This window comes from Juglans microcarpa x Juglans regia, chromosome 5D, assembly GCF_004785595.1.
Source record: "Juglans microcarpa x Juglans regia isolate MS1-56 chromosome 5D, Jm3101_v1.0, whole genome shotgun sequence".
In the NCBI taxonomy this organism is placed as follows: Eukaryota; Viridiplantae; Streptophyta; class Magnoliopsida; order Fagales; family Juglandaceae; genus Juglans; species Juglans microcarpa x Juglans regia.
In genome coordinates, this window is record NC_054602.1 from 32,642,689 (window position 1) to 32,759,863 (window position 117,175).

Consider the following 117,175-nt stretch of genomic DNA (forward strand, 5'->3'; position numbering starts at 1 on the left):
ACTAAAGTTGGTCGAGGGCTCTATAGTTTGTATAGAGGTGTGAGCAAGTTTGCTCTCATGGATGAGAAGCATCTGGTATAGCTCATGGGAGGAGATGGGGTCAGAACAGTTGGTCATAGACGTGACGAAGGATTCATAGAGATGACCTAACCTAGTGAGTAGGTACATGACTAGCTCTTTGTCTGGTAGAGGATTACCTGTGGAGGCAAGGCTATCGGCTATGGACCTGACCTTACCAAAATACTCAGTGATGGTCTGCTCACCACGAGATAGATTGGTCAACTGAAAACGAAGATGAAAATCTTTTACCTGTGAATGAGAGGCAAACATGGAGGAAATGGAATTCCAAAGAGAGCAAGATGTAGAGCCTGATAAAACGTGACCAATGACAGAATTGGAAAGGGATGAGAATAGAACACTGAGAACCAGTTGATCTGTTCTCATCCAAGTGTTATAATCTGGACTGATTTTAGGTATTTCATTATTAGCAGCAAGAAGAAATTTTGCTAGACAGGATAAGGTGAAATCCACATAGCAATAGAGATCTTGGCCTCTAAGGTAAGCTGATATTTGCACATTCCATAATAAATAATTCTCAGTAGTAAGTTTAAGGGTGACTACGTGTGAGAAAGAAGAGATGATAGAAGCAAAAGGAGAAGGAAGTGAGGCCATGGATCACAAGACTGCTAGTCGAGCAACTCTGATACGTTATAACATTTCGTCACTTAATCATTTATTCATTTACTGTAAATAGGTTCAGAATACTCTAGAGTTAGGTTTTGTTTATTGTCAGCAATATCCCTGCCTTTTGTAACAGATTTGATTCTCTCTTGTATGTGTATAAATACACCATACCTCACCAATGAATATATGAAGGAATTCATGAAAATCTCCTAGGCTTACATGGTATTCTAAGCCTATTTAGAGTAAATGAATAAATGATTAAGTGACAAAATGTTATATGCTAATAGTCAAAATACTCAAACCTCTAAAATGGAAGTCTTGGTTTCGACCCCCCTTCCCGAAAAAAATAAATAAATAAATAAATCAGTCATTAAATTGTTTCTCTTGAAGAATATAATTCTTAATCAAATATGGACCTGATTGAAGCTTTGAATATAGCTTTGAATATCTTTGAGGCCAGCCCTGCTTCACCTTTTGATATACTGATATTTGAATCACTTGCAGTTGAAAAAAAGAAAGAAGAAAGAATTGAAAGATTTCCTATTTCCAGCGAACCAGTATTTGAATAATTTTTTTTTTTTTTTAATAAATAGGTTGAGATTTCTAAGGGCTTGAACTTCAAAATTCAATTTGCACTCTAAACTGGTTATTTAAACTAGATTTAATTATAGTTAACCATTACAGTCGCTTTGTTAAAACCTAATTTGGCACTTAATAATGGGTATTGACTGATTGTTAATCATGCGAAATGATGAACTAAATCTCATTTCCTGGATAGGAACAAGTTTTTTTTGGAGCTTAGATAAAAGAAAATTAATTAATAAATATTTTGCAAAACCAAAAGAAGAAAAGGTTATTAACGTAATTTTGAAATCTAAACAGAGCAGTAATGGCTTATTATGACGAAACTGCCCTCAAGTCCTTTATGAAAGCGTGACAGGGATGACAGTTTTGTCGAAGGAAATGCTCTCTACTAAATTGACAGTACAGTGTTCAAATGTATTATCTACATAGCGCGTGAACCCGTCTGTACTTCCTGGAGTGGCGGGAAAACTGCTGCGCTCTCATCCACGACGTTTTTTTTTTTTTTTTTTTTTTTTTTTTCAAATAGAAATCTTAAGATGGTAGATTCTATCACATGGAAGTTTGACTAATTGACTCAATTCATATCAGTTTAATTTTAATTTAAGTTTAATATTTTAATACTTAATTTTTGAATTATTAAATTTATTTCAATTTTAAATTTTTTTATATATAAGATTCATAATTTTTTTCAATTCAATACTTCTTTATGTGCGGGATCCATTATCTTTTTCAACTTTCTATAAATATATTTAAACTCATTTTAGGAGGATCCTATAAAATATTATTCATAAAGAACTCAACTTAATTCAACATCTAAATAGTGTCTAAGTTGTAGTTTAGATAGTGAGTTGACTATAAATTGAGATGAAAATTAAAAAATTAAAAAAATATTATTAGAATATTATTTTTTAATATTATTATTATTTTAAGATTTGAAAAAGTTTAATTATTTATTATATTTTGTGTGAAATTTTAAAAAAATTATAATGATGAGATGAGATGAAATCGATCTAACAGATCATCTGAAATCACATCACTATATAAATTTACTTTTATATAATCATTTTATATAGATAACACTTCACATCTAGAATTTAAAAGGAAAGAGACAAGCATATAAAATTGCATTTCATAATATTTATTAAGTAGTAGTATCATAGACAATAATAAATATTATCACACTCACTTTATATATACATATATATATATATATGTATATATGAGCAGTGTTATTTGAAAGTCTTTACACCGCACACCGTCAACGTGATATAATTTGATTCGTAACATTCAAATTTTAAAATTTATCTTTTAAATTAAATTATAGCACATGAATGATGTATGATGTAAATAGTTTCAAATATAATTATTTATATATATATATATATATCACATTTTTTTATTTTAGATTTGTTCTTAGAATTCTAGAGACTGATCTGATCTCTGGACAATATAAATTCCAAATAAATTTGTACTATTATGACTTTTTCTCAATAAAAGTAGTTTAGAGATGATCTTAATTTGTCATTAAAAAAAAAAATTAATGGACACAATCTGCATCACTTTCAATATAATATTTTGTTTTGTTATTATTTTGAAAACATGTACGGAACAACGAGCAATGTTATAAGACTTATATTTTGTATTTAGTAATGAATTTTGGATAAAAATTATAATAAAAAAATATACCCTAATCGAAAAGAGGCATTGTAATTTTTAGCTGTTGGACACTAATTTTAATACCTTATAGATGTCATCGTACACAAACTTTACTGAAAGAAATATATACTTGCTTTGATGAATTTTAATATTTAATCCAAACTCTAATTTCTAGTACATGCAACTTTGAAATTGGATTTTTGTACCATTTAAAAAATCTAATCAAATTGGGTTGAATAAAAAGTGAGAGTAATTATTTTGAGTTATTCTATTCTCAAGTTGATGTGTAGAGTATACCATGCACGTCAGTTAATTGATAAGATTTAAAATTTAAAATTTATCTTCTAAATTAATCTTATCATTTAAATGACGTAGATGATGTACTCTATGTACCGGTTTGAGAATAAAAATTTTCTATTAATTTTAGTAAATCCCAGCTTAGTAGATCAATCATATTACTCAGGTTGATTTGAAAAATATACAAAGTTTTATATATCTATACAATAACTACATCATATTCAATTTCCAAGCCTTTGGAACAAGATCCTGAGCTGTCAAGCGAAGTGTTCTCTGAGAGCTATGTTTGGATTGCGATTTACGTATTTTTAATTTGTTGCCATTTAAGGTATTGAAATATCGTACGGATGTAAGTAGACTTGGGCTGCGAATGGGGGACATGGGCCCAACCACAGTAAGTATTTTGCAATTGGAGTGATTAGAAAATGAGTTAAACAATACACAGTAAAAGATACCATTCTTGAGTACAGAATTATTTCTTTTCCTTAATGATGGAAGCCCACCAACCTACACCTCATTTGGATAATTTACTCTCGCTCCATGGGCCATATAAGAACCTTTCGGCCTTTGAGAACTTTTCCCCCCGAAAATTTCGGAGGGTGATGGGCCCTTTAACGCCTAACGGCATTGGGCACTCCATAAAATCATCCATTTTTTTTTTTCTTTCATTTCATTTCATTTTATTTTGAGCCCACAGAAACTTACCATTACGATATAAAGAGGCCAACAACATAAAGACAGTTCTAGTATTTAGGCTTTGGAAAATGCCAGTGAAGCCTTTCAAACTTACCGTTCAAAATTACCATTTGATTATTTTAATTATTTTTATTTTTTTATTTTTTTATTTAATAATTAAGAAAGTGACTATTAATAGAATTATATATATTTTTTTCTTAATGATTAAGGATGTTAAAAAAAGTTGAAAAAAAATAGAAGAAAAAAAAAAGTTTTAAATACACTAGTGGGCACACCAGCAGTAACCACTAGGCGGCCCGCTAGTAGTATGCTTTAGACTTAGGCTGTGTTTGGATGTTGAACTGAGTTGAGTTGAGAAAATAAAATATTGTTAGAATATGTTTTTTAATATTATTATTATTATTATTTTAGGATTTGAAAAAGTTGAATTGCTTATTATATTTTGTGTTGAAATTTGAAAAAGTTGTAATGATGAGTTAAGATGAGTTGAGATGAGTTTAAGTATCAAACGAAGCTTATAATCTCTTAAATAGTTCACTCTTGTCTTTGTCATTTAGAAAGCGTAATGCAAGTTCTTTATATTGTGCAAATTTTTTGTAAAAAAGTAAGTCTCACTAATAAAAAATAGTTTTTTTAACATTTTTTAAGGTGGATTCCACTTTTTTATAGAGGCTTGCACAAGATTTATCTATTTGAAACTTGTAGAAATAATTTCTCATTTAGAAATGAAGGGACCAATTGATTAGGTCCTAACATAAAAGCTAAGGAAGCCTTTTGCATGTATTCTGCATACATAATGAGCCTATTAATTTAGGGTATAATTACTATTCTTCATTTTTCAAGTTGTAATTCTCGCTGTACATTTTTAATAAAGATGAAAATTTCAAAATTCTGTGGCTTTGGGTAAATATGCTTTTCAAAATCTCAGGCTCTTGATTGGGTTTTATGATCCTTCTTTTAGCTTTGAAGCATCTAACTCGATCAAAGTATAAGTACTCATGCTTCCTCATGAACAGATTATTAATTTTACATTCTTAGATAAGATCAAGTTAATTCAGATTACTTTCAACTTTCTACAAAGAAGTTCATGCATGTATGTGCGTATATGATCATGCATATCTACACTACTGTATACATATACATATAGATATATATATATATATATATAAGTAATGTTATGTTATGTTAGATACAATTAAGGAGTATGTAAGTCTCGCATATTTATTTTAAAAAAAAAATATAGCTTGGCTCACTATTAAAAAAATAATTTTTTATGTGAATTTTAAATTTATCTATTTTTTTTTCAAATGAAAAATGCAGGATTTGCATATCCGAAAACTCTATATATATATATATATATCAAGTGGAAAGGTAATACCGTTCTTTCGTTCTCAAATTACATAACTTTGTTAATGATCCAATTCGCCAATATTTTATCTTATTACACTATTTCAAAAGAATTTTGAAGGAAATTTCGACCGATTGCTTATATCCAAAGGCAATCTCTCTCTCTCTCTCTCGGCCTTAGAAACTTCTAAAGGGCGGTGGTCATGATCAAGAAAAAAACAAAAGTAAACAGTGATCTCACGCACGCGCAAACCTGCACATAAAGCTACGACAATTAATAATGTCCATTGTTTCACATAAATGGACTTTTCTTTTGGTTGAATTTGAGGATTATTTAGGTTTGGAGATGAGTTCAAATAAATTATAAATAATAATAAAATAAATTATAAATAATAATAAGATTTATAAATTAAAATTATTAAATAATAATAAAATAAATTAAAATAAATTGATATAAATTATGAATACGACCGTAAACAAATGAAAAACCATTACTAATTATTGGGACCAATTAAGATCATGAGGCGCGTGCAGCAGCTACATCATCATCGTCGTCGTCATCTTCTTCAGATCAATTCTTAATTACTTATGAAGTCAAGGATATTATAAACACGTACATCTTTAGTTAAGAGCAGTAGATCAGTTCCTCGATCCTCATGCATCATCTAGAGGGAAGCCGGAGGTCTTTGCCGTGTGTGGATTTGAGATCGTGCGTTTTTTTCTAGGTATTAATCGGTAATCCGCCAACCTAGCTATATATCACCGGGCCACACAAACTTTATCACTATAAGAAAAATAAACACTTCTGATAAATTATTTGTTGATAAAAATAGATTCATTTTGACAGAAAATAATCATTTTTATTAAAAACAACTAATAACAAATAAACAGTTTTCTTATAATACTGTATTAATTTAAGGAGAGTGAAAAATTTTAATCAAAGTTTCTCTTACATAAACAGCTGTGTTTGTGTGCGCATGCGTATATATATTTATATTATCGTGATCATGATCGGCTGGCTAGCTGTTGCAGCTTCCTTCAACGACATTGCCATTGGCCAAAATTTAAGGTGACCACGAACGGAACTTTTTCTTATTTGGTCAAGATCAATAAATATATATACATATGTGTGTGTATATAAATATACACCACGGAATTCGAAGTAAACCCTTATATATATGGCCTATCGATATCAGTCCAGCTAATAATTTTTTCTTAAATGTTTTCCGTCTCTATATCCAAAAGCTCTGAATATTAAAAATATATATATATTTCGATATTCAAACAGAGTTTCTTATATAGAAACCAATGTATATTAATTCATGTATCCACATGATCATGAAATGTGCAGTCATGAAATGCTTGCACAGAGAAAATAAACTAGAAAAATGTAATAAAAATGTCGATACAGATGGATCATCATCATCAGTAGCAGATAGATTAATTAACTAATTAATTAAGTGTGGTTAATTCACCACTTCTGAATTAATAAGAAATAGATTAATTTTCGATTTGTACGTCGGCTGTCAACATATATATATATTCATATATATATATATATATATATATATATATAGACGTTTTTTCTGATCACATTGGCCAATTAGACTATATCTATATGATGGATCCATGCACTTTCCAAATTATTACTATTTTCTTCTTTTTGTATATATAATTAATGTATTATACATGAATGTTAACTTTGAACAGTAGTCTGAGGAGGCTCATGTTTTCTTATTAGAATTATAAACTACTGCATGCTGGCTATAGCCGCTAGCTTTTGTCTTCGATCAACCGGAAGCAGCGCTACGCCAGCATGCATGGAATTAGCAATAGTCGCGAACAACTAGTACTAGCAACCCGCGTTGAAGTTTGAACGTGAGGAAGATCACTCTACACCTAATTATTTAGATGAGAAATGATAATTGCAGTCGTGAGTGCGCAAATGCTGCACAATTACTTTGAAAAAAATAAATAAATACGAGACCTAAATGGAAAAAAAATTAATCTTTTAGTAGTAAACCCTACTCTTTTTCAAAGCGATTGCATGATGCTTGCGCACTCTACGATTACATGTAGCATTACTCAATTCATTCTAGATCCATCCATCTCTGCATATATATATATATATATTATTTAATAAACAAACTTTGGGAATCATTTCAACTAATTAATTAATTTGAACCACCTCATTAATTGTTCAAAGTTCAAACATTACATAAATTAAAGCTATATATAGATCCTAAAGTCCACGAATTAGTTGAAATATTCAATTCAACTATTTACTTTGATAATATTATTGCACATGTATTTACCACATATATATATATATATATATATATATGGTTGTAAATTATTAAATGGGAAATAGCTAGCTAGCTAGCTAGAAATACTTCTATATATATATATATATATATATCATTGATCAATATTAGATCAAAGTTTTTAAATTCATATTTGCATGATGATCATGAGTTGGATTTAATTCATTTAATTATACGATGTGGGATCGTAGATATTTAATTCACCCATTTAATTAATTACCATATATATATATATATATATATATATATATATATATATATTGAATTACGTGATCATGATGATAATGATCAACAAGTACTTGGCTTTATTGCCAAGGCAACTTAGGCAAGTGACCAGATCATCATCCATTCTTGTCAACGGCTGCCTTACGAAAAACCCACCAGGACAACTCCTAAACGTTTCTTCCCATGATCAGTTCGGAACAAGCTGCGAATAATTCTAATTTAAAATCGAAGATAACGAACTTGGGGACGACGCAATATATTTTCAAAGTCGCATAACTAAACATACACACGATCGATCGAGGAAACGTGCCTTGTATATTTTTGTTTCTCTTTTTTCTTTTTTTTTTTTCTTTTTAAAAAAAAAAATGGTCAAAGCCAGAATCCATTTTGCTATTGGTGGGCGAAGATATATAGATCAGATCTAATTGCCAGCTCAAATTACTAATTGACAGATTGCAAATATATATGTGTATATATATATATATATATATATATATTATATGAAATAATGATACTTAAGATGAGAATGTTACGGTTATAAATAATCAAATTTAACTTTTTCTTTTTTGAGACAAATAATAATTATACAAAAAATAGTACTTTGTAATATATTTTATTTTTCAATTGATCGACGTACACTCCGGATCAGTTCCATGTCACTTATCGACCTTTTATTTTTCGTTGTATAATTTCTATTTGAAATAGGTAGCTAGGAACAAATTAAAATCGTTATCTCTACTTGATCAAGAGATCTTCGACTGATCCCATCAAATCAAATCAAATAAATGCATATATAATAAATTGTGTGTCGAGTAATCTTTCCTTTCTATTTTTTATTTGGTTTAATCGGTGTTCATTATCATATATTATATATCAATGGGGATATTCAAATTAACGTTGTAGATGATCAACCAGCATCAGTGCTTAACATGCATGGGAGTCATGTCAACGGACGTACGTCGAATTTAATATGCGTGCATGGCCCATTGTCACAAAAATATAATTATTACAATTTTCTAAAATTTTCATAAAAAAAATTTAATAAATAATTAAATTTTTTCAAATCTCAATACAATAATAATATTAAAAAATAAGATTCTAATAATATTATATTCAATTTTCAACTTTCATCTCAACTCACTATTCAAACCTCGCCTTAATTTCTCCGGCCTTCAAAAAATTTTGAGTTACTGATCAGTACTTAATTATTAGCCTAAGTAATTTTAAAAACCAATTAATAATCCTAGCTAGCTAATTAATAAATTGTTGATGCTGGATGCGTGAAAGAATTAATACATGAGGAAAAGAACTTTAAGACATGATTAAATATTCAACTTATAATCTAAACTAATCTGATCACAAGCCGGCGGACTTTTGGATCATATAATTAGTGACGTAATTTTTAAATACGTAGAAAAACATGAGGGAGTTTGCTAAATTCGAAATTAGAAACATGAGTACTGCCAATACAAGGCAGAAGGAAATATTTCCTTAAAATCCAAACTGAATTTACTCAAGTACCTCTGTAATGCAGTGAAAATATCTACCAATTCACTCAATAAATTAGTTAGTTGTTAAGCATGCAATTAATTTAATAATTAATCAATAACATAAAATAAATAAATTGCATAACACTAAGATTGGTATTGAAGTGAAACCCTTTAAAGAATTCTTTAAAGGTAAAACCCTATGAGGCAGCCAAACTCAGGAAAATCAATCTTATTATTTGAAAATCAATTACAATTACTCATCAATTACAAAAACATTGAATCTTGACTCTCTTACTTGCCCAGACAAACAACTCATTTGTCTTCTACCGTAGTAGCAGCCAGAACCTTTGGCGATGTTCAAATATTGCCTTTCCTCCTAGAACTCTAGGGGGTGAAATCCAATCACACTATCCTCTACACACGAAGCACGATCACACTTAAAGAGAGATCACAAATATGAAAATTCACTAAGGAATTTTCTCACCAAACAATATCTACAAGAAAAAAGGAGATTTTGTGATCAATTTATTGCAACCAAAAGACTATTCGCAACTAATTTTAGTTGTAAATAGTCATTTCGCTGAAATTAACTGGTCACAAAAATCTATTTTTCTTGTAGAATTAATGCACTATAAAGTGCTCTAGAAAATATGTAGATCTGAATCTATATGGATCCTAACCAGTAGGATCTTTTAAATAAACAATCTGAAAAGAGTTTCAGTTTCAGTAGGATTCTGCCGACAGATTCAATCTGTCGCGAAGATGTCTCCTGACTAATTGCTGACATGTCCCGATAACTCTTCTTTGTAGTTACTGAATTGTATTCAACTTCTGTTCTGGATAATTGCAGATCTTTTTTAATTCAAATTTCATGTTGCTGACTTATCTAACCAACCTTAAAGACTCCTAGATAAACTTAATGTTGTTTAAAATAAAGTCAACAATTATTTTACATTCATTCAAATTTAAGCTTATTCATAAGATAAACTCTATCATTTTAGTCACCTAATCTTATACAAACTTATCAACTTAGTTACCTAGTCCTAGTCAAACTTTACATCTACACAAACTAAATCTCTAATTTTTGGTTAATTTGGAATGGAAACATGCAACTGTTTTAGATTCTTCCACAACATTGCTCACTAGGCATATATATAGCTGCATTATCATCAAATTAAACGATTATATGCTCGTTGAGAAGATAGTACGTAGGTACGTACTTAATTTGATGACTTGGCAGGGGCCTTATATATACATGCAAGATTCCAATATTATCTTGAAGAATAATGAAGAATAATAGAAGCGAAATTTGACAATATGGTGACACTCTGTGAGAGCATTTGTCCCATAAGTTGGTGATGAATAAAAGAAATTGAGTGTGTCATTCCAAGGGATACACCGTTTGATGATCACAGATTCACACCTACTTAGAATTACATATCTAATTAAGTTACCAATAAAGTATTGCCATATAGGCTATAATTAATATACACCCAATCCAAGATCAAAAGTTTCTATAATTTAGAACTCTCACTCCTGCACCATATCCTTGTTGAGAGAAAAAATTTTAAAGTTTTAATATGATAAAAAATAAAAATAGATGTATATATAGTACTGTAGGCATGCAGTAGAATTTTTCTTTTTTCTTTTACTTATTTTTGTTTATACGGCCAGTTTAATTTCCAAGCCGAGGCCGTCTTTTAGTACTGTCATTAACTCCGAATTAATCTAAGTACTACGGCTCAGCAACGTCAAATTTTCCTGTCTCTTGAGATAACAATAGTCCTGTCCAAATTAAGGTCATCATATATATTAATGTTTTTTGCACAAACATTAATATATATATGTACTAAATTAATGTTTTGCAATATTATTATTTGTGTATATATGACATACTTATTAAACATATATAAAGTCAAGATACTAAACGCATTAATGCTCATCAAGCTTGAATTCAACCCGATTGTTAATGCCTTTCATGTGAATAATCCCATTTTTTGGTTGAAAATTCAGACTAATTACCCCCTACCTAATATATACCTTCATGACCAAGCAATGTATATATCTGCTACATATGATCAGATCAAACCTAGCTTGAAAATACGTGAATTAATGAATGAGTCAAGCTAGCTCATGGATTTGTTAATTATATATTAATTCATCCTGTCCCGTTATTAATTAATAAACCGGCCCATGGAAATTGAAATTTCACATTAAAATAATTTGAATTAGTCAAGACATGATTCAAACAGTATTGCTACGTACACGAGAACGTTCTTTGGTCTCTTCAAAACTGGAGTAGTTATAAACTAACTTCTACCATAATATCGTACTTTCAACGAAACAAAATTCTCAGTGAACACAACATGAAATGGGTACGTACGTAGAAATTTCACCTTCAGTAGCTTTTTCTCTAGATCATCAGCTAGCTAAATGCATGACACGACGTCGGACTAAAATGCCATAATTGCATTGGCCATAATAATCACAAGTATTAATATTAAAGTAGTCAAAATGGTACTGCCTGCTCCCTCAGACATTAACCAATTTCTCTGACTTTTATAATCTACTTTCTTTATGGATTGGGTGGCCAACTTTAGTAGATCATTGGCTGAATTATGAGAAGTTTCTACTGATGTATCTCGAAAATGAAATCTGATCAATTCAAAAGCGCGCCTTACCTTGTCAAAGCCCATGGAACCTAGCTAGCTTTTGCCCAAATATTCACGCAATCGTGTTAGATCAGCTTAACTCAGGCCAGGCTTTCTCTATATATACGTATTTAGTTCGATTCGGAGATCTCATCTCTTTGGGATATCGAAGAACTCAGTTAACACATTCTCTCATTCATAGTATATTTGCACACGTTCTCAGAACAACCAAAAACACAGCTTCTGCCATAAATATTATAGGTTTTTTATCTATATATTCATACATATCTAGCAAGCGCTAGCTAAACCTTTTTCTCTCTTCATCATGAACATGGCACGTTTAGCAGTTTTGCTAGCATGCACTTTAGTAGCTCTTCTATCATCCTCAATGGCTTCCGCAGCTATAGTAGAACATTCATTCAATGTAATTAGCTTTGCTTTACCAATTTACTATTTTTTTTTTATTTGATTTGCTCTAAAGGTACTTCATTAATTTCTGTATTTATCAAAGACTCGATTAAGTAATTGATGAGTGCAAGGCTTTTTAAGTTCCCATTTTACTTTAGTTAATTCCAATGATCTCTCTCTCTCTCTCTCTCTCTCTCTTTTCTAATTTATTGTATTCAAAGTTCAAATATGCATGCATGATAGACAGCTTGTTAATTATTCACTTGGTTTCAGGTTCAAAACCTCACCGTCCGGCGGCTGTGCAATGAGCAAGTTATTACTGCAGTGAATGGACGCCTCCCTGGCCCGACAATACGTGTTCGAGAGGGGGATATCCTTGTCGTCCACGTATTCAATAAATCACCCTATAACATGACTATTCATTGGTAAGTCCTTCATGATCAGAAGCAATACAAAGTTGAAAATAATGCACATTAATTTCGTGTATCTAATTGCTTTGAAAATAATTCACATTAATTTCGTCTCTCTAACATCATGACTTTGAAAATAAAACACGAAATCATTTTCTTCACAAATCCCAATTCTTCAAAAGTACTTCGATCGCATCATTAGCCAGTAAATTAATCCTTGATGATCATTACATCATTAGCCTATCATCATGTTTTCTAACTGGTCTGTGAAACTTCACTGTACGTACTTGGTCAATTGTTTCTGGTTATTCTCATGCATGTTTAATTCAAACGAAGCTCTAAATCTCAATATTTATCATTAGCTATATATATATATATATATATATATATGTAACAGATTTACATTTTATATGCATATATATATATATATATATATATATATATCTTCTGCAACAAGCAATCTACTTCAGAAAGGGATTGTTAAACCACAATTACGATAGAACTTAATCGGTTTGTACTTGCAGGCATGGTGTGTTCCAGTTACTGAGTGGCTGGGCAGACGGGCCGGAATATGTAACTCAGTGCCCAATACGTCCTGGAAACAGTTACACATACAAATTCAAGATCACCGGACAGGAGGGGACCCTTTGGTGGCATGCTCACTCATCTTGGCTCCGTGCAACAGTTCATGGTGCACTCATCATCCACCCCAGATCCGGTCGATCATACCCTTTCCCTAAACCCCACAAGGAATTTCCCATCTTATTAGGTACCTACTTGATTACATAATTCTCCGTCTTCTTTATTTGTAAGTACTAGATGGTTAACAGTGCAGCCAAAATTCTGTTGTTGCAGGAGAGTGGTGGAATGCAAATGTCGTCGACGTTGAGAACCAGGGACTTGCTACCGGCGGTGCTCCGGCCAACTCCGACGCTTACACAATCAATGGAAAGCCCGGCGATCTTTACCAATGCTCCCAAAATAGTAAGTAGAAACTCATCATGTACAACATGCACCATGCATGTGATATATGCATGCATGTCAATAATTAATTACATTTTGTTTAATTGAAATTTAATTAATTCTTCTATTTTAAACAGAAACATATAAACTTACGGTGGTGCAAGGAAAGACCTACATGCTACGTATCATCAATGCTGCACTCAATAACCAGCTCTTCTTCAAGATAGCAAATCACAATATGACAGTTGTCGCCATAGATGCCTCTTACACGAAACATTACGTCACTGACGTCGTTATTGTTGCCCCCGGACAGACCACCGACGTTCTTGTCGTGGCTAACCAGCCCGTTGGGTCTTACTACATGGCTGCAAGTCCGTACGCAAGCGCTCAAGGTGTGGATTTCGACAACACAACCACCAGGGGAATCATCGTCTATGAGGGTGCCCCAACGTCAGCTGCTCCGTTGATGCCGACCCAACCGGCCTTCAACGACACGCCCACGGCCCACAAGTTCTTCACCAACCTTACAGGACTAGCCGGCGGGCCCCATTGGGTCCCAGTGCCACGTCAAGTGGACGAGTATATGTTCGTGACCTTTGGGATCAATCTCGCACCGTGTGAAGTCAACGGCACTTGTGGTGGTCCACTCGAGCAGCGACTCTCTGCGAGCATGAACAACGTATCGTTTGTGTTTCCCAGCAATAGCACTGTGTCCATGCTGCAAGCATTCTTCTTCGATGTGAGTGGGGTCTACACCAAAGACTTTCCGAGCAACCCTCCGGTGAAGTTTGACTACACAAACTCCAACATCAGCCTGGATGAGTCGTTGATATACGCACCAAAGGCAACCAAGTTGAAGAAATTGAAGTACAATTCAACGGTGGAGATGGTTTTGCAAAACACAGCGTTTGTTGCGGTGGAAAATCATCCTATACACCTTCATGGGTTCAATTTCCATATTTTGGCTCAAGGATTTGGTAATTATGACCCCATTAATGACCCCAAGAAGTTCAACTTCGATGATCCACAAATACGTAACACCATCGGCGTTCCTGTTGGTGGATGGGCTGTCATTAGATTCCAAGCAAATAATCCAGGTAATTTTATAATTATCAAATCTTTTCATAATTATCAAATTCGTTGGTATTATGAAATCAAATCAGGATATATAGCAATTAAATTAATTAACTAAATTAAATTTTTTATTTTGAAAAATGTTACTTTATATTAAGAATTACTTGAGATCAGTATATATATATATATATATATATATATATATATATATATATGTACGTACGTATATAGCTAACTTATACATATCTGAATGCATGTACAAGGATGGGTACCGGAAGGTTTTTTAGAGAATAGAAAGCAACAAAAGTAGTGAAGAGAATGAAAAGGAGTTCTTTTTAGAACGCCCGGTACATGTAAATTAATTAATGGATATTAATGTATATATGCTTATGCATGCATGCATGCAGGTGTATGGCTGGCACATTGCCATCTGGACGTGCACTTGCCGTGGGGACTGGCAATGGGTTTCGAGGTTGAGAATGGACCAACTCCATCGACTACGCTGCCTCCACCACCAGCCGATCTACCACAATGCTAGCTAGCGCTAGATCATCATGATCAAGCTCTAATATTTAGACTACTACATGATGCACTGTTGGATTATCATTACTATTAATTGTTTTATTCTATGATTCATATTAGACTAATATTAAGCGTTCAAATTCAATGTATTATTTCTGTTGAGAAAAAGCAAGACTCACTTTATAATAAAAAATGTGCACTTGCACACTTATTTTTCTTTATATTATATTGCCTGTAATCTGTCTTCCGCTTTGGTCAATTTATTTAATTCAAAGGAACAAAGAAATTAACAGCATATATATGTAATACACAGGCTAGGGTGGTAGATCGTGATGAGTACTTGATTCTTTCACCATTCTTTTATTACTAGTTTCACAAAGAAAACTGCATACGTAATACAAATATATTTGTAATATCAAAATCTAGCTCATGAGCAACAACGTGAAGATCGTCTGAAATATTAATTAATTAATTAGTTGAGAATCATAATTAAAAAAAGAAAAATATCTATGATTTTCTAAATTTTTATAAAAAATATTGGAGATGAAGAACTAGGATATTAATGTAAAAAACATAAATAGTAACAAATTAATAAATTAATTGGACGCGCACAAGTTATATATAATGCAAAGATAATGATAGATTTACTACCTCCTACCACTCAATTACTGCTCCCTTTATTTTTTTTTATTTTTTATTTTTTCACTTAATAGTTAAGGAAGTGACTATTATTAATGAAGCTGTATATTTTTTTTTTAATGTTTTCTTAATGATTAAGGATGTTAAAAAAATACTTTAAAAAAATAATAAAAAAAATTTAATTTTCAAATATACTATAATTTTCAGATAGTACTTTTTATAGCTATATATATATATATATTATATTATATATATACACATGACTTGGCACCAAGTGATCTCTTAAAAAACCAATTAAGGAATATATTTGGGATCATGTGGGGATTTTACATGAACAGCAAATGAACAATATATAATAATATTTTGCCGTCCGTTTTTCTCATTAATTCCGACAACGGGATAAAAGTACTCGAAGACAGATAATTCTCTGAAATTAATGAAAGGCTGGAATCTTGCCAAATCCAAATTAACTCGAGGGACTAACTGATCTTCAATTTCCTAATAAACTAATTGACTTCTAGAATATTGAGGTTAGGTACGTACGTAATTAACATGCATTAATCATTACTTCTTGCATGCTGCGGTCTGTGAAAGTAATTAAACTCGTTATCTAAATTAGTCGGGTTAAGTTTTGAAAATTTGACATGTTTAGTTTAATGTTTGCGATTTGAAACGACACAAATATGATCCAAAATTGTCAAGGCGGGTTCAAAGTCCAGCCCACTATTACTAGGTAGGTTCCCAACAAATATCACTTCGCATCATATATATATATATATATATATATTTGGATTTGGAGCAAACAAAAATATCCGACACGTTTAAATATTTGTTTGAGCTTACGTGAGCATGCATATGCATCATGTGTTCTTAAGTAAAACATAGCCATAAATAGTGCATGGCCGATCGACTAGCTAGAGGAAATTTAAAGCTAATAGTTGGTCATGCATGGCTCATGCACGTAAATTCTACATACATATACACACGTGTACGTGCATCCTGTCCAGATCCCTAATTATATATATAACATATATATATATATATATGTTGTGTTATTAATCCAAGTGGTTATTGAATAATTTTGTACGTTCTAGGTCTTTAATTTATTAACTTATAAGATGAAAAAACGGTAGTTTTAATTTGTTTCTATAATAATAGGATATTCTAGATGGTTAAAAGTTTAATCTAATTAGTATCCAATAATTTTAGAACTTTTGAATTAATAGATAAATCTTTAACATGAGTTAATTCATAAATAGAGGATTTAAGGAAATGGGTAAACTGAAGAATACATATTCATTATATATATACACATGACATGCATGTAACATGTCCTGCATCTAATTTCCGATTTTAGTATTTTACACAGATCACTAGCTTGAATTGGTTTATAAGGGATCGCGAAATACAGGCCGCTAGCTTGGACAAATATTCGGTGATCAGTTAATCAAAGACCTTAATATATTTGTTTTGTTCTTTGAGTTCGCATTTCAATTTAAGTACGTATAAGACACTTTCGAGATCAGTTGGATTTCCGAGATATTATACACACTATTTTTACGTGTATATATATATATATATAGTTGACTTGATCAAACGAAATTTACTTGATTACCAAAGAAAAAAAGAAAATCAAGATAATTGTAATAATGCAAAAGTGAAAACGATCGAAAACCAATTTATTTTCCCCAAAATGGATACAAACACACACACACACGCGAAAGTAATCTATTTGTGTGGGCCAAAATCCAAATAGCAAACGCCACACTAAGCTAGCTAGAACTACAAGAAAATTGTTTATTTGTGATTAATTATTTCTTGCGAAAATGATTATTTCTTATAAAAATGAATCTGTTTTTATTCCAAATAGCCATTCTTATCCCAAATAATCCGTCACAAATGTTTATTTTTCTTGTAGTAAGTTTATACAGCGACCTTCACTCGTGACGCCGGCTTCTAGATAGAAATATATCGACAGTTCCCTCCAAAAAGAATGGAAACCACTTTTCTTAGCGTGTGCACATTTTATATATATATATAGAGAGAGAGAGAGAGAGAGTTGTCCACCATTTAGTTGGCAAAACAGCATCATTCTAACAATTTTTTTCTATCATCAGCCGGCCAGCCTTGTGCTAATTTGTCAAAGTTGAGACGTATTAATTAGCAGCTTTTGTTTTTTTTTTCGGATGATCAGTTTCGTCGTTGCAAATCCGGTCCACTCTAGCTCATTGAAAAATAAAAGCACATGCATGCATGGGTGATTAATTGATCAAATATTCATTTCTTTTATCTTTTTCAAAACAAATATCCATTTTATAAAAAATAAAATAAAAATAACTTTCAAAAACCAGCTCGATCGATCGGCGTCGCTAACAAATCTATAACTTTTAATTATCAGAGTACATAAATGCTAGCTATGCATTACTGATGAACCCAATTAATGCAAAAATTAAATTTTATAACTCATGTATAAGTTCGTACCACTTTTGTGGAGGAAGTAATACGACAACAAATAAGATATTTTGGGACGAAAAGTTTCGTACTATAAGATTGGATTTTCGTCTTTTGGGACACTAAAGTTATGTCTGGATGTTAGAGTGAGTTGAGTTGAGTTGAGTTGAGATGATAAAATATTGTTAAAATATTATTTTTTAATATTATTATTATTTTAGAATTTGAGAATGTTGAATTGTTTATTATATTTCGTATTTGGATTTAAAAAAGTTGTAATGATGAGTTGAGATAAGTTGAGATGAGTTAAGATGAATTATAATTCCAAACGAAACCTAAGAATCATTAGAGAAATGATGATCGGGATACAACTTTTACACTCTCATACAAGAATTGAATATTTCCTATACAGATCACTATATATGTTATTATTATTATTATAAGGTTGTAGTATTTTTGCTTCAAAAACAAGATTCTGACTTACATTTTCATATTATACATAAAAGAAATATTATAACTAGATAATGCTCAAGTTTCTCAATTGGCCGCTGATTTGACAATTAGGCTCTCTAGTACAACTAGTATATATGACTAATGGAATAGTACTAGTGGCACAGGAAAATTAAAAGCGGTGTGTATTTAAATACAACATACGGAACACGCCCATTATATATTTAGTATATCCTCGCGTTTCGGGGAGCTTTATATATTAATATATCTCGATCGATGGCGCTCTCTGCTATAAATAGAAACCTTCCTTTTTATTTCCCTCTTCATCTCTTACATTAAGCTAGCTAGCTTTATTTGAAAAGTCCTTCTTCTCTTTCAAATAGTACTCATCGATCAGGATGGGCGCTCGCTTTCAGTTTTTTCTGGCATGTGCTTTAGCTCTTCTAGCTTCTTCAATAATCTCGGCTGCGGTTATGGAACATACTTTCCATGTAATACTATAATTTCGCATCTAGCTAGCTTTATCCCTCTTATCTTGCTTTTGATCTAGTACTTGATCATCTCGCTTTTATCATTCTTGTATATATAATATATAGGCCGAGTCTTTAGATTTGGGGGAAATGGCCGTACGTTGAGTCAAGTACTACGTACGTACTTGTGTTAGATCGAATTGGGCGAGTGCAATCGTGCAGAGAACTCATTAATTAGGAAAAGTGCTTGCATTAATCATGAGCTAGCTAGCTCTGATCTGCATGAACATGAGATCACGTCCAAAGTTACGGGCAATCTTAAAGATATTCCCTTTTATTAGATCCAGTCATGTCATGCATGCATGATGCATATCATGTACACATGAATGCAAACGTTGTGGACTCCTCAATATCATGGTCTGCATGCAAGCCCGAGAGGAAAGTTTTCCTTTATATATATTCCTGTTGGCCTGGATGTGCAATATTATTGTAGCTTATCTCGTATTTTGTCATTGTTTCGTCGGTAGCGGGCTTTCCCCTTTACTATTTGAGTCATTGGGTGATCCATTTCATTAGATTAATTTGAGTTAGTTGCATCCAATTACTGTTACTGTCATTTGGGTATCACGGTACTAATGCCTTTTAAGATTACGAGTTTTGCTACTTGTAATAAGCTTTTATGTAAAGACATGCATGAGTACCTAATTAATTATGTGAGAAAAACATCATCATCATCATATATATATATATATGTAACATTTATATATATTCTTATTGGTATTGTTACAGGTGCAAAGCCTGACTGTCCAGCGGCTATGCCGTGAACAAGTGATAACAGCAGTGAATGGAAGCCTGCCAGGTCCAGAAATACGGGTTCAAGACGGTGACGACCTTGTCGTCCACGTAGTAAATAAGTCCCCATATAACATTACTATTCACTGGTACGTACGTACCTTTTGACTTGTTAGGACATGCATCAAATTAGATCCATAATCCCTCAAATTATTAAAAGGATCAATCCTAATTTATTGATCATCATGATCAGTATTAATGTTGCTAATTCCAAATTATATGGCGGATGGAAATATATATATTGATCATGCGCATGCAGGCATGGAGTGTTTCAACTACTGAGTGCGTGGGCAGACGGGCCTGCGTATGTAACCCAATGCCCCATACGCCCTGGACAAACTTACGCCTATAAATTCAAAATCACACGACAGGAGGGGACTCTCTGGTGGCATGCTCACGTGTCGTGGCTTCGTGCAACCGTTTATGGGGCACTCATCGTTACTCCAAGACTCGGCCCTACTTTGTTCCCATTTCGAAAGCCATACCAAGACGTTTCCATTCTCTTGGGTTTGTAATTTTTTACTTATTTAATTAATTGTGCATTAATTTGAAAGATATTTGATTAATTTTGAAAGTGTAATATTTATATATATATAGCATTAATTAAGTTATGTATGGAGATTTATAAATTAATTATATAATTTGATTAATTTGCAGGTGAGTGGTGGAATGCAAATGTCGTTGACGTGGAGAACCAAGGCCTAGCCCTCGGTGCTCCTCCCAACATTTCTGATGCTTACACAATCAACGGACAGCCCGGTGATCTCTACTCATGCTCTAAAGAAAGTATGTGTTGGGTGGATCAATAATCGAATAATTTGCAAATAAATTCTTTTAAATATATATTAAAAGTTAATAATCTAACAATTAAGGACATAAACAAATTAATATTAAGGTTGTTCTTCATCATGTGCATCTTATTAGATACATATAAGCTGACGGTAGTCGAAGGGAAGACTTACATGTTACGGATCATCAATGCTGCACTCAATAACCAGATGTTCTTCAAGATAGCCAATCATACGATGGAAGTTGTCGCCATCGACGCCTCCTACACCATGCCCTATGTCACCGACGTTGTGGTCCTTGCACCCGGACAAACCACCGACGTCCTCCTCGTCGCTAACCAAACCGTGGGGTCTTATTACATGGCTGCAAGTCCTTATATTAGCGTTCAAGGCATATCAATACCGTTTGTTGAAACCGCCACGACAGGCATCCTCGTCTACGAGGATGCCACGTCAGCTACTCCCCTGATGCCTGACCTTCCGGCGTTCGACGACACAACCACTGCCCACAAGTTCTACAGCAATCTTACTGGCCTTGTAAGTTGGCCCACATGGGTCTCTGTGCCAAAAGAGGTGGGGGTGGAGATGTTCATGACATTTGGATTGAATCTTGCACCGTGCGGCGGCGGCGACACTTGTGCAGGTCCATTTGGGCAGCGAATTTCTGCGAGTATGAACAACGAATCGTTTGAACTTCCTAGCAGATTATCTATGTTGGAAGCTTTCTTTAATAAGGTTGGTGGGATCTACACCACTGATTTTCCCAGCAAGCCTCCGGTGGTGTTTAACTACACCGACCCCAGTATCAGCTTTGATCAATCACTGCTATTTGCTCCAAAATCAACCAAAGTCAAGAAATTGAAGTACAATTCAGTAGTGCAGATTGTTCTGCAGAACACGGCTCTTATAGCAAGGGAGAATCATCCTATACACCTTCACGGTTTTAACTTTCATGTGTTGGCACAAGGTTTTGGAAATTATGACCCAGTAAATGATCGCAAAAAGTTCAACCTTTTCAATCCCCAAATACGTAATACTATCGCGGTGCCCACTGGAGGTTGGGCTGTTATTAGATTCAAAGCAAATAATCCAGGTAATAATTACATGCATTAATATTTATAAAGCTATAATTATTATTATTTTTTAAATATGGCTATCTATCTATATATATATATATATTAATGTGCTTCTTTTTCTTTTTTTATTTTATTTTATTAATGTGCTTCTTTAAAAGATATAAATATATATATATATATATATTATGAAAGATATATTTAACAATTAATGCATGCACGCAGGTATCTGGATGGCACATTGCCATCTGGACGTGCATTTGCCATGGGGCTTGGGCATGGCGTTCGAGGTTGAGAATGGGCCTACACTGCCTTCGAGGCTGCCTCAACCACCTGTCGATCTACCCCAATGTTAAGAAATTGTTTCCTGTGTCACTCTAATTTGTTGTCATCTTCTTATATGTGTACTGCTCTCATATATATATTCTGATCAATCTGTAAATTGGGTCTCAAATTTCATTCTTTCATATAGCTTTCTCTTCAAAAAGGACAAGAAAAATATAACTCCATGAAAAACGCTAACCAAGTTGTAATGATATAATTGAATGGAGAATCAAGCAAATTAAAGAGCGTGCTGTGTGTCCTTTTCAGTAGTGGATGTGGCGAGAAATGAGACTTGTGTGGAGCCTTCGTTTGGTAACTAAAATCATCTCAATTTATCATTACAACTTTTTCAAATTTCAACACAAAATATAATAAACAATTCAACTTTTTCAAATTTCAAATAATAACATTATTAAAAAATAATATTTTAATAATATTTTATCGTCTCAACTCAACTCAGTTCAGCATCCAAATGCAGTCTGCGCACTCGCTGGAGCCTTTTTCTTGTTTGTAATTTGTTTTCATTTGCATATATATCATCTTCTGCCATAATAGCAACGCACTCAAACTTTTAACAAAAATAAATATATCAGCTAACCGTTTCATTTTCATGTGGCAACGGTTTTGCAAAGATTATTCAAGATGGTTGTCTATATCATTTATCTTTACTCAAAACTTTGTTATTCATCATCTTCACACATTATAGTACATCACAATTATTAGTTTTTTATTTTTCTTAAACTAATTGAATTTTTTTACTCAACATTCATACAACACGCATTTGATAAAAGAAAAAAGATTAAAAATTAAAAAATTATGTGTAGTGTGTAGTGTGAGAATGATGAATAAAATTTTTTTCACTAAAAGTATTGCCCTTGAATGTGTTTGCAGGTAATCTTTAATTATATATGTTTACAGGTACGCGGCCCTCTTTCGATTGTAACAAAAAGAGAGGGGAGTTGTTTTACTTTTTGTTTCTTTTTATATTTTTAATAAGCCGGTAGATTATATAAAATAAGTACAAGCTAGTTGTTGATCAAATGCTAGTCTAAGATAATATTAATTCTTGATTCCATTAATTTCAATCTAATAGATCCTAATAGTAATTAAAAGACTCTTGGTCTAATTAGTAACGATTTTCTCCACTAATAATTAAGATGGAGTGAATTAATTAGAGCAAGCTAGCTAGCTACATAGGAAACCCTGAAACCAATTAAGCAGTAGTACAATTGACAAAGCTGGCTAATCAATTTGGTTTATTTGGACAAGGTCATCATGATCACGTTTACCATGTAATTAACAAATTAATAGGTAGTTCTGGAGACTTAAAACTATCCACCTCGGACATGATTGTTCGTGAAATTAATGGCGGAAAATACTAAAAAGCTTATGGATGTTGCTGAGGAGATGGTGAAATATTTCAGTCTGTAGGCGATGGGCATTTTTATTAATCCACTTCTATAGGTCGGCCCATATTATATAGTGAGAAAATCTAATGTTCTTTTTGTAGCCCTTTATTTTATTGCAAGCCTTGCTAGTTGTTAGTTAATTAATTACCTTAGCGGCCTAACAAAACCACAAGCACCATTTCATTTGAAACCAATAGATCATGATCATAATTTTATAATTACATATATAATGTATTTTAAGGCCGAATATCAATCCCTTTTCGTTTATATATATATATATATATATATATGTAGTTTTCAATTAATAGATCTCTGGGAAAATTAATTCCAAAACAAATATAAAATTGATTGCGAAATATCAACAAAGTTACATAAATAGAAATATTCCTCAAACGCATGACTCGATTCACATAAGAATGAACAGTACCTCATTTTTCTATTCGGAATTAATTATAATAATTATTCCGCATTCAATTATACTAATCTCAAAGGAATATCAATCAATATGGCCGTCTTGATCAAGATGATTACAAGGGAGCTGGAGCAGGACTGCTGGTGGGCGCTGACGTTGCCGCCCCTGAATATTGATCAGTAACAACGGGACCCGGGGCTACAGTACTACCAGAGCTCAAAAGCTCGCTCATGGCACGGTGAGGATTGGTGCGTTGCCTCTCACAAAGATCTGGCAAAGATACTCCTGCATGTATCAAAACAAGCAATCGATCAAGATCATAATTAATACAATAACATGAGTTAACGTCTTACCTAGCTATGTTATAAATTAATTTAGATCGTAATTATTAGTCACGATCTTTCAAAATATGATTATGTAAATAAAAAATCCCCCCCCCCCCCCCCTTCTTAAAACTTAAATTTCAATTTATTCTTTTGTTAAAATCTAACCATTAAATAAACCAAAAATAGATAAAGTGACACGATTTCATGAATATATGTATATGTATATACATACCTTGTTGGTTATATCGTAAAAAGAGTTGTAATTGTAGGATGCTAAAGTATAATATTCTCTCATATAAATGATTAAATTAAAAGGAAACCTCAATATATAACATTTTATTTGAATATATTGAAAGAACAATGCTTTGATTGAAGGGAAAGCTTCAAAAATGAAAAAACATTAAAGTGGTACTGATGAGGTATCGTGCATATAAGAGCTATATATATAGCTTTCGTGAGTAGAACGGGATTGCGAAAGAAAAACAACACATGATGAGGATCGATCATGTTAGAAGAAACTTAATTAGGGACATCCGATCGTGACATTCATCAATCCCATGAATTATCCGGACACTATAAAAAAATTACTTATAATTTGTAAAATGTTATTTTCTGTAAAAATGATTATTTCTTGTCTAAATGAGTCTGTTTTTATCGCAAATAGTCGTTATTGTTTCAAACAATCCGTCACAAATGCTTGTTTTTCTTGTAGTAAGAATTAATACATTTTCCATCTAAAATTCTATATTATGTCTCGAAAGATATTAATTATAATAAATCACATCATAATTAAAATGGTTAAACGCAGGAGATCATATAAATAAAGGCAGGAGAGTTTGGAAATAATAAATTTATAAATGAAGAATTCTTACCCTCCCCAGCAGCCAAGTTGGAATAAAGATCAACGATGTTGGGGCACTTCTGGTAACAATCCGGGGAGCAAAGCTTGGCAGTGACTTGGGGTTCAAGAAGGGCATCCGATGAAATTCCGACAGCTTTCCTATCAACACCACAAGCCTTAACACATTGGTCGGTCTCTATGTATTCAGAGATGCCCTCAACCACCACTTCTGATGTCCTGCACTGGTACTCCACGCTTCCTTCTCCACCCACGGCCGTCTCCAGCAAACACCTTTTCCCCGACGAGGCTATTGCAAACGCGCAAACATTCGATGGCAAATCCTCACAGACCAGCTCAGCTGCATTCGCACAAGCAAATTAAAAAATAAATAAAAATAATAATAATAAAAATAAAAAAAACTCAATACCCAGAATTAATAGAACGTTCCAAGTAGACGTACCTATTGCTGCATGGAGGAAGAGAGAAGATAGGAAGAGAGCCAAAGGCAATTTGGTTGAGAAAGAAGAAGAAGCCATAGATGTTTGCAAATGAATTGTACTGTACGTGTTATGCTTTGGGTTCCGACCGAAGGGAAATGGAAAGAAGAGAAAGTAATGTTTTTTTTCTGAGAGGGAGTGAATGGAGAAGGGCATGTATATATAGGTGAAAGATTCGGACTATACGTATACATGAGCCAAAACAGTATCTATGGACCTACTTTCAGAGAAGTCACCGCCTTTGAAAGCTCCCTTGCGTAATTGTTTATAACGGATCCAGTCAATTAATTAACGCGTTTCTATTTTTGGAGACGCGTTTGGTAGGTTTAAGGTTAGTTATGTACCCTATTGCAACTATATTCCATCGAAAATATCTGCCCTTAATTTCTATTTTAATTTATTTTTAAGCTCTTTTGTTTATTCTTCCGATTTTTAATAAATATGTTTTCTAGAACTTACTCCGTCAAACTTTCTTATTGACTTGACTTTTACTAGACGTAAGAATGTTTCTGGCTTAGCTGGCCTGAAATGTGCTTTATTGAAATTCACGCCTAGGTTAGTACGTAGGACATCTTCGAATTGATATTGGATGCCTGCCTGCCTGCCAGCCGCGCCCTTCATGTTGAAATTCTCGATCAATGAATTTGTTATTAATTTGTCCATTCCCTCCCTCTTTTGGTTCTTGATCTTCTATGCATGCCCCAAACATTAATAATAAATAATGATATATAAAAAGTTAAATTACTTCAAAGTCTAATAAATTTTTATAAGACTGCGTTCGGATGTTAAATTAAATTGAGTTGAATTGAGATAATAAAATATTGTTAGAATATTATTTTTTAATAATAATATTATTTTAAAATTTAAAAAAATTAAATTATTTATTATATTTTATGTTGAGATTTAAAAAAATTATAATGATAAGTTGAGATAATTTTAAATTCCAAACGAAATCTTAATCTATACACCTAAAGCATTTCCCTTTTTGACATTAGCGCCTATCAATATTACGTACCCTCCTAGCTAGCTAATTCCAATCCAACAAATTATTCCGTATAAGGATTTTTATTTTTTTACAAAAATTAGTGCATGGATTAGGATCGAAACATGTTGGTTTGGTTCAAATTTTTCAACTAATTTTTATTTATCATACATATATAGCAGTGTGTGTATATATAATAAGAGAATATCTAGTTTTACACATTATTCATTAATGTTTTCTATATATATATATATATGTTTGATTTTGAAAACATTTATCTGCAAGCTTAGTTGTCATTTGATAGTGAATTGAGATAAAAGTTTAAAATTGAGTAAAATATTATTAGAATATTATTTTTTTATATTTTTATTATTTTAAGATTTAAAAAAATTAAATTATTTATTATATTTTATATAAAAATTTTAAAAAATTATAAAAATAAAATGAGATCTTTTACTATGGAAACGAAACCTCAAAATTTCAATAACCATATTAATTAGGATTTAAAATGCAGAATTATTTCGTAATTATATATATACATATATATATATATATATATATATATATATTAACCCGGCCCCGCCGTCGACTTGACCTGGATTTTGGTCATGGGTCAGACTTCGTGAAGAACGTGCCAGCACACCCCACATATGCAACGAAGAAATTTATTAGAAGAATTGTAGTCTTACCGCTTTTTTACTATTCTTTTAATATTTTTTTATTTTTTAAAAATTTTTCTTTTATTTAATAATTAAAACTATGACTATTAATGAAATTATATATTTTTAAAATTTTTCATGATTCAAGACATTAAAACAATACTTAAAAAAATACACTAAAAGTAATAAAATAGTAATAAAAAAATTGTAATCTACCATTATACTATTTATTATAAGCAGGCCAAGCCGAACTATAGAGTTTGGCCTGACATTGATGGGTCAACTAAATTATTAAGAGAATTGATATTCTTACTATTATATAACAATTTATTTATAATTATGTAATAAAATAATATTATTATAATTTTTTATTTAAAATTATTTATAAATTATAAATTAGTTATAAGCTCAATTATTAATACAGAAATTAATTACAACGAATTTCTTTCTTGGAATTGTCAGATTCCCCGAACTGTAACGTTCGGTTCCTTGTTCACATCGAAGGCCGACGACAGTTTTAATTCTGAAAATTGAGTTGTTCTGTTCACAATCCACATTTAAATATAATAAGATTTAATTTATAAAATTCATAGTTTTGAATTTATTAAGTTAAATTATGTTATTATATATTTTATTAAATATAATCTTGTACATAGAATAAAATTCAAAGGTGGTGAGGCGAAGGGCTTTGTTCATAGAAATTAAGGAGAAGCAAGAAATTTCCAGAAAGTTGATATATAGACGTGGATGGAGTTTCCTCCGCACATTAAAAAGACCGCATTAATTTTATGATCATTCGCATCCCATTATTTATTGACTTTTTGATCAAACGTGCCCACCAAGTTATTGTTGGAAACTGAACGCTGGCAGGTTTGGAATGGAATGAGATATAAAATTCACGCTATGCTATTACTTTTGCTATTGTTAGACGACTGGTATTTTTGGTCAAACGTGCCAACCATTTGTTGGACGATTGGCAGGTTTAAAGTATGGTGAGATAAAAAATTCTTATATCATTTTATTTTATAATTATATATTTTTTAAATTTTTATATAAAATATAATGAATAATTCAATTTTTTTAAAATTTAATTCAATTGTTTTAAATTTTAACACAATAATAATATTAAAATATAATATTTTAAACTTTAAAACAAAATACAAAATTCAGATCTTACCCTTCAAATATGGCTGAGTGACTTGTACATACTTGATCCATCGTACTAATGCAAAATTAATCATTTTTATTGCAACCAATTGATATTACAAACAATTAAATCATTTAATTATAAAAGGGCATCTTTCTTTGTAATAGTTTTTTTTGAATGTTAAAGAGTAAAAGGAGGTTAATTTTTATAAAATTAAATTTATTTTTAAATAAATTATTTAATTAAGTTAGTTGATTGAATTTATTTTCTTATAAATTATGTAAAAAGGTCATGTTTTGAAATTTTTTAATCTAGATTCAAAAAATAAATAAAACTAATAATAAAGAAGTAATAAAGGAAGTGTAATGTATTATTACCGTTCAAATAACACTTTCATGACAAGAGTATGGATTAATGTATTCAATTTATTGGTTTTTTCCCGTTGTTTAGGAAAAACAGTTCTAATTATCAATATGTGGTCTACTTCTAGACTCTAACCTTTCCAGTTTCATGAAATGCTTATAATAACTTAATTCAACAAGAAACTTAAAAAAGTCACAATTCCGAACCCATGTCCCAATTAAAAGTAACACGCGACTTCGTAGCTTTTACAGCCATAGAACCAAACCGACATGAAACAGAACCTTTTAACTAAAAAATTTGAAAACATGCCTCGTTTACAGGCCACGTCGATGCGAGGCCCAACTGCCTTCATTGATTATTTTTTCAGAATTTTATAGAAAATGGTTTATTTTTATTTTTTTAAAATATTAGTAGCGATTAATGCGATCTTTTAATAAACATGCTAAAGCCCCAATTAACTGACATTGAATTCGTCAAATTAATCAAACGTTTAAGCTACCCGATTATACATACATACATATATATATATATATTATATATTATATATATATATATATACACACACCATTGAAAAATTTTACTCAACCGTATTACACCACACATATGCTGAATATAAAAAAAATAAAATAAAAGATTTGTTCTACTCAGTAAGTGTGTGGTATAAGGCTGCTAAACAGAATTAAGGGTATAACCGGTCTAGTTCGGTTCGGTTTTTAATATATTTTATAACTGAACCGATATATACCGATTTTTAGATTTGAATAACTGATACTGTACTAGTTACACCCCTAAACTGATATTTTCAATTTTACAGGTTCCGGTCTAATTCAGTCCAATTTTTTTTATATATTATATAATATAGTATATATATTATAGTATATAATAATATAGTAGTGATATATTGTAGTATATTATAATATACCTTATAATTGTATTATAGACTATAGTGATAATACAAAATTATTTTATATATAATTATATATATTATATATAAAAATATATATAATACAATAATATTTTATACAATATAAAAAATTAAAATATATACGTACGATCCTATCCGGTGTTAGAAAAATGAAAACCAAAATCGGACTGATTTTGACTGATTTTGAGAAAAATGAAATCGGTATCGTGTCAAACCAAACCCGATATCGGACCAAACCCACCAGTTCGATCTGGTTTACCAATTCACCGCTATCTCTTTTCACCCCTATAGAGAATAACTCATACTATTTGACATTATTTAGGGTAATGATATTTTTAAACTTCATTTACTACTGTTTTACTATCTTTTTTTTTCTTTTTGTTCTTTGAATCTGGATTAGAAAATCTCAAAATTTGACCTTCTTGCATAATGTAGAAGAAAATAAATTCAATTAATAAACTTAATCAAGTAATTTAATTAAAAATTAATTTAATTTTATAAAAATTAACCTTCTTTTGCTCTTTGAGTTTAAAAAACACTGCCAGAAAGAATGAGGCCCCTTTATTATGCTAGTTGAAACTTGAGTTTATTTTCTTCTAGATTTTATAAAAAAAATTATGTTCTAAAATTTTTAATCTAGATTTAAAGAATAGAAAAATTAATTAAATAATAAAGCACTAATAAAAAAAGTATAAGGGTATCCATATCTTTTTTTAACTCATTTATATGAGAGAATATTGTGAGCCACTTGAAATCCATAAAGGGTATGAGTAATTTTATTAAGATGACTGTAAAAATAATGACGGGAAGTCGGAGGGCTCCTCGCTCTCTCCAATGCAATAACAGCAAATCATTTCAACTCATATCATCTTATTATTACAACTTTTTTAAATTCTCATATAAAATATAATAAATAATTTAATTTTTTTAAATCTCAAACTAATAATAATATTAAAAATAATATTCTAATAATATTTTATTTCATTATTCACAAATCATTTCAACTTATCTCTAAATCCAAATGAGATTAATAAGAAAGAGACTTTGACATAAGAAATACTTGATTTACAAAAAATTCTTACAAAATTGAACTTATAAAATAGTATGAATTGATATGATACAAAATGAACCTAACGACATATCATATTAAATTAGGTCATTTTGTAATAGTAATATTAGATATAAGTTGAAGGTATGCAAGCTCTATACATGCGGCATTCTATTTGAAAAAAAATAGAATCAAATGTAGGTCTTATATTTATATTTTTTTTTTCATATAAAATGTACGGAATTTTTACATCTCATATTTATATATATATATATATATATATATATATATATAAATTAACCTGGCCCTGCCGTCAACTTGACCTGCATTTTGGTCATGGGTCAGATCGCTCCGTGATTAACGTGCCAACACATGACCCCACATAAGCAACGAAGAAATTTATTCATCAGTCACTACCCAAGACTAACGTGCCAACGCATGACCCCACACATGTAACGAAGAGATTTATTCATCAATCACTCTACATCCCATATTTTATATTACTAGTGCAGAGCAACTGCTAAGCACGTTTGTCTAGTTTAATAAAATGATTAATCTTAAGAAATAATATGAATTTTATAAAAAAAATATAGTTTTCAATCAATAAACAATTTTAATTTCAATAAACAATTAATAAACAATTTGATTGTTTGTATTGCGATTTCATTGATTTCTATGCAATACAAACAATCAAATTATATATATTTTAAATAAAAAAAAACGAAAGTAACAAAATAATATATCAAATCAAAAAATACCAAGACAAGAAAACCTATTCTTTGAAACCTATAAAAGAATATATCAATATCACATGAGAATTCTTCAATAAAATATTTGTCAAAATTTATTTATTGTTCAAAGCAAGTCGCTAATAAAAATTATAAGCAGGGACCAACTCTTTATATTTTTTAGCATATTTTTTACATTTTTCAACAATAGCAATGTCAATATTTATTATAACATTTGATTAGCTGACATTTCATAGTTATATTAATAATTAACTAATTTTTATTTATTAATTGATAATTTAGTGATTATATGTATCGGTAATAAAGAAGCTAAAAGTCTAAATAAATAGCTTAAAATATTGGTAATGAAGAAGTATTGGTAAAGCAGTCAATTGGTTTAAATTTTTTTTTTTTCCTTGGCAGTGTTGCTCTGTCTCGCAAATATATCCAGCGAGTTTGCTGAAAAATCTATTTATACGTAAAGCTGCAGTGCAGAAAGATGACGTACGATATCAACCAGAGCACACAAAATATCAAGATCGAGTCTTAGTATATCTTCTATGCCAGCTGATCTACACCTCGATAATCACTTTTACTTGTCTGTATTCTGTACTCTTGCCTAAATCCTAGTGCCCATCAATATCTTATGTCGTTAATTTCAAAATCCATCTATTAGGGTGATCTTATAATAGTATCCTTTGTTAATAGTCATGGTCAGAACAGAAATTATATATAGAATTATATAGGAGAAAGACCATGATGGCCTGCAGCTTGCTTGCCGGAGATCAATATCATCATTTATTATTACTTGTTAAATTAAAAAACAATTCATTCTCATCAGTTGTGTCAGGCTCAGTGATTGATAGAGGATACTTTGTTTATATGCTCGACCGCCTCTGAATGTGAATAGGTAGTAGTTGGCTAGAATTTTGGGCCAATTTTTCCTATTAATTGAGGTTAGTTTTTTTTTTCTTTTTTCTTTTCTGTAGTAACAAAAAACAATCAAATTATAAATAAATAATAAATGTCATTAAAAAAAAATATGCTGGATCTTTCTTATGCTCATTGGGCTGCCCATGAACCCGGGGAAAATATATATATATATTTTTTTTTTGAAAAAGAACAATTATGAAGAACTTAATGATAATTGGAAAAACAATTTTGAAGAACAATTATAGAGCAATATTAGGAAAAAAAATAAGAACTGAATGATATTAAAGAGGAGCAATTAAGAAAAGAAACGACAACAAATATAGTTTCTTAAATATTAAAACTAGCTAGCATAATTAAAGCGGGCACTATTTCTTGATTTTAATTGAGATGCAAGATGAAATCATGAATTCTCTGATCAATAAAGGCTATATATAATGCCGATAATTCAAAAACCAGATCGTCTCTGGTTCTCTCTCTCTTCAACCGTGGCTGTCTCTCTCTGTGGTTCTCCATGGCACCGTACCCAACCTACAAGCTTTGCGGTTGCCACCGATCGAGGGCCACTCGTCCATGAGGTGCGGTGCCTATTCGTAGCTCCTCCGTGAGTCAAATCATTGACCAGGATAATCCTGCCCAGCCACCTAAAAGTGACGCAGCGTCGTGCCCCCAGCCCAGGCCCCAGATCTACCGCTGTGATCAGCCAAGGAGCATCGAAGTCGTCTGACAACCCCTCGCCAAATCCCTCTCTCCTCGAGCTCCTCCCTCAACATGCAAATAAAAAACAAAGAATCCAAAATCAGATCTTGGATCATCTTCAACAACATGAAAAAAGATATATTTTTTCATAAAAAAAGTTACAACTCTGGACAGAGAGAGGGGAAGAGGGAAGACGCCCAGGGTAGTCCAACTCAGCCACTTGAAAGTGATGCAGAGTCGTGCTCCCCCGCCTAGATCCGCCGCTGTGATCTATTTTTTCATAAATCTGTAAATCACACAACTAAAAGAAAGCCACGACTCCAGATAGTGAGGGGAAGAGGAAAAAAATGCGGAATGATAAGATCACAAAAATTCATCTACAATCTTTAAACCAGTTCAACGGTATGAAATAAAAAACTCAATGATGCAGAATACAAACTTGAAAAGAGAAGATACAAAGAAGAGAGAGATAGAGAGAAGAAGAAGATGAGAGAAGAAGGTCACTTCGGTGAGACAGATAGACGGTAGCGTCCTGAGTACAAACCTGGGCTTGCTTGGCTGGCGAATGGCCCAAACAATGAGCACAGTCACCAAGACGATGAGGTTGAAGATGAGGATGCCGCACCTCAATGGAACAAGAAGCGCCCTGAGGATTAAGGAAATTGTCGAAAATTTTCGCTTATATGGACGAAAGCTGCGTTCTTTAACGAGGACACAAAATCACTGACACAAACAAAATTATCTCTTCCCTATACACTGACTATTGACCCGCGAAAGAAAAGTCTTTTTTATGGATCTTTTCCTCAGCTTTATTTTTTTCCTCATCTTTAATCTTTTTCTCTTTCATTCTTTTTAAGTGTTATGTCAGATGGATGGGTTGATCGATAAAAGTGAGGGATAAAAAGGTAAAAATACGAATAAAACAAAATCAACTGAAGAATAAAAAGGGTAAACGAACAAAATAAAGTTATAAAATTATAAAAGTGTGAACAACAAACTGCGGTGGGAATTAACGTTGATTTAACCGGAAGATAACGGAAAACAAGAATCGCCGTTTAGCCACCGTTTAATAGCCACTTATATAATAGTATAGATATACAATTATTTTTTTTTATAAGATATAAGATGTAGAATAATAAATACTGATAAGAATAATTATTCAGAAATTTATTATAAACAGGCCAAGGCCGAACTGCAGATAGTTTGGCCCGACATTGATGGGTCAACTAAATTATTAATACATAAATTAATTACGACTACTTTCTTTCTTGGAATTTTCAGATTCCCCGAACTGTAACGTTCGGTTTCTTGTTCACATCGAAGGCCGACGACAGATTTAATTCTCAAAATTGAGTTATTCTGTTCACAACCTACATTTAAATACAATAAGATTTAATTTATAAAATTCATATTTTTAAATTAAATTATGTTATTATATATTTTATTAAATATACTCTGCACATGGAATAAAATCTTTCCTGCAGAATAAAGTCAAGACGACTTGACATGGTGGAGAGGGCTCTGTTCGTAGAAATTAAGGAAAAGCAAGAAATTTCCAGACAGTTGATAGGTAGAAGTGGATGGAGTTTCCTCCGCGCATGAAAAACACCGCATTAACTTTATGATCATTTGCATTATTGACGTTTAATCAGACGTGCCCATCATGCTGGACGACTTAGATGATTGATTGACTTGTTCGTACGTGATCCATCGTAAGTATGCAGAATTAATCATTTTTATTGCAACTATTTGATATTACAAACAATTATAAGTTTCGCATATAGGGAAAAAAATAAGGCAATTGAGTGTAATGTTAAAGGATAATGATATTTTTATACTTTTTTTTATTACTGTTTTATTATCTAATTATTTTATTTTATTTTTACTCATTGAATCTAGATTAAAAATATCCAAACATGATATTTTTGTATAACTTAGAAGAAAGTAAATTTAGCCAACGCGATAAAAGGACATATTTCTCTCTGTCAGTGTTTTGAAACTCAAAGAATAAAAGAAGATTAATTTTTATAAAATTAAATTTATTTTTAATTAAATTATATGATTACGTTGGTTGATTATTTTTTTTTTTAAATTATATAAAAGATCATGTTCTGAGATTTTTTAATCCAAATTCAAAGAAAACAAAAATTGATAGTAAAGTAATAATAAAAGAAGTGTAAGGTATCATTATCCGTTCAAAAATCACTTTGAATATGGATTAATGTAGTCAATTTATTGGTTTTTTCCCGTTGTTTAGGAAAAACGGTTCTAATTATCAATACGTAGTCTACTTCTAGACTCTAAATTTTCTAGTTTCCATGGAATGCTTATAATAACTTAATTCAACAAACTATTCCTAAAAGAAGATTGGGGTAAACTATAGAAGCTCCCTATTCCACTAGCCTCGAAGAATTTTTTGTGGATAGCCTGTAAAAACATTTTGTCAACTAAAATAATTTGTGTAAAAAAAAAGTTTTGACAGATTCAACTTGACCAATGTGCCTATAACAACTTAAAACAGTGGAACATATTTTATGGAATTGTGTATAAGCTTATGATGTTTGATGTGTCTCCTCCAAAACGATTCAAAAGAGCTTCATGGCACAAAGTAATTTCAAACAAATCATGCAGGTAATGCAACAGAAGCTTGACAAAGAGAAAATGGTAGAATTCGCCTTGACTCTATAGAATTTATGGTAGAGAATGAACCAACTGGTGTTTAAGAACATTTTCATTGAACCGCAACAAGTGATATACAGAGTAAACCAATTAAGAATGGACTTAGCAGCTACTGTAAATACCAGAAGACAAGGCAATAACAATTCTGAAAATACTAACTGAGTGATATGAGAATGTCCACCAAAGAGTTCTTGCAAGATTAATTGGAATGTTGCAGTTGAATCAAGATTATGTAAAATATGTATAGGAGTTGCTGTAAGAGATGATAAAGGGAATTTTTTGGCTACAATGAGAAAGAAGATGACATCTATTCCAGATCCTTTACTTGTAGAAGCAAAGGCTGCTCTTGAAGTAGTTAATTTTGAAATTGAACTTGATATGACAAATGTAGTGATGGAAGGAGACTCCTTAGCTAATTGTCCAGGAAATACAAATGAGGCATCAACAAAACAATTATGTTAGAATTATCATCACAAATATCAAAGTCCAACTCAATAGAGTCAAATCTAGTTACTTTAAGCATGTAAATGGAGAAGGCAACTTAGTTGCACATTTGTTGGGGAGAAGTGCTTGAATAGTGAGTGAGTGTGTAATCGAGTTGGAGGAGACTCCAACATGTCTGTGTTGAGAAGTGCTTTAAGCACATTTGTTGTCTCTGTCTTAACACAGTTTATCAATAAACAAGTTGTTTAAAAAAAAAAAACTTAACTCAACAACAAACGTAATGATTCAGCTGTACCGAAGATGTTGAGCATCCACTCAGGAATTATCGATGAGATAGATATAAATGTGTAAGAAAAATATTTTAGTCATAAAAAAATTATATAAAAATAAATTTATAAAATAATATGATTTGATACGGTATATCAAGTTGTAAATATATTTTTATAATAAAGTATATCTAACAAATTACATGAAGTCATATTAACTTTTAGATTTAATTTTGTATAAGTTTTTTTATGACTGTACAACTTCTCAAACGTGTAATGGTACTTACGATTCTTGAAGAGAATGTTCTTACTGCCTCATTTCATAAAAGAATAATATTAGTATGTCTCCTTATTTTGACTATTGATATATTTAATTTTGTTTTAAAAAAATTATTGCTTACCAATTAAGGAAGTAAATATAAATGTATTGGTATTTTTTTATTTTTAAAAAATGTTTAAATATATTTAAAAAAATGTTTGAAAAAAAAGTATAATTTACAAAAATAACACACCAAATAGACAAATTTGAGAGGGCATACTAGCGCTACCCTTCATAGAAAGCCACAATTCCGAACCCAACAGGTCTCAATTAGAAGTAATACGCGACTATCAAAAATATATATATAGTGATACGCGGCTTTACCTAACCGACATGAAACACAACTTTTTAAAACATGCCTCGTTTACAGGCCACGTCGATTCGAGGCCCAACTACTTCATTGATTATTTTTTAAGAATTTTATAGAAAATGTTTTATTTTTATTTTTTGAAAATATTAGTAGCGTATTAATTAATGCGATTTTTTAATAAACATGCTAAAGCCCCAATAACTTACATTGAATTCGTCAAATTAATCAAACGTTTAAGCTACCCGATTATATATACACACACACGATTGAAAAATTTTAGTCAACAACATTACACCACACAAATGCCGAATAAAAATAAAAAATAAAAGAATTGTTCTACTAAGCAAGCGTGTGGTATAAGGTTGCTAAATAAAATAACTAATACTATTTGACATTTTTTAGGGTAATGATACTCTTACATTTTTTTTACTATTATTTTACTATCCAGTTATTATTATTATTTTTCTTTTTGTTCTTAGCATTTGGATTAGAAAATCTCAGAACATGACATTCTTACATAATCTAGAAGAAAATAAATTCAATCAACCAACGTAATCATGTAATTTAATTAAAAATAAATTCAATTTGATAAAAAATTAACTTTCTTTTGCTCTTTGAGTTTCAAAAACACTATAGAAAGAATGAGGCCCCTTTATTACGTTGTTGAATTTATTTATTTTTAGATTAGGTAAGAATGTCATGTTCTGAAATTTTTAATCTAAATTTAAAGAGTAAAAGAAAAAAATAACTAGATAATAAAGCAATAGTAAAAGAAATGTAAATGTATCGTTACCTTTTTTGAACTAGTCTATAGGAGAGAAAATTGCAAGTCACTTGAAATCCATAAATGGTAAGATTAATGTCGCTAAGATGACTGTAAACATAGTTAAGGGAAATGGGAGGGCTCCTCCCTCTTTCCAATGCACTAACAGCAAAATTTGGGAGGTGATTTAGTAAGAAAGAGACTTTGACATAAGAAATACTTGATCTATAAACAAATCTTACAAAATTGAATTCATAAAATAGCGTGAATTGATATGATACAAAGTGAACATGATAACATATCATATCAAATTAGATCATTTTATAAAAGTAATGCTAAATACAGACTTAGGATATGCAAGCTCTATACAAGCATTCCATTTGAAAAAAAAAAAAAAAAAAAGTAAAATCCTTAAAAAAAATAATTTTTTCATGGGTCTCATATTTACCTTTTTTTAAAAAAGAATGTGCTGGATTTTTATATTCTAAGACTATAAATATTATTTCTTATTTTGTCTACTCTTCATTAATCCAAATAACTTAAAATCCCCATGCCAAAATTAAAAATTGGCTTAGTATTTTTACAATTTAAATTCATTTTTGTCTACTCTTTTTCTAATCCAAATAACTTAAATAGGACCTAGTGTTTTAATTGAGCTTAAATATTAAAGTGGGCTTTTAAAATTAGAATGATATCAAAATTTGACTCTTCTATTGGACTGAAGAATGAAAAAAGAAAAGCCTACTTTTTAAGACCCAACAAATTAATTTAACTCAAAAAGAGGCCCAAAACTCAACGTCGACCAAACCAACTGGACCGACCGTACGTAGAACCCTTTCGAGCGAAGGACTTGTACATGTCTGTAAGATACATGCCTTCATCTCAACTCAAGGGAAGATAATGGAGGGATTAATGTGATCATGTCGGTATAACTTTGGATCAACTGCCGCTAAACATAAAAACAACTTTTGATTGATCTATAAGAAAGATTTAAAAAAAAAAAAATTATAAATTGACATACTTTAATATAATGCATCATTACGTCATACTTTAAAAATATATAATAAATTTAATATATTATTAAATCACGTTAATTTATAAATTTATTTTTACTTTGACACTTGTGTTTTGGATTTGGGACTTTCCACAAGGCAACCCCAACCCTTCTACTGCACCACTCGTTATGTGTAATCCCTCTTCCCATTGGACTCCAAAAGGAAACCACGATCACAAAACAAGCTGAGATAAGTGGGACCCCACGTATCAGAAATGGTTACCAACCTCACAATCCCTCCCCTCACTGCGCAACACAATCCCTGCCTGCAGTCCCCTTTCCTGGAAGAGAAAAACTGTGTGTAGAGAAAATCAAACGAAAGCAAAAGAAACCATGGTTTCAGTAGCAGCAGCTACAGCAACAAGAACACCATCCCATCTTCTATTCTCAAGCTCTCGTTCCCTCTCTCGTCTCTCTCTCTTTGACTCCAACACTACACTTCTCTCGTGTCGCAATAACATTAATCTTAGTAGGAGTAAGAAAAATGTTTCTCCCGGGGTTCGATGCATGGCAGTGCGGACAGCTGACGCGGAGACAAAGAAGAAGGGTGGGTTTGAGATTCAAACGCTGACCAACTGGCTGCTGAAGCAAGAACAGGCGGGCGTGATTGACGCCGAGCTCACTATTGTCTTGTCGAGTATTTCCATGGCGTGTAAGCAGATTGCTTCTTTGGTGCAGAGAGCTAGCATTGCCAACATGACTGGAGTGCAGGGTGCTGTCAATGTTCAAGGCGAGGACCAGAAAAAACTTGACGTTATCTCTAATGAGGTTTGTAGCAGCTATACACCCTGTTCTTTAGTGTTACTACATACTAGGAAGAGGAAAATGGTTTGCAAAATAGACAATAATTTTTACGAACCTGAGCAGTTGTATAGGAGATAATCAATAACTATCATCAGTGCCATGATGTTGCTAGTCTTCCTTCACTTCAACTCAACATCATTAATTTGGCTTTGCAGTTCATTGTGTGTTAGGATCAAGGTTCCTGTATATAAAGTGGACCATATGGTATTTTGGTGCTCTTCGTAGGGCTAATTTTATGTGTTTATCTTTCTTCCGCTGCACTCAAGTTTGGATAAGAAATTGAAGTGATATTTTTCCGAATTCATTCATATCATCAATTCGTGTTTGGTAGTGATTGATGGCTACCACTCCAGTACTCTGTACCAGCAAACGAGTTCGATCATTTTATGAATAAATGACAGGTTTTCTCCAGTTGCCTGAGATCAAGTGGACGAACGGGAATCATAGCATCAGAGGAAGAGGACGTGCCCGTAGCAGTGGAAGAAAGTTACTCGGGCAATTATATTGTTGTATTTGACCCTCTTGATGGTTCTTCCAACATTGATGCAGCAGTTTCCACTGGCTCTATCTTTGGAATATACAGCCCAAATGATGAGTGCCTCGCCGACATTGGTGACGATGCTACCGTAATTCCAATTCCTTCTCCTCATTTAATCCCGAAACATTGTTGTTTTTTCTCTTTCTCAAACACTCCTAATCGTTTGTACATGGCATTTGGCAGCTTGACAATGCGGAACAGAAGTGTGTGGTGAGCGTGTGCCAACCAGGAAGCAACCTCCTTGCTGCTGGATATTGCATGTATTCAAGCTCCATAATCTTTGTGCTCACAATTGGAAATGGGGTGTTTGCATTCACCTTGGACCCAATGTATGGGGAATTTGTGTTAACTCAAGAGAATATCCAGATACCCAAATCAGGAAAGATCTATGCATTCAATGAAGGGAACTATCAGCTTTGGGATGACAAATTGAAGAAGTATATTGATGATCTTAAGGACCCAGGTCCTAGTGGGAAGCCCTATTCTGCTCGGTACATCGGTAGCTTGGTCGGTGACTTCCACCGGACGCTGCTGTATGGTGGAATTTACGGGTATCCTAGAGACAAGAAGAGCAAGAATGGGAAGCTGAGGCTTTTGTATGAATGTGCACCAATGAGCTTTATAGTGGAGCAAGCTGGTGGGAAAGGATCAGATGGCCATCAGAGAGTACTTGACATCATACCAAATGAGGTGAGTACAAATGTGTAAAAACCTTGAGCTTGTGCAAGTACCTAGCCTATTTGATAACTGTGATTCTATTTCTGATTCCTTTAATTTCTTGCACAGATCCATCAACGTGTTCCGCTATACATTGGAAGCGTGGAGGAAGTGGAGAAATTGGAGAAGTATTTACTTTGATTAACATGTCATAGAAAAGAGTAATTTTGTCTGTGAAGATTATCTTTCATGCAAGAAATACTCAAAATTGGAATTATAAAGAAAGCAAAAAAAAAAAAAAGAGAACTTTGTATTTTTTCTTCGTGTTGAATTCTTTTGTTAAGACAGCAACAGAGTCGTGTATGTAGGATTCAAACCAGGGTTTAAGCAAGCTTCTGAAGAAAAGGGGTACAGAATATTTTCAGCAATATGATTCAAATCCAATTTTCGAACCTGAGAATGGCTTTTAGTCTTTTAGTGCGCATCACGAACGCATAAAAACAAAGAGTACGCTTAAGATGCAGCTGCACAGTCTGAGATCAACTGGATGTTGAAGTGATTTGCTCGTGTGTTCCATCCTTTATGTAGAGAAATGGTGGAATTTCATGCAGTTTTATAAACAACATTTCTGCCTAGATTAACATACCAATTAAGATATCATGTCATTTGCAACCTGTTTGAACTGCCATCAGACTCCAGATCAATCTGTAATGAGCTGACACAATTTTAACCAACAAGGACAAATGTTCTGGCTGGGAAATGACCCATCCAAAGAAGCAGAGCCTTAATTTCTACGGGAATAGCTATCCTTTCAACGAAGGAAATTAAGATAACTACAAAGATGCCAGAATCAGAAAAAATATATCATTCAATGAAGATAATTATGACCTATGGAATGGAAAACTGAAGAAATACCCCCACCCACCTCAGGTAGCCAGGCTTCAATGGTAGGCACTGTTCTGGTCGTTACATAGAATGCCTTAATCCAAAGAATGCTGCTTTGTGGTGGTATCCCTGAGAACATGGACAGCAAAAATGGGGGAACTTGAGGTGTGATATTCTTACAAGTTACAAGAGTGTAGGTGATGTATGAGATCTCATATTATTTGGGAGAGAGAAGTTCTTGCTCTTTATAATGATTCCAATGGTATAAGAAATACAAAACAATGTAGAGAAATTCACTATGTGCTTGAGAAAAACGATGGAGAAGGATTGAAAAGAATTGTATTCATCCTCATTGTTAAAATGTTTGTACAAGGAACCAAGTTATATTACCTCTCAAGCATTTCACTACTTAGAGAATCTTCTATTTGTATACATTAGCTAACAACCTCTATCAAAAACAAGGAAAGAACCCAGTTGTACAAAAGGACAAAAAAATTCATCCACCAAAAGATTCATCTCTTTTTTTTTTCTAAAAAATTCTTTTTCCCTCTTTGCTGAGCTGCTATTAGATGTTGATGTAGCTCATGCTAACTGTGCTGCTAACTCTCCAACTTAGCAGTTTCATTGACTTTTAATAGCCCCCCACAAGATGGAGAGTAGATATCTACTACTCCCATCTTGAGCATACATGAGCAAAAGCTTTTGGTAAGCATATCTACTATCTGTGACTTGCTGGACACATGTTTAGTGACAATGCTTCCATCTTGTAGTTTGTCTCGAATTAGGTGGCAATCAAGCTCTACATGCTTGGTCCTTTTATGGAAGACTGAATTCGTGGCTATATATACAGTAGATTTGTTGTCACGGTATAGAAAAGTAGCTTGAGGATGTGCTACCTGTAAGTCCTCAAACAAGTATTTGAGCCATGTTAATTCACAACACACATTATACATAGCTCTATATTCCGCCTATGAAGAAGACCTAGAAACAACATACTGCTTCTTAGATTTCCATGACACAAATGAGTTTCCAATCAAAACACAATATCCTGTCACGGATCTCCTGGTATCAGGACAAGTACCCAAACCCGAACCATTATAACCATGTAACTATAGCTTTCAATGTGTGGGATAAAACAACCCTTGGCCTGGAGCCTTTTTGATATATCTTAGAACTTTGTATGTTGCATGTAGATGTGGAACCCAAGGACTATCCATGAACTGACTTAATAACTGGACTGGATATGAAATATTAGGTCTAGTTATTGTTATATACAGTAAACGACCAACTAACATTCTGTAAAGTATTGGTTTGGGGAGCAATTCCCTTCTTCTTTACTTAAGTTCATATTTTGGTCCACAGGGGTCTTAGTTGGTGCTGAGCCAATAGTGCCCAAGTCACTTAAAATATCAAGAGCATATTTCCTTTGGCATATATGAATACCATGCTCAGACCTGGCCACTTCAATTCCGAGAAAGTACTTCAACTTACCCAGATCTTTGATTCTAAACTTGTCATGAAGAGAAGTTTTCAGATAGTTAATGATATCTATGTAATCACTAGCAACAATAATATCATCTACATATATCAGAATAACTGTGAATGAACTGTTAGTACTCTTAGTGAAGAAAATACAATCAGCTTTAGATTGATTGTACCTAGGGGTGCAAATGGTCCGGTCCGATCCGTCGATGTTGGATAGGACCAGACCGAATATCCATAAGGACCGGACCTATTGGTCCGGCCTAATTTTTTTTTTAAATCAATTAATTAAAAAAATTATTTAAAATACTAAATTAAATTAAGTGATTTATTAGTGTGGATTATGTAACAAACTCAATAAAAAAATATTTTATATGGTCAATGATAATAAATTAGATGAAAATTATATTATTAATTTATATAATTACTATATAATTAACTAATTGATATTATATATTAGTTCATTCATAGCATATTAACAAGTGTTAATAACATATTTAAAATTTTATATTGTTAATAGTGATAGGTTAGATGAAGATATATATAAAATATTGTTAATTTATAGAATATTAACAAGTATTAATAACATATTTAAAATTTTATATTGTTAACTGTACAATTATTATATAAATAATATATATATATAATATTTTTTTATTTTTATTTTTTATTCGGTCAGTCTGGTCCAATCCAGTCTGAGAAATCTCCACCCCGGGGCCGGACCGAAGATCGAAATTCTCCACTTATTGGACCGGACCGGACTATGCATTTTTTCATTCCAGTCCGATCGGTTTCTCTAGTCCGGACCGACGGTTTTACACCCCTAATTGTACCATTGCTCAACAATAAATTTGGAGAGCTTAGAATACTATTGGCATGACGCTTGTTTCAATCCATATAAAATCTTCTTAAGGTTGCACACTTTCTTGCCATTAGCATTAGAATACCTAGGAGGAAGCTTCATATACACTTCTTCATCTAACTTACCATGTAAGAAAGTATTATTCACATCAAATTGGTAAAGACTCCGTCCTTTTATTGCTGCTACAGCCAACAAAGTTCTAACAGTAACAAATTTAGCCACGGGTGAGAAGGTCTCATGGTTATCGAGACCTTCTTGTTGGGTGTACCCATTTACTACTAACCTTGATTTAAATCTCTCCATACTCTCATCAGCATTAAACTTAATTTTATACACCCACTTAAACCCAATTACTTCCTTATTATGAGGCAAATCAACTAAAACCCAAGTGTCATTAAGTTCAAGAGCCTCAATCTCAGCTCTCATGGCTGTGCACCATTCAGGAGAATCTTTAGCTTCTTGGTAATTTTTAGGCTCAGATTGGAAGGTAAAGGAAACAACAAAAGCTTTGTGTGGAGTGGATAACTTTTCATAAAAAATACTATCACTAAGAGAGAAAGCATTACCTGAGGAATTCTGGCCCTTTTGCTTGTCCAACACTTGAGATGAGTGAAAAGAGACAGCCTGTTGACATATAAAGGTCTTGCAAGTGTGATGGTACTTTTCGAATCCTCACTAATTTGCAAGGTAAATGAGTGACAACTGTGGTATTTGATGTAAGGTCATGGGTAGGAAGATTTTGAAGGTTACCATCTAGTTCAATGTGAACAGAGGTTTCTGGAATTTCTCCTTCAGAGATTGTAGTTTGAGAATTTGCCTCAATTTCTATTGGAGGTAGATGTGATAGGTTCTGTAAAAATGGTAGGAATTTGAGTGAAACTGACATTGCTTTGGTCTGGTTGGGTATGGTTGTTAGTGAGGGTCCCTTTTTTTAAGGAAAAATATTTTCATAGAAAACTACATTCCTAGAGATAAATATTTTCTTGGTTTCAAAATCCAACAGAGGGTATCCTTTGATCCCAAACGGATAATCTATAAACACACCCTTTTGGCTCTAGGATCAAACTTGTGCCTTCTATTGACAATGGTTTGTAGCAAAAGCTAAACAACCAAAAACCTTAAGATAGATATAATTCGGTTTCTTGTTGAACAAAACTTGATAAGGGCTTTCGTTATTTATTATGGGTGAAGGTGTCTTGTTTATGAGATGAACAATAATTAGAACACAATGGTTCCAATATTTTAAGGGAATACCACTTTGAAATCTCAAGGCCCTGGCAGTGTTTAAAATATGCTAATGTTTTCTCTCAACAACATTTTGTTGGGGTGTCTCAACATAGGTTCTTTGGTGTATGATGCCCTTTTCAAGATAAAAATCTCTTATATTGAACCCCCCTCCCCCCCCCCCCCCCCCCCCCCGATTGTCACTTCGAATGATCTTTACTTTGGTTTCAAACTGTGTTTCTACCATAGCACAAAAACTTTGAATAGTGGTAGTGGCATCAGATTTGAATTTTAGCATATAGGCCCAAGTGCACCTACTAAAAGCATCCACAATAGTCAAGAAATATCTAGAACCATCACTGTCAATCTCATTGCAAGGACCCCAAATATCATAGTGTAGTAATTCGAAGCATTTTTCTGTTTTGTGTGTACTTATAGGGAAAGGCAATTTGTGAAGTTTAGCTAAAGGGCATATGGATCAAAGTTTGTCTAGGTGGTTTGGAAACATGAACACTACCATCTATATTAAAAGCAGAATAGGAAGAGCGTCATAGTCTATAATGTCAAATGTCAAAGTTTTGATCATTGTTGATGACTCATGCATAAACAGGAATTGAAGGCGGAAGGTTTAGTTTGGTTAAGACATCTGATAAGGCTGAAGAAAAGACCTCCTCTTGCAGCATATGGTACAGCCCCTGCCTGACTTCACCCATGCCAATCATTTTCCAAATTAAAAGGTCTTGGATGTAGCAAAAATGAGAAAAGAAAATCAGGCAACAATGAAGCATTTGAGCTAATTTCTTGGCAGAAATCAAGTTGAAAGAAAAACTAGGAACACAGAGAACATCACGAAAGATTAAAGAATCTGTGATTTTCACTGTCTCTATATGAGTAACAGGTGCTACATCACCATTAGATAGAGCAACAGAATAGGATACTTGGGATTGAATTGAAGAAAATAATGAGGAAGAACAGATCGTGTGATCTGTCGCCCCTGTATCAATAATCCAAGGTATATCTAAAATATTTGAAGACTTAGAATTATAAACAAATAAACATGATGATGAACCAGAAACTTGATGGATATTTCCATCAGAAGAGGAAGAAGCATTAATACTCTGAACATTATTGACTGAGGGAGTCAAGTGTGAGAAATTTGTTGTTGGTTTGAGCATGTCGCTGGAATGCAACCAATGCTCCATGAGGGGCTCGTTTGGCTTTATTGGCTCACATAAGCTCTCAACTATGAAGCCGAGCTTATTTTTTATTCGTAATGCTCTCTTCATTGATCGAGCCCATGAGTAATAGTTACTGGTATCCAAGCTATGAGTAACAAGCATGGTGCCAATGTCATCGTTGCTTCCAATAAAGTATGAGCTGCTTGGATGAGAAGGGTCATAAATGAGGTCTAGGTTTCTGTTTAGGTTTGAGTTTTGGTTTTGGTTTTGGTTTTGTTGCCTGAGTTGGGATCTTCTATAACCAAGTTCTGGTACCATATAAGAAATACAAAATAATGTAGAGAAATTCACTTAGTGTTTGAGCAAAACGATGGAGAAGGATTGAAAAGAATTGTATTCATTCTCCTACAAGGAACAGGCTTATATAACTTTACAAGTATTTCACTACTTACAGAATCTTCTATCCATATACATTAGCTAACAACCTTTATAAAAAAAAAGTAAAGAGCCCAGTTGTACAAAAGGACAAAAAAAATTCATCCTCTAGAAGATTCCTCTCTTGTTTCTTCTAGAAATTCTTCTTCCCTCTTTGCTTCTATCAAATGCTGATGTAGCTCATGCTAACTCTCCAATTTCATTGACTTTCAATAAATGAGCTTCAATTGTACCATTAACTAATCCATATGAAGAAGTATGACCCAAACGTGACTTGGGCAGATTGCACCAATGAGATATATAGCAGAGCAAGCTAGAGGTGTAGCAACAGATGGTCACCAAAGAATACTTGACATCAAAACTTCTTTGAACAAAAGACGTCTTCCAACCACATCTGACATTGACTTTGTTTCTCTGGCAGATTCACCAAAGTACACCAATTTTCATTGGAAACACTGATACAGTAGAGAAATTGCAAGCATACTTTGTTTGATCCTAGATATCTTTATTTTGTATTCTGTCCATTCTTCTGAACGTGTTTAAGCATTTCAGTACATTTGAACAGATAGGAAGGAAAAAGATTAGGACATTTGATTAGGGATCCAACATTCCTACTAATTTCTTAGCAGCAACCTCCATAAAAATGTACGGTTATAGACAAGAAGTACAACACCCAGTAAAGCAGAGAACAAAGACATATCACCGCTTAGTTTCCCAGGTCTTCAACTAAACAAAAAGATAGGACGCTAACAAGAAGAAATTTACACATGGAATGAATGAGAACAGTGCTACATGCACGGAAACTTGTACGAAACAGAAATACAAGGGCAAGTTTTTCTACTGTTCATGTAGTTGTTCACTTATATCTATTAATTTCTGATCGTTTCAAGAGGATAGGTTAATGGTGTGCCCAAAAAAAGAGAGCTTCTGGTGGTGATTGTTCAAAGATATAACAATCTAGGGGCAAAATCGTCGCATAGAAGGAGAATTTTTTTTTTTTTTGTTCTTTTGGTTGCAATTTATAAGAAAAATTCTATTTGTAAGTCTGTAAAACATATATTTCATGCCATGCCATGCCATAATGGCATGTCAATGATGTGATGTTCACATCTACTTGTAAATAGAAATACTCAATTTACAAACACCAAATCTTGAAACATTACTACTGAAGTTAAAAGAGTGGTTAAAGAAGATGGAACCAATTCCAAATCAATTCATTATTGGTGGCACTTGATCTCATCAATAATAAAAGAGTAGAATCTAATCTACCTTTTTCAAGGTGGGAGACATTATCAATTTGGTTTTTAACCGCAGTTCTTTTCACCCCCCTTTTGGTGAAAGAGACTGGATTTTTCTCATCTTCTTTATTTTTTCTACTCTACATTAAAAAGAACAAAATTACAAGATGTAAGAAATAGGAAGATATCCACTCAACTAAATAGATCAAGTGAAAAGTCCACCCAATGTAACTGGGTTCAACACCCTGTGAGGACACTGATTTAATTTATAGTTAAGACAGTAACATACAACGTTTGCAGCATGCACATAGGCATGATCTCTGAGTTTCCTTTGTTTCTTGACAACAATTTCATTTTGGTTCTAAATGACGGAGAATTTCCAGCAATTGCAGTCCTCAGGTTGGCCCTCTTCCTCATGCTGTTTACGCACGGTGGCATGGATTCAGTCCTTTTTTTTTTTTTTTTTTTTTTTTCCTTCTTTTGTTAATTCCTGCTTCAATTAATGTTTGAAATTTTGATGAAAAACAGGTTGGGGGCCCTTCTGCATGGTACTTACTGTATAACATGCTTCGCTTGTGAAAATCTTCAGGGCACCAAAGCAGTAAGAAAGTTGGCCAGCACAATTTTTAAAGGTGGTTGTCTTTGCAGTTGACAGAACAATACTGTTGTCTTTGGCACTGCAACGCTTGTGACATCTCCACTCTCTTTTGTTTTTATTTGTTTACTGTCCTAGAGCTTAGATTCTAAGAAATAGGATCTCTTTAATCATTTTATATTTATATTGATAAATGAAATAATCAAAATATTCTATATTTTATACAAAAATACTATCAATTTCGCTTAAAATGACAACAATTTTTGTTTCTTTCAAGTGACCTTAAAATTTTCGGATATTATATTTATATTTGCCCAAATTTGTGGGTGGGTATATTACCTTAGAGTTCTGCTACAAATAAGTAATTATTCATATTACACACTTCATACTTATAGTTTTTTCATAAGATATTGATGTATTTTTCATAGGTGCAGATATATTTTTCATAGGACGTGAGATGTGGGATGATGAATAGTGACTGATAAAAAAAATTTTCTTACTTTAAATGCCCAATTTTAGTATGAATGCACACTAGTAGCATCAGATATTATGGTCCACTATATAAGTTGTGACTGTTATTTTCAATTTCCGGATGATGATGAGTTGGCTTTGATGGTTGATGGCTCTCTCTGGTTGGAAGAAGCATATTCTGGATAAGGTCCTTTTCCCTGATAATGTCCAGTAAGTGGGATATTAAACAATCTCACTTTCTTGATTCTAATCAAAAATAAAATCTTACTTTCTTGACTGAACTTCTCTTAGGTGACTGACAGATGACAGTTCAGACATATGTGGGTTTAATTGTATATTACCATACATAATACTTAATTGGTTGGTCTTGTCTACATTGTATAAATAAATGAAAAACAAACATATATGTAGAAATTTTTTTTTCATCGATCACTATTTACCACCTTACAATCCACATTTTATGAAAAATACTCTCACACTTTATAAAAATATCTACACAATCTATAAAAAAATTATAAATATAAAATGTGAGAATAAATAGTGACTATTACATAGAATTCTTCCATTTAAATATTGCCCCATTTATCAAAACTTGGCGAATATCAAAGTAAAAGCATCATGTGTGCAGATGCTTCCTCAATTTTCTATAAAGATGTTTTTAATATATTAGAGAGTTCACCCTTTTCCAAGCTCGCATAGGCTTATTTATTTATATATTTGGGTCAATGGCTTAAGGATATCACTACCACTCCACCAGCTCCCATGTGCGGAACTGCTGATGGAGGGTTTTCTTAAGGTTCAAAATATTAACAAGTGTGTGATAAACAGCTCAAAAGCCTAGTGGTCCATGCTCAAATATTTAGTGCTCAAACTAGTGCAACTTCACGAAGTTGTTGTAGCTTTAAAGGTTTTGGTATGCTAAGATGAGTAATGTTAGATATAGTTACGGAGTGCACAAAATATTATGTAACTTTTTAAAAAAGAGTATGGTCTATTATTAAAAAATTAATTTTTTTCATGTAGATCTCGTATTTACTTACTCTTTTTTAAAAGGATTGCGCGACGTTTGCGCACTCCACATTGCAAGTAAGAAAATACTACTCTTACCGCTAGTTTCTACCGCTAGTTTCTACCGCTGTGAGTTTTTTATTTTTTTATTACTATTATGTTTTACTTAATGATTAAGTAAGTATTTTTTAATAATATTCTGAATTTTTTTATTTTTTTAAAATATATTTAAATGTGTTAAAAAATGCATGTAAAAAAATACAAAAAAAAAAAAAACTCATCCCAAAACCACTAGCGGGAGCCCCAGCAGAGCTCCCAGTGATGAGAGTAGCACCGCTCTTGCAAGAATCATTTCTCATTTATTAAGGAAAAGTTTAACTTACACGGGAATGAGGTATTAAAATAAAATATAAAAATAATTAAGTTAACCTATTGCTATCGTTTTCAGATTTTAAAATAGGACAATGTTAGGGTGCACACCAAATTTGCACCCCAAATATGCATTCCAGTGCAAATGATTTTTTTTTTTATTTTTTCCCTTTTCTTTTAATCATTTTTTAAACATTCTTAACTATTAAGAAAAAATTAAAAAAAAAACACAAATTCACTAATAATCGATTCCGTAACCATTAAGAAAAAAAATTTAAAAATTTAAAAAATATAAGTAGACACATTTAGAAGTCATATCAACATTTTCCTTTAAAATAAACAGTAATTTAACAAAGTCCTACTATCAATAGTTAAATAATGTCCTACAAGTACCAACTACCTTTTTTATTTGGACAATTTTACATCCCACTTACATCATCTGAAAAGATAATGAGTTATTATTGCCCATCAAATTTTAAAAAAATTTCTTTAAAAAAATATAGGATAACTAGGGATAGATTTGAGAGGGGCTCTCAATCTATCTCATTTTATCATTATAATTTTTATGTAAAATATAATAAATAATTAAATTTTTTTTAAATCTTAAAACAATAATAATATTAAAAAATAATATTCTATTCAACTTTCATTTCAACTCATTTCATCTCAATTCACTATCCTAACCTCAAGAGTGATAAAAGTACCACATATTATATAATGTGATAAAAATGAGACTCAGCTTACGTTTAGACATTGAGCTGAGTTGAGTTCTCTGTGAATAGTAATGAGTTGAGATGGTGAAGTGAGTTATGTGGGATCTACCTAAAATGAGTTTAAATATATTTAGATGTTAAGATAAATTTAGATGTATTTATAAGAAGTTGAAAAAGATTGTAGATCCTATGTGTAAAGAGATTTTGAGTTCAGATGAGTTAAGTGATTTGAGAGTTAGGTGTTAGAAGATATCTAAATCGAAATTGAACTCAATTGAACTGAGTATAGTCTAACAACCAAACAGTGTGATACATATCGTTACTCTTTTTTATCGATTCCATTCCCAACTTCTTTTCCAGGAAAAAAACAAAACAAAATCAAAGAATATGCGACCAGATAGATGGATCACGGAGTAGAAGATGAAGCAACAAGTTGACACACTGTTTTTTTTATCAAAAAACATTGAAGGAGACCGACGAGTACAGTTGGCATACCAAGACGACAAAAGTGCACGCCCATTCTAGTTTTTAACTGAAAAGAGTTTTGCTAAAGTAGGCACAACTGACAGCGCACAACCGCACCCTTCTCTTGCGTCGTTGGTGCGCAACCTATGCAATGGTCCCTCTACAAGGGGAGTCTCTTTAGGATTTTTTTTTCCCCTTTCATATATTTTTTTTTTCTAGAGGTTGTGAGATGGATCTTATCGATATCTATTAAATACTTAAATATCGATTAAAAAATATCCATAAATGTTAGTAAATATTATATTATTGAATTAATAAATTATAAAAATTTTATATAAAAAAATTGTAGAATTCTTTCTATTTAAATTGAATATAATCTTTATTTATTGTAGAATATGGGTGTCTTGGGTCATGTCACTTGTAAATCTAATACTATTATTAGAAACATGATGACTAAAGTATTTTTGTTTTCCACTAAATGCAATTGAAATGAAATCGATATCCTTTTTGCATTTTAAATTTGAGAGAAATATTATTTATCAATATTTTAACCGTCTATTGTTAATATAGTATCAAATAATTAAATGATAAATAAAAGATAATAAATAGTTTTTTAATTAATTAATATCATATTGAAAGAATGATGATCAAGAAATAACTAATATCTTTTTTAAAATCTTATAGAATACGTTTAAGCATAAAAGCTGGTTTTATGCTAAAATGCAAAAGAGCATGTTGTTGAGACGTGAAGGAGGTTAAACTTAGTCAAGTTGTCTTTGATTTAGGTCACGATAGGACTCCACTTTGGATAACTTTTGTATCTAAGCTTTAATAAAATCTCTTGACTCACCACATGAGTTTTGGTAATTTGCATTTTTACCATTTCAATCAAATCAAGTAACAAGAGAAGTGTTATGTCTATAAAAAAAGTCATATACATAACTTTTTACAAATTGACTTGATTTCATATAAAATGTTAAACTTATTTAATAAAAAAAATTATAATCTAATATATCATATCAAATTATATTAACTTATAAAGATCTTGTTATAAACCAAACATTTTCTAATAGAAAAAAATGCACCTCAAAGAGCTATTAACTCATGTGCAAAAGCTTAAAATACAAGTGATTTAACGCTGCGTTTAGTTCCTTGACCAAACTCAGATTTAAGATTGCGTTTGGTTTTTTGACCGAACTCGAATTTAAGGCTGCGTTCGATTAAGATTTAAACCTCATCTAACTTTTAAACACTTAACTCTCAAATCACTAAACTCATTTCAACTTAAAACCTCTTTACACGTGAGACCTACAATATTTTTCAACTTATCTTAACATCCAAACACATCTAAACTCATCTTAAACAGACTTCACAGAACTCACTCTACCATCTCAACTCACTACTATTCATAAAAAACTCAATTTATATCAACTTAACTTATTATCTAAATACAACCTAAATATCCATCAACCTAAAACTTCATAATGTCAAGCGTCACATGCCAATAGTCTTTTTCAAAAATGTAAGGGGAGGAATGTGAATACAGAAAGTACAGGGACCAAAGTTGTAAATTTATCTAACTACGAGTGCACAAATGCAAAATATATCCTTTATCATATTCCCTCAGTCAGCAACCACTCAGAGAAAGCAAGTCACAGTTTTTAGCAGAAACGACTGAACGTATTTAATTTTCACAACCTCCTAGCCTACCCCCCCATTATTCTTTACTTTCCTCTGCTTTCCGCTCTCAAACCCTAGGAAAAAATTCACTTTCAGATGCAATGTGTTCACCCCACAAACCCTAGAAACCCACCATTCCACGCAACACCAAAGATTCAGCAAAGACCCACTTCACCGATGGCCGCACTACCCATTTCCAGGCATCTCACTGTATTAACTCTCTTCATTTTCTTCCTCAAATCCTTAGCTGCAGACGAAGATTCTCATTTCTCATTCACACGGTTCCAGAAAGATCCAAAAAACGAATCCAAAATCACTCTGTATGGGGCTGCAAAAGTTGTTGATGGCGGCTCTGCGATTCAACTAACTGATCGGGTGAGTTCGAGTGCTGGACGAGTCATGTACAAGAACCCCATTAAACTTTTCGGAGGTGAGTCTAGAAGTTTCGTTTCTTTTTCGACTTACTTCTCGTTCTCGACTACGGGCAATGGTGATGGTTTAGATTTCTTTATGGTTCCAAGTGGCTTCAATGTTAGCCAGTTTGGTAATAGTTCATATGGACTTTCTCTAGGATCTGGGAAAAGCAATTTTAAGGTTGTTTCTGTTAAGTTTAATACGTTAAGGGACAGTAATGATGGTTTGCTGAAGAATCATGCACGAATAGGTGTGGGTAGTGTTGTATCAGAGAAATTGAGCAATGCGTCGGCTTATAATTTGGCTCGCAGTAGTGGAAAAATCCATGCTTGGATAGATTACGAAGCGAGTTCAAAGCGGTTAGAGGTTAGGTTGGGCCAAGATGGTAGCTCTAGGCCTTCTAGTCCGTTGCTCTCATATCGAATTGCCCTGTCCAAGGTGTGGGAGAATGAAGAAGTGTTTGTGGGCTTTAGCTCCTCGACTGGGAATTCTTCTGATGCATGTTTTCTGCATTCCTGGAGTTTTAAGATCAGGCATGTTCCGAATTGGATGCATTCGGAGCCATTGGATCCAAAGGCATTTGCTAAAAGCACCAAAACTTTGGAAGCCGAAAAGCGAAGAGATTGTCTCTCAAGAGTGCTGGCTGCAATGATATTCGGTGCTGCCTGTGGAGCTTTGGCGGCATTCACTGTGTTGTATTTGTGGACAGTCTTTGGCCATAGGCGTCCGGTGGTGCCGGAGGAGTTTGCCATGCAGCCCATTGGTTGCGAGTACAAGAAAGTCAAAGTAGTTGTAGATAAAGCAATCGAAGGTGGCAAGTAGGAGTTTGAGGTGTTCAATTGAATGTTGTGTTGTAAATCAGTGTCTTTTCTACTTTTATCTTCACGTTTTATTGTTTTGTTGTAATTTGGTGATCAATTGTCAAAATGTAGTTCTGTTACATATTGTTCAATCTGGGAAGCACTGTGCTTTGAACAGATAATTGAAATATTGTAGGTTTTAACCCCATGGTTGGCATGACTCTTTTGATACTATGAGCCACTTACATAGGAAAATATTATATATTCCTTCATCCCACTATAATCCGACTCTGAATGTGGTGCTATCTATGAACCCTTGTTCAATCTCTTTTATTTTCTCAGATAGATGAGTTGAAATAAAAATTAAAAATTAAATAAAATATTATTAGAATATATTTTTTTAATATTATTTTAAAATTTGAAAAAACTGAATTGTTTATTTTATTTTGTATTGGAATTTGAAAAAGTTGTACTTATTAGATGAAATAAAATAAGTTGAGAACAGTTGTGAAAATAAACGAGGTCTAGGGACAATTGGTGTAAGATGGATTTGAGATAAGAGCCTAGTATATAACATAACTCGATTGAATAAAATTACACTCGACACCCAGTGAACCAACCCAACAAAAAAACGAGGACGCCTCTTGCGACCAGATTTGTTCTATAAAGCCATACTTCGGTTCATGGCTTTTCTTGCACTCTGAAGTCTTCCAAAACTTTTGATTGACAATACCCATAACAGTAGCAGTGCGAGCAGCGGATCAGTCTTGGTTGGTTTGTGTTCCCCATGTTTAGGCCCTGCTGGTGAAGCAATATAATCCAGGCTGGGTTTTGTTTGCAAGCCATTTAAATCATTACAAACAGTCACGAGATCTTAACAATGGTTTTCCACATTGCGTCTTTTGTATTTCCGAGTAGTAAGCATAGCTTTGAGAACTAAGTGGTAACAGAGGCACTAGCTGCAAGTAATCAATGGCTAAACATCAAATCGTAAATCTATTATTACCGAGGTCACTGCATGCCTTAACAGTATTATGTATTTAGCCTTCAAGGTGAATATTTTGATGATAAGAACCGCTCGCTAAGTTTAGCTTTGGCAACAGGCAACAATCAGGCCTGATTTGGATGGCAAGAGTCTTTCATCCTATCCCATTTTATCTCAATATTCAAAGGCCACAAACACAAACACTTTTCAAAGATTTGGATAACATTTGAGCTGTTGAAACTTCGTTTGTCCAATGTTTTTGTTGAGATTACAGATGGTAAGGAGCACTTCTAGTTAAGAAGAAGATCTTGACATTGGCTATTTTCTGATAGACAGAAAACCAAGAAATGGTTGGTAGATTGGAATCATACCCGTATACTCTCACAATTAAAGAACTGCCTTCCCCCCCCCCCCAACCAGAGTTATATGAAATGTCTCCAGAAAAGAGAGGAATGGGGGAGGGAGTATTGTGCAAAATGGAACATTGTGGATATGGATGTAATGAAATGTGTAAATGGTCAGAGGGAGGGTCTGGCAATTCATTGTCATGCCATTGCTCTCTGCAAATCTCATTGTCATGCCATTGCTCTCTGCAAATCTGAAACACTGCAGTCTACAAACAAGTATGCGCAAAATAAACTCCCGCAAAGGAAGTTGCCGAAATGAACAACATGCGACAATAGATCGGCGAATATAACAGAGAAGCAGCATTAATACATCGATAGAGAAGTTTATGTCAATGAACAACATATGATCGAACAGAATCACATGAAATGCCTCCAAGTACACAAGAACCCAAAAACAAGAAACAAACTTGAAGATTCGACATTAAAATATGGCCTACAGCTATCCGGAATAGCCTCAATGGCAACCGGAAGTTGCAGCAGGTCGCATTCATAACTAACAGCATTACATGTCTTGAGCTTCTTCTTCCTCGTATTGCTCCTCATACTCATCCTCATCGGCGGTGGCATCTTGGTACTGCTGATACTCGGAAACCAGATCGTTCATGTTGCTCTCCGCCTCGGTGAACTCCATCTCATCCATACCTTCCCCTGTGTACCAGTGCAAGAAGGCCTTTCTCCTGAACATGGCTGTGAACTGCTCGCTCACACGGCGGAACATTTCCTGGATCGAAGTGGAGTTCCCAATGAATGTCGAAGCCATCTTCAGCCCTGTCGGTGGAATGTCACAGACCGTGGATTTGACATTGTTGGGAATCCATTCCACGAAGTATGAGGAATTCTTGTTCTGAACATTGATCATTTGTTCATCCACTTCCTTGGTGCTCATTTTACCACGGAACATGGCTGAGGCCGTGAGATAGCGGCCGTGTCGTGGGTCAGCGGCGCACATCATGTTCTTTGCATCCCACATTTGCTGGGTGAGCTCAGGCACAGTCAAGGCTCTGTACTGCTGGGAACCTCGGGATGTCAAAGGGGCGAAACCCACCATGAAAAAGTGGAGCCTAGGGAAGGGGATTAAATTAACGGCGAGCTTTCTAAGGTCGGAGTTAAGCTGGCCAGGGAATCTCAAACAACATGTGACCCCAGACATGGTAGCAGAAATCAAATGGTTTAGATCTCCAACTGAACGAACAAAAACAAGACAATCAGTAACCCGAAAGGCATAGATCTCTCACACAAAATCCACATACGGGAAAGGCCAGTTAACTTACAGCTTGGGGTTGTGAGCTTGAGGGTGCGGAAGCAAATATCGTAAAGAGCTTCGTTGTCAAGAACCATGCACTCATCTGCATTTTCGACGAGCTGGTGGACGGACAGGGTTGCGTTGTAAGGCTCAACAACGGTGTCGGAGACCTTTGGGGATGGGAAGACGGAGAAGGTGAGCATCATTCGGTCTGGGTATTCCTCTCTGATTTTCGAGATCAAAAGGGTACCCATACCAGATCCAGTTCCTCCTCCTAGAGAATGACACACCTGAAACCCTGCAAAACCATAAACACCATAATCAACAAATATATAAAAGCGACGAAATTGATAAGAGAGATCAGATCTGGGAAGCACAAACCTTGCAAACAATCACAGTTCTCTGCCTCTTTACGGACCACATCGAGCACGGAATCGATGAGCTCTGCGCCTTCTGTGTAGTGACCCTTGGCCCAATTGTTTCCGGCGCCAGATTGACCGAAAACGAAATTGTCCGGCCTGAAGATCTGGCCGTAGGGACCGGTCCTGATGCTGTCCATGGTACCAGGCTCCAGATCCATGAGAACAGCGCGAGGGACGTACCTGCCACAGCTAGCCTCATTGTAGTAAACGTTAATCCTTTCCAACTGAAGCTCAGAATCGCCCTGGTATCTCCCCGTCGGGTCAATGCCGTGCTCAGCACACACCACTTCCCAGAACTTGGCACCGATCTGGTTGCCGCATTGCCCACCTTGGATGTGAAGGATCTCACGCATCTTCGCTTGAAGTCGGGAAAGAAGAAAGCGAAACAGAGAGAAAAATAGATCGAGAGAGAAGGGGAGCGTGCGCAAAGAAATGAATGGAAACGAATGATGCGTGGGGACGAAGGGAGCTTTCTTTATAGAAAGATGAGATCTTTAACGGTTAAATTCACAGGAGTATTATTGCTGAGTGATGTTGATGGGGTTTTGTGCAGATTTTTTCAAATTTTTTTTAAATTTAGGGTACAGCTACTGACCTACCAGCGAAGCTTTCCTTAATTAATGGCTTTTTTTCCTGCAAATTTAGGGAAAACGACAGAGTGAGGCTCCTAAACATAGAGCTGGAATGGCATTATCATCAGTAATCACACAAACACACTCCTTCTAAATTTGAAATTTGAAATTTAAACAGGTTTGGTCAAAAAATAAAAAACACAAATAAATAGGGTAAAATATTTCTAGATCTCATCTTCCCTTCCCACACCTATCGTATCATTATCATCCCTTCCAAACTTTATCCTTCCAACTCATCCATCTGTCGGTGCTACGTATTTAAAAATTTTAATAATGAGAAATAATTTTCACAGGTGTTATTAAATAGAGGTGTAAATTAGCAGGGTTTAACTAAGCGTCGGTGGTTAAGTACTGTTATCATATTAGATTTTAAGTTTTTTCTAATTACATAATTGTATGCCTATATATATATATATATAATGATTTTATTCATAAAAACTAAAATAATAATATCATATACCACACTTTCATTTTATTATATAACAAGTAACATATTTATTACTATTAAATAATAAAGAATCATTCAATAAAAAATTATGTAATGATAATAAATATGTTACATTTTATATAATGAGACGATACTATAAAATAAGAGAGATATGTAGTACTAGTATGCTGCCCATTTTGATCGCTAGACATGTCTACTAGTATAAATTTTACTTTTTTTATCTTTTTTTTACATTTTTTTAACATATTTAAATATTTTTAAAAAATAAAAAATACACAAATATAGTAATAATTACTTCATTAATCAATAAGTAAAAAAAAAAAAAATTAAATGCATGAGTTGTGAAAATGAAAAGAAAACATAAAGCATTATTATTTTTTATATATTTGTGAAAGTGTTGCATTTCATTTTTGTGTTTTATTTATTTAATTTTTATGAATAAAGTTTTTTCATCACTCACTTACAATCAATCTGGAAACCAGAAATGGAGGTGACAATAGAAGGGTCCTCCTCCTGGACTTTGGGCCCCTAGTTTGTAATACTATATTGATTACAGTGGGGTTGCAGGGCATGTGGTAAAGGTGTATATTCAATTGGTAAGGATGTGTGTGCATGTGAATTGTGAAGTCCAAATTATCACACACAAAGAGACAATGACAATGTGTAAGCACGTGAAGAGGCACATGTATATGTAGAAACAACAGCCTTGAAAAAAAAAAAAAAAAAAAAAAAAAAAAAACAGCCTGGAAATATCTGCGTCTCAAAAACATAAAACCCTGCAACAACCTTGACCTCTTCACACGTATTCTAGATGCAAAATTCCCATCTCATGTGGCACCATTTTCTTTCCGACACACTCCCCAACTTGCTTCAGTCTCTTAAATTGGCACATGTGATGGTCAGGTTATGCCTTCAGTGCACTCTCAACCAACTTTCAGTTTTTTCTTCTTTCTAATCACTCCCATAAGCATTAAAAAAATATAATAAAAAAAATGGTCAAAATGATAGGATTATTTAGCATTTCTCTATCTTCTTTTAAAAAAAAAAAAAAAAAAAAAAATTGTTCACTATTTTTTGTACTTGTCAATTACTTTTGAGGTGTTGATGGGCATCGGGGGCTTTTTGTTTCTTTTGAAAATTACATATTTTCATATGAATGGTAAATTGATTTGCATAATACTAGCTTGGAATAAAGAAAGAATAAATGAATAGCAGATTATATAGACAACATTAAAATAGGTAAGCAAAAAGTAGTTTGATTTCCAAAATTGAAATATAGGAAAATTAATCTAAAGGACTAATGTACAATATTAAAAAAAGAGAAATGATATTTACAGTCGTAAGTGTGCAAGTACTACATAATCTCTTTAAAAAAAAGTAAATGTAAGATTTATATAAACAAAAAAAATTAATTTTTTAATAATAGACTCTATTTTTTTTTCAAATCGATTGCGTAGCGTTTGAGGACTATATGTAGTATTACTCTTAAAAAAATTGAAATTGATTCATCTTTCTTAGTTGCACTGAAATCAAATTCAGGTCATTAGATTATGAGAGCGTTGTGTCCCATATGCAGGAATATTGAGCAACACAATTGCATTCACAGCCTATGTATGATTTCATTATCAAGTCATGAATACACACAGGCGACCGGTTGAAGGCTACAATTTCGACCGACAAAATATTTCACATACAGTCATTGATTCGCCCTTTTCCACTCAAGGAGAATCCCTGCCAATTACCAACCAATTCTGCTGAGAGAGAGAGAGACAGAGAGAGAGGGGTAAATACTACATACAACGCAGCCATTCCAACCTAAACTCTTGAATATCAAACAGTCGAAATCATTTCAACAACAGAAAAAACCAAAACCCACTGACTCTGTTAAATTGCTTGGTTTGATGTTTCCGAAATCATATTCTACAAAAAATTTAAGGTTGTGTTGAGATGTTGAGCTAAATTCAGCTTAGTTGAGTTTTTTATGAATAATAGTGAGTTGAGTAGTAAAGAGAGTTATGTGGGACCTATTTAAACTGAGTTTAAAATGTGTTTAGATGTTAAGATGAGTTTAATACTTTTAATAAGAAATTGAAAAAGGTTATAGATCTCACGTATAAAAAAGTTTTGAATTAAAAAAAGTTATGAGTCTCACATATAAGAAGATTTTAAATTGGGATGGATTTAGTAATTTGAGAGTTAGGTATTTGAATGTTAGACTCAGTTTAAAATTAGACTAATATTAATTGAGCTCGGCTGAATTTAAAAGCCAAACGCAGCCTAAAATGATATATAATGGGAATAATGGATCTCAGTATGTTATGATTATCTTCAATTCCATCAAGGAAATTACATTAAGATAACGCAGTTTTCTAACAAAAATCATTGATCCATTGGAGACACTCCAATAAGGATCTACCTACTCTCAATCTTACCTAAAACATGTTTCAAAATCCAAGCCGTTGATTGAATATACAATCAATGGTTCGCCAGATACTCATGTTTCATAAAATCCAACTAAGATCAAATACGACTGATTAAAGATTTATAGAAATTATATGATGGAACAAAAGGCCATCAAGATTGCTAGGCTTCATATTGGACATCAAGATGAAAAGCTAGAAACCAGATGCAAACGTTCATTTTGTGTATCCTGCTATAACAAAGTGCAGGGATAAACTCAACATAGAGATGGTTGATGTTTAATTCATGAATATTCAGAAAAGCTGCTAGACTAGCAGTCTCTCTGATCCTTCTCCCACCCCCTTTTTTTTTTTTTTTTTTTTTTCTCCTTTTCTACGTCATGGCAGCTGAGAGCTCGACAGCACCTCCCACAGATTTCCTTATTTTTGTCATGTTATTTCTTCAAAAACCTCACGGGAACTGTGGGTTTCTCTGGATTCCATGTGCAGCTTTTGGATTTAGGTTGATAATGTTCAATTCAGCACATTTAGATTAGGCAGCAGGCAAATTAATGCTTGCACAGCAGAAGCCTCAGTACCAGTGCAACAGAAATTAGAGTAAATTAATATTTTTTTTTTGTTCAATTCTTTCTCCCCTGGTTCGGAGTTTTTTCATTCAGGCGAAATGACAAAGATGCAAGCTTTTTTCTACAGCTTTCTCTGCAACCGACTTCTGCACGAAATAATTACCAATTTAACAAAATATAATCATAAACGATTAGACCAAAGAGCTCGAAAATAATATGTTTTAACTATGAGGGAAGAAAAAATGAGGACCTTTTTGGACCAGATCGTTGATCCACCAAAGATAATTCAAATATTGAAAGCCATAAAATCTGAAAAAAGAATAAAGGGATATTGAAGAGAAGAATAAAAAAACAGAGCATGTGTTTGAGGAAAGGTCTGAAAGACCTATTTCTATTGAAAAGAATTTACAAATATACGAAACCTACTTTTACAATAGTCCAATGGATTTATTTATACAAGCTACTCAAAATGAAGATGAATTTCATTTGTACAGAATTTCATTGTAATTTCGTAACTAATCTTGGGACCACCAGTATCAATTCTGTTAGTGCAGAGGGTGTCCAAATGCTTCCAGAATTCTATTGTAAGATTTCTTTTGAGGTGATGAGTCAGCTGCCTTAATAGTCCCGTACAATCCAAGCTCAGCTGGACGAATAGTAAGATTGGATCGTAATTGTGCAAATCGAGCTGCTGCTAATGGCTTAGTGATAATATCTACAAGTTGATATTTACTTGACAAAAAAGAAACTTGAAGAGATTTAAATGTCACATGTCTCGAACAAAATGATAATCAAGTTTTACATGTTTAGTACAAGTGTGCATAATGGGTTTAAGAGTTAAATAAGTGGAACCTAGATTATCACACCATAAAGTTGAAGAATCTTTGAGAAACAGTCCAGAGAATCTTTGAGAAACAGTCCAAGTTCTTCTAAAATAGATTACAGCCGAATGAGTTCACAAGCAGTATTTGCAACTATTTTGTATCCGGCCTTAGTGGAGGACCGTGCAACCGTCGGTTGTTTCTTAGAGCCTCAAGAGAGAAGGTGAGAACCAAAATAATTTCAAAACCCACTTGTGGAAATAACGCAGAATAGGTTATTTCAGTTCATCAAAGCAACCCGTCCAGTCTGCATTGGAGAAGGCCGACAATGTTAATGAAGAAGATGAACTAAAATGAAGGTCAAAATGTTGTGTATTATTTAAGTAACACAAAATTCTTTAACGGCATGCCAGTGGGGCAGTCGTGGATAGTGCATGAACTGAAAAATCTTATTAACAGCGAAGGAGATATCCAAGGCCAGATATTGAAAGCTGCCCACTACACTGTGATACAGCTGAGGGTCCTCAAAATAAGATCCTTCAAGTGCAGTGAACCGAGTCGTGGAAGACATAAGGGTTGCAATTGGTTTGGATTTGTGCATATTTGTACGCAACAATAAATCTGTGACATATTTGGACTGGGAAATAGACACACCCATGGCATTTCTAGTGACCTCTATACCTAGAAAGTAGTGTAAAGGACCAAGGTCCTTCACAAGAAAATAGGACCCAAGAGTAGCAATAAAATTAGTGATGAGCAATTTATTTGAACTTGTGACAACAATGTCATCAACATATACTAAAACATAGATGTAATCAAAACCAACAATTTGAATAAACAACGATGAGTCAGATTTAGAGCAATGGAAACCAAGCAAAATAACCGATCTGTAAGCTAAGAAAATTAGGCCCTAGGGGCCTATTTCAAACCGTAAATGGATTTAGTCAACTTACAGATATGAGAAAAAAGGTCGGGATTCACAAACTAGGGTGGCTGCTGCCATGTGCACATCCTCTTCGAGGTCACCGTGTAAAAATGCATTTTGGATGTCTAGTTGGTACAACGACTAGTGAGAAGCAGCTACAAGAGACAATATGAGTTGAATGGTGACGGGCTTGACTACAGGACTAAAGTCTCTGTATAGTCAAGCCCTGGTTGCTGATGGAAACCCTTGGCCACAAGGCGTGCCTTGCAAAGTTCAAGGGTTCCATCAGCCCTACACTTTGTTTTGAGAACCTACTTCAAGCCAATGACATTGGTATTAGAGGAATGGGGCACCAGAATCCAAATATGATTCTGGAATAGGGCCTAAAATTTGGCCACCATGGCCGCACGCCATTCAGGCCATTTTGAGGCCTCTGCATATGAAGATGGATCCTCTGAAATTGAGGAGGAGACCGTGAAGGAGAGAGAGGGCTTAGGCTAAGGCCATAGTATTGTACCATTTGTGCGAAGACAAGGACAATGAATCTGAGATTTGGAGCGAGTGACCTTGGGATGAAGATGAATATTCGGGAGAGTAGAAGTAGATGGAGCCGAAGGAGGATGGGATGAAGACGACGGCAAGGGAAGATGGAGTGATTCGGTGGAGGATTTATGAGAAGGTGAAGACGGTAGGGAAGAAACAGGATGAAGGCTAGGGTTTGTCGAAGGGATTGAAATGCTCTGGTTGAGTGGAGAGGAAGAATTGGACGAAGGGATAGGCCACACGGGATGAGGGCCTGGGTTACGCAGATTAGGGCTTAAGGAGTGAGGACCGGATGATGGGTTTAAAGGCGTGAGACGTGATGTGGTAGGAAATGATGGCCAGATATGGTAATTGAATGTATGTGTGAGTGAAGCGGTGATAACAAGAGAGGTCAGTGTGCCCAAGGTTTTGTTAGACTTGGCAGAGAGGGCGGTTATCTGGGCGAGAAAAGAAATTGGGTGGTTGACCACCAAGGCCACATCCATGACGTCCACCACGAGAGAAATCATTTCGGCCTCTGTTCGAGTTATTGGGTGAAAAGGGAGGTCAAAACTGAGTGGCATGTGCAGCAAGTGGAGTAACAGCAAGAAGAGACTGATTTTGGTGATTCAAACGAGCGTCATGATCCAACAAAAAGCTATAAATATGTTGGGAAGAAAGGGCATATGGTCGTGTTGTAATGGCTAAGACTACGGTCTCATAATATGAACCGAGACCAGCCATGAGGTAAATAGAAAATTGAGAAACAGAGATGGGGTGACCTGCTGCATTAAGGGAGGCAGCAAGGCAGATTGATATGTTATAGAATTCAAAGATGCTTTCAGAGCCCTTCTTAAGGGTTGCAAGCTGGAATTGTGTTTGAATGACATGAGCTGAGGACTGGGCAGCGTATAAGGTTTGCAAGGTGGTCTAGACTTCTTGTGATATAGAACAATCTAAAACATGAGAGAGTATTGAATCTGTGAGAGAAGAATTTAGAGTTGAAATCACGAGTTGGTCTTGTAAGACCCAACGAGAATAATCGGGATTGGGCTGATCATTTATGGTGGGAGGAGGGCGGGGATAGTGCCATCAATGTAACCATACAACTGATGGCCTTTGAGGAAAGGAGTGATCTGTGCTTGCCATAGAAGGTAGTTGTTGATGGTGAGCTTGAGAGCAACGAAATTGGAGGCAGATGTGGCTATAGAGGTGTTGAGGGGAAGAAAGTGATGATGTTTTTGAGTTTTGATTGTTGGAATCCATTTTCTATTGAGGAGGAGGAAGGAGCATAGGCTTTTACGGGCTCTAAGATACCATATTGAAGAGAAGAATAAAAATGCAGAGCATGTACTTAAGGAAAGGTCTGAAAGACCTATTTTTGTTGAAAATAATTTACAAGTATACGAAAGCTACTTTTACAATAGTCCAGTGGACTTATTTATACAAGCTACTCAAAATAAAGATGAATTTCATTTGTATAGAATTTCATTGTAATTTCATAACTAATTTTGGGACCACCAGTATCAATTCTGTTAGTGCAGAGGGCGTCCAGATGCTTATAGAATTCCGTTGCAAGATTCATTTTGAGGTGATGAGTCAACTGCCTTAATAAGGGAGGACATAATATTAAGACAAAAAAAAAAAAAACATTTTCATATCGTTAGAGTTTATGAAAGAAGAGCATCTCAAAGAGATCTTTCCCCATAAATTTGATCTTCACTATAAATCAAAGTGCAAAAAATAAAGATGGGATAAACTCATCATCGATGCTTAGAAAATAGAAAACCACAGAAACGATCATAGGTCCGGACGTGAAAAACAAAAAATCTCCTCACAAGACAACTACTCATATGAGGAAAAAAAAAAAAAAACAAGCGAAAGACGAAGATCAAATAATGTGCCACGAGTATTTTCTTCAACCTAGGACATGAATTAAGTCATACGAGGTTTGGAAAAAAAGCACATAGCAAGCTATAGAAAGAGTGTGTTCTCGACTTTGCAAATCAGTTTAAAATTTCAGAGGAAACAGAGAAGAAATAGTGAAAGTCAATCAAGAAGACAGACTAGTTTGAATATTGAGAATACTGTATTTTTAAAATATTTCACTATTATTTATTAGTTTATTATTATTTTACTTATTTTTCACTACTATTCAAATCATATCATCTTATCTCACTATCCAGACGAAAGCTTATTAAATAAAAATGGTAGCATTCCATTTATTGAAAATTGGATAAAAGAGATTTTACCAATTGGAGGAAAATTCATATTCGGATTCGAAACTAAGATTTAATACATGTTAAATCATTTGAATATAATTTAAAAGAGATTGAGCAACTATCCTTAAAATTTAATGGTCTGTCTATACTAAAGAAATAACTTGTATAAGTTCTAAATAGATAAATCTTATGTAAATTCTTGTAAAAAAGTATACCCCAACTAAAAAAAGTAGAAAAAATTATTTTTTATTAGTGAGATTTACTTTTTTATAAAAGATTTATATGAAACTTGTCTATTTTAAACTTATATCTAATATTACTTATACTTGAACTTGTGTGTATTTGCAATGACAACCCAACAATGATCTCCTTAAGTGGACCTTAACGTGAGTCGCATTGTTATTGGTATACTTAATGCTATGTTCACACAATTTTCCTCTGTCACATGATAATTTAACACTTCACAATAGTCTTTTCATATTAATGGTAAATGTCATCGTCCTCCCTCTCACATTTAGGTTACATTTAAATGTTAAGTTGAATTAAGTTAAATTGAATTTTTTATAAATAGTAGTGAGTTGAGAGGATGAAATGAGTTATATAAAACCCATCTAAGATAAATTTAAATGTATTTAAATGTTAAGATAATTTTAGATATAGAAAAGTTGTAAAACATATGGTTCCACCAATCAACAAACTGTTCAGCTGACAAAGGCCACATCCTGACTTCTTCAGTTGGTTTCAAAGCCGGCACAGCACCCTTTAGAACATTGCTGTAAAATTGGTGTGAGAGAGATGGAAACAAGGCCACTTCTTTAATTATGCTTATTAGTTGTGGATCCCATGAAGTTTAAAATTGAATTGCACTCAGTGAAGGTTAAAACGTTTGTTTGGATGTTGCATGAAGTCTAAAAATGAATTGTATTTAGATGCTTCCAACATCCAAACGGGCCCGCATGTTATGTTAGGTTGACAAACATGCTTCAATTCATTTCAAATTAATTATTAATGAGATTTACGACTTTTTTAATTTTTCATAAAAAAAGTTAACATCATCTTAACTTATTTCATACATTCAAATACATCTCAATAAGATCTACAAAATACTATTTACCAATCACATCAACATCCAAGCATTCAGGATGTCTTATCTATGTTTGTATTTTTCACGTAAAATGACTAGCAACATGTCAAGATAAAGTCTTCGTTGGATTATGTAAATTCAACATAAAATACATATGAGTTAAAGTGATTTTCAGTATTTAACATGCACTGTATATATATATATATATATATATATATATATATATATAAAGTGATTTTCAGTATTTAACATGCACTATATATATATATATATATACACACCTTTTTTTTATTATTCTTTCTTTCTTTTTCCTTATTTTCATCTCTCGCATTTATAATTTTATTTGAATAAAAAGAAACATACTCGTAATAAAAACCTTAGAAAACATGAAAAAGAAGAAACAAATTCATAAAAAAAGTGGTTTTGGTTAGTTGGGATATTGATATCACTTTCGCAATAGAGAGATCTTGCAATTACGTTAATATATAAAAATATTAAAAAATTTAATACTATTAAAAGTTTAACGGTAGTTAGAGAAAATATTTCAAATGAATAAAAAAAAAAAGAAAAGAAATAATATTTAAATAATATAGAAAAATAATGAATAAGGTATATTGTAAGACTGGTTAACTAAAATAATAAAAGTGGGTTTTAGTTATTTAGATGAAATAATACGCTATCGAAACAAGGCGACCAACGTGCAAGGATTGGCAACCAATACATAAGGTACGTGCTAAGAAGCATGGCTCCCTGGCTTGTTCGTTGTTACCTTGCTCTCCTCGGTTTATTAGCCATATGCCCTTTTGAGCTCAAACTATAATCGGGCTTGGCCCAATTTTCAATAGATCTACATAATGAAAAATCTTGGAGAAATATTTTTTTAGTAATTTTATAAAAATAAATTTTTAAATTGAAATAATTTGATGTGGTATTTTCAATTGTAAAAATTATTTTTATTATAAATAGATCTAATATATCACATAAAATCATGTCAGTTTGTGAATTTATTTTAATGAAATCTTTTTGTAGTTGTAGCACTTCTCAAAATTATATATACTACTCTCTTATCTAAATTTTATTAGGAAAATACTAATATGCCACATGAGTTTACCCCCTCATTTTGACATCTCATATATTTAATTTTTTTTAAATTTTTTTGTTTAATGGTTAAAGAAGTGACTTTTAGTATGTTGGTATATTTTTTTATTTTTTAAAAATATTTAAAGATATTTAAAAAACATGAAAAAATAAAAATAAAATAAAATGTGAAATTTATACTAGTGGGCAGCTGGCACACTAGCATCACTCTTTTAATTATACTGCGACAAGATGTTATTGTTTTTAACTTTTGAATTTTTATTTAAAAAAACAATGACTTAGGCCTCGTTTGCATTCAAAACCCACCTCGACTCATCACATCTCATCATTACAACTTTTTCAAATTTCCACACAAAATATAATAAACAATTCAACTTTTTCAAATTCTAAAATAACTTTTTCAAATTCTCACACAAAATATAATAAACAATTCAACTTTTATTTTACTATTCACAAATCATCTCAACCCATCTCAACTTATCTCTTAATCCAAACCACTCCTTAAGGATGATAAAATATTATATTTTATATAATACTATAACAATGAGATGAGAATTAGGTATAATTACATTACTACTAAATTATATAATGCAGAGCTTTACTTCTATCAATTGCATGTAAGAGCATTGGCAGTTAGTGTATGCATATGTAAATACAAATACATGTTTACATAATAAGTGTATATTTTTTACTGTATTGGATTAGCCATATGCAAATATTTAACTTACTATGAACATTATCATTGGATATTTACATGTACTATTCACCATTCCTCCTTTATTTTATTACTTTTTTGTGTATATTTGTGTATATTTACATATTACTATTCAGCCTTCATGCAATTGGTGTATATTTATAAATTTTATATAGTGGGTTTTAATTACAAAACATATATTCAAAAAATTAATTTTAAGAAAAAAATTAATAATAATAAAAAATATATTTTATTATTATTTTAGCTTAAAGATACATAATTCAATGTGAAAATTTTTCTTGATGAAAAATGCTTGGGATCCCACAGGTAGCTCCTGCAGCCCTGCTGGATACCACTGAGTTTTTTTTTAATTAATAATTAAGTAAGTATTTTTTAATAATATTGTGATTTTTTTTTAAAATATTTAAAAATGTTAAAAAAAATACATCTAAAAAAATAAAAAATAAAAACACAAAATCAACCAGCGAATGGCAAAAATAATCTTCAAACCATGTGATTTTGCATTTATACGAGACACCAATGCGAATGCTCTTAGCAGAACTCGTGGTACGTGAGAGCCGAGGGTTATCTGTCAACGAGAGCTTAGTGCATGGAGGTCGTGGACAAATATAATCCACAAATATCCCCAAATTCCAGTCACTCGTTCAATACCAAAATTCCATAGCCTATACTAAACCTCCTCTCCAAGTTAAGATCTCTCTATATATACGAAGACAAAATAGACCATGAACAATCTAGAAAAAAAAAAATCCCTTTTAAAAGGAACCAAAAGTAGCAGCCCCATCTCCAGCAAATCTTTGAATTCGACCCAACTTCTTGAAGATGGGTATGGTATTTGGAAGGATCTGCGTCGAAACCCCGAAATACGAAGTGATTCAATCTTCAGCCGCTTACGAAATTCGTAAATATGTACCGTCCGTGATAGCTGAAATCACGTATGATCCATCACAATTTAAGGGCAACAAAGATGGTGGCTTTACCGTATTGGCCAACTACATTGGCGCTCTAGGAAACCCACAAAACACAAGGCCCGAAAAAATTGCAATGACCACACCAGTAATAACAAAGAACCCAGAAAAGATAGCCATGACAACCCCGGTCGTGACCAAGACCAGTGGCGCCGGAGAAGAGGAGCTCAAGAACATGGTGACTATGCAGTTTTTGTTGCCAGCAAAGTATCGGAAGGCAGAGGAGGCACCAAGGCCGGTGGATGAACGGGTGGTTATAAGAGAGGAGGGGGAGAGGAAGTATGGGGTGGTGAAGTTTGGGGGAGTGGCAACTGAGGAGGTGGTGAAGGGGAAGGTAGAGAAGCTGAAGCAGAGCTTGGAGGAAGATGGGTATAAGGTAATTGGGCAGTTCTTGTTGGCAAGGTATAACCCACCTTGGACTTTGCCTCCATTCAGGACCAACGAGGTTATGGTCCCAGTTGAGTGAAGTTTGCAGCCTAAACTAAATTATATGTATGATATGCTTTTCTCTTCCGTTCAGGTTTAGATGTAAACTAAATGATATGATATGATATGCTTCTGTTTACCTTGACTATCCTGTTGCAACCAAAGCTCCATTTTATTCCATTTTTCATTTGAATCATACCTGATCAGTATAGATTGGGTTCAGCGAAGTTCCACTGAGCATTATTTTCATTCCTTTATTGATTTGAATCCCCAACTTGAAAGGGGTCTTTAACTTCTAGTATACCATTTTAGTATTTGTCAGATAATGAGTTCATGCACCTATTTGCCCCACAAAAATCCCATGACAGCATTGGTAGCGTATGGTGTTAAGTAATTCAAAAGAAAGAACCAAAGATATTTGAAACAAATTTCTCTATTCAGTACAAGTCATGAGCTTTCACCTAATATAGTTGGCAATGACTTCACTCACTCTGTGTTGCAGCCTCTGATCAACAAATTGAACAGACACCACTTAATTTACAACGAGTATAGATAGATATGAGATCCGTAACGAAACCTATACATCAACCTTACCCACTAAAGAGCTTCACAACAATAGTGATGATATTCAAAATCATGAGGGGTAGTCTCAAGAACTGGCATGCATGTATTAGCCCTATGATCTGCCCTTTAATCGAATTTCTCCCACCTCCTGCAATCCCAGCCAAGGTCCATCCTCTTCGAGCAAGGAACCGATCCTCGTTCAGTATTGCCATCGCGTTTGCAAAGAGCAGAAAGGCTTCGAGCAAAGTCCAGAAACCCATTTCCTGCATGCATGATGAAGCATTCAAGATTTCAGTTTCAGGATAAAAACAGTCCCAAGTTAACATCCAAGTGGAGTGGAGTATTTGTGGAAACTTTTGAGTCATACATTATGCAGCATAGCACAAGCATGTACGGAGTTGCCCAAATCTTGTGGAAGTTCAAGTGCTTCCGATTGAATGCTTAAAGTATCATACAGCACTTCAAATGCATTTGATTGAAATGGTAAAAGCATCATCCTTTAACCACAAATACTACATACTCCCCCCCAAACTTTTCTTTTCTGGGGATTTCTTGAGAATTCTACAAGACAAGGTAGGCTTTTTGCACTTTGCCCCAATGCAAAATAATCTAAACATTAACGACATCACATACTCTCCACACCCCCCCCCCCCCCCCCCCCCCCCCCCATTTGTCTCCAAATTGCTCTCACAAGTCGTTTTAGCCCTCAACTCAACAATTAAAAAAACCCAATTTTTTTTCCTCGAAAGAGCCGGCTAATTCTACCTTGAAAAACCTCACTTCGATACTAAACTAGCACATCAATCCCTACGATCAGTACCAAATAAAAGCCAGAACGATAGCAGAATAATCTAAAATCCCCATCAATATGGGAAACTTTTTAAAACAAACATACCGGTGCTTATCAAAGCAGAAATCACGAACATATTCAGCTAAATGGTTAAAAGAAATCAAACAAAAACCCATAAATAAATATAATTATATCTTGGTTACTGTTACTCTACGTACAAAATGATCTCAAGTCTCACCTCCGAAGCAAAAACTGACTCAGTGAATGAAGACAACGCTTCCCTGCAAAAGGCTCGACCCAACTCCCTTAGACTGAATTCCAGAACAAAAAACAGATGGAAGAGAGAGACCAAGGAGCAGAGAATTCCGAATATGACGCTTCTAGAAAGTTTTCAATTTTTATTGGTCCACGTTATCAGAATTATGTCCTTTTATATCCAACGTTTTGAGATGTGCTGCAGAGAGCACTCTGAACGTTTTGAGATGGGTGAACGGTAAACCGGATCCGATTGAATTAAACCGGTGGGTTTGATCCAATCCGATATCCATTTTATTTTATTTTTTTATAAAATTGGTCCAAATTGATTCGGTTTCGATTTTTTTTTTTTTGTAACCCCGAATCAAATCGGATCGGATTGGATGAGACCGTTTCATATATATATTTTTTAATTTTTTATATTATATATCATTTTTATATATAATTATATATAAAATAATTTTATATTATATGATAAATTACTAATTAATATAATATTAAATTTTAAAATCATATATAAATAACTATATGTTATCACTATAATATATTGTATTAATAGTTATACTAATATTATATTATAATATATTATATATTATCACTATAATATATTATGAATATATATTATTATATAATATATCATATAATTATATATTATATTATATATATTATATAATATATCAAAAAATCGAAAGTATCGATTTAGGAGTTTAACCGATGTGGTATCAATTTAAAAAATATATATATATGAAAAATGATAAGGTTACTACCCTCTTAGAGCATCCTCATTAGCTTGGCCAAAATTGAAGGATGGCTAAAATTTAGATAATTTGTGTCAAAAAGATCTCACATTGGATTGGGCATCTCTAAAACAATTTGGATTTCAACTACAGTACTTCACCAAATATAACTAACTACAATTGATTCATCAAATATTAAAATATTAATTTCTCACTCCAAACAAACAAATTAAATTAATTAGAATATAATTAACATTTAACATTTAGAGTATAATTATTATTAACATTTAATAATATTTTTTTAATATTAGTTTAATTAGAATATAATTATTATTAAATTTTAATAATATTTTTTTAATATTAATTTAATTAGAATATAATTATTATTAACATTTAATTGGTAGAACTACAAAATGTGATAAAAATAAATTTAATTAATTAGTTATTAAAATAATAATATTTTATTATTATATAGAGAGTAAATAGATAATCCAATGTGGATATTAAATTTAAATAGAATAGGAAAATATAAATTCATATGATATTAGCTAAAATTTGAAGATACATTTGATTAATCTAATGAGAATACTCTACTACCTATTTATTATTTTTTTTATATTTAATTTTTTTAAACTTTTTTATTTTACTTAATAGTTAAAGAAGTGACTATTAATAAAATTATATATTTTTTAATTTTTTATTAATGATTATGGATGTTAAAAAATATTTTTTAAAAAATTTAAATATATATAAATAATAAATAAATAGTAATAAAATAGTAACCCTGTCATCCCTATTCAATTGTAAAACACATCCAAAATCCGACCTAACCAAATCAATTACACACTTGTTGCTGCTATAACCAAGAGATTATGGCCGTTGGATACAAAAAGCACCCTCGCAAACCGACCCGAATTTTTGGGCAAGTCGAGATAGCCTCTTAGATCGAAGATGGCTGCGTTTCTACTCCTTCCTCCTTCTCCTTCACTTTCCTTCCTTCGCTACTATCCTCCACTCTTCCTAAACCCTAAGAATTCGAGAGGCGACAGAGGCTCAGAGCGGAAGCTCAAGCTTCCATTTCGCAGCTTATTTAGAGCTTCCATTGACGGCGACACCAATGGTACTCTCGAATCGCCGAGACCTGCTCGCAGAGGCAGAAAGAAGGGGCCCACTTCGTCTTCTTCTTCTTCAGATACTTCTTCGCCGAAGAAAACAAAGCGTTCGAGAAAAACCCAATCCGAGAACGGCACAGTTGAAACCAACGAAGAAAAGGAAACAGACCCGGTTCCAGATTTAGAAGATTACGACGATGGCATCGATTTTCCTTACGACGACCCACCCTTGATCTGCTGCTTCGGCGCCGTAAGGAAAGAGTTTGTACCCACCGTCCGGGTTTCCGACAACCAGATGCACCCGGACATCTACTCCCAGTGGAAAATGCTCCAGTGGGACCCGCCGGAGTTCGTAAGAGCTCCTGGGGGAGCCCCTTCGAACGTGGCGATATCGCACGTGAGGCTGGGCGGGCGAGCCGCGTTCATGGGGAAAGTTGGAAAGGATAATTTTGGGGACGAGTTGGTGTTGATGATGAATATGGAGAAGGTGCAGACGCGGGCTGTTAAGTTCGATACGAGTGCTAAGACGGCGTGCACGTACGTGAAAATAAAGTTTGAGGATGGGAAGATGAGAACCGAGACGGTGAAAGAGGCGGCCGAAGATTTCCTTCTTAGCTCTGAGCTGAACCTTGCTGTGCTCAAAGAGGTCAGTAACACAGAAAATTGGTGCTTTACGTTGTTGGGTTAACAATTACTTGCAGTCTATAGCATTTTTCTCTAGTCATTTAGAGGAGAAATACGTGCTACTCATTCATTTAGGTTACTGTTGGAGTTTGAATTGAGAGGTGAAACAACAAATTGAAGTGATTTGAATAACATGAATAAGTCCAACATGCTGCATTAAAGCTACTCCGAGTGTTTATTTCAGTTTGCCGTTATTCAAAGTTAATGGCATTAAGGTAGATAGCTAGACCCATTTACCAGTAAACCCTGAGATGTTTGGTTCTTACAAATCATATATTTCTGCTGCAACAGATATAATTGAGAGATATCATCAAATTGGAAAGTACTTGGCATGTAAAGAAAACTATTCAAATGAATGAAAATTGTCTCATTCATTCAGGTTGCTGTTGGAGTTTGAATTGTGAGGTGAAACAACAAATTGAAGTGATTTGAATAACATGATTAAGTCCAACATGCTGCATTAAAGTCCCCGTTTTGGCTACTCAAAAGTGTTTATTTCAGTTTGCCGTTATTCGAAGTTAATGGCATTCAGGCAGAAAGATAGACCCATTTACCAGTAAACCCTGAGATGTTTGGTTCTTAAAAATCATATATTTATGCTGCAACAGATATAATTGACCGCTATCATGAAATTGGAAAGTACCTAGCATGTGAAGAAAACTATTCAAATTAATGCACTGTCTCTGAAAATTGTAGCAATCACTGAATGTTGAATGATTTTCTCATCTCTTCTGTTTCAGGCTAGGATATTCCATTTCAATTCGGAAGTTCTGGCATCCATTTCAATGCAATCGACCCTTATTAAAGCGATCACATTGTCCAAAAAGTTTGGAGGTCTAATATTTTTCGATTTGAATTTGCCCTTGCCTTTGTGGAGATCGCGTGATGAGACATGGGAAATAATCAAGAAAGCCTGGAATAAAGCAAATATTATTGAGGTCTCAAGGCAGGAGCTGGAATTTCTTCTAGACGAAGATTATTATGAGAGGAAAAGAAATTACAAGCCTGAATACTACGCTGAAAATTTTGAGCAAACCAAGAACCGGCGAGATTATTACCATTATACTCGTGAGGAAATCTCTCCTCTGTGGCACGATGGTCTTAAACTTTTATTTGTAACCGATGGAACTCTTCGGATTCATTACTATGCCTCTTCATTTGATGGTGTGGTGGTTGGAACAGAAGATGTGCTCATCACCCCATTCACATGTGATCGGACTGGTTCAGGTGACGCAGTTGTGGCAGGGATTATGAGAAAGTTGACCACGCACCCTGAGATGTTTGAAAATCAGGATGTTTTGGAGAGGCAGCTTCGTTTTGCAATTGCTGCAGGAATCATATCACAATGGACTATTGGTGCGGTGAGAGGTTTTCCTACAGAAAGTGCAACTCAAAACTTGAAAGAACAGGTTTACGTACCTTCATTGTGGTAGAGCATAACGGGTTTGATCTTCTTTAACGAGGCAGAGTTGATCCCAATGCGTGATGATTCTTAATTTCTAAGGGGTTTATTACATATGCTATCCGGAGATTTGAGAACTTTGTCTCTGATGAAGCTGAGGGAGAATTTTAAGGAACAGATTGCGTGAAATGTGTTCACCGATCAAGTTTATTGGATTCCCAGTGATCTTGAATTTGCCGTTGATTGTGCGGAAACAGAGATTTTGTAGTCTGTATCTCCACCATCTCTCTCATGTTGAGCATCTAAAGAATGTGTTTTTAGGATAATCCTCTGTGGTTGCACCATTTTTTTCTAAAAGAAATGTTTGATCTACAAAAAAATTATTAAATGGAAGCAACCCCTTGGTCTTGTTGTTTCCATTTTACCAGGATTGTTGAACCAGCCAGTCTTCTGCCTAAATGTCTCACAAGTACTATTCGCAGTGCCTCTCATTTTGAACTAAATGTCTCACAGCCAATCGAAATTACACCTATTCTTATTCTGAGTGGCAATTCTTCAATGAAAAAATAGCCAGCTTTTGGCTTCTCGCTGCCAGCCTGAACTACTGAATTTGGTTTTCACTTCCAGATTGGGTTTCTGTCACTAATGTCATTGGGATGAGACCATCATCTTATTGTAACCGAACGAATGAAGAAAATTTCTTTTATAAAGATATCTGACAGGAATATGCGGAAATCAACGTATGTGTTGAACTATATAAACAAAAAATATTACATATCAAGTTCGTTTTGGTGCCCAACTTGGCTACAGATTGACAACCGAATCAAGAAAAAAATAATGAATCAATGCAATACTATATGACTCTGAAGTATGACAGAGATGATGTCTCTGTGCCAGTTTAGCTAATCTGGTTGCCTCACTTCCCTAAATTGTTGGCAAGTTCTCCACAGCTGGTATCCAAAACTTAAAGAGTCTCTTCAAATCTCATGAGATGCAAAACTGAAGACCCTGTTGGCAGCTATGGTTTTCCATACAGTGTGAAGAATCAGTTCATTTCAAAAAAACCCTTATCAGCCGCCTTTGAGCAATGGTTATCAAACAGTCTAATCTATGAGCCACATAATCTTAACAAACTGAAACCCTATCTTTGTGCTGCAGCCTTAAGACGTCGCTGGTCAAGTTTCAGTCTAGTAAGTTGCTCCTCAGGCTGATTACAGACACAACCAGGAAATGGATTTGCATAAAAATTCTCCTCCAGCCTTGGTGACTCTCCTGGCTGTCTAACATATGGTGCTCCGAGCCTATCAGAATGCATCTTCTTAACTTCAGAAGAAAATTCTTCCCAAGATATTGCTCCCTCATCGAGCTGATCGACCAGTCTAACGAAATTTAATCTGCAAGACAGGTTAAATTATATATCAGTAGACTAATTAAGTATTATATCCAAACTTTTTACAAAAGTAAAAGACTTTGATAATAATGAAACCCTAACATTTACATAAACAAACCTGTCAGGGTTGATAGTCTTTCGAAATCCTTCAAACCTCCTATGTCCCTGCACTGCCTTGGCCATATTTCCATCATACGTATAAACAAAGACATCACTTTCAAGGGCCACAATATAATCCAAGGCGGCCAGGCGATTTTGGTATGCATTGAAGGGCTCTAACTCTGCTTCTGTTGCAAGAGTTGAATGAGAGAATACGTTAGGGTACTCGGAGCGAAATGCAGCCATGCTATTGGTGCCATATATCTCTCCTGCAACTATGTAAATAGTTGTAGTGGAAGGGTAACCCATGGCCTTAAGGAAAAGAGCTGCTTCTCTAGGGGACATTGGGCATCCCCCTTGGAGTCGCCGCTCGTTGCTATCTATGTCTTTCTCCTTCCAATGCTTAACATTGTACCTCATAGCCCTAAGTTCCTCTGCCTCTTCTGTGGTAAGGTTGTGGCTGCAGCCAGTGAAAGCAAGCATGTCTTTCTCATATCTGCAGTTACAATAGATCTAACTTAGTTGGGTAACTTCGTAGCTGTATTCAGAGAAAACTAAAAGACTTCACACATGATATGAGACCTTAGATGCAAGGCGATATATGGCTCACTATTGTTCCTTAATCTATCAACCAAAATCTTCCCAAGATCTTCAATCTCTGTTGTGTATCGAAGAGCCTCATAATTGGCACGGCACCTGAGCTTCTGGATGGAGGAAGCAAGGCCATTATTGACCAGTCGAGAATCAGTGTGGGTGAACTTTATCACCTTATGCTTTTTTAACAATGGAAGCATCTCGCTCCTGTAGTAACTAGCCTGCAGATGAAGCATCTGAGATACAGATACGGTAAAAGAAAATGGGGTGGAGAATTGTATATTTTGAGTGCATTTATTTGCAGACCTTTGACCAGGAAACGGGGGCCTTGGGTAGGGGCTTGACTGCTGCATACTTGGATGGCAAGTACTCGACTATTTCTATATCATCTTTTAGAACTTCTATGAAGTGCCTCCAGTCAAAGATATCTTTAAAATCACTGCACAGGTATTAGAATATTTCATTTGGTAGAAGTGAAAGAAGTTTGAACTGATAAAATCATTAATCAGGCAACCACAACAAGTTACAATAATACCTTGGATCTGTCCAAAATGACTCGTGATCAAGCGAAGGAAGAACCAGAGTGGCATTCATTATCTTAGCAACAGCAACCATATCACATATCTGATGTCAATTAACTAAGTTAGCTGAAAAAACAAATCAGATCCACGAGACTGAGAATACTGTAATCTTTATTGAATATAACAAGATCAATATTATGATTCCATGGAATCCAGCGACAGAATTTTGCATGTTAAAATGTGATATTGCAGAGTATAAAGATAGTGGCAATATGAAGTTCTTTTTTACCATTGCATGGGGATATGGAACAGAAGAAAAGAGGTTTTCACAAAGGGAAGTTAGATTATCCGAGAAAGACAGCTTAAGGGGCGATGATTTTCCGAAGGAATTCAAGTATCTTTGTGCAAAAAAGAACATATCTGATAGCGTGCATGCTATTTCATGGAAACCATTATAGGAATTTTTAAGCTGAGTTTTGATGGAGCCTTGTTTGAAGAGCACTTAGTAGAAACTATAGATGTGGTGTAATTGCGGCAATGAGCAAAAAAGAGAAGTTGGTCAATGAAGCAGATTACATTGAGGCTATGGCAATCTTGAGAGGAATCCAAATGGCCAGAAACCTCGACTCAAAGGATATTGTGACTGAACAGGATTCTTTGTGGGGACTATTAATGCTCTCGACTCTTCCACACCAAATCCATCATGACAAGGACACATTCTGGACGAAGTAAAGGCAATGCGAAACCATTTGACTGCTGCTTGGCAAGTTAACAGTTAATCATGTGAGAAGGGACGGAAATGCAATAGCTCATAAGTTAATAAGGAGACGAGAGAAGAGAAGACAATTTGCGAGATTTTATTAAAATAACATTGGCGTGAACAAGGAGATAGCCATCAAAACAATCATTGGGGAGACAATGTGCTGATTCACTCCATTGCAAGTAACAAAAATTCCTTAATTCCCATTAAAAAAAATAAAGAAAAAGAAAACACGCGTGATAGTAATTCTTACTCCAGTTCTCATTTGATTCAATCCACCATTGGCGTGAACAAGAAGATAGCCATTTGTTGCGGTACCCATTCCTAGGAGAAATTCATATTGGTAAAAATCAGAACCCAGAAAAGAGAAAGGAAAAAAAAAAAACAGAACAAATGCATGCGTGGTTAACCAATTTGGGTATAGAAACTTAGACATACTGATTCGGTTCCGGGGTCGAACAATGCATTGATAAAAATTGTCACTATTTGGCTTCATCCATATTTCCGGAGTCTGTAAAACAAGGAAAAAACATATAAATTCATGATAGCTGATCTGAAAGCTATAGGAAAAAGTGTTCTATATTTCAGCCACACATAGACAAGCCCCCAAAAAGGGAGCCAAAAAGAAAACAACTGAACCCACAAATCTTTCTGAGAGAAGTTTGGATAGTGAGTTGAGATGAAGTAAGTTTGAGATGAAAGTTAATAAAATATCCATATCGGGCTAAATGTTCCGACAAAGTAAAATTGCTGACAACATTTCCTTTTCTTCTTACGTAGGAATCGGGGCATAGCTCCGTTTAATTCCTGAACACATACAATACCGCGTATCAAAGATTAACGTATCATATGCTGTCCTCACGAAAGTAAGGCACAGGAAAAGAAGGAACATAAGTGTCCAAAAAATCATCACATGAAAGCAGAATACGCGGTGGCTATGTTTGGTCATAGCCACCCCACGCCCACGAAAATTCAAAGCACTAGCTTCCACCACCCTGACCCACTACATCTTGTAAGTCAAAGGCAATAACCGGACAAAGCACACCGTTCCGAAACCCAACGGAAGAAGAAGCCATTTTTAAGTTGCCAACCAAAAAACATTGTTTGACCCTCTCAATTTTTCTTATCTCATTCTATTTTATTTAATTATTATAATTTTTTAATATTTTATATAAAATATTATAAATAATTTAATTTTTTCAAATTTTAAAATAAAATTAATATTAAAATATTCAACTCTTGTCTGTGGTCTCAATAACATCCAAACCTCCCCATGAGAATAAAAAAGGAAAGTGAGATATGTGTATACCTAAAACAGAAGAGATAAAGAAGAAAGGAAATGAAAATTAATAATGAAATTTTATGTATCAGAAGAATTCCGTATGCGTTTGATCTTTATAAGGGAAAGAAATAGACCAAACATGGAAGTTTTCATTTCCTTATTATTTGGAGATTGGGACCCAAAATAAAATTCTTCAAAAAAAAAAAAAAAGGTTGAAATTAGATATTTATTTACTTACAGACAACCTCTCGAGAACGCGCTTGGGCATGGCGGTGTGGGTCTCAGTGACAGCGCGCTGAGCCATTGCCCGATCATCTTTGAACGTCTGTATGATCAAAAGCCCGTTGTCTATCTTCTTCTCGCTTACCTCAACGTTACCACTCGGAAAGGAGACCTTCAAGAACACCGATATGACCGCCAAAAGCATCAGAAACCCGAATATCTTACGGCCAATGTTCCTCCCCGATCTCAACGACTGCGCCATCACCGCCGCCCAAATGAACCCGTTCTCAATCTTAAGCAGCCACGCGTCGGGCACGCAGAAGAATGCCCGAGAGCGGAGCAGCAGATACCTTATAACGGGGTGGTGGAAGTAATATTGGTGGTGGTGGAGGTTCTGAAAATGTGTCCCACCGATGGAGTCGTCGCCATCGCCGCCTTCGTGGTCAAAGAAGTCGGAGGAGTTGGAGGATCTCTCCGCGTCAATCATCAGGTCGGCCACGCGTCTCCTCGTCGTGGTGGGAACCCCGCCGGCGGGTCGTGGGCTACCGTTGCATGAGTTGCTCGGGACTACACCGGACGACGACATGGCCGGACCAGTTTTAAAAGCAAAGAAAAAAAAAAACGAAAACCAATCCAGACAACGAGAAAATAATGGGAAACAAACAGAAACAAGAGAGCGGAAGAGAGAGGAAAAAAAGAGAGAAAAAGGGTTTTAGCGGTGTGGGAGGGAGTGAAGGAGAGAAAGAGAGGGAGGGAACCGTCGGTTGAGACTTCTTTGGCTTTTGGTTGTTCGGGTTCCGAACTCTATGGCCAATAGAAACTTTAACTATTTCTGTTCCAAAGTGTTTCTGTACAGAGACACCTCTGTCTCTCTCTCTTCCTCTCTATCTGTATAGGAGTCTGAATCTCTATGGGCTTTTTATCATTTGTTGAAAGACCACAATGACGTAACTGCCCTTGCTATTCTTTAGCCCAACAGGAATACAAAACACTGAAAACATATAATTAAATACTATTAAGATCGTTGTTAAGCTTTCCATTTTGCTTTAAGCGTTCTTACATTTAGCTTCAAGCATTATTACCAATGTAATGTATAAAAATTATAATTACTTACTTCCTTTTATTGCACTCTCTGTTTTGTTTTTTTTTTACAACAAAAGTTCTTTGTATATAATAATATATAGACACGTCAGAAAAGACGGTTCAATAATTATTAAAAAATCCGTAAGAGCTCGCATGTTTATAATTTGAGAAGAGATGAGATAATTTTAAATGAGTGGAATAAAATATTATTTAATATATATAAAACGTATTAAAATTATTTGATTGGGTTTTAATCCATTTTGGTGGGGAGAAAAGTACCAAAAAAGATGGTTGTTTTTATCTTCATTTGTTTGGCCGTTTGGTACTAAACTTGGCTTAGGCGGCCAAACTTTTTAACATAATGATTATGTGTATGTACATTTGTGTATTTTTTTTATTTTATTTTTTGATCGGGAGAAGGGAGTTTCGAACTCCAGACCTCTATTTTAGAAGGTAGGGGTTATGTCAATCAAGTCACATACTTTTGATTGTACATTTGTGAATTTGTAGTTATGTATGTACATATAAATATATAAAAATACATATTATATATGGATGCAATTTCATTTCATATGCATTCAAAGTATAAATTGGTCGTATTAAAATTTGTAAAGTTGAGGAAAATAACAAGTTGCATCAAATTTTTTGTTTATGTATTTTTTTCATGGAGGAAAAAAATCGACTAAAGAGACTAGATCACTTTTACATGTAGGAAAGCAATCTGACTAAAGACAATTAAAGCTTCGTTTATTTTTACAATTCTTTTTAATTTATTTTATTTCATTATTATAATTTTATCAATTTTTTACATAAAATAAAATAAAAAATTTAATTTTTTTAAATCTTAAAATAAAAATAATATTTAAAAAATATTTTATAATAATATTTTATTTAATTTTTAACGTTTATCTCAGTTAATTTAATCTCATCTATAAAAACAAACAACCTTAAAAAAAAAAAAAAAAAAAAAAGAAATTCACCTGATCGTTCCTATGGTCCCCACTTGGTTCCGCCAATGCATGGTATGAAGATTGTTGAAGAATGAGATTTTTTTTTTAAAAAAAAAAAAAAAACAAATGAAATTCAAGATAAGCAACGGACCATTTTTCATTTGGCGTATTGAGCTGTATTACTTGTTTTCTTTTACGTGATAAGTGCAAAATTCTCCGTCTCTCTTTGGCGACGACATCTGTATACTTTATACGGTATGAGCGCAAAGCTATCATGTGCACAACTCCAACTCTTATTATAAGTCTATTGATATACAAATTTTTTATAAAAAAGTGAGTTTAACTAATAAAGACTAGTTTTTTTTTTTTTTACACTTTAAAAAATGGGTTTACTTTTTTATAATAGTGAAAATTTATTTATTTAAGACTCGTACAAATCATTTATCCGCTTTCTCTCAATCTATCGCAAACAAATTGCATAACATAATTACTTTTTTATTGTCTCTTTTAATTAACGATATAGCAATTAAGAACATAGAGACTAAAAAAACTTCTAATTGAATTAACTGAGCAGCTTATGAGACTTCTTGTATATATATCTTTTGTGTTATAGTGATAGACATATATATTATGTTAAAAATTTTTAAAAATAAGCCCAACATTCATCACACTATTTAAAAATATGTGATTTTAATCTTTTACCATCATATAAAATATAAAATATTAAGATAAAAAAATAAAATAATATATTTTTTAAATGATGTGCAGAGTGTAGAGTTTTTGTGTAATATAACTCATAGTATGTTATTGGTTTAACTTTTGTTAAGACTTTTTTTACAGCATCAGTGTGCCCATTGATATTATATATACTTAATTGAAACTTTTTTAATGAATTTTTCGTACCAAAAGAAATTCAAGATATATAGGCATTCAATTGGTTATAATGTACACTAGATTTGCAGCTATCGTGTGGCAATTATTGAACGATAATACTAAGTACCTAAAAACTATAATATCATAATTAATGCAAGTATACGCCAAAATCCACAACTTCAATCATCGCTAACGAATCAGGCAGAGCTCAAGAGTCGAGCCCCTCAACTCACAATCCAAAAACCTTTACTTTCACTTATCAGCGTTGTTTAATTATGACTTACAAGGAAACTTTGTAACATCTCGCTCCCGACAGTAAAGAAATGCATTATTTTTTTAAAGAAAAATTTACGGAAGCCGGAGCACTATTATTGACATGATTTAAAAATATTTTCTTTTAATCTAGAGGAAGTATCAGGTACAAAAATTTTATAAATAAAATTATTATTTTAATTTATTAAAATACTGAGATTATAAGAAAGAGTGTACGGAAGTATTTATTAAAAAATTTCAAAGTCTATGCTATAAAAATCATAACTTAAAATCCTTATACATGATCTAGGCCAATGTCATGCCTCCCAATATCACGTCCCGTCTTGTAGCTCTACCTTCATAAATGTTCTGACTTAGGGTGATTTAAAAATATAAAACGATTAAAATAAGTTGAAGACTCAGTAAGAAACTCATCATAACATAAATATATGCCTAGATCCGTGGCTTATGCATTCAACCAGAAATTACATTGGTACCATGCATCTAAATAACCATCTGATTAACTGTTATAAGCTTATCTTTCACTTGACCTTATGAATGCTTACGTATTTTATACAATGTGAGATGCATGAAATACATAATACATACATAACTATATTATACATAATGAAATATGATGAATGGCGTACTTGCAAATATCATAACATGCGTGATACGTAGACACTAACCTCCAAAGAATTGACTTTAATAATAGTATATATAACTAACTAACGTATGCCAATCATAATTTTTTATCATGTTACTTACCTTATAGTGCTAATTCGATATTTTCGGGGCACAATTGATTTCCTTTTATGGGCTCGACGCTGGTTAGAGAGAGAAATAAATTAACCGAGAGCTTAAGAGAAAGCAAACGCGAGAGAGAATGAGAGAGAAAACAAGAAGGATGGTGTAAGAGGAATGAGGCAGTCGGCTATTGGCGTGATGAACATGGGACACGCGTGATGATAGACTAGATATCTTGGGTTCGGTCATTGTACTTATGGAGATTTATGATTTTTTCAAATAATACACAAAATGAAATATATTTATAGAGAGATTTGGGAGAGGGTGTCTAGGGGTGACACATGGTCGGTCCGGAGAGGAGAAGCCAACCGGATCAGATCGGACTGAGACTGAGAGCGATTAGTCTCAGTCCATGTTTTAGAGGATTGAAAAGTTTCGAACTGGTCTCGGTCCCGGGTGGAAAACCCGGGACCGTTTTATAGGACAGAAAAGTTTCGGTCTGGTCTCAGTCTAGGGTTTTTCACCCGGGACAAGACTGAACCGGACCAGACCAAATCGAATGAAAAATAAAAATATATATTTTATATATATATAAAAATATATATATATAATAATTGTACAATTTAGTATGAAATTTCTATCTAACTTATCACTATTAATAATATAAAATTTTAAATATGTTATTAACATTTGTTAATATTCTATCAATTAACTAATATATAATATCAATCAGTTAATTATATAGTAATTGTATAAATTAATACTGTAATTTTCATCTAATTTATTATCTTTTACCATATAAAATATTTTTTATTGAGTTAGTTACATAATCCACATTAATAAGTCACTTAATTTTAATTTACTATTTTAAATAATTTTTTTATTAATTGATTTTTGAAAAAATAAAAAAATAATTAGGCTGGACCAGACGGGAGGATCGATAGCTACCGGTCCGGTCCGGTCTCTATGAGTGTTTAGTCCGGAAAAATGATGTCACTGTACCAACCAATTTGCACCCTTAAGCGTGCCAAAGAGTTCGAGTTGGACTCAGTCATGATCATTCAATAAGAGAGTTTGAATTTAAAAACATGATTTAGTAATTCATTCAATGTAGGATTGACAGTGATTGAGACTGCGTAGAGGACTTCAATTAATGATGATTTTAAATTGAAATAAATTTTTAATGACCGATCTTTAAATTCTAAAAAGAGTATAACTCGTTCAATAAATAATAAATGAGATTTAACTTAGTTATTGAACCTAATTAAAACTCCTAATCAATCTCAATAACTTAACCCGTGAACTTATCTAATAGGACATATTAAATATAATTTAAACCCTATAAAATTATCAATATTTCAACTTTAAAATTATTATACATGATTGTTACGAAAGTGCATATATCAATATTGAGAAAAGATTCGCTCCAGTTCACGTTGACCAAATTTAATGATTTGACTGAGACACACGAAATAAATCTTATTATATTTATTGTTCGTTTAATAATATCTAAAATATTTATATGAATAATAATAATAAATATTATATGATGAGACTTATTATAGATATAAAGAAATTATATAAAAATAAATTTATAAACTGACGTGGCTTAATAGGATCCGATAGATTTACTTTACAATAAAAATAAATTTATAATGTGACTTATTATATCAAGTCATGTCAGTTTATATATTCACTACAAGAAAAATGAATATTTATGATGAGATATTTACAACAAAAATGACTATTTAGGATAAGAATAAACTTATTTTAATAAAAAATAATTATTTTGATAAGAAATAATTAACAACAAATAAATAATTTTCTTACAAGTATTTATGTTTGACATGAGATCGCTTTTTTAGCTAAAAGTATTTCTTAATATTGAAAGCAAACTATAGCAAATCTCTCTCTCTCTCTCTCTCATCGAGCTGATATGCATGGCCCAAGTTCCTTCACAACTCTTATCATAGCCCTTACTTCCACCTCGATTCATGATTAATGCTGTTAATTAAGACGTAGAAGCAAAAGCGCGTATTATGCAGTTTAGAACACCAATGACAGGACTGTTAGGACTTAGAAGGGTTCTGATCTGAGGTGTGTGAGGTCATTTTCCCACATCAAACTAAACATATTTTTGACTTGGATCGTGCTCGACGTGATCGTTAGTTAAGAAAACACCACTGTTAAAAGAGTCTAATATTCTATATATATATTTAATAGACCTTGATAATAGTATCTAAACGTTTATCATGAATTGAGTTGATATTCTATTCATCATTCCTTATTCCCTACGCCACACACTTATTTTGATATTTTATCTTTTGATTTTTTTTTCTCTTAACAAGTATATAATATAAAGATGATGAATGAAAGAATTCAATTAATTTAATAAGAATAAAATATAAAATAAGTTAAAATAAATATGATGTGTAGTGTAAGCAATTGGTTAACAAAACTCTTATGAATATGATGAATTATTTGGAGTTATTCTCCTCATTGTCTCTACACTACATATTGTTAAAGTAAAAAATAAAAAATTAAATTAAATATATAATATAGAAATGTTGAATATAATTTTTTTTTTAAATTAAATTTATTATTATAAATAAGATATTATCTCGTAAGCAGTGTGGAGGGTATGTCCTTCTCACGACTTTTAAAATATTTTTTTAACTGCAAAATAAGAGTTTAAGGCATATCTCAAATAAATCATTTGAACAATGAAAAGATTAGGTACTAGAGCCGATGGGATTCGCGAAGATCCTGAAACTAGTCCAGTGTAAAAGGTGCAAGCAGAAGAGATTAAGAGTGAGTTTGGATGTTGAGTTGAGTTGAGATGAGATGAGATAATAAAATATTATTAGAATATTATTTTTTAATATTATTATTATTTTAAAATTTAAAAAAGTTGAATTGTTTATTATATTTTATATTGAGATTTGAAAAAGTTATAATGATGAGATGAAATGAATTGAGATAGATTAAGGTTTCAAACGAAGCTTAAGAGATTATAGGTTACGTTTGGATGTTGAATTGAGTTGAGTTGAGATGATAAAATATGGTTAGAATATTATATTTTAATATTATTATTATTTTAAAATTTGAAAAAGTTAAATTATTTATTATATTTTATATTGAGATTTGAAAAAATTGTAATGATGAGTTGAAATGAGCTGATAATCCAAACGAAGCCGATTGTTTGGTATAGATAGGTAATTAAAATCATCCTTTGCCGACAATGTTGAAATAAATGCATAACATTAAAATCTTGTGGGCTAATTGTCTAGAGACAGTAGCAATGTTATAATTAGGTTGTTCCACGGTACTTAACCTCTCTATTTTTATTTTTTATTTTTTGTAATCTTATTATTTTCCTTTTTGTGGGCAAATCCAAGAATCTGAACATAAAAATGATAAACATATTTGAAAATAAAATAAGTATCTAAAGATAAATAATAAATAACTAGGGAAGGATTAAATATACTCAATGAAGATTTGAGATAAGAGTTTTAGAAAATGATATTTTATTAATTAAGAAAATTGGGTAAAAATTTTAAGTTTTTAGAGAATTTCTAGATTTTTAAATTTAAATTTTTAGATTTTGTGTGAAAATTATGTGTTATTACAAATTTCTTAAAGTCAGTGGTTACTTCAATTTTTTTTAGAGGTTTAAGACATTTTTTTTAAAAAAATTCCTCTTAAGGGAGGTTATTAAAAGGAGTGGATTTTTCAAAGAGTTTTTGAGTAACGAGATTATAAGTTATTTTATATAAATCCCCTTCATTTAAATAAAAATGATAGTATGTGTATTATTATCTATCTCAAAATTTAAAAAATAAAAATAAAAATTATTTATTTACAATTCAATGTCTGTCTCAAATATTCCGAATTTAGACGTGAAAATAAAACTTTCCAATACCCCCTTGTCATGCCGTTCCGAAAAGTCTAACATTTTTTATTAGAACCTAAACTTGATCATTCAACTATATATTATAAATATTTTATCAAAAAAAAAAAAAAACTATATATTATAAAAATGAGCTTAGACTCGCCGCCACGTTTAGGACTGGACTGGAAATACAATTTTTTACAGGGGCAGTTTAGATATGGATGGATATTTGGCGGCACGAAACAAATTCTCGTACCCACATCCGTATTGCACCTGGTAGATTGGAACGTTCCTCGATCCGCGTTCTTTTCAAAATCCCATGCTGTCGTTTTCAATCATTTGACTTGACTTGTTTTTTTCCAAAGACATAACTATAACCTTTACTACTATTCCAATTAGTTTTTTTAATCTTATTTAAAATATAATTTTTTTGCATAATTTAAAAATAAATAAATTTAATTAATCAATATAATCATATAAATTAATTTAAAATAATTCAATTCTATAAAAATTAATTCAAAGAGTAGAAGAAGGTTTATTTTTTTATAAAATTAAATTTATTTTAAATTAAATTACATGATATCGTTGATTGATTTAATTTTTATTTTTATATATTATGCTTTTAAAAATTTTAGTCGAAATTTAAAGAGCTAAAAAAAATTTAAATAATAAAAATATAATAAAAAAGATATAAAAATATCATTACCCATATTACACTTTAAAAAAAGATATAGCTATTTGAACGAGAGTTCAATCACAGTAATTGCAATTTCTTTTTCAAAATATTTTAAATATTTAAAAATATATATTGAAAATTTAATAATATTCACTTTTTTAATAGTTAAAGTTTTTCTTAAAATAAAATAATATAAATCATCGATCCAATTCATCAGTTGAAAAAATATATAATTTGTAAATACGACACGTGTACCACTCTCTTAGCCCCACATGGCTTAGTTGTGTCCCAGTAGCGTAATGCCTCCACGTACTCACAAGAGTCACCGTTAGATTCGGTATTGCCTGTAAGATCTGATTTCAATCTCAGCGCAGGGTTGGTTTGACGGGGAGCTGGCGGTGATGGGACGTGAGAGAGCATTGATTGTTATGGGTTGCGGTGTGTGGGGTGTTTTCTCACAGAGTGCGGTGCCCACTGCCATACTGGTATGATAATGAAATGACGACTTCAACGCGGAGAGAATCGGACACTTAAATCCTAGTGTAAAAGCTTGCACGTTGTCCGGCTCCATTGTCGGAGGATTTAATAAATTATTAAAATTGAAAATATAATTAATAATTTATTTATGCTTCAATATAATGCAATTAAGTTGTAATCCGTTTCTGTCATAGAGGTTTTCTTTAGATTTGAAATTCTCCTAACTCATTTTATTTTATTATTATAATTTTTTTAAATTTTTATATAAAATATAATAAATAATTTAATTTTTTAAATAATAATAATATTAAAAATAATTAATATAACTTGTTAAATTAACAAATAATTCTACTTATCATTTCCACATACCGCATCTATTTTAATTTTCTTTTTCATTTTTTCTATAAAAAATATACAGTATATGAATAATAAGTAGAACAATTTAATTAGTTTAATAAGAATAAAATAATAAAAAATAATAAAAATAAGAGAACTACTACAAACATAAAAAAATTACACAAAGTAAACCTACTTCATGAAATCCGTTAGATTTACTTTAAAAATAAAAGTGATTTTACAATCTGACGTACTACATTAAGCCACATCAGTTTATGAGTTTACTTTTGTATAATCTTTTTGTTGCTAAATTATTTTTCCTAAATTAATATGATTTTATGATTATTTTTTAACTTCTTTTTAAGGAAAAAAAAATCTTACTTCTAAAATGGTTTGGTACTTTAATTCTAACTTCATCCCTATGTTAAGAACTTCCGTCACCAAACTCAAGCTAAACAAATAATTATATGCACTCAAGAGACCAAATTTTAAAAAAATAATAATACTAATAATAAAGTTTGCTGTCGGAATAAATTGCATATTTTATTGAACCAAAAAAGGGAGAGAGACAAATGTAGAGCTTCATTGCATTGGAGATTGGTGCACCCAATAATATTCTTAACCATAATGTTTTTGTTTTTTGTTTTTTTGTGTTGGCAATGTATAGATGTAGTAGTGAAGACAGTAACTAAAGTGGAATGTATTTTGTCACTAATCATGCCTTAATAATATTAAATTTAGATGGACTAATTAATTAATTAATAGAAAGAATCCCTAATAATTTTATTTGTAAATTTGTGACCAAAGACAACCCATACAAGCAACGCTACTTATAATGGCAACATATGGCACCGCCAAGGGTGTACATGCCTGTATCGATCGTCTATGATAGCATGCATCCGGCCTGGTTTTGTGGGTTTATATATATTCTATAAAATCAAGGAATTGATGAATGGGATCTTTCTCTAATTTTATTTTCGATTTCAACGATATATTTTATATAAAGATAAGTATATAATATATTTTATGGGTGCTAAAGAGTCCATCTGTCAATTATAATTGGAATGGAGTTGGGAGTTGGGGAGAGTATGGAAATGGAAACGAACCTCCCACTAATGAAATCTTAGTCCATGACAATGTCAAAGCACTATACTATAGTCAAGGTTGTTCTATCACGCATGTAAAAGGGGGCTACACACCTTATTTTCAATACTATATTTTTGTTGAAGAATAATTATTCTCATCAGTCACTATTTATTATCCCATACTATATGAAAAAAGAAAAAATTGTGAGATGTGGAGTGTAAGAGTGAATAGTGGCTGATGTATAGCAAAACTCTTTGTTAAAACTTGAAAGTCATGTTGCAAAGGTATTTTGAGGCTCTAGTTTGTTGTAATGACTTGGGATTTTTTAAGTTGTAGACTTGCCACTGAGATGATTTTCTTTTCAAATTTTTTTCGAAAATCGTATGAAGTTATTTTCCTTATGAGGCTCTAGCCATGACCTGACATGTAAGGTAGCGAGAACCATCCATGAGGTGGTCGGCGGCGTCGGCCACCCACAGGACTGACTAGGATGGTCAACTTATCCCAACTATTCTTCATGGGAAGGCTAGACTATTAACCCAATTGGTGGTTAGCCATCTCTAACATTTAGGATATTGTTTTTCATAATTTTTTTTTAAATAGATTTAGTCGAGTGTTTGTATGATTTTCCATTCTCAAATAAAACGTTACTACTGAATGATGTAAATGGACATAATTAATTAAACCAAGTGGTGCTTTACCTGATTGGGTCAAGATAATCCCACAATAGTTTGGCAGATTAGCATTCTTTACCCACCAAACCATTAACACATATTCATCTCATAATTCTTATCCCAAATGTGCCTAGTCTATACATGCAAGAAAGATAAATTCAAAGTTTAAGAGAAAGATCACGTGGCTCCTTTTTCAAACCTCACTCACAGAATGTTTCTTCTCATGCCAACCCCATTTTTATATTTTCTACTTTTTGAAGTTGTTCTTATCATCATGATTTTATTTTGAGTGGTGCTACTTTGCTGCTTCTATGTGCCTATTTTGTGTGCCGCCTAGTGCAAATTGTGCTTTTTATTTTGCTTTTATTTCAAATATTTTTTAAATATATTTAAATATTTTTAAAAAATAAAAAAAATATCAATACGTTAATAATTATTTTCTTAACCATAAGAAAAAAAAATTAAAAAATAAATATATGAACGGTCAAAACGAGAGAAAATGAAGAGACATACTAACATTATTCTTTTATTTTTATTGAGAGATTGTCGTCCTGTTCATCCTAAATAAAGTTTAGGACTTTGTTTGCTATTTTTTGGAGGCCCTATGTACATGGCCTGGCATGACCTTTGCTGATATAGTTTTATTTTGCCTTCCCTTTTTTAATAATGATAATATAATTGAATCCTTCACTTTTGCTTGCAGCTTTTCGTAGTATAATACAACAACTACTATAACACAATTGGTATTAAAAAAATTAATTTCTTTTTTCATTTTTAATTCAAACACAAGATCATAGAGTCGAAATAATAAAATTATTATTATTATTATTATTATTATTATTATTATTATTATTATAATTTTGATGGTGTTAAAGCTGTATATTAATAGTTGATGTATCATTTAATTTCAAGATGTGCCTGGGACAAAGCCCTTTCGTCTTATTCCCCCTTCTATCGGTGCTGCGTTTTGGGCTCCGTATGGGCCTTCCCATGTCTATAAGAAGAGTTGTTTGCATGAGAATGTAAACTACCAAGTGCACCCAAACATGATATCTCTAATAAACAAGAATGATCTTCAAGAGTTTATTCTATGCATCAACACCATCACTTTGGTTTGTTTAGCTTGAAGCGTAACGCCGAATTGACGTTGTCACCAGAGAAGTTGGGCTGGTTCTTGCTTCTTCTACATCAGATTTATTGCTGGGCCATTTTTCAGGCTCCCTTAGAGGATTCTGATTGTGCAAATTCATTGCGGAGTTAACATTGCATCTGGCACCAACATTATTCACGGCCACTACCTACTGCATTGAATGCGAGTCCAAAACTCTACGCTACTTTTGTGTGAACTCTACGGTCCCAAACAACAGGAATACTTGGCAGTGGAGCACTGCCCGTTTCAATCGAAGCAACCGGCAAGATTACAAATTTCTTTCAGTTCAAATATATTGGTCATAGGATTCCGACGTTGGTTCCGACGTTATTCACGGCTTCTTATCCTGCGGGAGAGAAAAGGTTGAAAGAGATTCTACGGTTGAAAGAGATTCTATCTTCTCGCCGACCCCAGTGACCCACAGTGGACAAATTTGGGGTTTGTCACTTTGTGATGCGTTGAGTTCTTCACCTTCTTCTCACTTTCCTCTGTGTACAACATGTATATTTATAAGTATCTGTTGAAACTCTTCTTCCCATTGTGGCTCTGAGTTGAGTTCATATTTTATGTGCTAAGGTAACTCAAAAAAGTCTCTTATATTTGGCTTGTGTTCTCTGATTTTATTTTCGTTTATAAAATTCTGGATTTGTTTAGAAGAGTTGGATGATGAGTTGAGAATTCATGACTTGAATGCCGTGGACTTGAATTGAAGAATTGTGATAGCGCATAGCTAGTTTTGTATCGAAGAAATGCAAGTTCTCAATTCATGATATTTACTTAATAAATCCTTGGACTTTTGTGCTCTTTTGAGATGCCATTTGTTGATATTGCTTTTCATACTCAAAAGTTTTTTGTTGGCTAAGATACTTTGATGTTACAAGTTAGTGATATATATGCATGAATGAATTGATATCTTCTCATGGTTTGTCTTTCCTCTTTTGGAGAGGTGAAGAATGAAAAGATGGGTTTTTATTTTCACTTTGTTTTTTTTCAGAAGAGGGCACTGGGATGCTTGGTTTTCTCTGTGTTGGCCTTACACATTGGCCATCTGCAACAATCTCGTTCCTGATTTTCTTATCATTCTTACAATATGATATTGGAGGGGCTTTATCAGCTTCCAATTACTTGATCGGTCTTGGAAGCTATGACATAACAGGGCCTGCTGCAGATGTTAATATGATGGGTTATGCAGATTTGGATCAAATTGCATCTGGACTTCACTTCCGGTTGCGAGCTCGAACTTTTATTGTGGTAGATCCTAAGGGGAACCGTTTAGCATTTGTAAATCTTGATGCTTGCATGGCCTCACAAATTGTTACAATTAAAGTGCTCGAGAGACTTAAAGTAAGGTATAGAACTCACATTATGCTTCAATCTTCCATTTTTCTTCCCTTCACTGCAGCCGCATCCGTTCATTAACTGAACTGAAACATGGCATGAACCTTTCTGAATATTAATCAATGCTTACATGCTATAAATATCACCTAGCATATTTGGACATTTGCTTCTTTTGCAGGTAAAATTTTAGCTAGACTCCTATCAAGAGGAGGTATGCAATTTTTTACAATCAGGTCCCTCCATCCATTTTCTGCCAATTCGTTTAACAGCGGGCCAATCACAGAGTGGCACATGGCACACTTTAAAAATATCAAAAAGTGTGCTATGTGTCGCACTCTGATTGGCCGGCCGTTAAACGAATTGACGGAAGATGGACTAAGGGAGCTAATTGCAAACATTTGCATAGCAAGGGAGTAACTCATCAAAAAATGAAACCGAATGAGTGATTTGTAAACCGGCAAAATCCCACAGGCTGATTTTATAATTAACTCAATAATATCTAAAAAAGACACGCCGTGTACCCAAAACTTAACTAAAATATAATGTAAATCATGGAACAATTAGTCTTTCTGTCAAGCTTCGCATATGCAATCTGTACAGAAACCTTCCTACTTTTCTCTTCTTCAATTATCTTGTATGAACTGTACGCAAATGTTCAACCATTCGATCAAATGTTACCTCCCACTGCCAGCTACCTCTTCCATCCTAGACAGATTCATCTTAACATCATCCTACTTTCCCAAACTACACAATCTGAACTTGCTGAGTGTTTTTTTATATCCTTTCATTTCTGTCTTGCTAAATATGTTGATGGTTGCAAAGAAAGCCTCTCATTTTCTCATGATAAGATAGTGTTTCTTTTAGCATGTCTGACAACCCAATCCCAAGGAAGAATCTGCTTTGAAATTGGCACATCCTAAACATATACTTTATCAAGTACATGGGAACTTGCATCCTCACCCCCCTTGTTTTTTGCTCTCACCTTATTACTGATGCTCTTGCTGATTGACATCATAACATATTACCATTTATTTAGGTATGGGGACCTTTATACAGAGCAGAATGTTGCCATCAGTGGTATCCACACTCATGCTGGTCCTGGAGGCTATCTTCAATATGTTGTATATATTGTAACATCTCTTGGATTTGTACACCAGTCATTTGATGTGATTGTTGACGGCATCGAGAAAAGCATTGTACAAGCTCATGAAAGTCTTCAACCAGGGTCAATTTTCGTAAATAAAGGTAAGGAAGATACCTCTGTTTGCTGCATCTTTAAGAAACATATTTGCTTCTCAATCTCAACTGATACACTTTTTGTTCCTAGATAATATTAGGTGGTACACATTCCACCAAAAGGTTTACCAAAAGGCATATTTGTAAAAGAAAGAAAAAATGCATACAACTTACTTGTATTACCTGGGTGATGATAATGATAAGGAAGATGCTTTATTGTTATTTTTGGTTTGGTGTTAGGAACATACTTAATTGATCAAGCAAAGTGGTTCTGCGGATGTATATGCTGAATAAGTGCACCACTTTATTTGGGAAGTTTAACTGAATAATCAAAATCATTTTGAAAGATTTTGGCATCGAGACAATTAATGCCTAATTCTTTAACTTTATAACTATAATCAACTAGTATCTGATCAATCAATTAGTATTTCTGTATATTTGAACTTTCCATACATTACCTGGTGTTTTCTGTCCACGAAAAACATGTTTCTTAGTGTGTGATAACGCATTTTTCTCCTTTCCCTGGCTTATTAGTTTCATGAGGTTGAGTGGGACTTTGGCATGTTTCTGAATATTTCTTGTTTGAGGTATGTTGCGTACTATTCTGAAATTTGATGACAACTTTCTTCATGGTTCTGCAGGAGAGCTTTTAGATGCAGGGGTGAATCGTAGTCCCAGTGCTTATCTCAATAATCCTGCGGCAGAGCGGGCTCAATATAAGTATGATGTTGACAAAGAAATGACCCTCTTAAAGTTTGTAAATGATAAATGGGGACCAGTAGGTAGTTTCAACTGGTTTGCTACTCATGGAACTTCAATGAGCCGCACAAACTCATTAATAAGTGGTGACAACAAAGGAGCTGCAGCACGGTTTATGGAAGACTGGTTTGAACAGAAGGGTTCTCAGGAAGATTTTGATGCTCTGTACTTCAAGAAGTTTAGAACTGAAAAGATCCCTCGTAGAGTCTCAACCATAGTTCCTAACCACAACAAAAATCGTAAGTGAATGCTAGTCAAATCAAGGCCCACAAATGGGCATTGCATTTAAAATCTACTCAAAGTTGTAGTTAAATTTTCTTTCATTAAATTATTATGTGCTTTGCTCATCTACGTTTTCTCCTCATGGAAGCCGGCCTGATATCAATTGCATTTAGTTTATGTTAATAAGAACCTAATGTACCAAGCCTGCCTTTAAACTTAATTTGAAAATTGCAGGAATTTATTTCTTGCAGTTAAACATTCTTATTGTATTGTTATCATGTGGTAGACTAGGTGTCCAGGTGAAAAAAAGTGTCCTTGTGTTGAAAACATTGCAAACGCTATGTTGGTTTCTAACTTGATAACAACGCCAATGAATCTTATATTCTAGCTTCCAACTGAAACCAATTCTGATTGAAGAACTATCAACACCAATCAATAACTAATCTCCGGGAAGATACATTTGCATTGGCTTTGGTTCATTTAGAAAATATGACTTGAGGATCTATATGTAGAGAAATTAGGCGTATACCAACTCTTAGAACTTGTTAATACCGATCAGCTCAAATATACTGTTTTAAAGACTCCTACTCCTAAACTCAAAACAATCGTACTTTTTCAAATTGGGTAAAAAAGCAATCACACCCTCAAACTACCAAAATGTTTTAATGTGCACCATTGGTTAACGTTTGACTACTAACAATAAGGAAAAATAGATAATGTGACATAATCTTCAAGGTTAATCTTAACGAACAGTGTCCATTGAAACCTATCAATGCCTAAGGGTGTATATTGCAACATTTTGTAGTTTAGGTGCACATTGAAAAGGGTAGTAGTTCGCAGGTGCAAAATATAATTACCCTATAGTATTTTTGGATTATGCTCACTTTCTCAAGGATTGGATTGACTCAACATTTCATATGTAGACCGGGTGCATAGCATGACATATTGTACAAGGACTTTCTTTCCTTGGGAAACATAAATTGCTTCCAACTTGATTGTGTGCAGTTAATTTGACACAGGAAATGAGTTGCTTAGTCTTGCCACCTACTTTCCGTTTTCTCAAGGACGGCCGACAACAAGGTTTCTGAGTCTTGCAAGTCGGGTTAGGAATGCTTTCATGCAAATTGACCGGCCTCAATTTGTATCTGCATTCTGTCAATCAAATTGTGGTGATGTAAGCCCAAATGTTCTTGGTGCATACTGCATAGACACCGGGTTGAGTTGTGATTTTGATCACAGTACCTGTAATGGTAAAAATGAATTATGCTATGGTCGGGGACCGGGGTATGTAGTTTAAAACTCTAAAACTCCTTTTTTAAGTGTAACGTTCTATTTTCTAGTACTTGTATTGTTTATGGACCGTTCATGATCATTGGCAGTTACCCTGATGAGTTTGAGAGTACTCGTATAATTGGAGAAAGGCAATTCAAAAAAGCTATTGGACTGTTTGATAGAGCAACTGAGCCGCTGACAGGGAAAGTTGACTACAGGCATGCATATCTCAATTTCTCCAATCTTGAGGTCTCACTTCCTAAAGTTGGTGGGGGTCATGAGGTGTCGAAAACATGCCCAGCTGCCTTGGGCTTTTCTTTTGCTGCAGGGACCACTGATGGTCCTGGAGCATTTGATTTCAAGCAGGGAGATGAGAAGGTAGGAAGTAGTCGATACATGTTTAACCCATCTTTATACGGTGCCCTTGAATGATAAAACACCTACATTGTCAGTTGCTTATTTTCTTGGGTGCATATTCAGGGGAATGCCTTCTGGAGGTTGGTGAGGGACTTGATAAAAACACCAAGTCAGGAACAGATCAAATGTCAGTATCCAAAGCCTATTCTACTTGATACTGGGGAAATGAAGGAACCCTATGACTGGGCAGTGAGTAATTTAATTTACTTTTTAGCTTAATATAAATATTTAGGAAGCCTAAACCAGCACATTGACATTGTGGAGTAGCACTGTGTCAAGGTTCTGCACATAGAAACCCATGCAAAGTCAATGGCACTGTATGGAAACCTCACATATTGAATCAGACTACTAGCCGAAGTTGTTTGTCAATATGCCATTTTTTTAGCTTACCCTCTTAGAGCACATTTTAGTGAATCCTTTCAACAATCTAATTGAATTGATTTTCGGAATACGAAGCATTTAATGTTTTGTCATATATTTTCATTATGTTATTATTTTCTATAAATGGAACACATTTACCACCCGAAGGTGGTTAGAGTTTGATCTTTTGAATAATTGTTTAAGCATTTTGATCAATTTCTATAGATTGGTGTCTGCAGATCAATAGGCTAGTACTTTTAAATTTCGTCATGCAGGGGTTTAATGGTGTTACTGATGCATATAAATCAAATTACTTATGCAGCCCTCAATACTTCCAATTCAAATTTTGCGGATAGGGCAACTTGTGATTCTTAGCGTTCCTGGAGGTAACAACATTGTCATATTAAGCACAGAAGATTTGGTGACATAAATTGATGTAAGGTCGCTGGTGATATCATTTCTTGCAGAATTTACAACCATGGCCGGTAGACGCCTTCGTGATGCTGTCAAGAAAGTGCTTACATCTGGAGGTAATGGAGAATTTAACAGCAATGTCCATATAGTCATTGCAGGGCTGACCAATACATATTCACAATACGTGACCACCTTTGAGGAGTACATGGTGCAAAGATATGAGGTTTGTGTCACACTTTTTAGTTTTCTCCATTTCCACAATCTTGTTCACAACAATCTGGCATAGCTGCTCATGCTTTTTAGCTATACAATTCATTTTCCCTACCAGTGTCATCATTTAAGCTTAATCATCTGTACAAACACCATTTTTTATTTCCTCAAACAGAATGAAACCCCAAGGTTTCATAAATTCTCTTCTGACTCGTATTTTGATTGTCAGGGAGCCTCCACACTGTATGGTCCACACACACTTGATGCTTACATCCAAGAGTTCAAAAAATTAGCGGCTGCTCTCATCAGTGGCCGAACTGTTGAACCTGGCCCGCAGCCCCCAGATCTTCTTGACAAGCAAATTAGCTTACTTCCACCAGTTGTAATAGACTCTACTCCTCCCGGCATAAATTTTGGAGATGTTGAAACTGATGTTCCGCCAAATTCCACCTTCAGAAGGGGTGAAATGGTTACAGTCACCTTCTGGTCCGCTTGCCCAAGAAATGACCTTATGACTGAGGGCACATTTGCATTGGTTGAGATCCTTCAGAACCGAAAGACATGGACCCCAGCTTATGATGATGATGATTTCTGTCTACGTTTTAAGTGGTCAAGGCCTGCAAAACTTAGTCCTCAGAGCCATGCAACCATAGAATGGAGAATTCCTTCATCTGCAGCTACAGGTGTATATCGGATTAGCCATTTTGGTGCTTCAAAATCACTTTTTTGGTCAATCCGCCATTTCACAGGTTCATCTAGCGCCTTTGTAGTGGTATAGAGATATGACTATAGTATGCATTGAAGTCATTTTTAGAATTTTCCACGTCCCACAATGAGAAGTATATAATCATCTACGCTGCTTGTTCTCAGCGAGTGAGCTCCTGGGAAGTAAAGCAATTTAATTCCCAAGGATAACTAACACTAAATAAGCAAGTTATGAGCCATATGCTGATAAGGCTGATAAGTGCATGGAAAATTATGTTGTGGAAGTTGATATATTGATAAGGGGTTTTTTTGGCCGAATCCCCATATTTTGCGCATTTCAGAAGTTGCCCCATGTCCTATTTTTTCAGGTTTGACCTCCTATACTTCAGTCATTTCATACTTATTCCGTTAGAATTTCTGTCCAACCTTATTTGGTAGAAACATGAGGCAGTCAAGAACACTACCACTTGTAAAAGCACAAGGAACGAATCCTCGAAGGGGCAAAGTGCAGAGGGTTTGACCAAAAAAACTATATTATTAGAAAACCAACGATTATTAGAAAACTAACGGTAGGATCGACACGTGATATACTGATACCCTATGCCAATCTTCGGTTGGTTGACATGGATATTAATATTTTGTGTCAGGCAATTAAAGATTGAAACTTAATTTCCTGCTAGTTTCCTAACAAAAAATTGATAGAGGTAAATAATTACAAATTTGTTAAACTTAAAAACTGAAAAGAAAATATTAGATAAAAATAAATTCACAAATTAATATGATTTCATAAAATCTATTAAATCTTCTTTATAATAAAAATAATTTTACAATCTGATGTACCATATCAAATTACGTTAATTTGTAAATTTATTTTTATGTAATCTAAAATATTTTTCAATCGGAAAATAAAACTCAAGTACCTATTAACTTAAAAAGAAAATAAAGCGCACGAGTCAAACTCCATCGTACTATTGAGAAATAATCTCATATCGTAGAATTAAGAACAAATGAAAGTAAAATTTTGACAATATAGTGACACTCTCGTGAGAGTATTTATTTCACAAGTTGGTGATAAACAAAAGAAATTGAGTACATTTATTTGTGCACTAATGATTCCTATTTATAAGTCATCATATATCGGTTGGCAAGTGACGCATTCATTGGTTAACTAATGGTAACTCAAATGTCATAATATTAAGAAGTGACACAACATATTGTTAAAGGGCACAATCATAGGCAAATCAATGGTAACCCAAAAGTCACGACCTTAAGAAGTGACACAACTTTTTGACTAGTCACACACAATCTTTTGTCTCTTGATACTTGATTAGTCACACACAATGTTTTGAATAAATCAAAAGGTCGTGTCTATTGACACTTACTTAAATATTACCCATTATGAAAACCATCACCATGTTAGAAGATGTCATTTTAACGGGTATATTGTTTGGTGATTATACCCTTTAGAATAACACACATTGCATGTGAATAAGGTCTTAGATATGTTTATAAAGAATGAGCAATTATCTTTTGTAAAACCGATTTTATGAGATGAGTTAGATCCATAAATTTTTTCATGATATCAGAATCTATCACAGGATGAATTGGGATACACACTACTAATTTCGTGACAAGGATCAGAAAAAAAATATTGATATATATGTGAGGAAGGGTATTAAAGAATAATCTCATATTACCTGCAAATAAGGTCTTGAACGTATTTACTTATAAAATCGATATTATGAGATGAATTAAACTAATAAATCTCTTCACAAACGACTTGGACGGTGCACCTGCACAATGCAACGAAGCAAGAAGCCGAATGGAATTTAAATAATCTGCAATGTGATTCACTGTCCACTGCCACATCCCAACTGGCCCATGTGGACGCCATTTTTCTCTATATCTCCTTTGCCTTTCTTTTATTCGTTTCTACTTTTACAATAACCAATCACAACAACTTTATTTGGACCGAGTCAGTGTTCATTTGAATCATTTTCACAAAAAGGAACATCCTATCTTTAATTGATCTTTCAGGTTTCTAATTGCTCACTAATATTCCCTTCAGAAATCTGCATCCCGAGGGTCTATCTTCAATCATATTACTGTTTATCTTTTGTTCAGTATAAATAAATATTAGAGAAGCTTTGCATTTGACCACTAACGTTTTATGTTTCATACCTTAAAATATCAAATTATTAAACATTATCATTCTAATCATACAAAATGACAAATAATGGTCTGATTTTGACCGGACATGACATTATCTTGACAGCCAAGGTGATGTACATTGCAATATTTTAATATTTTGGTGGTTTAATGTATTAGTTTGATCATTAAGGTATAAAAACTGTCATATATCTTGATAGAGATAATGTGCATTGCAACTTTCGCATACTTATTATTATTATTATTATTCTTAAAAAATAGAGTCTATCATGAAAAAAATAGATTTTCATGTAGGTTATAGATTTCTTACTTTTTTAAATAAAAATAAGTGTAGAAAACTTACATAATATAAGACGACTAAACATATAATGGTTAAGGTACAAAAAATCATTTTTATATTTTAGACTTTAGAGTAATGTTAAATACCGTTCAGAGAGTTCAAATCTCACATATTTATTTTGTAAAAAGTGGAATCTACTATTAAAAAGTAGATTTTTCATATAAATCTTTATCCCATTTTTTTAAAAGAAATGCGCATGATTTACGTATTATATAACACATCAAATAATTTCTCTAATTACTTTCGTGATTAGAATAAAACTTTTTTATTACATGATTATAAGAGTATTATTGAATAGTCTTGAATTATAGATAGATGAAATCACATTCAATCACTATAATACCATATATATCTTTAAAAATTAATGATTGAATGATTATTAGAACATGATAGTGAAACAATATTATCATCACAACATACGTATTTGGAATTGAAGGAAGGAAATAAATTAACGTACGCAAGTTGGCATAAAGCCGAAGAATAAACGAGGGGTGAGGCAGAACAGCGAAACAACAGACCGACCTCAATAGGGGACCCGATTCATTCGTTCAACCATGCTCGGTTCCCTTCCTTTTCCCGAGATTCCCGTTTCCCTATAAAAACTCGCTTTCTTCTCTGTCTCCCTCCCTCCCTCCCCTCCCTCGTTCGCTCTCTTTTATTCTTCTACGAAAGACCCTTGTTGATCTCTCTTCTTCTTCTTCTTCTTCTTCTTCTTCTTCTTCTTCTCCCATTTTCTCCCATAAATTGGTTCCTCTCTGACTCGTTATCGACCTGTGGGGTTGCGAAGGAAATGGTGGCAGATAACAAGTCGAAATCCGGTATCTCCTTTGCTGGAACTTTCGCCAGCAGTGCTTTCGCCGCTTGTTCCGCTGAGGTTTGTTATTTTACTTTTTTATCCCAGTTAGAATTATGTAAATTAATCACATTTTTGTTTGGGTGTTTTAGTTAGTATTGTCACCTTGGATCGTTGTCCTGAATATGTTCAAACACTAATGAAATTTGTTAAAGTTAGCTATAATTGGCTCTCATGGTTGAGATATTGCTCTCCGAGGCACTGTCAGATAGCACATCAACATGGCTTTACATTGTTATTATGTTAAATTGGTTGATGACCCATTACAATTTACAATTCTTACATCAATTCTTAAACCGATTTCTAGATCTTGGTGGTAGTGTTAGAATGCTGATTAAGTGATTAAATTTACGGATTCCTAGCTTTTGGAACAACCTGTGATTTATCTGTTCTTAGAAAGAAAGGGGGAAAAAAGAAAGTTAAAATTTTGCGTGTTGCTTGATCTTTGTGGAAAACTGGTAATTTATCAAGTATTACATCCACGGTGACGGAGCACCAGGGGAAGCCTTACAATTGCGGCTTTCAAATGTGCTAGGCTTGCAGAAAGCCTGAAAAGAAAAATGGTTACAACCTCTGTACTGACCCTATTTACAGTAACTTTTTGAACCTTGCCATTTATATCATAATATTTATCACCATGAATCAAGCACTTGAAGTGGCTATAATCTCTAATGACTAATTATACTGTGGTCTATAATTCATGTTGTAGTGATACAAATTGTGCATGTAGTGATATTGCAGTTATGTACATGGTAAAGCTTCAGTTAGTTAATGACTCCCTGCTTCATAAGAACTCAATCTTGAACTTTGGAGAACAATATGGTAGTTCAGAATCCAAGTCATGCTGGTTTCTCTACCATATTTCATGTGCTCAGTTCACCAGTGATATAGTCCTTTTAATTGCTGAATTCTGGTACATTTGAGTTTTAGAGTTCATATATTTAGTGGCATGCACATGAACTTGCTGCAGATATGTACCATTCCTTTGGACACCGCTAAAGTTAGGCTTCAGCTCCAAAAGAAAGCTGTTGCAGGTGATGTAGTGGCCTTACCAAAATACAAGGGCATGCTGGGCACTGTTGGTACCATTGCAAGGGAAGAAGGTCTATCGGCACTGTGGAAAGGCATTGTGCCGGGATTACATCGTCAATGCCTGTTTGGAGGTTTAAGAATTGGATTGTATGAACCTGTAGGTCTTCTATCTTTCATTATCGGAACTTAGTTTAAATTTATATGTTCTTTTTGCTTGCTGATGTCTGATACCGGTATATTATCTGTGAACTTGACAGGTTAAAAATTTGTATGTGGGCAATGACTTTGTTGGAGATGTTCCTTTATCCAAGAAAATACTTGCTGGACTTACAACTGGTGAGCAAACTGTTGGATGCTAATGATATCGTATACATTTGTTAGTTCTGAAAATTTATTTTACTTGTCTCTGTCCTAATAAACAGGTGCCCTAGCAATCACAATTGCAAATCCAACTGATCTTGTGAAAGTTAGACTTCAGGCTGAAGGAAAATTACCAGCTGGTGTGCCAAGGCGCTATAGTGGAGCTCTGAATGCTTATTCGACAATTGTGCGAAAGGTTGTACATTTAACCTGGAAGTCACTAGGCCTCCGTTCAGTTGATAATTCTATTTGGTTTTTCTAACCTGTTTCACAATTGTTAGGAAGGATTTGGTGCTCTTTGGACTGGACTAGGGCCCAATGTAGCAAGAAACGCAATTATAAATGCTGCTGAACTAGCTAGCTACGATCAAGTGAAGCAAGTGAGTTCAATATGCCAAAACACATGATCAGTCCCTCGGTTTTGACTTGTTATCAAATAACTCCCTGGGTTTTCAAAATCATCAGAAAAAAGAAAGAATGGAGAGATGCTCACTAGACATGTAATTACCAATTCACAACACAAAAGGTGTCCAACTTGTTACATCAACCCATAATCGATGGGTTTAGCCATCTGTAGCATTTTGATTGGTCATTACATGAAGAATGGGACATGTGAGCATCTTTCTATTAGGGTTTTTTTGTACAGAAGTTGGGTGCAAGAACCATTTTGATGATGTCAACACTCCCAAGGACTGCAATGATAATTTTGAGAGAAATGCTTTAGCCACAAAGGGTTTTCACAAAAGTAAACTCATAAACGGACGTAGTTGATGTGGCATGTCAAATTTTAAAGTTACTTTTATCGTAAAGTAGATCTAACATATCATATGATGCCACGTCGATTTGTGAGTTTACTTTTTTGAAATCTTTTTGTGGTTATAGCCTGTAGCACTTCTCTATTTTTGAAAGTATAAAGTAGGTGTTTGATAATAAGTCAAAACTCAAGGACTGATTTAGTGACCTTAAACTTTTCCTATATTTTGAAGCACAACTGTTTGTGATATTCTTGGCTAACAAGGCTGATATATTTCAATGCAGACAATTTTGAAAATTCCAGGGTTCACAGATAATGTTGTCACTCATCTCTTTGCTGGTCTCGGGGCGGGGTTTTTTGCTGTTTGTATTGGCTCCCCCGTTGATGTGGTACTCTATCTATCACAGATGCACTTTTTTCAAACAGTTTTTTCTTTTTTACAGACTGATGCATAACCTTTTCGGTGTCAACTTGCCAACAAATTAAGCAACATGGTGCTTTGCATATATGACCTCTTTCCGATCAGCTTTGCTATGCTGTATATTTGGCGCCTCGAGTATATGGTGTGATTTTATTTGGTAACTGGATGGGAAATTAAATGATCCTGTTAACTTAGGATCAGACCATGCAGTTTGTACAAGGTTACATGGAGTTCCTTTGTATTTGTTAACGACAATTAGCATGTGAATTGTAGATTCCACCCTGCTCCCATTCTTCTGATATTGCCATTGTTACCATAAATATGTGATGATTTGAATTAGTGTTGGCATCCGTTTGGGAGGTCGATAAGCAGATCCATTCTGCCCAGGTTAAAGTATATCTAAATCAAGACTTGATTCTCATGTCTTTAGGGGTAATTGATTTGTTTCCTGTTTTCTTGTCTGCTTATTATGTAACTTTCTTCCTCTTTCTAGTTTTGTTCCTTCTCTTTTTGCTGGAGTAAAAGAATTGCTTCCTCCATTTCATGTTGTAATTTAGACTAATCTGATTGCTTTGTTGGTTCTTCCATTGGTAGGTTAAGTCAAGAATGATGGGAGATTCTGCTTACAAAAGCACGCTTGATTGTTTCCTCAAAACTTTGAAGAACGATGTATGTTTTTCATTCTAGCACTATTTGACCCTTTGTTTATTTATTTATTCTTTTTGTTTGTTTTGGGGGAGAGGGGTGTAGGAGTGGGAAAAAAGGGGAAGTGGGGTGGGGTTTAACATTTGTTGATTTCTGACTTCTTTTTGCTTTTTGTTCTTGATGGGTCATTGTGGGGAAGATACCATTAAGGTGCTAAAGGCCTAAAGTTATTTTTTTTCTTTACGACCAATAGAGAGCTTGGTAGCATATGCTGTTTAACTCATTTGCATCTTGATACACTTGAGCAATTACTGTTCATTTCAAAGTGCCCTATTACATAAAAACATGTAAACTTACAGACCTTAATGTTATTATGCAGGGACCTTTGGCTTTTTACAAGGGTTTTATCCCAAATTTTGGACGGCTCGGATCATGGAATGTCATCATGTTTCTCACATTAGAACAGGTATAAAATGCAACCTATTTATATTGATATTGGTGCTTGTCATTTCCTCCCTTTCAAGATTCTTGCATTTGGCCTGTACACCAGTTTTCACCGTCCACTTCTGTAGCAAGATATTACATTGTATGCTTGGATCAGAAACCCCCTTTCAGCAATTGGGGGTTGAGATTCTTTTGTGTTGGCATATAATAATTGGAGATACCTTTTGGAGGTATTCTAATGCCAAATGAAAGAGTAATGCTATATACATATGGAGTAATGTTATATATTACACTCTTATCCTATTTTGATCTTACTAAGTGATATGTGGCACATTCATTACCATTAGATGATAAAGAAGTATGCAATAAATGATCATTTAATGGTGATAAATGTGCCACATTATACTTAGTAGGATGAAAGTGGGATGGTAGTATGGTGTATCGAATCTTCCATATACACACACACACACATATGGATTGATTGTCTTTTTGGAAAGCCTGATCATCATTCTTTGTCCACTTTGCTTTTTTTCCCAATGGCAGGCTAAGAAGTTTGTCAAAAGTGTAGAATCATCTTGAGACCCAAACATTACATGCAAACAGGGGCGTTGGGTACTGCATATGGGTTGCATCAGCAGTCGGTTGAAGCTGGCTAGCTAGAATATAATAAACTTTTGATCAGTTTTCAGTCTTCTATTTTTGCCAATTGAGATGGAGGAAGGATCCTGCAAGAGGAACACTCCAGGAGATTTTTAGAAACTTTAATCTTTAAAACGGCAATAAGTCATTTTTCTGGACGACATGTTGCTTTCTTGCCATTCCTATTGATGGCATTCTAATCATTGATTTACGCTTCTGTTGCTTTCTTTGCTTTGTGCTTCGTGTCCAATGCATCATCCCTAATACAAGAAAACATGTTCCAATATGCGAGTGAACGGGGCTCCTCCTGCTCGTGTCCTGAGACTACACAGGAGTACACGACTCTAAAAAATAAAAAATGTTAATATGCCTCCTAATTTATATAATTTATTATGCCCCTCTAATACCACTTGATTTTTTTAAAAATATTTAAAACACAAACATAAAAGGGTAGAAGAAATTTAAGATTTTAGTCTTTTCTCTTTTTAGGTTTTCACGAGTTATTTTATTTTGAATATATTTTTTTAATAAGTCACGTGGTGTTACGCCAAGAGATCAGTAAAATGAGTGGTATAAATTAGAGATTATAATAGTATGATTGGTTGAATTCATCATTGATCCAAGTCCATATCTCAGCATTAATATGATCAAAGAGGGGTTAAGAGTACATAACAAAGGAATTGTAACAAAAGAGAGACCATTTTAATAGATGAGCATTACCTCAGTGATTGTTATAAAACTTTTCTACCACAAAGACTAGTTTGAAATAAGGCTAAACCTTAGGGACCACTACAATAAATTTTATGAACCGGTGAACTGATGGATAACTAGGATTGATGGTAGAATGCACCAACCAGTTAAAATTATCAAGTTAAGTTGATAAATTAACTTCAATTACTCTGTTAATTCTGATATTAAAAGTGAATAAACTTACAAATTTCTGTCAGGTAGGGTTAAAAAATTGTATAGTTTTGAGAGCGCAAAATTATTATTTTCACTCTTAAAAGTTATAAGAGCCCATTTTTCAATGCGTTACTCAAATGAACATTTTGAAACTTCACACTATCAAATTATAAAAATTGAAAAGTAATCACTCAAAAACCTAAACAGCAGCTTGAAGCATTCCTAAAACTCAATTTGAGATGGGTAGCACATTATAAAATAGAAATAATTTGAGATGGAAGTTGTTTTTTTTTTTTTTTAAAAAAAATAGTACTAGATATACAGTTTAGTGTAAGTCTCGTACATTCTATTTAAAAAAAGTGGAGCCTATTATTAAAAAATGAATTAGATTTTTTTATGTGGATCTCAAATTTAACCTTTTTTCAGAACGAGTGCACGTAGCTTGCACAATCTAGAATTGTACAAATTATTTTACTTTAAAATATTATATATATAATAACGAGGCATGAGTTACGGTACATAACTATAGGAAAACCATATATTTGATGCCTCGTTTGAATGTTGAGATAAGATAAAAAATTTATAAATAATAGTTAAATAATTTGTGAATAACAATAAAATAATTTGAGTTGAGATGTTTTGTAAGGTTTTGGACAATGATAGAGAAAATTTTGAATAAAAATATTATAAAGTTAAAATATTGTTACATCGATATAATTTCTTAATATTATTTTTATTTTGAAATTTGATAGTTGAATTATTTTTTTAGTTTTTGTTTGGAATTTTAAAAAAAATTTAATGATTAAATGAAAAGGTTAAAAACTTGAAAATTTTGATTTAAGTAGTGGGGTACGCTAGGTTTGGATATCAAAACCATTTCAATCCATCTCATTTCATCTTATTATTATAATTTTCAAAATTTTTTACATAAAATATTATAAAAAAATTTAATTTTTTCAAATTCCAAAACAATAATAATATTAAAACAAATATTTTAATAATATTTTATTCAACTTTCAACTTTCATTTAAAATCATCTCATTTTATCTCATCTTATTATTCAAACTCCACCTAAACATCCAAACGGGGCTGAGATAAATCATAAATCACGGCAATCATCCGTATATATCAGTGGGCACCACTCTCTTTTCATCGTCGTTGCGTAATGGATGGTATCGCCGTAGTCCTTGATCTATAAAACGTTTGAACCAACGCGGTTTGGCGAAGTAATTGACTCCTTTTTCTTCTCTTATTTGGGAGTAGATGGTGTTAGCATGGCATCTCCTAGAGCTTTACTGTTCATCATTTCAACATACCACATATTATATTTTATTATTATAATTTATGATTTAAATTATTTAAATTTTATTTGTCTTAAACTTATTGAATTTTTTACTTATTATTTATATATTACATATTTAATAAGAGAATAAAAAAAAATATAATATGTGGTGTGTTGATATGACTAATAGAATTTTTCTTTCACTTTCCTAGCTAGCTGCGAGGACTTTGAGAGCGTAAAAATGGAGCTTTAGTCAACGATGCAGACTGGCAATATATTCCTTCCATCCATCCCATAGTCTGATATCTTCGATCGCCTTCATATATAAAGACAACGCCCTAGCAGCACGTACGTACGCCTCCTGATCCACCATTATCAAGGAAGCTGGTAGCAATGAAGCTGGTTGATCAATATAATTCGTATATGCTTCTTGCCGTGTTTCTCTTCGGAGTTCTACTCCAAGCTCCAGTACCTTGCCATGGCAGGAAGATTACTTTCATTCATTTTGTTGAATCACAGAAAGCAAGAATGGAGAAGTACTCGCAGGTTGTATCACGCGGCCGGGACCTTAGGGCCGGGACGATACCCATACGGATATCTGCACCAATGGTTAATTATCCACATTCGTAGGAATCTGTACCTTTGATTCCTACGAATCATATTCAGTACTACTTAATGGTGTTTGTTTTTCCAATGGCATTTTCTTCAGTGCATCATGTGTTGTAATTTTTCTAGGGGTATGTTGATCAGATGCTTGATGAAGATCGACCGGTTGCTTTGCTAATTGTGGTTTATACAGGATATATAATAGAAGTTTGAGTTCATCATCTGCAATAAGGACAATTGCGAAAATTAAATAGCATTGACTGGCTATCAGATAGGATTAGATGGATCATTTAGGGTTGTAATTAAATAATATTACTCAATATTTTGCTTGAGATCAATGACTAGGCTAAACTCGAAGTTGTATATAAGTTTGTATCATTTAATCATCGATATTCACAATTTTGTATGTATATTCACGAGTGGCTCGTTTAATAACTTGAATAACTTCATATTTATCTACTTTAGAAGATTCTTGACTCCCAAGTCATCTAATCTTTAACTCCTATTATATTTACACAATTAATTGTGGATGATCAGGTTCATCCTTGATATTTTGTCAATTTTTTTAAAATTAAATCCTTTTGAAACGAAAATTATTTCCTAACAATTTATATATATATATATAAAAAGACAAGGTCATGTATAGGATCCACTCTTTTCACAGCAGTCAATCTCTTCTATGAGGGGTGGATACAAGTAGGGTTGAGCGAAAGTTTAAAAATCTAACTTCAAATCCGACTCCGCTCTGACAAAACGGAGTTGGAGTCAAATTTTTTATTTTTATTTTTCAGTTAAAGGTTAGACCGACTCTGACTCCAATCTGATCTGACTCCGATTTTATGCTTAAACTCCGACTACTTTGCCTTCCAACTCCGACTCCGACTTCGAATCTGACTCTGTTATTATACATTTGTTATAAAAATATGTATTTATTTATATATTTATCATATATACTAGTATAGTTAAAGAGTTTTATCACTAGAACTTATATAGTTAAATTCAATAATATATTAGTATGAACTAATTATTATAAAATAATATATCTATACTATAATATAGATAGACTAATAATAGTTTAGTATATGTAAATATTATAATATTACTATCATACATAATCAAGTGTAGAAATAAATTAGACACTAGTATTGAAATAAGTCTAGTATAATAGATTAATAATACATAATACTAATTTACTAAAGTATAATAACATGTAACTAAACACTATAAATAAGTTAGACACTAGTATAATATAATAACATGATGTGATACTTAGTATAATAACATGTAATTAGACATTATAGTGTAAGTCTAGTATATAAATAAGTTAGACACTATATTATAATTCTAATATAAAAATAAGTTAGATATTATTATAGAGGTAAATTATCAGTGAATGATATAGTTTTAATTTTTAATTTTTAAAAAACTAAAATTTGAAAGCCCACAAAATATTCTTTTTAAAAATGGACTAAATATGAAGTTAAAAAAAAAAAAATCTCAAATCTGGCTCCACTCCGACAAGTCGGATCGGAGTCTACACAAGTCAGAGTCGGATTTAGGAGAATTCGACTTTCACTCCCTAGATGCAAGTTCATAGAGAGCTTCCTCTCCCATGCGAGGGTCTGTAAATTGGTATGTTGAAATGTTCCCTTATATTTATTTTACAATTACATTGAAGGCTATAGAGCTAGAGAACGTTCTCTAATACTTTCAATATATTTAGTTTGAGGTTTCTTTGGAGAAAGCTAAGACCATTTCCGATGATCAAGCTAAAAATAAGGAATTGTCGATAGTTATAAGAGCATTCGCATCAATTTTAGTTTTCCTTTTAATTTACATTGGCTTAACGAATAAAAATTAAAAAAACAAAAAATGTTGAATAGCTGAAAAAAGAACTTGTTGGCCCAAAAAAGAAGGAAATGATTAGGTTAGCCCAAAGAGAACTAATAAAGCCCATAAAAGGAATGAAATATTTGGCTCGAAAATGAGTTGGTAAATTGAGCGAATTAGAGGAAAATATATATATATATATATTTATATATATCTTTTTAATAAGAAAGGGGAAGAAGAAGAAAGAGAGAAATGACTAAGGAGTTGGTCCAAGAATAACGAGAGTTTATGATAAAATCCCATATTTTATGTTTTTTAACTTTATAGATAAATTTGAGTACTGCTACATACAATCACTTTTGCTTATTCTTTATGCATTCTATTGATGTGATTGATCAAAATGTGTGTAAAAAATATGTAAAAGTGACTGCACATAAAATTTTGATAATGAAAATATTAAAAGAAAAACAATATGAATGACAAGAAGACTAGATAGAGGGAAAATGCTAGACATTCTAGAATAATGTTCACTAATCTTAAGAATAATTCTTATTAGAAAAGATTAAATCCAAGGGTTATTAATTAGCATTTTTATGTCAACAAAGTAAGATAATTATGTGATAATAATACAGTTTCTAACATTATTCTAAAGGAAGATATGTAGTTTAAATGGAAGCAACTTATACTTAATTAGACACATAAGTGGACTTGATGATATTTATTGAACATTTTAATATTATTTACAACAATAATGAAATGAGTTCCACTTTATATAATATCTATCTCTTCTCTATTGTCAGCTTTGAGATTTTGACAAAAAATTCTAAAAGATGTTTGGCTCTTTTGAGGGCATTCTTTAGTGTTATATTGAGAGGCCGACTTTTTAGAGAGATAAACTTTTCCTTCCCTCTTGAACCCACCTCAAAGCAGTGAAAGGAGAGCAAAGGTAGCCCCCTTTCTACCTTTCCTTCGTTTTCTCATTTCATTTTTTCTTTCTCTTGTCTTCTCCAAGCAACTGCATCTAATTTATATCTTCCTTTTTGTTTATTTTTCTGTTATTTCTGCTTGTCTTGTCCCATTTCAATCAAACTTGAGAGGCTAGATCTATTGTTTTTCTCCCATCATCTTCATTCATATCCCATGCACCAATGGAACTCACTCCCCAAGCTCCACCACAACCTACCTCTACAACCTTATATCACCGGCGTGTGGCCCTCACATGTTGTAAACAACATGCGCAAAAACCACCCGATCTCTATCATGGTGCAATTAAGGACTTTTCTTGTGTTTTCTCAACCTTTTTAATTCCTACATTCTTAGCATGCACTTTTTGTCCTCAATTTTTTCTCATTTTTATCTAGAAGAAACAACCCTAGTTTTGCTACCGTCCGTTGCTCCATCTTCAACATGCGCCTCCTCTCTGGCCTTGAAATCTCTCACCACCAATTCGGGGATACACTTGGTAAGTGAAACCCAAGTGCCACCATATACACCGACACTTCTTAATTAGGTTTTTTCACCATATCCAAAAGGCAATGTTCTATTTGTTAACTTCTAAAAATAGCGCAACAGGCCGAAATGGAAGAAAGATTCATTTTCGGCTTGCTGAGACTACTTGAGCCTTGATCGGTGTAAAATGGAGATCTTGACGGTAGTCAAGTGTGGCTGTATGGCGCTGGTGCGTACATATGTGGTAGTGAGCAGTAAATAAATGTAGAGAAGATAAATAGACAATGACACCCAAATTTACGTGGTTCGGCTTAAAGTCTACGTCTACGAGAGTTTTGAAGAGATGAGAGTTCACTATAATATGCTTATTTACATTCTATTGTGGTCTCTCTTCTTCTCTGTACAATATAGATCTCCCCGCTCGTTCCCTTGCCCAGAGGTTCAAGAAGTTGAAGTCGTTGAAGTTGAAGAAAAAGAAGTCTCCCAGAAGTGGTCTAGTCCCTTTGCTTTATCCTCTGCCCCTTGCCTACTTTATCTCCTCCTCAGTCTTTGTCTCATCCTTCTCTCTTCTTCTTTTCTCCTCCCTTTGTCTTCTAGTAGAGGCCCTGTGATGGATTGGACTTGATTATTTGGAAATAGGATATTTTATCCCCTCCACTATTGTCTTTTACTTCTAATAATTCTAGGATTCTAGAGAATGAGGATATAGAACTCTATCAGATGCCTTGGAGCAATCAGCTACAGTCCACCTTTGACCAATCCTTTTGAAAAAAGAGTGGAGTCCACTAGTATTAAAAAATTATTTTTTTTTTCATGTAGATTCCGTATTTATTCACTTTTTTCAAAGAGATTGCGCGACACTTGTATATTCTACGATTTCAAATATCATTTCTCTTATAAACAAATTGTTCTACAGTAGTAACTCTATCCTTATGTGCTACTCAAGGAATATAGGTCTGAAATAATGTTTTGGTTCCTTTGTCTATTTTTCACTTCTAATTATATGCGATGTATTGATTCATTGTAACGTGGTATTTTATTGTTGCTTCCCATCTATATAGTGAAATCTTATTCAAAAAAAAAAAAAAAAAAACCCTTAAGAGTATTCTTGAGTCATTGGCAATAAAATAAAATAAAAAACCCTTAAGAGCATTCTTGAGTGATTGGCAATAAAATAAAATTTGATTGGCATAAGCTTCAGCCTTCAAAATAGAAATCTGGAATTCGAAATCTCACAAAAAAAAGAAAAGAAAAAGGAAATGATATTCCCACCGACAAAACTATTGATTAGGTTTTTTTACTTAATGGTTAAAGAAATATTTTTTAATGCGTCATTTAAAAAAAATGATTAAGGGGTTTAAAAAATTGTTTAAAAAAACAAAAGAAAAATTGCATGTTCAATGAGTTTTTTCTGTGATTTTTTTTTTTAAACCAGATTCATTCATTGAACTGTAGTTAATACATAGTTTGAAGACAATAAGGAGTTTCCTCCAAATCCACTATACACTCTGATCTAATCAGAGCATTTTTACCAAGTAAGTGAGCTATTATATTGTCTTCCCTAGAGCATTTTTACCAAGTAAGTGAGCTATTATATTGTCTTCCCTATTGATATGCTTAGTAACACATACATCCAAAAAGCTAATTCTTGCTTTTATATATGAGATGATCATTTCAAAGTAGCTGTCATTTGGTACCTGTTTTTTAATCTCTATTACCACTCTTTTGGAATCACCCTCTAAGATTACCTTTCTCATTCCTATATCAAGAGCAAAATTTACAGTTATTAATGCTCCTATTGCATCTGCGATTAATAGATCAGGACAAAGGATCTGGTTCCTTCTCATGATACCCAAGTAGTTGCCTTCTTCATCTCTAACTGCAATGGCAATGCCAATCTTGTAATGCAATCTGTCAATTGCCTCATCACAATTAATCTTACAAAACCCTGATGGAGGAAATTCTCATGTACCAATTCTCAATGTATTACTTTGATTCTGAGAGTCTGTGTTGAATTTAATTCAACTAGATCATGTTGCATTGTATAACTCGATGTGATACTGTCTTAGGATCAATCAATACATTATTGAACACTTTATCATTTCTTCTCCTCCATATGTTCCATAACATCAGAGTTAATTCTTCCATTCCATCCTGCTGTAACTTCATAATCATATCTGCAATAAGCTCCTTCATATTCTGACATATGGTCTTGCTCTCCTAGATATTTTTTTAACATTGTCCCAGAATATCAGTTACTGAAATGCATTCCCAAAGAATATGTTTGGTTGTTTCTGGAGCTAATAAAACACATGGGGTAGCTATCATCTACCATCACCCTCTTTTTGCAGAGATTCTCTTTAGTAGGTAGAATGTTGAGGCAAGCTCTCCATAGGTAGTTTTTGTAGTAGGGGGAATACTAAGATTCCATATTTTGGGCCATTCTTCTTTGTTTTGATTGCATTGTGAGCTTTGACCATTCTTTCTGTCTTAAATCTCTCCCTGTAAGTAGTAAGCACTTTTGACATTAAAAATGTCGTTAGCTGAGCACCTCCATATTAGTTTATCTAGTCTTATTAAAGTGGCTAATAGGTATTTGACTGATAATGTCTGCTTCCTGCCTTGAAAATATGGTATTGATCAAATTGATATTTCATTCTCTTGTTTGTTGATCAATAAGCATTACTACTTTAGCTTCTGCGTCCATCATCTGAAAACCACTCTGAGGTTTAAAAGTGGTGGGTGTTGGCAGCTATTTGTCTATCCAGATTCTAACTGAGTGACTATTCCCTATCCTCCAAATGGTCATTTCTTCTAGTAGAGGTCTGGCAACTATAAGGCTTCTCCATATATAAGATGGACTATTGCCTAACTTTGCGTTGAAAAAGTCAGTGCGAGGGAATTTGGGTTTTGCAACACTCTCCACCCTTGTTTTGCTAGTAGAGTAATATTAAAATTTTCAAAATCTCTAACCCTAGTCCCCCTTCAGCTTTAGATTTCCCCAT

General features: G+C 33.3%; 12 protein-coding genes and 2 non-coding genes across 14 annotated transcripts; 8 read left to right on the forward strand and 6 right to left on the reverse strand.

The window, feature by feature from the left end:
- Positions 1 to 12,089: 12,089 nt before the first annotated feature.
- LOC121264008 (laccase-7-like) lies at positions 12,090 to 15,553 on the forward strand. Its single transcript, XM_041167026.1, has 6 exons — positions 12,090 to 12,379; positions 12,637 to 12,788; positions 13,298 to 13,542; positions 13,629 to 13,757; positions 13,874 to 14,833; positions 15,218 to 15,553. Exons 1-6 carry the CDS (start codon positions 12,281 to 12,283, stop codon positions 15,346 to 15,348), a joined length of 1,716 nt encoding a protein of 571 aa, XP_041022960.1. The 5' UTR covers positions 12,090 to 12,280; the 3' UTR covers positions 15,349 to 15,553.
- A 3,717-nt stretch (positions 15,554 to 19,270) lies between these two features.
- LOC121265606 (laccase-7-like) lies at positions 19,271 to 22,436 on the forward strand. The gene is made up of 6 exons (XM_041169287.1): positions 19,271 to 19,363; positions 20,132 to 20,283; positions 20,454 to 20,701; positions 20,852 to 20,980; positions 21,119 to 22,075; positions 22,281 to 22,436. Exons 1-6 carry the CDS (start codon positions 19,271 to 19,273, stop codon positions 22,409 to 22,411), a joined length of 1,710 nt encoding a protein of 569 aa, XP_041025221.1. The 3' UTR covers positions 22,412 to 22,436.
- Positions 22,437 to 24,146: 1,710 nt separating this feature from the next.
- LOC121264097 lies at positions 24,147 to 26,004 on the reverse strand. The gene is made up of 3 exons (XM_041167151.1): positions 25,828 to 26,004; positions 25,399 to 25,725; positions 24,147 to 24,485 (listed from the first exon to the last, which is right to left on the reverse strand). Exons 1-3 carry the CDS (start codon positions 25,901 to 25,903, stop codon positions 24,316 to 24,318), a joined length of 573 nt encoding a protein of 190 aa, XP_041023085.1. The 5' UTR covers positions 25,904 to 26,004; the 3' UTR covers positions 24,147 to 24,315.
- Positions 26,005 to 39,334: 13,330 nt separating this feature from the next.
- On the forward strand, positions 39,335 to 41,603 carry LOC121266119 (fructose-1,6-bisphosphatase, chloroplastic). The gene is made up of 4 exons (XM_041169849.1): positions 39,335 to 39,948; positions 40,386 to 40,610; positions 40,706 to 41,212; positions 41,309 to 41,603. The coding sequence occupies exons 1-4, from the start codon at positions 39,514 to 39,516 to the stop codon at positions 41,378 to 41,380; spliced, it is 1,239 nt and encodes a 412-aa protein (XP_041025783.1). The 5' UTR covers positions 39,335 to 39,513; the 3' UTR covers positions 41,381 to 41,603.
- A 12,142-nt stretch (positions 41,604 to 53,745) lies between these two features.
- On the forward strand, positions 53,746 to 55,206 carry LOC121264450 (L-type lectin-domain containing receptor kinase S.4-like). The gene has a single exon (XM_041167618.1). The coding sequence runs from the start codon at positions 53,881 to 53,883 to the stop codon at positions 55,018 to 55,020; it is 1,140 nt and encodes a 379-aa protein (XP_041023552.1). The 5' UTR covers positions 53,746 to 53,880; the 3' UTR covers positions 55,021 to 55,206.
- Positions 55,207 to 56,677: 1,471 nt separating this feature from the next.
- Positions 56,678 to 58,960, reverse strand: LOC121264451 (tubulin beta chain-like). Its single transcript, XM_041167619.1, has 3 exons — positions 58,015 to 58,960; positions 57,662 to 57,931; positions 56,678 to 57,572 (listed from the first exon to the last, which is right to left on the reverse strand). The coding sequence occupies exons 1-3, from the start codon at positions 58,406 to 58,408 to the stop codon at positions 56,893 to 56,895; spliced, it is 1,344 nt and encodes a 447-aa protein (XP_041023553.1). The 5' UTR covers positions 58,409 to 58,960; the 3' UTR covers positions 56,678 to 56,892.
- Positions 58,961 to 61,435: 2,475 nt separating this feature from the next.
- LOC121266628 lies at positions 61,436 to 61,527 on the reverse strand. Its single transcript, XR_005940850.1, has one exon. It is a non-coding gene; the product is annotated as a small nucleolar RNA snoR27 (small nucleolar RNA).
- A 4,543-nt stretch (positions 61,528 to 66,070) lies between these two features.
- On the reverse strand, positions 66,071 to 66,165 carry LOC121266627. Its single transcript, XR_005940849.1, has one exon. It is a non-coding gene; the product is annotated as a small nucleolar RNA snoR26 (small nucleolar RNA).
- A 4,053-nt stretch (positions 66,166 to 70,218) lies between these two features.
- Positions 70,219 to 71,047, forward strand: LOC121264452. Its single transcript, XM_041167620.1, has one exon. The coding sequence runs from the start codon at positions 70,331 to 70,333 to the stop codon at positions 70,940 to 70,942; it is 612 nt and encodes a 203-aa protein (XP_041023554.1). The 5' UTR covers positions 70,219 to 70,330; the 3' UTR covers positions 70,943 to 71,047.
- Positions 71,048 to 71,317: 270 nt separating this feature from the next.
- On the reverse strand, positions 71,318 to 72,646 carry LOC121264453 (immediate early response 3-interacting protein 1-like). The gene is made up of 2 exons (XM_041167621.1): positions 72,495 to 72,646; positions 71,318 to 71,729 (listed from the first exon to the last, which is right to left on the reverse strand). Exon 2 carries the CDS (start codon positions 71,724 to 71,726, stop codon positions 71,493 to 71,495), a length of 234 nt encoding a protein of 77 aa, XP_041023555.1. The 5' UTR covers positions 71,727 to 71,729; positions 72,495 to 72,646; the 3' UTR covers positions 71,318 to 71,492.
- Positions 72,647 to 74,120: 1,474 nt separating this feature from the next.
- On the forward strand, positions 74,121 to 76,855 carry LOC121264454 (fructokinase-like 1, chloroplastic). The gene is made up of 2 exons (XM_041167622.1): positions 74,121 to 75,006; positions 75,785 to 76,855. The coding sequence occupies exons 1-2, from the start codon at positions 74,200 to 74,202 to the stop codon at positions 76,475 to 76,477; spliced, it is 1,500 nt and encodes a 499-aa protein (XP_041023556.1). The 5' UTR covers positions 74,121 to 74,199; the 3' UTR covers positions 76,478 to 76,855.
- Positions 76,856 to 77,177: 322 nt separating this feature from the next.
- LOC121264457 (O-fucosyltransferase 28) lies at positions 77,178 to 82,214 on the reverse strand. Its single transcript, XM_041167624.1, has 8 exons — positions 81,331 to 82,214; positions 80,249 to 80,321; positions 80,064 to 80,134; positions 79,065 to 79,153; positions 78,836 to 78,968; positions 78,518 to 78,750; positions 77,955 to 78,431; positions 77,178 to 77,840 (listed from the first exon to the last, which is right to left on the reverse strand). Exons 1-8 carry the CDS (start codon positions 81,898 to 81,900, stop codon positions 77,588 to 77,590), a joined length of 1,899 nt encoding a protein of 632 aa, XP_041023558.1. The 5' UTR covers positions 81,901 to 82,214; the 3' UTR covers positions 77,178 to 77,587.
- LOC121264456 (neutral ceramidase 2-like) lies at positions 81,782 to 100,758 on the forward strand. The gene is made up of 11 exons (XM_041167623.1): positions 81,782 to 81,792; positions 93,523 to 93,872; positions 94,505 to 94,859; positions 95,885 to 96,093; positions 96,726 to 97,082; positions 98,085 to 98,349; positions 98,445 to 98,715; positions 98,818 to 98,943; positions 99,437 to 99,500; positions 99,582 to 99,751; positions 99,968 to 100,758. The coding sequence occupies exons 2-11, from the start codon at positions 93,671 to 93,673 to the stop codon at positions 100,514 to 100,516; spliced, it is 2,568 nt and encodes an 855-aa protein (XP_041023557.1). The 5' UTR covers positions 81,782 to 81,792; positions 93,523 to 93,670; the 3' UTR covers positions 100,517 to 100,758.
- Positions 100,759 to 103,421: 2,663 nt separating this feature from the next.
- On the forward strand, positions 103,422 to 108,317 carry LOC121264459 (mitochondrial uncoupling protein 1). The gene is made up of 9 exons (XM_041167634.1): positions 103,422 to 103,826; positions 104,776 to 104,994; positions 105,095 to 105,173; positions 105,260 to 105,393; positions 105,479 to 105,577; positions 106,236 to 106,340; positions 106,967 to 107,041; positions 107,397 to 107,483; positions 108,005 to 108,317. The coding sequence occupies exons 1-9, from the start codon at positions 103,743 to 103,745 to the stop codon at positions 108,038 to 108,040; spliced, it is 918 nt and encodes a 305-aa protein (XP_041023568.1). The 5' UTR covers positions 103,422 to 103,742; the 3' UTR covers positions 108,041 to 108,317.
- The last annotated feature ends 8,858 nt before the right edge of the window (positions 108,318 to 117,175 follow it).

Bases quoted from the DNA above. Each gene is read 5' to 3' on its own strand.
- LOC121264456 (XM_041167623.1), top strand. From the start codon at position 93,671: ATGCGAGTCCAAAACTCTACGCTACTTTTGTGTGAACTCTACGGTCCC. The intron at 97,083-98,084 runs GTAAGTGAATGC...AATTTGACACAG, and splicing joins TCCTAACCACAACAAAAATC to GAAATGAGTTGCTTAGTCTT. The intron at 98,350-98,444 runs GTATGTAGTTTA...GATCATTGGCAG, and splicing joins TGCTATGGTCGGGGACCGGG to TTACCCTGATGAGTTTGAGA.
- LOC121264457 (XM_041167624.1), bottom strand. From the start codon at position 81,900: ATGTCGTCGTCCGGTGTAGTCCCGAGCAACTCATGCAACGGTAGCCCA. The intron at 80,322-81,330 runs GTAAGTAAATAA...CTTGTTTTACAG, and splicing joins GCGTTCTCGAGAGGTTGTCT to ACTCCGGAAATATGGATGAA. The intron at 79,154-80,063 runs GTAAGAATTACT...AATTGACATCAG, and splicing joins TGAATCAAATGAGAACTGGA to ATATGTGATATGGTTGCTGT.
- LOC121265606 (XM_041169287.1), top strand. From the start codon at position 19,271: ATGGGCGCTCGCTTTCAGTTTTTTCTGGCATGTGCTTTAGCTCTTCTA. The intron at 19,364-20,131 runs GTAATACTATAA...GTATTGTTACAG, and splicing joins TTATGGAACATACTTTCCAT to GTGCAAAGCCTGACTGTCCA. The intron at 22,076-22,280 runs GTAATAATTACA...GCATGCACGCAG, and splicing joins ATTCAAAGCAAATAATCCAG to GTATCTGGATGGCACATTGC.
- LOC121266119 (XM_041169849.1), top strand. From the start codon at position 39,514: ATGGTTTCAGTAGCAGCAGCTACAGCAACAAGAACACCATCCCATCTT. The intron at 39,949-40,385 runs GTTTGTAGCAGC...AATAAATGACAG, and splicing joins TTGACGTTATCTCTAATGAG to GTTTTCTCCAGTTGCCTGAG. The intron at 40,611-40,705 runs GTAATTCCAATT...GGCATTTGGCAG, and splicing joins ACATTGGTGACGATGCTACC to CTTGACAATGCGGAACAGAA.
- LOC121264451 (XM_041167619.1), bottom strand. From the start codon at position 58,408: ATGCGTGAGATCCTTCACATCCAAGGTGGGCAATGCGGCAACCAGATC. The intron at 57,932-58,014 runs GTTTGTGCTTCC...ATGGTTTTGCAG, and splicing joins GAACTGTGATTGTTTGCAAG to GGTTTCAGGTGTGTCATTCT. The intron at 57,573-57,661 runs GTAAGTTAACTG...TTGTTCGTTCAG, and splicing joins CAAGCTCACAACCCCAAGCT to TTGGAGATCTAAACCATTTG.
- LOC121264453 (XM_041167621.1), bottom strand. From the start codon at position 71,726: ATGGGTTTCTGGACTTTGCTCGAAGCCTTTCTGCTCTTTGCAAACGCG.
- LOC121264450 (XM_041167618.1), top strand. From the start codon at position 53,881: ATGCAATGTGTTCACCCCACAAACCCTAGAAACCCACCATTCCACGCA.
- LOC121264459 (XM_041167634.1), top strand. From the start codon at position 103,743: ATGGTGGCAGATAACAAGTCGAAATCCGGTATCTCCTTTGCTGGAACT. The intron at 105,174-105,259 runs GTGAGCAAACTG...CCTAATAAACAG, and splicing joins ACTTGCTGGACTTACAACTG to GTGCCCTAGCAATCACAATT. The intron at 106,341-106,966 runs GTACTCTATCTA...TTCCATTGGTAG, and splicing joins TTGGCTCCCCCGTTGATGTG to GTTAAGTCAAGAATGATGGG.
- LOC121264452 (XM_041167620.1), top strand. From the start codon at position 70,331: ATGGGTATGGTATTTGGAAGGATCTGCGTCGAAACCCCGAAATACGAA.
- LOC121264454 (XM_041167622.1), top strand. From the start codon at position 74,200: ATGGCTGCGTTTCTACTCCTTCCTCCTTCTCCTTCACTTTCCTTCCTT. The intron at 75,007-75,784 runs GTCAGTAACACA...CTTCTGTTTCAG, and splicing joins ACCTTGCTGTGCTCAAAGAG to GCTAGGATATTCCATTTCAA.
- LOC121264097 (XM_041167151.1), bottom strand. From the start codon at position 25,903: ATGGCTTCTTCTTCTTTCTCAACCAAATTGCCTTTGGCTCTCTTCCTA. The intron at 25,726-25,827 runs GTACGTCTACTT...GTGCGAATGCAG, and splicing joins CTTCCTCCATGCAGCAATAG to CTGAGCTGGTCTGTGAGGAT. The intron at 24,486-25,398 runs GTAAGAATTCTT...TGATACATGCAG, and splicing joins CAACTTGGCTGCTGGGGAGG to GAGTATCTTTGCCAGATCTT.
- LOC121264008 (XM_041167026.1), top strand. From the start codon at position 12,281: ATGAACATGGCACGTTTAGCAGTTTTGCTAGCATGCACTTTAGTAGCT. The intron at 12,789-13,297 runs GTAAGTCCTTCA...TTGTACTTGCAG, and splicing joins TATAACATGACTATTCATTG to GCATGGTGTGTTCCAGTTAC. The intron at 13,543-13,628 runs GTACCTACTTGA...CTGTTGTTGCAG, and splicing joins GGAATTTCCCATCTTATTAG to GAGAGTGGTGGAATGCAAAT.